The sequence below is a fragment of the Telopea speciosissima genome, chromosome 2, assembly GCF_018873765.1.
Source record: "Telopea speciosissima isolate NSW1024214 ecotype Mountain lineage chromosome 2, Tspe_v1, whole genome shotgun sequence".
NCBI classification, from domain to species: Eukaryota; Viridiplantae; Streptophyta; class Magnoliopsida; order Proteales; family Proteaceae; genus Telopea; species Telopea speciosissima.
Genome location: NC_057917.1, coordinates 19,572,285 through 19,709,496, shown reverse-complemented (window position 1 = coordinate 19,709,496; position 137,212 = coordinate 19,572,285). Strand labels below are relative to the sequence as shown.

General features: G+C 39.9%; 3 protein-coding genes across 5 annotated transcripts; 1 reads left to right on the top strand and 2 right to left on the bottom strand.

Annotated features, from left to right (window-relative positions):
- Window positions 1-33,714: 33,714 nt before the first annotated feature.
- On the bottom strand, window positions 33,715-52,827 carry LOC122653212 (putative serine/threonine-protein kinase). Of its 3 annotated transcripts, none has more exons than XM_043847162.1 (8): window positions 52,728-52,827; window positions 52,404-52,543; window positions 39,485-39,597; window positions 39,089-39,299; window positions 38,010-38,247; window positions 36,292-36,442; window positions 34,429-34,772; window positions 33,715-34,328 (listed from the first exon to the last, which is right to left on the bottom strand). In XM_043847162.1, the coding sequence occupies exons 2-8, from the start codon at window positions 52,483-52,485 to the stop codon at window positions 34,304-34,306; spliced, it is 1,164 nt and encodes a 387-aa protein (XP_043703097.1). In that variant the 5' UTR covers window positions 52,486-52,543; window positions 52,728-52,827; the 3' UTR covers window positions 33,715-34,303. The 3 variants fall into 3 exon arrangements, with proteins under 3 accessions (XP_043703097.1, XP_043703099.1, XP_043703098.1); XM_043847164.1 differs by lacking the exon at window positions 52,728-52,827 and adding an exon at window positions 40,703-40,772 and having other exon boundaries at window positions 52,404-52,533; XM_043847163.1 differs by lacking the exon at window positions 52,728-52,827 and adding an exon at window positions 40,703-40,778 and having other exon boundaries at window positions 52,404-52,526.
- A 15,724-nt stretch (window positions 52,828-68,551) lies between these two features.
- On the bottom strand, window positions 68,552-96,647 carry LOC122651746 (nucleobase-ascorbate transporter 12-like). The gene is made up of 10 exons (XM_043845267.1): window positions 95,881-96,647; window positions 95,669-95,766; window positions 95,401-95,571; window positions 93,955-94,055; window positions 92,926-93,061; window positions 92,665-92,715; window positions 92,262-92,549; window positions 81,451-81,685; window positions 69,722-70,008; window positions 68,552-69,286 (listed from the first exon to the last, which is right to left on the bottom strand). Exons 1-10 carry the CDS (start codon window positions 96,368-96,370, stop codon window positions 69,065-69,067), a joined length of 2,079 nt encoding a protein of 692 aa, XP_043701202.1. The 5' UTR covers window positions 96,371-96,647; the 3' UTR covers window positions 68,552-69,064.
- A 24,623-nt stretch (window positions 96,648-121,270) lies between these two features.
- Window positions 121,271-122,798, top strand: LOC122650530 (PAN domain-containing protein At5g03700-like). Its single transcript, XM_043843934.1, has one exon. It carries the CDS (start codon window positions 121,308-121,310, stop codon window positions 122,796-122,798), a length of 1,491 nt encoding a protein of 496 aa, XP_043699869.1. The 5' UTR covers window positions 121,271-121,307.
- The last annotated feature ends 14,414 nt before the right edge of the window (window positions 122,799-137,212 follow it).

Sequence of the window (137,212 nt, the reverse complement as noted above, 5' to 3'; positions counted from 1 at the left end):
TCCATCTCACTAGATTAAACCGGTCTTTCTACTATATGCTAGATTCTGAAAATTCTCCTTTAATAACATGTCTTATATCAATATGCAATGTTAGATTATGATGCATCAAAACACAAGAAATAAAAACATATAAAATTATTTATTATATGCACTAAAGTAAACTACTTTGATGGTCTACATTGTATCCAAAGTAAAGGGAAAAGTAAAGATATATACCTACGAATATAATCAATCAAAGTAAAGAAAATGCAAAAGATATTAAATATGAGGTGTCCACGACTTAGGTGGAGACGGATGATCGACTTGCCTCTCTCTTGTCGGACAGAGTAATGGCTATGTAAAAGGAATTTCGCTACTCAGGCTTCAAGCAGAGTAACGGCTAGAAATGAGGCTTTTGTCACTAAGACTTCGGGTAGAGTAACGGCTGAAAACAAGACTTTCGTTACTAAGACTTCAAGCAAAGTAATTAAGCAAATGGGGTTTCGCTACTTGTACTTGGACAGAGCAATGACTATGTATAAGTTAAACATGGGTCAAGGGTTGAGGGAAAAGAAGGCTTTGAATAAAGCAACCTTCAGACAGGGTAACCAAAGGATCTATCCATGGGAAAAGATTATCAAAGCTAGCAAAATGGGGCTTAAAAGGATATGGGAAGGCTCAAAAGGAGCAAAATGGGGGTGGAACTCGTCCTTGGAGCTTTCTAACTTGAAAAACGAGGGTGGGGCCGCGTATGCAACCGCTGCACTGCGATAAAAAATACCCGGCACCGCGATTACATCATGGTGATAACGCCCGCGCTGATTTTGTGGTGTGGTCACCCCTTTTGGCGATGTCGCTAATGCCCATCTCTCATTGGCTCAAATTTTTTGGTTTTTTCTCTCTTTTGACTCTTCATAATTTTTTTCCTGCCAGGGGGCTCCGCCCCTACAATCCCCACAGCCCGCTAACCGGCTAGCAGGACTATTGTGGTCAGGGAAGGTAAGCAGTACCTCCTTCAGCATTTGGTAAAAGGGTCTTTTGAATCATTTTTAAGGGATGTAAGTATGATATGATTTGGGTACAGGGGTAAGAATCCTTGTCAAGAGAGATGCCAATGTATGTCCGTGTCTTGTTGTCAGCATCGCCAAGGGGTGAAAAAATTCAGCGTCTATAGGCTGTAAAGCTCATCCAATGTTGTCAAATGTTTTTCTCAGATCAGGTCTCAAAAGATAAAGGCAAGGGGATCTTGATTGAGCAAGAGCGTACAGACTAAAGAGGATCTTATCTACCTTAGTGTGCATAAGGTCATTTTTTATGGATGATGTAAATAGATTGTTAATAAACAGTTTTAAGTTGGTAATAGTGTCACTATCCTATGGAAAGGTTGTACTTTGGAGTTTATGTTTATATGTTTTGACTGTTTAAAGTTTTGTTCTCCTTTAACCCGAAAGGCTTTCCGCTAATATAAATGAATGTTTTAAATTTCATGGTTATTTATATGGTTTTGAGCTATGAACTCCAATGTTAATCATGAAATCATTATGAATTATGGATGAGTGTTATGTTAAGTTCCCTATACGGACCCAATCAGATCTAGTGTCACGGGCCCCAATAGGTCTCGGAGTTACATCTTACATGGACTCTCCTACCAGCATCATAAGAAAATGGTATACATGATGTATGACCAGTCTATTGCAATTTTTATATCTTATATAAGATGTCGAGGCTTGCTCTTTATTTTGTGTTCTTCTCTTAGGGTAATTCATTTTAAATCTTACCTTTGACTTTGGATGCTGTATTACCATTATAGCCAAGTCCTTCCTTGTTTTGAGAGTTCTTGTGAGGAGTTTCCAACAAGGTGTCCAAAGTCTTTTAACCTTTGGTCAATGTGTATAAGGTAGAGGTGAGTCTTTCATTGTCTTTTTCTAATTTTTCTGTATGAGAAGACATATTCCTATATTAAGTAGAATTTTGAATTCTTTTTCGATGGCGTAGTCATCAACATCGTCAACGTCTATATCACTCAAGTTGTCAGTTTTGGAACTAGAACTATCATAAGTAGAGCTTACCTTAGAGTTTTCAATGGGTTAAGGCACTAAGGCGACATTGGTTTTCTCTTCATCTTCTGAGTCATCCTCATCCTTTTCATCATCGTTTGAATCTCAGGTTATCTGTGCTTTGTATGTCTTTTTCTTTCCTTAAAGTGTCTTGGCTCTCTGCATTCATAGTACAGAACAACCTTTTTATTAGTAGAAGAATCTTTTTCTTTCAAAAAATTATTACCTTTGGATTCTTTGAGTTGCTAACTTCTGTAAGGCTTTCTTCCTCCTATTTTCTCAAATATTTTTGGAATCTTTTCGTGATGAGAGACATTTCTTTTGCAAGATCAAATTCGTTGTTGCTCTCTTCATCAGCTTCATCCGAAACTTTGAGAGATTTGGATTTCTTCTTTGATTCCATGATCTCAATGATTTTGTCATCTTCATTGAGTTCCACTTCATGTGTAAGGAGTGATCCCGTCAGTTCTTCCATGCTTACATCTTCCAAGTTCTTGGCCTCCTTGATGGCTGTTACCTTTAGTCTCTACTTGGGTGAAAATGATCTGAGGATTTTTCTCACATTCTCCGAATTTGAGTAGGCTTTGCCTAGTCCCTTCATCTTGTTAATGATGATAGTAAATCTAGTAAATATATCTGAAATAGTTTCATTATCTAACATCTTAAACAATTCATATTCATACACAAGCTTATCTATCTTAGAATCCTTTAAATGAGAAGTCCCTTCATAGGTCACTACTAGAGTGTCACATATTTCTTTAGCGGTCTCACACATGACCATCTTATTAAATTCATTTTTACTCAATGCCTATTGCAAGAAGATGATTGACTTGAAGTTGTGTTGGACTTTTTCTCTTTTAGATGCTGTTAATTCCTCTGAGTCCTTGAGTTTGTGTTTACCCTCAACTTTTTTGGTGTAGACCTAAGGTCTTTTAATAATTATATTCCATAAATTAATATTGTGTGCATATGCGAAATTTTTAAATCTTGTTTTCTCATACGAAAAATTATCACTATTGAATAATGGTGGTCTAGAGACATTAAGTCTTTCTAAATCATTTCTATTAGAAGAAGATACCATGGATTTTTAACTCTTTTATGAAAATAAAAGTCTTTAAAAGTTGAGCTTCCGCTCTGATGCCAATTGTGAAACCACCTAGCACGGGTGAATAAATTGTATCTAGTGGATTGTGTCTTTCCCCAAAATTAATTGCACAATTAAAAATAAAGCAATATATAACTCACAAGAGACACAATATTTATAGTGGTTTCACTCTAAGAATCTACATCCACTCCTCCCAGCACTTGAGAGAATTCTATTAAATGTTTTCTTCCAATACAGTAGGTGAAAAACAACACATTTACACAATCTTGTTACAGGATAAAATAATCCTTTACACTCTTTTAAGGATAAAAGATACCGTAATCTTTTAAGGATAAGGGGATCCATGCAACTCTTTTAAGGATAAGAGGATCCATGCAACTCTTTTAAGGATAAGAGGATCCGTGCAACCACCTAAGTACAGTCTAGGATGATGCACCCTTAGTTTGATCAAGAGTTCACCCAACTCTTAGATCAACACTAAGAACCAAATTCAGATCAATAAAGAAATGGTTAAGGAACAATCATACCTATATGAAGAAAAACTTCCTTTGCAAAATATTTCCTCAAAGGGATTTCTTCAAAGGCTTCTTTTATAAAGGATCAATCGCTTCAATGCAAGCCTTCAATGGATTGAGTTGAATCCAATCAAGATGTTATAATAAAGGTTCTCAACTCAATATGAATAGAAAAATGATCAAAGGGCTATTTCAAAGTTTCTCCCAACAGTAGTATTCAATGCCTTGAATAGTATGCAGATTGGATTTTAATGGCCTATTTATAGCCAAAAGTGGTAAGAGATTTGAATCTCTAACGATCACTTTTTAGCTGTATCGGTTGACCTGTTTATGAACCAATTGGACCGATTGAGCTAGCCATTGGGGATCCAGCTGGACAAACCGGCTTCATACCAGCTGGACATTCTCCAGCCTGTTCCTAACCTTTGTCAACCCAGTAGGAAACAATGCATTCTGCCACTAATCGGTCAAACCAATTTTTGTACTAGTCAGACCGGTTGGTGCTCTTTCAACCCAACTTTATCTTTTTGGCTTTGGGTCTTTTGGGGCTTTTGCACTAGTGGTCTTTTGATCTAATTTTGGTCTTTTCATGGGTCCTTGGGCTATGTCTAGACAATGCTTAAATGAATATGCAACATGTAATGCAAGTGTGTACAAGTGCTTCAATAGTACACACGAGCATGTCTTGAATCATTGTCTTCAATCTTTGAACATGCCTTTCTTTGAGATTTGCCTTGTATTTGAGACTTTGTCTTGTCATTGTCTTTGTCTTGACTTATTTTTGAAACCTTGTCTTGAAACTTTATCTTATTTTTTAATTGACTTTATTTGAGAAACTTGTCTCGTCTTGAGAGGCTTGACTTGTCCTGTCTTCAGAGTCTTGGTTTTTCTTCAAGTCTTATTGCTCTCAATGATATAGTATAAATGACTACAAAGCTTCACATAAATCTTAAATACATTCAAGTATTTGTTATCATCAAAACTAAATTGTTAACAACTTGGGAATGTGAGATTTATGATTGGACAATTCCCCAACAGGTTCCGCAAGCTGAGGGGAGAGTATTGTCCTGCAGTGCTTGGTCCAATGCCCAAGCTGGTGACATCTAAGGCACTCCTTTGACTGCCTACCCAGTTGTACTGTCAGAATCCTCCCTCCATAGCTGTTAGAACCCACTGTAGAAGTGCACTCTGCACTCCTATGTCCATACCTACTACACCTATGGCAATACCTGTGGAAATGTGACTCCCACTGGGGGCTATGTGCGCCAGCTGGGTGGTAATGTGTGCCATCTTGTAGGAACCATCTGCCTAGGCTTCTGGTGAGTGAACATGCCCTGCTCATCTGGCCTCTACTGGTAAACTCTGTCAAGTCTGCCATAACCACCAACTCTGCTACTTTGCACTATGCTCTCTGTGTAAACAGTCTGTTGACCTCTACCACTAATGTATGTACCTCTGCTTTGTCTCTGTTGAGGGGTACCTCAAATCTCTATCGCTCTACTTTGTCCATGTTGGAGACTACCTCCACATTGTGCCTGGTGTGCTGGAAGTCTCATCTCTGTACTATGCCTCTGCTCTCTCCTCCTTTGTCTCCTCTATGCTCTCTATTGTATCTTCCTCTAAGTTGTGTATGTGCTCTATTTCTGTGGTTTACTCACATCTATCTCTACAATCCTCTTAGGACTCACCCTGCTCTGCAGTATAATCAAAGCTGATAGATTGCCTCTGACAACCTACAGATTGAGCTAAGATGTCTGTCAATCTCCCCAACCATAGGTGGGATGGATGTTTGACTGATCTGGAGCTCCTGCAACTATGCTTGCAATATTATGACTTCTGCCTCAAGTCCTCTACATCTCTCCTCAAACAGACTGTCGCACAATTCCTGTAATGATGTCCTCAACTGTGATCTCATGACTATGTTGATAGCCTCTGGCTGCTTGGAGTATGCACATCTACTACTCTCAAGCTCTATCCACTGTGATCTCAGAGCAGTAGTCTCCTAAAATATGTTGCATATGTCATCCTTCCTGTGAAGATTTAAACAAAGTAGAAGAGTTCTACATAGTTACTGACTCTTCTGATTTGGATCCCAACACATACAAAGAGGCTATATATGATGTAGATGCTGATAGATGGCATGGTGCTATGAAAGCTGGATGATTTCCATGTATACCAATGAAGTCTAGACTATAGTAGATCCACCAAAGGTTGTTAAGCCCATTGGTTGCAAATGGATTTATAAGAGAAAGATAGGTGCAAATAGAAATAGGGGGTGTTAAGCCCATTGTTGCAAAGGGCTACACCCAACATGAGGATGTTGAATATGATGAGACCTTTTTACTAGTGGTTATGTTGAAATCCATTCGGACTTTATTGTCCATAACGACACACTATGATTATGAAATCTGGCAGATGGATGTGTAGACAATGTTTCTAAATGGATATCTGGATGGGACATGTAGAGGGGTTCACTTTTCTGGGAGGATAGAACAAAGTGTGCAACTTGTTAAAGTCCATTTATGGATTAAAACAAGCATCTAGAAGCTGGAACATCAAGTTTGATCAGGCAATAAAGAGTTTTGGTTTTAAGCAGAACCTTAATGAACCTTGTATTTACAAGAAGTTTAGTGGGAGGTCAGTCTGTTTCTTTGTCTTATATATGGATGATATACTACTCATCAAGAATGATGCAGGATTGCTAACTTCTGTAGAAAAGTGACTTTCTACAAACTTTTCAATGAAGGACTTAGGAAATGTCAGTTATATATTGAGGATTAAGGTTATGAGGGATCAGAAGCATAGAATGTTAGGGTTGTCTCAAGAAAACTACATTGATAAAGTGTTGGAAAGATTTAGAATGAAAGATTCTAAGAAAGGAAATGTTTCTTTTAGGCATGGCATTACACTTTCTACGTCTCAATGTCCACAGACGCCTGGGGATATTAAAACTATGAAATGATTCCCTATGGGGATTCCACGACTGAGGCTGAGTACTTGTCAGCATGTTAGATAGCCATGGATGGGGTGTGGTTGGAAAAGTTCTTGACTGACCCAGAGGTTGTACTTGACCTCAATATACACTCCATACCTATTACGAGATAACAAAGGAGGTGCAACTCAAACCAGAGAACTAAGAGCTACTCAACGGAACAAGCATGTGAAGCGCAAAGTTAGAGGATATTTGTATGGTGATATTATTATTGTCAAAGTTTTGACTTTACAAATATTTTATCTAACCTTATAAGTAAACGACTCACACCTATAGTTTTCAGTAGATATGTTGAGAACATTGGTGTGAGGATTGTTGGACATTTGCTTTGATATACAAGTGAGAGATTATTAGATTAATTGCATTTAATGTATATGTCCATCAAACCCAATTTAATATGATTAAATTAATTAATAAATTGTTAAATTCATGTGCTTGTGATTATTTTAATAATGTGCAGTTGCCCACTTTTACCGTTATTAGTTCACAACAATGGTCAGACTTGGGCACTATATTTTAGGGTTGCTACATTGTATATTTCCCTATGGAGATTAATATAAAAGTATAAATATGGGCATTTGATTATGTTGAACATAAATCCATTTGAAAATCCTGATTTGGTTTACCATTATTATATTCGCAAGGGGAATTTCTGGTAGTTATCTTTTTCCATACCTAAGAGGCACTTACTGTTGCGTTTATATTTCATGCAATCATGTTGATCTAATGGTCGATGTCTACCGACATGGATGACTACACCAGACACTCATTCTATGGTCTATATATATGAATGAGGGTGTTCTTCAATAAGATTTCACACCCCAATAGGGTGAACATCCAAGTATGTGAGTAATTGGAAAATGATCGATCGAAATCCGGGGCCTCGGTAATATTAGTTGAATATTACTATTTGAAAGAAGTTTCAAATAATTTTGGTTGATCATTGGACATAATACTCACGGTTAATTATGCAATGGAATTGCAATTTTGGCAGGATATTTGTTTCTATACTTGTTAGGGTGCATTGTAGATATTGGTAGTGTAGGGAGAAAGTGTAATGAAAGCTTCAACCATAGGGGGTTTTTAGGTTACGTCTTTTATAAAGATGTCCTTTTATGTAATTAAAGAAAACTTAAAGTGTAGAGATTTCCTTTTGTGCAAATATGGATAACTTAAAGGATTGTCCTTTAGGACCACACCACTTGATATGATCTTGACCATTGATAACTTAAAGGACTGCTCTTATTTCTATTACTGTCATGGTCTTTTCGGATCCATGTAGCCGACCCCATTTAGTTGGGATAAGGTTATGGTTGTTGTTGATTAAGGTTTTTCTATATAAAGGGAGGCTTGGTTCAAACCCTAGTTGGTTGACAATACTTATTCTCAATTGTTGAGAGAGAATTCTCGAAAGAGAAAAAGAATCTTCTTTTTTCTCAAGCTAGAGTTTCTACCATTGCAGTTGGAGCAAAGCTTTGTTGATCATAATCTTGTGATGCATTCCTCTGGAAGAACATGACATTAGTGCGTTCTAGGTAACATACTTATCCCAGTGATTGATTCGTTATCACATGTGTTCATTGAGATCATGTCTTTATAATTTTTGTTATGTATTTGGTATCGTACCGCTTTCGTTGCCGCCAACAGTGGACTTCCTTGCAAGTCCGTTGTACTTTGCAACTGTAGAAGACAATTGTCTCTCAAGGTCAACTGCTACCTCTTTAGCCTAATCAATTTGCTTTTTGTACTTCAACACAAGATTTTATCCTATCTTGATGTACTTGGAGAGCTCTTTGTTATTTTTCCTCTCATCTTTAAGGTCACTTAAAACAAAAGTTATTTATCCTTCAAGTCAATCTGTACAAATTAAGTAAAGGGGTGTATCCAGTGTCACAAGGCTCCCGCATTTCGCAGGGCCTGAGAGAGGTAGATGGTAGGCAACCTTACCCTTCATGGAGAGGTTGATTCCCAAGACTTGAACCCGCACCACTGCACTGGCAGTAACGAGACCTTGCCATAGCACTAAGCAATGACCCTCTTCAAATTATTCTGTACAAATTAAGTCTTCATCATAATTAGACTTTACTAAACCCGTTATCTGCTACCATTTTCAACTTTTTACCAAATTGATCAACCTCTTAGTCCAAACCCAAAGTTGCTAAGCTTTCTTCCGAGGGTATCAGAGCTCTGATACGAATTGTTCTGTACAAATTATTCTATATAAATTAAGTCTTCATCATAATTAGACTTTACTAAACCCGTTATCTGCTACCATTTTCAACTTTTTACCAAATTGATCAACCTCTCAGTCCAAACCCAAAGTTGTTAAGCTTTCTTCCTAGGGTATCAGAGCTCTGATATGAATTGTTGTTCCTAAGTTGACACTGAGGGGGGGCTGAATGAGGGTCACACAATTTCTCCAAAATTTTGGTCCCACTCTTGTTTCCTAACTTCCACTGAGGATCCCCAATACGATGACACTCACTAAACAAATTGACACTCATCCAAATTGCTCCTTCAAGAGTTACATTACTCAACCTCACACTTCTATGAACTAAGTTGCCAAGAGCTGATGTAACTACACTGTCTACTACAATCACTCATAAACTGGCATTGCCATTTACACACAATCGTGTGAGATAACTTTGTTCTCAACCACATATAAGTTTACAATTCTTGTAGCAAACTTTAACCTGTGTGCACACCCATCCTGCAGACAAACACTCTAATACACATGCACATGCTACATCCACAATACAAAGATATACGTGTTTCCACAAGTTTCCTATGTGCATGGAGTAATGGTCACACTGACCTCAGTATACACACAATATTGGTCTTCAACTGCAATCAACAATCCAGGTCCTACATCTGCTTCAACCCTTGATAATCAAAGGCAAGGGCAAACTACCCCAATGGTGTTTCTATCAATGCAATGACGCATGACACCTTGCTTGCTCAAACTCCTGATGAACATAGGAACAAGGGTGTTACCCCCACTGTATCCAGATGCAATAGACAACTCAATGATAGTCAAACTAGGATATAATTGTCGTACAGTGAAAGCACATCTAGCCTATGTCTTTGGCAGTAATACAATCTAGCTTGCATATATAGTGGATACAAAAAGTAGTAAATGAAATAAGACTGAAGAATAGAATGCTCACAACAATGTTTATCTTTGTTTCTGGTATCCGGAGAGCCTCTTGAATGGCTGTGGAGCTTCATAGGAGATGTTTTGGCAGTGGGGATCTCTTCTTCTTTAACAATGGTACACACACATGCATTTTCCCTTATTCTCTATTCCTTCTTTCCTTTTTTTTTTTTTTTTTCTTTTTCCTTTCTTCTATGCTACCACCCACATTGAATTAGCAATGACTACTTTCTCACTGATTTAGTAGCTTTAATGAAGCTCTAAGAATATAAGAATATGCATGAGGATAAGTTCAATGCTCACACTAAAGGAGGGAAAGGGTTTTTGCGATTTCCATATAGGTGAAGGCTAATACCTCTCTACTTTTTCTTCCCCAATGTGTAGTACTCTTTCTCACAAGCACACTACAACTTGGATGGGTTAAATCGAAGTTAGGATGAGGGAGTTATGTCCTTTACAAGTTCAGCCAACTAGGGAGCTAGATTTGGAATCTTCTGGGGGTGTACATGTGTACGCGCAATATCAGAGTGGCTCCTGATCCCGTGTAATGCATGTGTACGGGTGTACATAACAGAGGCATTTGGATGGGTATCAAGGCCTATAGCACAATAATGGAGAGTCAGATGGGCTTTTAACTCATCAGGCGCGTCGGCGAAATTTCCCAATTTAGTGTTGAATCGAGATCGACGGATGAGCATCGCCATGACTTGACGAAATGTCACCTAAAAAAGCAACTGCCAACGTTTTGGCCTTTCATTGACTGGGGCGGAATCAATGCGAGGTGTATTATACACGAAAATGTATATGCATTTAATACAATGGACATGTTCTGGTATAACGTCATATACATGTCTCTCTTTGCATGACCACTCTTAACTCAAGCGATGGAATCTTAGACAATCGAACTTCTTAGTGTTACGCACCCATGTGTCACTTCATACATCCAACTAATAGATAATGGTGCACAAGAATTTGACGTAACCATATTTTTACCCAAAAAAAAAATCTTCGCTATTTGATACCATACTTAGGTAGACCTGACCTGAACCCGACAGATTGTGACCGGTTCGACCGATTATTAAACATGTCATACACAAGTACCGATCAATAACTCGTTTAAGCCCATATGGGATCGACCAAATAAAAACATATTCATGCCTTGGCCTACTCGGCTTGATTACCTAAATGGGAAGCCGTCAAAGCTTAAATTGATAGAGAACAATTAGGCCCAACCTGTTAACACCCCTATCAATACCTACACGGTTGACCATATCGGTGGTTACGATGATCTGATACAACCAATACGTTTCAATATGGGTAGAGAGAGAAGTTTATAAACGTGAGATAAACGTAATCTCCGAAAGTATAAAGGACATCTAAAAAAGACATGTAGCTAACATTAACATCTGGCAAGAGGATTTGTGACGTAGAAGTCAGACAGTGGCACAATCTGGGCCGTTGATCCTAAGCCACCTAGAACTTTGCTTAATTCTAGTGGGCCCCCCGTGCTAATTGCAAATTTACTTTTGAACCTTGTCAGTTTTCAGAATTTATAAAATAAACCCCCCTGATGGCCATATTACTCATAGAGAATGAATTTTTCAAGTCTCGAATTTTGTCAAAGTATGGGGAGCCACACCAGTTGTTCGATGAAAGTCCCATACAACCATGTTGTGGTTTGTGGGCCATGGCCTCCTTGCATACAAGCGACATGCGAAGTGGCCCCATGGTTGGCACATGCTATTGCTGTGGCCACTAATATTGGCTGCCCCTTGTGTGCTACATAGCCGCAATTGTTGGCTGTGTTGATGCATTGCCCCTGTCGACTGGCTACTTAGTCCTATGATGGTTGGCCACATGGTCTTGCCATCTCAACATTCCAATGCCACATGGCTTGTGGGGGGGGGGGGGCACTGCCCTGTGGAGTTTACCACTGGTATGGGTCCCCCTACTTTCTCTCTCCTTAAAGAGGCTTCATATATGATCCACTTGTACATAGCCACCTGGTTGCGAGATCAATGCCATTTTACTACCTCAAGTGCCTAGTCATGCTTCCTCAAATCCCAACAAAGTGGGTCTTGACTTGATGCTTGCATGGCCATATGCATGTGCCGTGCTACATGCAAACTACTTAGATTTGCACATTTTTAGCACGATCATTCTAGAATCACTGTATCTCCTTCATTCGGTGTCAAAACAACACAAACTAAAACACTAACTCGAAGAACTACGCTTTTTCAGTTTTCACCTCCTTTTAAAAATACTATTTGGCTTTCTGAAAATTCCTTCAAACACGCTGCTATTGTGTGAAATTATGAAATCAAAATTCTGAAAACATCTACCCTTCACTTGAAGCTATTAAAGATGGAAAAGCACTGAATAACCATGCAATAAAGTCCCCTATGCTACCACATAGGCCTGGACACTTTTGTATTCTTGCCAACTTACCACATCATTACCAAATCACTGCTTAACCATTTTGGCTCCTCCAACATGCAGTCTGACCATACTAGTTACTATCTGACATATGAAAACTCTGCAACTTGACTTCCTAACACGTTTGACACTGTCACATCACTCATTAACAATGTGCTACCTCACCATTACACTCCTAGCGCTGCCACATAGCTTGTGAACATTGTGTTATATATACATAAGTCAAATCATGATCCTAGTACTGTATGAGACATCTATCATACCAGGCTGCTAAGGATGCTACTATATAACTGCCAACTCACCAATGTCCACTGCCACATCACTTGTTCCACATCTGTATTGTCCAACTCATATTATGAACACTATCATGTCATATTGCCCACTGTACATACACTATTTGAACACTGATCATTGTAACTGCCTTGGACTGCCACATTGTACACTGTTGTATATGCTTATACTCCTATATGCCATTTGTACTGCTACTCTACTGATTGTACTGTGCCAAGAAGTATTATGTTGAGAACAATCAATACACATATACTGTGTTAACAACAATGAGTACCAACACATAGATACAACCATCTACACAATGTATTCAACAATGGTATCAGAGTCATGGGGAAGTATGAAAGGAAAATGTAACGTCGCTCCACACATTATTTTTCACCTAGTATCATGTTCACACAATTCTAAAGCAATGACTCATTCTCACACTCCTTGACAAATACATAGTCACTCAACAGCTCTCCCCCCACCCCCGAAAACACCCTATACAAAAAAAGGTGCTTTTGTAAGGTAATTTCTCTAAGCTGTCATTTGTCATTGATCGGGAAAGGCATAGCGGAATGATGAGTTTTCTCTTTTCTAAGGTTACTTTCCACTACTACAAAGCCCTGTTCTGAGGAGCTTTCGACAGAATCTAGGTTCCCTATAGTTCTTTAAGGAGCTTCCATCCGAATCCAGTTTCCTAAAGAGGATAGGTCCATCTTGCCTTGTAAATTTGTTTTCACAATATCTCTGAAACTACATAGTGCAAGCAAACAGTTAGGTGTCACCTGTAATGGTAGAAACTAAGCAACACTGAAGGGAAAATAAGAAGAATCTTTTGTGAAGCCTACCATTCTGGATTTTCCAGAATTTCCAGATTCCTAGTCTCTCTAGAAATCTTATACCTAATCTGTCATGGATTTCAGCTTTGGGTTTTATTTTCCTACTTTGATTTCTATTAGTTACTTTAATTCGGGCTAGATTATGTATTTATAAGTTCAATGTTATTTTAGTATGGTTTTCTTCTTATTATATAATAGTCCTAATGATTTAGGACCATCAAACATCTAATCGATTGGAGGGCGAGAGTTTGACTTATTTTTTGTTCCTTTTCCTGCCTAGGATTTTAGTCTTTCCTGTGTTGAGTTTGATTGGGTAATACAAAATTCTATAAATATATTAAGGCCTACACCCCCTAAATTAATTATAGTAATTAACAAAGTTCTAGTTTTATACACAGATACACAGGAGGCTTCAAGGAGAAGGCTGGAGAGAGGAGAGAGGGAGACCCCAAGAGACAATAATATGCCTGTTCCTTGGGGAATCAATACAAGAACTAGAGACAGCAGAGAGCTTTGCTTTGATATTGAAGGAAATGGAGTTCCAATTCTGGCGAAGAGACCTGAGTTGGAGGTCCATTTCTTGATGTTTTGCTCCATTCAAGTTTAGTTAATGGTAGCACAAAAAGCTAACTTTTCCATAGAGTCGCAAAGAGAAGTTCCCGCAAAAGACATGTCCACCCAAATCCATTCTCTACGCCAATGTAAAATTTTGCGGCTTCTGGGCCAACATTTAGCAAGCACTCCTGTCCAAATAAAGGATGAGAAGGGGGACTCAAAAAATAGATGATTAACATCTTCAATCGCTTTCTAGCAAAGGTAGTAAGAGGAGGAAACTGCCATATGCCAGTGAAGCAAGAAGGATTGCGTTGGAAGTCAATTTGTGAAGACCCGCCAAGCCGTGAAGCAGTGCTTAGGGATGTGAAGCTAAAACCAAAAAAGCTTCCGCCATAGAGCTAAGGAGCCTCTAGAGCGATAAAGATCCCCAGCTGCCTTAGAACTGAAGGAACCGGACGAGGAAGGGGACCAGATAGCTTGATCACCCCTCCCAAGGGGTTTTCTATGAATAGAGGGTAATGCAATTCACATATCATTTAGGACCGAGAGGTCTAAAGTTGGGGCAGCCCAATCATCAAATTGAATAATATCAGCAACCAAGGCTTGTTTGGGAAGACCCGAGTTGTATATGGCTCTTAGGGTAATAAGATGGAGGAGAATTCCCATGGGGTGCCAGTGGTCCAGCAAAAACTTGGTGGAGGTCCCATCGTCAATATGAGTCTAAATGGCTCCGATGACAAAGGGGGAAAGAGACAAGATCTTGCACCAAACCCAAGAAGCATCAACTGATAGAGAGCTGTCTAGATGGAGTCAGACCGCAGTAGCCCCGAATAGACCCAATCCACCCAGATACTCTTCTCCTTATTAACAAGCTTCCAAATCAGTTTAGTGATCCCAACTAAGTTGACATCTTTGATTCTTCTTAAGCCAAGGCCTCCCTCCTCCTTAGGGAGACAAACAAAAGCCCATTTGAGGGAGTGGAGAAATCTTAAGGAGTCATTTCTTTTCCAAAGAAAGGCAGCCATAAGAGTTTCAAGAGACTTGATGGTTGCATGAGGAAGATCAAAGATGCCAGACCAATAAATAAAGGACGATTGTATGACTGACTTAATGAGGACCAGCCGACCTGCATAAGATAAGAGCTTACCTTTCTAGAGTTGAAGCCTCTTGCGGATAGCATCGAGCATAGGGGAGCATGATGAGCGGAGAGCCTTGCTGGAATTAATGGAGGACCCAAATATTTGACTGGGAGATGACCAATAGAGAATACTGTCTTCTCTTTCAAGGCAGATTTTTCAGACTCAGAGATACCAGCTAGGAACAAAAGAGATTTCCTAATGTTGATGCGAAGACCCGAAAGAGAAGCGAACTAATGAAGGCAACCCATAATAGTCTCGATAGAAGACAAGGAAGCCTTGGAGAAAATCATGAGATCATCTGCAAACACTAAGTGGGAGAGCTTGATGGCCTTACATTTGGGAATGGGTTGGATGAGTTGCTGATTTATGCAACATTGGAGGCTTCTGGAAAGAACTTCAAGGGCCAAAGTGAAGATGTAGGGGGATAGCGGACACCCTTGACAAATAGCTGTCTTGGAGGAGAAGTTGTTGGGGAATTTTACCCTTCCGCCCTAAGTGTTTTGATGATAACAAACATAGTGGTTAAGGTCTCGTATGTGTCTATATGTCAACAGGGAAAATAAGTCAAAGCAGTAGAAGACACATAGTACGAAGCAAGGACGTTCAAAATAAAGCCTTGAAGATCAAGATCTTGAAGATCAAGATCTTGAAGATCAAGATCTTGAAGATCAAGATCTCGAAGGCGTACGAAGCTTGTCAAGTAAAGAAGATCTTAAAAGATCTTTTAAAGATTGAGGAACGTTGCTTGAAGAAAGAAAATCAAGACGCTCGTGTGCACATACTTAAACACACACACTGCATACTTATAATTGCATTTGCATGAAATAAATGAAAAAATATATGCATCATTTAGAGACCTTAGGAGGTTGAAATTGAACCCCCTTTGACCTTAAAATATGTTGAAATTAGTTGAAGAAAATCCTGGACCAATCATCGCAGTCAAACTATCTGAATCAAGCCAAGACAAGGATCCTCACAGTGTATGCATCGATCGGGTGAAGCAGTGGCTTCACTGGTACGTTCCAAAAAATGATCTGATCGATCGGATCAAGTGGGACGATGATCCAATTGACCGGATGCCAATATTACTCTCCAACGGTTATGATCCGATTGATCGGATCAATCTTCAGGTCGATCGGATCAATCTTCAGGTTGACCGGATGGGTTAAAAATAGATCTGTTAGAACACATTTTGCACATGCTCTAAAGGCCATTAATGTGCCTATAAATAGAGAACATGTCAGACCTTTTCACCAATCCACTACAGTCCAAAATACAACTTTTGTGAAAGGTAAAAAGTAAATTAAAGCTTTCAATCATTGAAGTCTTCTTGTCGACATCAAGATCATTCTAAGGTTGACTTCAAAGCTCTATAACCTTCACTTGCTTACACTCTAAGGAAAAGTCTTAAAGAAGGTCATCATTACAAGCATTCATTTTGCATCATTTGACATTTGCAAGGAGTACACATCACACTCCTTGCCTAAGTAATCCTTATCTTTATTCTCTTGTATTTGTTTATGCTTTTGAGTTTACAAAGCATTGTTGCATTAGCCTATACTGTACTTAGGTATTGCAAGGATCCTCTTATCCTTAAAAGATTTGGATTCTCTTATCCTCAAAAGATTGGGATCCTCTTATCCCGTGGAAAAAGATTGTAAATGTGTTCTTCCCACCTACTGTACTGAAAGGAAGTAATTAGTGAAATTTTTTCAAGGCTGAGAGGAGTGGACGTAGGCTAAGTTTAGTCGACCACTATAAATTTTGTGTGTCCTCCATTTGTGCAATTTATCTCTCTCTATCTTGTTTAATTAAAGAAAAATTTTAAAAAGTACATTATTTCACTAGTGATAACCTATTCACCCCCCCTCTAGGTTATCCCACATTTGGTATCAGAGCGGGAGCTCATTTTATTTGAGACTTAAAGATCTATGGGATCACATTACACCAATCCTCTTAAGTAACTAAATGTCTCTAGACTGCCTCTGTTCAATGGAGATAATTTTTCATATTGGAATATTAGATTCAGGAACTTTACATATGCTCATAATCTTGAAGTTTGGCATGTAATTAAATATGGACCATATTCCTTCACTAAAGTTGTAGAATGTGATATTGTCCCAAAGGAAACCTCTAAATTAATTTCTGCTGAAAAAAAAATATTCAATATAATTTCAAGGCTATCACCTTTCTACAATATGCCTTAACTGATTTCGAATTCAACAAAATAGCCATGTGTGAAACGACTAAAGAAATTTGGGATACACTTATGATTTTATATGAAGGAACCTCACAAGTGAAGGAATCCAAAATTGATAAACTTGTGCATGAATATGAATTATTTAAGATGTTAGAAAATGAGAATATTTTCAATATGTTTTTACGATTTATTAACATCACCAACAAGTTGAAGAGCTTAGGTAAAACATATACCAAATCCGAAAATGCAAGAAAAATTCTCAGGTCACTTCCCCCCAAGTGGAGACCGAAAGTAATAACCATAAAGGAAGCAAAGGATCTCGACAAAGTGAATCTGGACGAATTGCTTGGATCTCTTCTTACTCACGAAATCGAATTGAATGAAGATGAAAGATGGTCGAAAATAAAAGAACCAAAGAAGAAGACCATTGCCCTCAAGACTAGTAATCCATCTGATGAAGAGAGCAATGCAGAAGAAGACATCAGTCTCTCAGAAAAAGAAATGTATCTTATTACCAAGAAATTTCAGAAATTCCTCAAAAAAAAAGGAGAAAAATATTTCAACAAGGGACAAGCAAGCAAAGGTAAGAATTTATCCAAAGACAAAACTCTTCCTTCTAAGAAGGATATTGTTTGCTATGCGTGTAGAAAGTCTGGTCATTTCAGAACTGAGTGCCCAAAAGGACAAGATAAGAAGAAAACGTATGCCGCTGAAATTTCATGGAACTCAAGTGAAGAAGAAGTAGTGGGAGATTCTGATGAAGAAGTCACAAATCTAGCTCTTATGGCAACAGAAGATGACATAGAGGTAAGTTCAGCCTATCTCACTTCTAATTCTAAATATAGTGATTCTATTAAAGAAATAGATACAGATGACATAGATGAAAACGATATTGAAAAGGGAATTGAAGCTCTCTATGAAGCATACCGCAAACTTGAAGCTTCAAACTCTTTTTTAGAAAAGGAAGTAATAAAATTGCATAATAAAATAAATGATCTACGTATCTACATTACTCAACTTGAAAGAGAAAAGGAGGAATTGACGTCGGCCTTGCTTACCTTCACCAAGGGATAAAAATCACTAGATACTCTTCTTGGTACACCTCAAAAACCACCACAAGACAAGGAAGGAGTAGGCTATAATGAGAGAATCCCATATCATGCCAAAGGTAAAGAGAAAATGGTGTACATAGAAGAGGGAAGAACACATAAAGGTCAAACATCAATTTCTCATGCTCCCTTTTCAAGAAATCAAAGGTATAGAAATCAAGAGTATAGAAATCAAAGGTATAGAAATCAACGTCATCATGCATTTCAATATATTTTTCAAAGAAGGAATAGACCTCAAAGGGAATATATTCCTCAAAGACAATTCCATAGACCACAGTTTCCATACACAATGGAAAGAAGCTATAGACCTCAACCAAATCATAGGCCATATATGAAGTATAACTCATATAGACCTTATGATCATAAAAAATTCCAAAGAGGTAGAAGGACTCAAAATTCCTTTAATTAACGAAGATCTCAAAGACAGAAAAGGGCACCATCTCCATTTGATATTTGTGACCTTAGGTACCAATGACCCAAGAACTATGTTCCGGACACAAACTATGGTTCAAACAAGGACCATAAATATAAGAAAGTTTGGGTACCTAAGGAATCTCTCAACTCTAACAACGATGGACCCATAAGATTATGGGAACCAATGCATGTGTAACTTTTTTTTGTAGGTATGCTTGAAGAGCAAATACCAAGTAGAATAGTATATCGACAGTGGATGCTCCAAGCATATGATGGCAAATACGAAACTATTTACAAAGTTGAGAAAATATGATGGAGGATAGGTGATAATGGAAAAGGAAAAATAATTGGCACTGAAAACATCAATATAGGAGGTACTACCATCTCAAATATCTATCTGTTAAATAAACTTGCCTACAACCTACCAAGTGTAAGTCAACTATGTAGTGTTGGATATAAAGTTAGTTTTGGTGTTTCACATTGCTTGGTTATAGATGCTAATAATAAAGTAGTATTGAAAGGAACTAGGAATAACAACATATATACTTGCATTATTGTTGAAGCTTCCTCTAGTAATACTTACTTAGTTTTCTATGAAGATTCAAGTGTTTGGCATAGAAAACTTGGTCATATAAATATCAAGTTGATTCAGTCAATAGCCTCCAAAGAACTTGTCCGAAACTTATCTAAACTAAAGTTTGACAAGAATCATTTTTGTGATGCATGCCAAAAGGGTAAACAAGTTAAAGTTTCTCACAAATCTAAGAACACTGTTTTAACTACTAGACCACTTGAACTTCTCCATTTGGATCTCTTTGGTCCTATCCCTACTCCAAGCTTAAGTGAAAAAGTCTACACTTTTGTCATTGTTGATGATTACTCTAGATGCACCTGGACATCTTTTCTTAGACATAAAAATGAGGCTTTTAATGAATTTTCAAAACTTTGTAAAAAAATCCAAAACCAAAAGGGTTATTTGGTCACTACGATAAGAAGTGATCATGGTGGTAAGTTTGATAACTCAAACCAATTTGAAAAATATTGTGATGATGAAGGCATCACTCACAATTTTTCTGCTCCTAGAACTCCTCCATCTAATGGGGTTGTTGAAAGGAAGAATAGATCTCTTCAAGAGACTGCCCGGACTATGCTTGATGAATATTCTCTACCTAAATATTTTTGGGCTGAAGCTGTAAATACTGCATGCTATGTGTTAAATCGTGTTTTGATTCAAAAAATCTTATCTAAAACACCTTATGAGTTATATTTTGAAAAGAAACCCAAAGTTGACTACTTCCAAATTTTTGGATGTAAATGCTTAATTTTGAACACTAAAGATTCCAAAGAAAAATTTGATGAAAAATCAGATGAAGGTATTTTTCTTGGGTACTCTAGTAATAGCCGTGCTTATAGAGTATTCAACAAAAACACCTTAGTGGTAGAGGAATCTATGAACATTAGATTTGATATTTCTCCTCCAAAAGAAAAATGCAAACCTCTAGTTGATGAGGATGAGGATGTCATATCTGAAATCTCAAAAAGAGTTGAGACCTCTTCATTAAATGAAGATAATTCCCCTCTAGAAACATCTAAAGAAAACTCATTGGAACTCCCTATAGAAGTTAGACCAGTGAGAAATCATCCTCTAGAACAAGTTATTGGTGACTTAGAATCAGGTATTCAAACTAGGTCTAAACTTCAAAACACTTGTAATTTTGTGGCATTTTTATCCATGATAGAACCTAAAAACATAAAAGAAGCTCTATTGGATAATGATTGGATTTTGGCCATGTAAGAAGAACTCCATCAATTTGAAAGAAATGATACATGGGAGCTTGTGCCAAAACCCAAGAATAAATCCATAATCGGAACAAAATGGGTGTTTAGAAATAAATTAGATGAAAATGGTATTATAGTCAGAAATAAGGCTAGACTAGTGGCTCAAAGATATAATCAGCAAGAGAAAATCGATTTTGATGAATCATATGCTCCTATTGCTAGATTAGAAGCCATTAGAATGCTCCTAGCATTTATTTGTTATAAAAATTTCAAACTTTTTCAAATGGATGTGAAAAATGCTTTTTTGAATGGTTTCATTGAAGAAGAAGTATATATATGTATCTCAACCTCCAAGTTTTGAAAACTCTTCTCACCCTGATCATGTCTTTAGATTAAAGAAAGCATTGTATGGACTTAAACAGGCACTAAGAGCGTGGTATGACAGGTTAAAGACATTTTTTTTTTATTGAAAATGCATATATCATTAGTAAAATAAACATTACATTGTTTATTAAACGTAAGGGCTCTAAATTAATCATAGTACAAATATATGTAGATGATATTATATTTGGTGCTACTGATGAATCCTTATGCATTGAATTTAGTAAGTGCATGAAAAATGAGTTTGAAATAAGTTTAATGGGTGAACTTAACTTCTTTTTAGGCCTTCAAATCAAATAAACTGAAAATGAGAATTTTATCAATCAATCAAAATATATTAAAGAATTGTTAAAGAAGTTTGATATTAATTCCCAAAAGGCCTCTAACACTCCCATGAGTACCTCAATAAGCCTCTCAAAAGATGAGAATGGAACTTCTGTTGATCCTACTCATTATCGAGGTATGATTGGAAGTTTGTTATACTTAACTGCTAGCAGACCTGACATCATGTTTAGTGTTTGTGCATGTGCTAGATTTCAAGCTAGTCCTATGCAATCACACTTAAGTGCAGTCAAAAGAATTTTTAAATATTTAAAAGGAACTATAAATATAGGATTGTGGTACCTAATGCATAATGATTTTGAATTACTTCGCTTTTCTGACGCTGATTTTGCTGGTTGTCATATTGCTCGCAAGAGCACAAGTGGTACTTGCCACTTTCTTGGATCATGTCTTGTTTCTTGGTTCAGCAAGAAGCAAAACTGTGTGGCACTCTCAACTACCGAAGCTGAATATATTGCAGCTGGCAGGTGTTGTGCCCAAATCCTTTGGATGCATCAAACTCTTCAAGATTATGGACTCCAATTCAATCCTTCCAAAATTCTTTTTGACAGCACTAGCGCCATCAATTTGAGCAAAAACCATATTCTTCACTTAAGAGTAAAGCATATAGATATCCGCCATCATTTTCTTCGAGACACTGTCCAGAAGGGTGAAGTAGTTCTCGAACACATTGAGATCGAAAAGCAAGTCGCTGACATCTCCACCAAACCCTTATCCGAAGAATGATTTTGCACTCCTTGACGAGAATTAGGTATGTGTAATCCTTTTGGTTGAGTCAAAATCCTTGAACTTTGCCCAAATAGGTCTTACGATCAATCTCTAGGCCGGTCTAGGTTAAAATTCAGGTTTTAGGTCATCCGATCGACCGGATCGCGGACAGAATGGTTTTTAAACAATTCTGTGGGTTATTTGGCTCATTTCCTTTTATCCAAAACTCTTCTCTCTTCTCTCCAAAAATCCTCTCTTAAGTTTCTAGGGCAAAATCCTCCAAAACCCTTGAAGTTTATTGCTCTATTTGTGATCAAATTTCTTTTTTACCATCAAATCTTTAAGCTTTTCTCTTTTACCCCAAAAACCCTTTCCAAAATCCTCATTCTTCAAAACCCTTGTTCTCTATGGCTTCTAAAGGAGAATCTTCGAAGAAGAGAAAGACCGTTGCCTCAAAAAAGGATGCCTATGATGGAACTTTGTTCATCTCTAAGGAGGCTTTGATTTGGTGGAAGCAATTTCAACTCAATAAACTCATTAGGGAAAGGCTAGTTAGTGTCATTGAACTCAATAATATTCTCCCTTGTGAATCAACACTTTCTTTGAGATGTTGGGTTGGGACTCTATCCTTTATCCCCAAGAGAAAGCCTACCCTAGACTTGTGCAACTTTTCTATTGCAATCTCCAAGTGGTTGGTGTTGAAGGTGACTACACCATCACCTCTCTTGTTAAGGGAAAATACATCACCTTTGATACGATGGAACTAGCCCAAATGATTGGAGTTGATGACTCTGGAGACCGCAAGTATCTCCGTACCAAAACCTCTCTAGAAGGGTTTATGAATGTTGATGAAGTTTATGGATCAATTTTCAAGAATTATTTGGATGAACCAAAGGGTCTTACTGCTATTCATCTTGGAGATATTCCTAGAGTGGTAAATCTGATTTTTACTTACAATATACTTCCTCTTAGTGGGCATAGAGATGCAGTTACCTGTTTCTAAGCTATCTCATTTGGTGCATAGCCAATACCCATCAAATCTGCCTTCCCTATGTAATTATGAAAACCATAGAATTGGCTGCTGAAAGAGACTCCAAGGCTAGCCTCCCCTATAGTCGTCTCCTGACAATCATTTTCAAGCATTTTGAGGTTAACCTTTTTGATGAAGTTCCCACCACAAATCGTTCTGCCATTGATACTTCTACCTTGAAAAAAATGGCCATTCCTACTAATGCCTCTGATGCTCCTCCTCCTCCTCCTGCCCGTCAAGCTAGGCGCAAGCAAGCATCTTCATCCATTGTTGACAGTGATGTTTCTGATGATAAAGATAGTGAAGATGAAGAATATGTGACAAAGGTTGAATTTACTGCCTATCAAGAGAAGCTCGACTCTCATTAATGTAGCCTAGGTAGGACAAAGCCCACTAGGAACCAGGGGAAACCGGGTTATGTAATAGGGCTGGCCGAATGGATAGATTTAGGTAATTAGGCCAAAAACTAGGGTTAGGGTTAGGGTTTCAAACTAGGGTTTATTTGGTATTGAAGTGTAGGTTTCTAGAAGTCTAATGGTATAAGTTGGATCAAATTTGGATGAACTTGGAAATCTAGGGTTTCGGGTAGGATGCCTTATGAAAATGGACTGTTTGTGAGATCTAGGGTTTAGGGGCAGATTTTAGGAAAGGGGCTTATAGGGTTTTAATATGTATGTTTAGGGGATCCTAATGATGTAAAGAGGTTAGGGTTTGGATAAGTTTTTAAATTCTGCTGTAGGGGGCAGAATTAAGTTACAGGTTTAATGGAGGTCGAATGTTGATGGGAGAAAGGGTATAGATCAGGTTTATATAGGAGAAAACAAAGTGCAGCAGGTTAACTTACTGTAATGCAGAGATAAGGCAGCAGCTTGAAGATTGATAGAGCCTCCTGACCTTCATAGTGCAAGGAGTCACAGGAGTCCACCCACCCTTCACCACCTTGAGTCCACAATGATGCAAGCTCACAGAGGAGCAGAGGCAGCAGCACGCAGGTAGCAATCTCAGATTGAAAACAAGGATTTTTTATGCAGAAAAGTAGTGGGGGAGCCTGCCCACGATAGGTGTATTTATAATAAAAAGAGGGGGCCAAAGGGCCTTACAAATAGTCAGATTTGAACTAGGAATCCCAGTTCTAAATCCTAGTCAGATTAGGACTAGTGATGCCTTATCTGATTCCTAATTACAATCAGCATACTTGTACTCTAAATAGAAGTGCAAGTTTAAATAAACAAAACAAACAAATAAAACAACCTATCCCTCTAAAATCGTGGAGGGAATAACTAAGCAACACTCAAGTAAATAAAAAGACTGTTTTACCCCTAAAACACTAAAAAAAACTAAGTATGGAAAAATAAGGCTCCAACGAAATAAAGAACAGCCAAGTCATGGCTTCGGCTTCTTCTTCCTAGTGCTTGGATCTGCATCACTCGTCTCTAGGGCTTTGATGATCAGTTCATTGTACTTCGTGGAGACAACAAGGAGATCATGGCTCAGCTTAGGATGATCACTCAACATTTTCACATTTCTCCTCCTCCCACAGATGATTAGTTTGCTCTATTTATGCTCTTTTTAAAGATAATTTGGGTTGTAGTATTTAAAACTTCTGCTTTACTTTTAATTTGACTTTTTAAGTACTGCACATCTCTAGGGGGAGAGTGCTTGTGACTGTTTGCTTTTAAACTTTTTTATCTATGTGGTTGACTTTTTATATAGTACGATACTTTCTCTATTATATATATTTTCTGCATATGGTTCTATATTGCAGGGGGAGACTTCTCTACTCCTTTTTGTTGTTGACAAAGGGGGAGAAGATATTCAAATGATTTGGATCATGATTGACTTGTGACTTGTGAATATTATTGTGAATTTCTTATGACTGAATGCACTTGATTGCTTTAATTAACATACATTGATATACATTGTATTATATTTTGTTGCTATATATTACTACCAAATCATGTGTTTGTCATCATCAAAAAGGGAGAAATTATTGGGGAATTCTACCCTTCCTCCCTAAGTGTTTTGATGATAACAAACATAGTGGTCAAGGTCTTGTATGTGTCTATATGTCAACAGGGCAAATAAGTCAAAGCAGTAGAAGACACATAGTACGAAGTCAAGACAAAGCCTTGAAGATCAAGATCTCGAAGGCATACGAAGCTTGTCAAGTAAAGAAGATCTTAAAAGATGTTTTGAAGATTGAAGAACGTCACTTGAAGAAAGAAAGTCAAGATGCTCGTGTGCACATACTTAGACACATACACTGCATACTTGTAATTGCATTTGCATGAAATAAATAAAAAAATATATGCATCATTTAGAGACCTTAGGAGGTTGAAATTGAACCCTCTTTAACCTTAAAATATGTTAGAATTAGTTGGAGAAAATCCCAGACCAATCCCCGCAATCAAACTGTCTGAATCAAGCCAAGATAGGGATCCAGTTTGTGATCCGATCGACCGGATCACAGTGTATGCATCGATCGGGTGAAGCAGTGGCTTCATTGGTACGTTCTAAAAAATGATCTGATCGACCGGATCAAGTGGGGCGATGATCTGGTCAATCAGACATCGATCGGATGCCAATATTGCCCTCCAATGGCTAGTTTTTAACGACTAGTTTCTCCAACGGCTATGATCCGATTGATCGGATCAATCTTCAGGTCGATCGGATCAATCTTCAGGTTGACCGGATGGGTTAAAAATAGATCTGTTAGAGCACATTTTGCACATGCTCTAAAGGCCATTAATGTGCCTATAAATAGAGAACATGTCAGACCTTTTCACCAATCCACTACAGTCCAAAATACAACTTTTGTGAAAGGTAAAAAGTAAATTAAAGCTTTCAATCATTGAAGTCTTCTTGTCGACATCAAGATCATTCTAAGGTTGACTTCAAAGCTCTATAACCTTCACTTGCTTACACTCTAAGGAAAAGTCTTAAAGAAGGTCATCATTACAAGCATTCATTTTGCATCATTTGACATTTGCAAGGAGTACACATCACACTCCTTGCCTAAGTAATCCTTATCTTTATTCTCTTGTATTTGTTTATGCTTTTGAGTTTACAAAGCATTGTTGCATTAGCCTATACTGTACTTAGGTATTGCAAGGATCCTCTTATCCTTAAAAGATTTGGATTCTCTTATCCTCAAAAGATTGGGATCCTCTTATCCCGTGGAAAAAGATTGTAAATGTGTTCTTCCCACCTACTGTACTGAAAGGAAGTAATTAGTGAAATTTTTTCAAGGTTGAGAGGAGTGGACGTAGGCTAAGTTTAGCCGACCACTATAAATTTTGTGTGTCCTCCATTTGTGCAATTTATCTCTCTCTATCTTGTTTAATTAAATAAATTTTAAAAAGTACATTATTTCACTAGTGATAACCTATTCACCCCCCTCTAGGTTATCCCACAGAAGTAACCAGCTAGGCTGCCTTTACCCCAAATCGAGAAGCAAGGGGTAACAATACATTGGTAGATCCAATGGACAAAAGGAGCAGGGAACCCCATCTTGTTCATCACCTTCATAATGAAATCCCATTTCAAAGAGTCAAAAGCCTTGTAAATATCAATTTTCATGAGAGCTGTAGGAGGGTGGGATTTTCTTTTAAAACTTCTGATGATTTCATTGCACAGGATAATATTGTCTGAAATGCTCCTCCCAAAGATAAAAGCTGACTGATTAATACTGACTAGCGAATCCACCACCTTTTTTAGTCTAATTGCTAGGATTTTAGCAATGAATTTATATAAGAGATTGCACAGCGAGATCGGCCTGAAGTCTGACATGGTAGAGGCACCCTCCCTTTTGGGAATGAGGCAAAGGAAAGTATGGTTGACACCCATGATTTGACCAAGATTGAAGAAAAAATTCCCGATGGCTTTGATGAGATCCTCTTTGATAATATCCCAAGAAGCAGTGAAAAAGCCAAAGCTGAAGCCATCTGGACTAGGGGCTTTGTTAGCCTTGAGGGAATAAATGTTAGCCACAATTTCCTCCTCGAAAAGAATGGCCTGAAGACCGCTAAGGAGCTCCAGGGAATGAATTTGCTGAGCAAATTATCCAGGATTTGATCCAAGGAAGCAACACTAGAGCTATTAAAGATGTACTTGAAGTAGCTAACCGCAAGATCTTTAATGTCTTTTACTTGGCGAACAATAGTGCCATCAGGAGCCACAAGCTGAAGAATAAAATTGTGGTTTTTTCTAGCGTTCAAAGATCGATGGAAGTAGGCAGAATTTGAGTCCCCTAGATCCAACCATTTAAGTCTAGACTTTTGTCTTAAGAAGCTTTCCTCTGGAGCTAAGAGAGAGGAGGACTCTAAGGAGGCAACCTTTTCTTCTTCCATAAGCAGCCCATTATGCAAATCAGATTGAAGCCTCAACTAGATGCTAGATAATCTATCCTTGCATTCTAAGATTTGAGAGCTGATGTCTCCAAAGATATCTTTATTCCAAGCTTTGAGGGTATATTTAACATTCTTCAATTTCCTGGCAAAGGAGATGAGAGGGGAAGCAAAGGCTTGAATTGGTTTGTCCCAGGCATCCTTGATAGTGGCAAGAAATGAGGGATGGGAGGACCACATGTCAAACTATTTGAATGGTTTTGGGCCAAATGAAATGTAAACTTGGATAAACAAAGAGATGGGGCTATGATCTGAGATACCTGGTAAGTCAAAAATGGCATGGGAAGAAGGGAAAGATGACATCTAGGCCTCGCTCATCATCACTTTGTACAGCTTGTAGACAATGTGAGAATCTCCAGCTCTTTTATTTTTCCAAGTGAAGGTAGGACCCGTCCACCTGAGGTCATTTACTCCAATATCCCCAATACCAACATTAAAGGCATCCACTAAATCCGTATCCAACTGGTCACCTCCAAGTTTCTCATGACCATTACGGACCACATGGAAATCATCCCCAAGGCCCCAAGGGGAAGCTCCAACCTGACTAGAGAAGAGCCGAAGCTCGTCCCAAAGAGAAGCTCGCACAGTAGGACAGTTTAAGGCATAAATAGCAAAGAAAAGGAAGTTGCAATTTTCGAGAGGGTCAGAGATTTTTAAATGGATCCTAGGAGGAGGAGGAAAGGAGGGAGATGCTGAGTTTGGACGAATCCAAATACGCCCATTTGAATGATGGGAATAGTTGGCAAGAAGGGACCAACCAGGGGCAATGGAGGTAGAAACACGGACATCATTGGATTCATTTATATGTGTCTCAATGAGGCAATAGCATCTAGGGCGAATAAGCTTAATTCGAGAGCGAACAACAGCTTGTTTAGCGGGGGAGTTCAACCCTTGAGTATTCCAAAGAACTCCTTGATTCATTTAAAAGGGTGGGGAAGGTGCAACACAGCTCGTTGGGAGGAGGAGCCTCGGTGAATATACCTCGATTTGGACGAGCTACGATGACGCTATATGTAAGAGCGCAAATGATAATGGTTCGAAGGAGCCATGGGAGAAACCGTAACAGTGGCAAAATCAAGGGAGTTCTTGGAAGGGGTAGCAAGACTGGCAGTAGAGGGGAGGGAGAGGCAATTGGGTTATAAGAAGAAACCCGATCCGAAGTGGATGGCCCATTTGAGGGGGATGGGCCAGACCCGAGGTGGGGAGGGATAGAGGAAGAAGGGGCTAAGTGGTTTAGAAGGGTTGGGTCAACAGTAGTTGAGCTAGCCAAAGGAGGTGAGTGGTTAGAGGAGGGGTCTACAAGAGGAGTGGGGGCCATAAGGGTAGAGGGGTTTTAAATAGGAAAGGACAAAAAGGGGCAAGAAGGATTATTTGAGAGATCAAGAAAATATGGAAAGGAGACAAAGGGGAGTTAGGCAAAAGGGTGGTGCACAGAGGCAAGTTCGATAGCAGAGCTGAAGGGAAACGAGGATTAGAACTGTTGTAGACGGTGGCCAAAGGAACTTTTGGGGGACAGCAGGTCCAAACATCAGCAGTTGGGCAAGTTTCGATAGCAGTGCTAGGATCTACAGAGTCATCAAAATCTAGGGCTGCAAAATTGATTGTGACCAACAGTCGCAACAGGGTGTTGGACCATCGGCAGCTCATGACGACTATCATACGGACTTCTGGGTTGGGGTTTCTTTCGGAGGTGATTTCTTTGTCTTGCTCTTCCTCTCCTAGCAGATGGAGTGCAATGGGGCTGGATGCTCTGGCGGTGGTTGCTTGATAGAGGATGCTGAGTGTCCACAGTTTCAACATTAGGAACTAGAAGTTTTGTCGGGGCTACAGAGGAATACTTTGGAGAGCAGAGATGAGAGTAGTGCCCAAAGTTTTCATAAACCAAGCAGTGAGGTGGAAGCCAATCATAGTGGATTTCTTGGTCGAAAGAGAAGCCACCTTCGTTAACCTTGATGAACTTAGGCAGAGGATCATTTGCTGAGATGTCAACACAAATCCTGGCATAAGCAAGATGATCTTTACGCATGGTTATGGCATCAGAGAAGAGAGGAGTATCCTCCACAGATCCTACAATGCTGATGTGAAACCCGGTCAAATTTTTGAATAAATTTGAACTTTTGGAATCTGTGTGATTTCAAGTTCTGGTTCAACTTTGCCCATACTAGCCTCTAAGTTGTGGGCCGTCTTGATTAAGAAATTCAGACCTATCTCATGACTCGTCTGTAAAGGCATGACCAAAAGACGATTCTACCCCTTAGTGGTTAAGTATCCTATATATATAACTTCTCTTATACTATTTACAAATCACTTTACAAAGTTAGAGAAAACTGAAAATTCGTTCCAGCTTAGGAGAAAAAGAAAGAAAGAGGAAAAGAGAAGAGAAGAGGAGAAAAATTGGGGCTGCTCTTGAAAGCTTAGCTCCCTCATCCGATTTTGGACTTGAAACCTCCATTGCAAGGCTGCCATCGTCCCTTCTTGCTGCTGATTTCAGGTAAGCTCTGAGAATCCCTGTTGTTTCCATCTCCTCCTCCTCTAAATTTGATCTAATTTCAGCCTAGACTATACCTAAATAGATTTCTACCATTAAAGCTTTTAACCCAAGCTTAAACAGTGGAAGTTCCACCTAATTTCTTACTGTTTAGGTTCAGCTATGCCTGAAGCTTCATGGTTGTACCTCTAATCAGCCCAATTGCTATTTCTAATGGCAAACCATAAACCCTAAGTCAACTAATTTAGGTTTAAATTATGAAATCCCTAAATTAGGAAGCCAAATATGAAATTGGAGCCCCAAATAGACTGACCCACCTTGAATTGGTGCTAAATCATCAAATTAGGGCCTTGTATGCAAGGATCCATGCAATTGGAGCAAAACCCCCAAATTCGGGCACTGACCCGGATGCTGTTGCAGGCCTAAGGGCGGTTGACCGGCTCCCTGGAAGTCTGCATCCGACTCCCCCATTTTTGTGCCCTTATGACCTAGACCCCTTGGGACTTGACCTTGGACCATCCCAGAACCTATTGCATAGTATTTTGTATGTTGTTTAGGGTTGTTTCTACTATTTTCTAGTCGATTTGTTGGATTGTTGGTGGGTAACTGACCTAGAATTTCTTCTATAACTAATCTATAATATTCTTGTCTTATATTTAGGACTGTCTTGGTCTGTTCTTGCCTGCCTATTGGAGTTTATTCACCTAGGCTAGCTACAACTACAGGTAAAGGGATTTGACCTTAATTTCCTGCGTGTTTATCACATTAATTTCAACTTTATGCTGAATGCCATGCTCATGCATCATTACCTCTATACCTTGAGCATGTAGTTTTCTAGCTTTTATTTAATGCATTAGACTGCATGTAAAATAGGTTGCACAAAGACATACTGCATTGCATTTGCATTGATTATTTATATGATGTGAATTTATGATGATGGAATTCGGTAATTTATAACTCAGATCATGCTTGCCTCATCATGTTTAGACTGCACTGGGCTAGGTTGATATTCATTACCCAGTACTGCGCCCCTTACCAACAGGGAGAAAGGTGTTGGACAACCCGTGGCAGAGACAGATGTGTTAGTTTCGGGATGCCATCTTCTGTCCCATGTTAGCGGGTCCCTAATTCCGCTATGGGAATAAATAGGCAGGGTCGGTCATTTGGGGGTCTGTCGGGGTCCGATGTGTTAGTTCCGGAACTGGCGGGTCCTCACCGTGGTAGAATGGTTTCGCTCGGGTGACCGAAGGGTTAGTTCCGGGACCGAGGTTAACATCTACCACTAATAGTAATACTTATACCCCATGAGACTTAGTATCTGTGCTAGGAACATGTTAGTTTAGCACATTCATCATAGATTTATTGTGTTTGTATGCTTGTACCCCCTTACTGGGCTCAGTTGAGAGCTCACCCCTGTGGATATCCTTATTTTTCAAGTGATTTAGTTACTTCTAATGTTGGATTTGCGACGCTGGAGTTTGAAGTGCACGATACTTCGTGCGCACGTGATGATTGGGCAACCTCCTAATCTTGGCTTCATAGTCCAGGCTACCTCCCCACTCTTTTATGCTTTATAAATGTTTTACATAGTTATAGAATAGTTTCTTGTATACTTTTACTCTGTGCTACCTTTGAGAACTGTATAATTGTATCACAAGCCTTTTCATTTATATAAATGAAATATCATTTAGACTTCTCTTACTAATGATGTTATCTCTGTTAATTAAATTGTTTCCGCTGCCTCTGATTACTGTATCTGTGAGCAATAATTGTGAATAGGGTACTGCACTTGTGATCTTTGGGGATTGGTTGGATGTCAGAGACATCCCGCCACACTTGGCCCTTAATAACCGGGATGGGGTGTGACAGTTGAGGTCATCTGTGCACTAGAAATGGAGAGGAAGCCCAAGGAGAGAGATCCATATAGAGATGGAGAACAAGTCACGTAGCTAAAGTTGACGGTGCCACTGTCGAAGGAAGATAAGCTTCTTCTCTACCTGCCAGGGACCACCTTCGAGGGTTCGACTCTTATCAAGTTCATCCGAGAATTTGAAGATGAAAAATCCATTATCAAGGAGGAAAATCTCAAGGTTGCCTTGGACTCTCCGTTTTTGAGAGGGAGAGTTTGACAAATGTAGAAGTGAGGTTTGGGGCCCAGGAAGTGGACCACTAGGCAGTTGCCCCAAAGCTTTACTTCATCATCAAGAAGCCCTGAAGGGCATAGAACAAACTTGGAGGAGCCATCTACAGACGGGGGAATGAATTGTAGAGAAAGACCTTTGCGGGAAGGTTCAGGGGCAGGGCCAAACAGGGAGTTCCACGGAGGGGTTGGGGAAGGGGGAGGAGAAGATGGAATAGGGACAGGGGAGGGTGAAACTGTAGGAGAGGGCAGCATTCCACCCGGAACAGGTTTGAAAGAAGAGAGGGGTGGGGGGGAGGGGACAGGGAGGTTGGATCTCTTAGACCAACCAGAAGGGCCAGCAAGAGAGGAGAAGGCGAGAAAGGAGTGCCATCAGTACTTCGATTTTTTTTCCCTCTTTTCCCTAATGGAGCTGTTATTCTGTAGTAAACTTGGTGGATTCTGGGTCTGAGCTTGTGGTGCATTCCAAGCTTGAGATTAGATGGATTCCTAGTCTAGTATCTTCTAGCCTTCTATTCTATCTCTTCTTTAAAAGTTCATACTAGAATTCCTAGGTCTTTTCCTGCGGGTTTATGGTTATTATAATTTTCATTCTTAGTTAAAATCATGGTTGTTAAATTGAATACTGGTTATAAATCCAAAACTTTATTTATGTATCTAAATCCAAAACTTTATTTATGTATCTTCTATCCTTTTATTCTATTCTATCTCTTCTTATTTCTCAGATTTCAGTTTATGTATCTAAATCCAAAACTTTCCATCGATTCTGGTTTTCCTAGTTGGATTCAAATTCTGTTTATTTCAATTCTGAGTTATTTGATTGAGTCTGATCTCAATATAGTGCTGAATCCTCTGATTAAATACTCAGTCTAATTCTGTTTTGAAATCCCTAAGGCTCGGTTTGGTTGCAAGGGGAATTAAAGGGAAGAGAAGGGAATTTTTCATACCTAAAAAAGAAACTTTTGTACTCATTACCCCATGTGATTGTATAAACTACTTAAATTTCTTGCCATATTTAGTAATTATACATTTTACATGTAATTTTTATTTTACATTTTAAATAAAAGGGAATTGGATGCAAAGTAAAGTGGAATTTAATAACTAAATATGCAATGATTTGGAGTTAATGATATTATCACATGGAATAATGATTACAAAATTTTCTTTTTTAAATATGAAAATTTCACTTCCCTTCCCTTTAATTCTTCTAGCAAGCAAACGGAGCCTAAAGTATTACCATCTATTCTGCAGTGTTTGAGCTTTCCTAATAACAATAGAATTGGTCCATAACTATAGATCCAACTGTCATGATTGGATTAAACTTTGCAGACCTTCTCTACCTATTGAACTGATCCTTGTAATTTTGGACCCCATCAAATTTGTTTTGGTCGAATTATTCAAGTTACTGTAATTCGGGTTTTTAGTTCCTTTTTCATTTGATCCCAAATTTCTGGTTTTCTAATAATCCTAAGTTAGGAGGCTATAAACACCATTAATCTGCAATCTATGACCCCCCCCCCCCCCCACAAACAAATTAAGTTCAAGTTCCAAGCTGGTCTAAGGGTTAAACCTTCAAAAGGCTGGCGAAGGCATCAAAATCATTAAAGCAAATCAATGGTCACTTCTTGTTGCAGCAGAGGGAGACGATAATGTTTCCTTGATAATTTGGTTTCATTTTGTTTTCCCTCACTAAAAGTAATCGATGAATAGATTAAAAGAACCAAATAAGGTACAAGATTAGACATCAAGTCATTCATCGAACGTCCAGTATAGAAAGAAAAAAAATGAAAACAAAAACCATCTGCATCACCATCCGCAGTTAATCTTTGTACAAACAAGAAAATCTATATCTAGGTCTTGACATGGCATTCCATTCTAAATCAGCTATAATGAGGGAGAAGAAGCCCAATAAAAATCAGCTCCCGGGTTTGAACCCATACTTGCAAGACTCAATGACTTGGTTTCAATAATGGTTAAGGGAAGTGATTTATGTCTAGGAAAGTGAAAGGGCTTTTTACCTCAATTTCAAATTACTTAATTACCTGATAATACATATGTGAAAAAGTACACATTTAAACCCTATTAGAGGGTGGTTCCATACCGGTACTTGCATGTCGATCTCAAAGTTCGCACAAAAATACACATTTTATTCCTCTTAACAGATCTTACATGCCCTATGACTGCCGATCTGAAGAGAAAAAATGTATGCGGATTTGAAATCAACTCACTAACAGTCATGCCACCCTGGATAACATCAATTATTTACAACTCCTCTTCCTCTCCCTTCCTGCATTGTACCATCAAAATCTAATACAATCCAAAAGCTCGGTCGTGGAAAACCAAACAAGAAAAAAAAAATGAAAAGCTACCAAAAACTAACCTCTCACCTTGGTTGCATCGTTGAAATGGAAAGAGAGTTGCCCAAATAGGTGAAAGGATTTATTGACTGTTTACCCTTCTGTGCCTGAGAAGCCTCCTGCGAACTACTACCGCCTGAGGATTGAGAATTATGGTCCTTATATACCCCTGGCTGAATCAATGAGTTAACGTCGAGATTCATCTCTTTGGAGAGCATCTCCACCACCTGTGTCATGGAGGGCCTCTGGGAAGATGCAGCTTGTGTACAAAACAGTGCTACCTTGATAAAGCGGATCACCTCTTCCTCTGGGAACTCAGTCAGTTCTGGATCAACTACTTCCAATAGCCTATCTTCCTCTTTCAGTTTCCATGTCTGTAACATCATCCATAAATTTAGTCAGCATAAACAAGTTCAATCTCTCTCTTACATAGAGGGGGACAATTCAGTATTCAGATTTTAACTGCTCAGAATAACTCATTAAGCAGAATATAAATGCTGCCAACAAAATGGCATGAATGTACAACTGGAGCATGCACAAAAACATGGACACATGCATTTGGTCTTTAAACATGTATATAAAAATCCAGGCACTGACCACAACAACCCCAATATGCAACAATACATGTCATACAGTTTGTTTCATGCTTTTATGACGAATTTTTTGTCAAATTGAATTCACAAACTCTGCCAAATAACTACATAAATTGTTCATGCAGATTACCAATATAGAAAGTATAAACTTAAAAAACAAAAAAGCAGGGCACATGCTAGGTTTATATGGTTAGGGTACATAATAGAGTGACAACAAATTTATCCAAGTTGAAGCATCTACAAAAATCTGATAGACGAAAATCATAAAGTGATATAAAAAAATTCAACTGGAACACAAAATGTGAAGCTCAAAACCCTAAGATCTCCTTCATAAGCTGAGCCTTGTTCCAACTAATAGAGTCAGCTAAATGGATCTTGCTTCACTGTTCAGCTTTGTCTAAATCCATGTTTGCTTCCAACTCAAAGCCATTCTTATCTTTTCTCACCCATTCTTCCCAATTAATTTTTGGTCTACCCTTGGTGTTTTAACCCCTGTAGTTTGCATCATACTGCTCTTCCTTTGAAGTGCATTCAATGGCCTCGTCCATACCACATCAAACATCTCTCCTTCAACTAACCTACTATCAAAGCCACTCCTAAATCAACTTGAATTATTTTCATTCTTATTTTAATTTTGGGAAAGAGAATCCCGGTCGCGCAGCACACACCACCCCTGCGCTCTGACACAGGGGCACACAAAATGACCGCCACACACCCCTGGAACCCCGGAAATGATCAGGGGTGTGGCGGTCATTTTGCACACCCCTGTGTCGGGGTGCAGGGGTGGTGTCTGGCGCGACCGGGTGGCATTCTTTCTCCCTTTAATGTTTAGTTTTACTCATCCGCTAAACTTTCCCATTTCAGATAAACCAAAGTGTTATTTTCTTCTGTTGCCTAACATTCAACTCCATACAATATTGCCTGTCTTATAACTATCCTACAGAAAATTTCTTTTAGTGGGATGCATCCATTAAATAACACACTTGAAGCAGCTCAACTCTCCACTTCACGTACTCAGTTATAATTTTATGTGGGCTCTCTTTTTAAATTATTTCAATGTCCAACTAATTTGCCTACTTATTTTCACTGAACAGTCAGCCAGGTCACTCGAGGCTGCTGTTGGCTTGTTTGTTGCAACAGTTGTATTCAAGATACCAAATCCTGTAATAGTTTGGTAATTTCCTAGGAAGACGAGCAGAAATAGGAAAATAGTTTCCTTTTTCCTTTTGGAAGGTAAAGAAAACTGAAGCCTTAGTCCATCAAATGACTGCACTATTATACTGAGATGTAGAAGAGCTACCCATTCCACAAGAAGCATCAGATCCTCTCCAAATGCTGCCTTTGTATTACTTCTGCCACTGATTATTTCAAGTATAAGCACTCCAAAACTGTAGATGTCAGCCTTTTTCGTCAACTGTCCCAACAAAGCATACTCTGGAGCCAAGTAACCCCTGTAAACACAAACCAGAAATCTGTCAAAGCTCAATGCAGGATGCTGCAAAGCAAATCCTCTACTACTGGGGTGCAACTATTACCAATTGATTTTAATTAAATTACAAGACTAGAGCACATTTTACATGCAAGAAAATCAAATTTGAGAAAGCAACGGCTGCTCTGCGGATGCAAGTAGGCAGACTAATTTTTCTTCATACAGTAGAACCTAAACTAGTCAATGGCTTGGGGAATTTCTAATATTCAACTTCTAGGATAATCGGTGACAATTTTATGGTTGACCCAGACATTTCATGCATGTCTATTAACAAATAATTATCATGACTTTCATAAAATAAAAAATAATAATTATCATGACATCTGTGCATTCTGCTAAAGTAGAGAGTCATGCAAATGAGATTTGGAATACCATCAAACGTATAAAAAACTTGGGCCGAATTCAGCTGCCACCAGTGAAATGCTTTCATTTTGGTTTATCTTCAGAATTTAGTGCACATCTTCCACAAAAAATGGACACATTTTCATCAACACCAATATATCAATATCTAACTGTCTTGGATGAGCAACTCAGTGACTCCTTTAAATCCACTTGCTAAATTCTATTCAGACAATGAAATGGTGAAACCATTCTGACTCAAGATCCCAATGGCCACAAATATGGACCAGACCTTTAGCTTAAGGAAAAAAGGCTTTACGGCAGCTCATCAAGGAAGCTTCTCTTTTGTTCCATGTGAATGGATGATTTGGAAATTCCAACAGTTGGCAGTTGGATAGGGAGTTATCTAGTTGGTCATGTATCAAATTTCATATCCACTTTCTCGCCATGTATTATCATCCCCCCCCCCTGGGGCATTCACCCATCTGCCTGCCTCCAAGCATTTTTCGAAAAACAAGATTTCCTAGACAGGCCGACCAGGAAACCATTACCTTAGTTCATTCATATACCCCACATGCACAGACCCTGAAAAACCCCAGGACCAAGGTCTGGGTCCAGATCTGGTTACAACTATAACTACTTAACCCATATCTGATCTGGATTAGAAAAAAAATGGATCTAGCTTAAGATCCAAATCTAGATAAATTGGCATGACTTAGAGCAGATCACAGATCCAGTCACTCCATCTTATGCCCTCTTTTACAAACTTTAAACGGGTATGATGATTGAAATCATATGTTCAATCTTCTTTATGGGATCACATCTGACTTTTGCTTACACCACATAAGAATGTAATAGATTGCATGGTTGAGAATGTGAATGTGATTGAATTTTCTTGGTGTAGATGGTCTAGCAGAATAGCATCAATCAAATCATGATTTCTTCATCCCTTGCATGTCAAAGTACTCCCTGTTAAACTGCCCAGACTACCAGATGATCATCTAGATCAGCCCATGGCTTATAAATGAATGACTAGTAGTCAGTTTAGCAAAATCATACAATGGAGAGTGAACAGGGCCTGAATCCACGGGAACCCTACTTAAACCAGATCCTAATACAAATTACTGGTAAATAGCTCAGATAGGCCATCAAAGAAAAAAAGCAATACGGTTTAAACAAAGGATGCTTACATTGTTCCAGCAACTTGTGTACTAAGATGAGTGACACTGTCTGGGAAAAGTTTAGCCAACCCAAAGTCTGCAATTTTAGGATGCAAGTCTCCGTCAAGAAGTATATTACTCGCCTTGATATCTCGGTGAACAATATGTGGTTTAGCTTCTTCGTGAAGAAATGCAAGACCATGAGCTGTACCCATGCATATGACTGCTCTTTTAGGCCAGTCTAGAATACTCCTTTTATTATTTGGACCTGAAATGGAAAATGCCAAATAGAAGTTAATCTGGATATTCAATTTGATAGATATAGAAACATGTTTTGGATGAGTCAACTCAGGGTCTGCATGGCAACGTTCAAAAAAACTGTTTCTGGTGTTTTTGTACGTTTTTTGGAACAAAACTTGTATGTGTCGTAAAAAAAACGCATTTGGAACAGTTTTGAGAAACAACTAAAAGAAGTCCCCGCCCCCCAACACAAAAAAAAAAAGTTGAGACAAAAACATGCATGAAACCACCACCTCCACTCTCGACTCTCAACTACTACCACCATCACCGCCACTGCCGCCACCACCACCATCACTTCCACCAGAAGATATACTTCTGTTAAGATGCATTCCATACATGTTTCTGTTTTTTTTTGTAGAGACAGAAATACTTTTTTCCCTAGTTTTATCATACTGCATTTGATGGTACAGAAGCACTCCGAAATATGAGAAACACACAAAAAAAACACCAAATTTCTGAGTAATTTGGAACAGAAACGTTGCTATACACACCCTCAGTGACTGAGCAGCTTGAACATTATTTCAGTTCTATTGATAGGACAGGAACATTATTTTGTAGGATGTTGCATTCTTCTTGGCTACTGCCACATGCCTGAGTCACTTTAGGAAAGGCCATAGTTGTCATGCAAGTTGGGATGGCAGGATTATAGGCCTAACATATCATCCTAAATTGTTTCTTGCTAAATTAGAAAATGACAAGAATTACGTCACTGTTCCAGAACAAGACAAGTTACTTCTTGAAAGAGGTATTATAGTAGCTTCCAACAGTCAGCATCATTTTTAGATGAAATGCCTGTATCTGCTAATTACCGAGTAAAACACTTGCAAGGCTGTTGTTCTCCAAATACTCGTAGACCAGAATACGTTTTCTGCCCTCAAAACAACACCCAATGAGTTGAACAAGGTTCGGATGTCTGACATTTGATATCATGTCAATCTCAGTCAAGAACTCGCGAGTTCCTTGGTTAGATTCTGCTGACAGAGACTTAACTGCAACCTGAGTACCATTCCCTAAAACACCCTGCAATCAATGCACAAAATTGGGTAACTTCAGAAACAGATGCCTTGAGGAGCATGAACAGTTTGATGTCCCTGAGCCCACACCCACAAACACCTGCCCTCTTGAGAGGCCAAACATCCATGAATTTAGTACAGATGATTATGTAATAAGGAAATTATGGAAAAAGAAAAGTAAGAAAATCTCACCCTATAGACAACACCAAAACCGCCTGCACCAACTCGATTTGATTGATGGAAGTTTCCTGTTGCAGATCTCAATGTAGGATAGGAGAACAACCGTACATTGTTGGTAAAAATCTCTACATATGCAGAAAAACATAAAACATCGAAATATGTCAGAAGCTAAACTGACTTATGTATTTATTATTATAATGCATGAAGTACACTCAAAATTCTTGCAATATATTTTTTATGAAAACACCCCTTTTCAATTCAGATTTTTAATTTTTGTCCTTTATGTCTTCGGTTTAATTTAGAAATTGTTCAATTTGGATTTATGCCATAGTTGTCAAGGCGCTAGGCGATCCGAGGCGTTTGAGGTCCTCCCTAAGCGGTGCCTAGGCGTTGTATGGTCATGTTCAACGGATGTCAAGGGACGCCCCAGTAAGGAGGAGTGATATGATCCTGACTGAAGGAGCTAAAAGGGCAAGGGACAGGCCTAAAATGACCATAGGAGAAGTTGTGAGGAAGGACCTACATGGTCTAGGTCTTGTACCAAGTATGACCTCGGACCTTGGATCCCATGTAGCTGAGTTTCTCCTGACTTGCTAGGCTGTGCGTCTTTCTCTTACTTTCAACTTTCAGCTTTCTTTCTTTTTTCTCTTTCGTTTCCATCTTTCTTTTGTCATTTTCCTTTTTTTTCATTTCTTATCTCATTTCCCATTCCTCTTTCCCCCATCTATTATTTACCCTTTTTAGTCCTACTTTGTTTTGTTTGGATCCATGTAACCGACCCCATTAAGTTGGGATAAGGTTGAGTTTGTTGTTTGTTTTGGTCCACCAATTTTTTAAGAACATAACCTCTGAAATAAAGAAGAAAAAATCCACTAAAATATGGATAACTAACACATGGGTAACGCTATAAACCTGAAATTCTTCAATTCCTGCTCTAAATACAACAAAAATGAAAGAAGCTAATTGGGATTTGAGAAATCTCTTGACAACATATTGAAAAACCCTATAATAACTAGGGAATGCTTTTGAAACAAAAGCAAAAGATGAATCTAATCTTCAGAAGTGGCAGGATGCATAGTTAGACTTGGAGTTGCTATAAGATAGTCAATCTGGGCTTCTATACTTTGAAGCTCATCTGGAATGGGAGAGCAGACAAACAACACCAACTGTGCTCATAGAGGACAGAAAGAACCAATTTTGATGAGGATCTAAGTTCTGGACTTCAATTACCCTGTTCTGCCTGTCCACAACTAACAGCTCTTCCTGAAACCTTGAGTTCAATACCTTCTTTCCACATACTCTAAAGCTAAGGATGCTACATCAGTTTAAAACTAAGATTATATAAATTAACATTAGGAAAATAAAAAGCTTAACAACCTATACTTTTACTCATTGGTAAGGAAATATAATTGCAGAAAATTTTCTAGATGCTTGTAAAATAAATGAAGAAATCTATAGGAAGTATGTTCCCGGCACCAACAGTTTTTTTCTGTTTCTGGAACCACCAGTTACTTCTTCCATGTGGAAGTGCCTGTTGGTCATTCCAACTATCATATAGATGTGTAATTCCCTGCATATTCCACATGTCGAATTAAATGACCCAAATGAATTGTATGACATGTAATGTATGAGACTTGTCACCTTGTTTTTTTCTATGGTCAATTTTTCTTCAAACAGAATTGACTTATACCAAACAATTTCGAAAGCATTATTTTGACATGTGGCAATGTTGGCTAGGATAGAAAACCAACCCATGATTAGACAATGGCATGCACATCATGTCACAAAATTTAAGCACAAAAAGCACAGGCATGTGACAGCCTTTAGTGCCAGAACTGAAAAACACCCCCTATCTATAACAAAACTTTATCTTAGAAAGTATTTCTGCTAAATTTGAAATATACAATATAAATTGAAATTCCAAGGACACTTAGAGGGGGGGGGGGGGGTTGAATCAGTGTACTAAAAATTTCTCCCACAGGCTGCAATCTCAAATCCACTGCACACACTGAACTGTCACTATAATAACTGTAACACTAACACCTGCATACACCACCAGCTGCTTATCGGCTAGAGTTCGCATGCATCCTTGCATTCAACCAAGAGAGTTCAGTCCTACCAAGGGTTGCATGCCTATCCTGCAAAACAGAATTCACTCCTATGTACACACAAGCAATCACAACTCACAATATTACGTGGTTCGGCAGTTTGCCTACATCCACGGGGTAATGCCCAACCCTGGGCTTTGTATTTTACCCAATACTCAACACTTAATACAATTTGACTGCTCCTACAGTCCAGGAGCCCCTTAGTGTAGAAGGGGTTCAAGTAAGAACCACTCTACAATAGGATCGATGATAGTTTGCAGCAGAACATCAAAATAGCACCAATCAGAATTAGAAACTGGACAGAATCTCGATATTCAGTCAAGTGATGGAGGTGAAATTCAGGTCGAGTGTAGGCCTTGGTAGGATGGATTAAGCCTCCAAGTTGGTGCTGATTCGAATGGCCAGATACAGAGATAGAGACTGGTTCCCAAATTAGAAGGTAAACTTCAAAATTAGAAGGTCAGTACTACAGACCAAACCAACCAGCAGCAGGTGCTCAAACTGGTATTGAGTGAAGGCCTAGGCAGCAGTAGAAACCATCCAAATCTCAGTCAATTCTGACCCAGGGTTGCTGAGATATAGGACACATTCAAAAATAGAAAGTCTGTGGAGATCTTGCAAACCAGGGGGGGTTTGGGACTCCAAGTCAGGATTGAGTGTAGCCCTGGGTTATGAGATTCAGTCCTCCCCACTGCTGAAACAGTGCACAGGTTGCAGAGAAATCAAGGCTCGAAGTTTGCACGAGAAACTAGGCTGAAACTGCAGATCCACAGGTGTGTTAGAGTTTATATGTTGTAAGGGTATTTTAGGGACTAGTTAGTTTACTAGTTGCCTTATGTTGTAATTCTCTTTTTTCCCTTTTACCTCCCTAGGGAGGAGTATGTAATTTGTTCTATTCTCATTAGTGAAGTAATATAGGTGTGTGAGAGACATTCTCTCTAACACAACTTTTCCACCGAATTTTCTTCCTCTCCATTTCTTCATCTTCTTCTATCTTCTTCTTCTTTCTTACCTTACATCCATTACCTAAATCTCAACTTGGTATCAAAGCAACCTTCGTTTCTGGTTTGAGAGTCGTCCTACAAGCTCTCTTCCTCCTTTCCCTCTCTTTGGAACCCTAGGTTACAAAGGGGTTCCAAGGAAGAGGCTGATATGTGAAAACTTTGAAGAAATCATGCCATATCTCTTGATGAAGCTTATGGAAGCACTAAGATAGGTCTTCATGTAAAGACTTGGCTGTTTGAAGCCCAAATCAATGAAAGACAACCCAGAATACTGTTCTGTGAATAGTAACCCGAGAAATTACTGTTCCTTTTTCTGAAACAGCTCTTGTTCTCCCTCATCTTGGCTTTGTTGAAGCTTGGACCTGGCCCATTGGAGTCGCCCTAGGGTCCCCTTTCAAGCCCCCAAAACATTGGTTGCAAAGGAGGAAAGCCCAAGGTCTGCAACTCACTTTTTATGCTGCTGCTACAGTAACTCCGCCTGTTCTGGGAAGTTTTTCTTGTTTCTCCTTCATCCAAGGTCAGTTGGAGATGAAATCAGGTCCTGTGGAGTCGCCGTGGAGTCTACTTTCAAGCCTATATAGGCTCAACTGGTGATATCTAGTCCTCTTTTTCTGCTACTCGAAACTGTGATGCTCTATAATGCTGCCAGTTGTTGAAATAATGACTGTTTTGTGATATACTACTGTATTGAACCTATTTGATGGGTTTTATTTGCTGAGTTATATTGTTTCAAGATTATGGGTTGTTTTATAATGGATAGAAGGTGCTATTGGTGAAGAAGGGGGCTACCAACCTAGATGGTATGTGATACTTTCAGCTGCTTGGTGTTGGTGAGGTGTGTTGTTTGAGTCTCCCGTGTTGTTGTATGATGCCATTACACTTTGAAGCATATGGTGGAATTGGATATTGTTGAAGTATTAGCTTGGTTTGCTACCTGGACTGCAATTACTAGTGTTTGAAATTTTTTTTTTTGGGTTGAGAATATACTCCCCATTGGATTTGAGTATCATTTCCTTTTCTTTGTTCATTCCTACATTATGTCAGCTCTTGGTGGAAGAGGCCAGGGTCCAACCCAAGAAAATGATAGAGATAGGTTCCGTTGTGACCACTGTGGGAAGTTTGGACATACGCGAGAGAGATGTTGGACACTTCATAGTTATCTCCCTGGTATACCAGGCAGCAGAAGAGGGGGAGCCAGAGCATACACCTTGTTGACTGAGGATACACCTATGCGACCTCCATATGGACTACAGACAGACACTGGTGTACTGCCAGCTTCCACTTTACAGGCCTCTACATTTGGCTCTTCTACTACCTCTATGTGGGTCATTGACTCTGGAGCCACTGACCATATGACCGGCATATCTCAGTGTTATGACTCTTACTCTACCTATTATGGTCAAGAAAAGGTTAGAGTTGCTGATGGTTCCTATTCTTCCATTTCTGGTAAAGGTAGTGTCCGTGTTGCTTCATCTCTCTCTCTTGACTCTGTTCTACATGTTCCTCAATTTCATACTAATCTCCTATCTTCTCCTATCTGTGAGCCATCTAACCAAATCCTTGAATTGCTCAGTTACTTTCTTTCCATCTCATTGTGTTTTTCAGGATATGGTGACAAAGAGGGTAATTGGCAGAGGCCGTGAGGAAAAGGGGCTCTACCTTCTTGATACAGTCCATCATGTCTTACGATTTGCTCGTCATATGTATGTGGGCGTAATGACAATAGTAATGTTGACTCTGTTATGTTGTGGCATCAGCGTTTGGGTCACCCTTCTTTTGGTATTATGAGGGAAAAATTACCCCACCTATTTTCTTCCATTCCTTCTTCCCATGTGTTTAAGTGTGAACCCTGTTTATTTGCCAAACATTGTCGTTCTCCTTATCCTTATCATGGTCATAGATCTGATGTTCCTTTCCATATTGTGCACTCTGATGTTTGGGGACCATCTCCCACTACTTCTCTGTCTGGCTATCGTTATTTTGTTTCCTTTGTTGACGATTATTCCAGATCCACTTGGACCTACTTGATCAAACAAAAAAGTGATGTTTATGATGCTTTTAAAAAATTTTATCAGCTCATTTGTACCCAGTTTCATGCTCGCATTCAAATTGTTCGTTCTGATAAAGGGGGGGAGTATATGTATGGGGGGCTTCAACAGTTTTTTACTGATCATGGCATTATCCATCAAGTTGCTTGTGTTGACACCCCTCAACAGAATGGGGTGGCAGAAAGGAAAAATCGCCATCTGTTGGAAATCACTAGGAGTCTCCTGTTTGGCATGCATGTTCCTAAGACTTTTTGGTCTGCAGCCCTTCTTACTGCTGCCTTTTTAATCAATCGCATGCCCTCTAAACTTCTTGGCTCCAAATCCCCTATAGATTTGTTGTCTCCTCAGACTTCTGCTTTCTCTCTTCCTCCTAAGGGGTTTGGGTGTGTCTGCTATGTCCATGTCAATAAATGTGCTCGGACCAAGCTTGACCCCAAAGCACTCAAATGTATTTTTCTTGGATACTCCTCCTTTACCAAGGGGTATAAGTGCTACCATCCTTCTTCCAGAAGGACATTTCTCTCCAAAGATGTTACCTTCTTTGAATCTATTCCTTTCTTTACTTCTTCTCATCATCCTCTTCAGGGGGAGAATAGTGGAAATGAAGAGGCTGCTTCTATCCCTTTCTATCCACCTTTGCCTACTTCTCCGTTTCTGTTTGATATTGGGAAACACAAAGAAGGGGCTGTTGTTGATACTGATACTCATTCAGGTAATGATGCTAGCATGAAAGAGAAGGGGCTGTTGTTGTTGAAAATGGTTTTGGTAATCAGAAAGATTACCACATTACATACAAAAGAGGTGAAGGCTTGCATAATACTGGACAGAAGACCTGCCAAGAGCCCTCTTTGGATCCTCATCCTGAGCTCCACCGACCTCATTCAGGTGATATCCCTCCTCCTCCCTCTGATTTAGACCTTCCGATTGCTGTTAGAAAAGGAAAGAGAGCTTGTACTAACCCTATTTCCCAGTTTGTTTCCTATGATGCTCTCTCTCCCACAAGTCTTGCTTTCACTGTTGCTCTTTCTTCTGATTCCATTCCCAGGAATCTCACTGAAGCTATGTCTGACCCAAGGGGAAGCAAGCCATGTCTGAGGAAATGATGGCTCTTGAGAAGAATGGTACTTAGAAATTAGTAGATCTTCCCAGGGGAAGAGTCCCAGTCGGATGTAGGTGGGTTTATACAATCAAGTATAGGTCTGATGGTGCAGTTGAGAGGTACAAAGCAAGATTGGTAGCCAAAGGTTATAGTCAAGTGTATGGGATTGATTATCAGGAGACATTTGCTCCTGTAGCTAAACACATTTCTATTCGGGTTGTCTTATCATTGGCAGCCAATAGGGATTGGCCCCTATTCCAGTTGGATGTGAAGAATGCGTTCCTCCATGGTGACTTAGAGGAGGAAGTATACATGCAGCCTCCTCCTGGCTTCAAGTTCTCTTCAGCTGAAGGCAAGGTGTGTCTCCTCAAAAAGGCTTTATATGGTCTCAAACAATCTCCAAAAGCATGGTTTGAGAGGTTCAGGCAGGCTATTCTGAAGAATGGATACTCTCAAAGTCAAGCTGACCATACCTTATTTACTCGGCGTGGTAATGGTACCATTACAGCCCTTATAGTCTATGTTGATGACATTATTGTGACTGGTAATGACAGTGTTGAGTTAGCTAGATTGAAGTCCTACATGGCTCAACAGTTTGAGATTAAAGATTTGGGTCCCTTGAGGTATTTTTTGGGGAATTGAAGTGTCACGGTCCAAGAAAGGCATCAACATATGTCAAAGGAAGTTTGTTCTTGACTTGTTAAAAGAGACAAGGATGTTGGGCTGCAAACCAGCGAGCTCTCCTATTGAACAAAATCACAAACTAGGAGAAGATTGTGGTCCCCCTCTTGTTGATGCAGGGAAGTACTAGAGATTAGTGGGGAAACTCATCTACCTGTCTATGACTCACCCAGATATATCTTATGCAGTGGGAGTTGTGAGTCAGTTTATGCATGCCCCCAAGAGTGGGCACTTGGATGCTGTATACCGTATACTTAGATACTTGAAGTCCTCCCCAGGGAATGGACTATTGTATGCCAGGCATGATCACCTGAGGATAGAGGGCTTTACAGATGCTTGATTGGGCTGGATCCATCTCAGACAGAAGATCTACTTCGGTTATTGCACATTTGTTGGTGGTAATTTGGTTACATGGAGAAGCGAGAAACAACCTGTTGTAGCTAGATCCAGTGCAGAGGCAGAATTTAGGGCAATGACACATGGAGTTTGTGAACTTATATGGCTGAAGCGATTAGTTCAAGAGTTAGGGTTTCTTGCAAATGATCCTATGCGGCTCTATTGTGACAACAAGGCAGCTATAAGCATTGCTCACAATCCGGTACAACACGATAGAACTAAGCACATCGAAGTGGACCGGCATTTCATCAAGGAGAAAATAGACTCCGGCTGTATTTGCACTCCTTTTGTGAAGACAGGTGATCAATTGGCGGACATCTTTATCAAGGGGCTTTCTTCTCTCCAGTTTGGTACCTATTATGCAAGTGGGAATGCATGATATTTATTCTCCAGCTTGAGGGGGAGTGTTAGAGTTTATATGTTGTAAGGGTATTTTAGGGACTAGTTAGTTTACTAGTTGCCTTATGTTGTAATTCTCTTTTTTCCCTTTTACCTCCCTAGGGAGGAGTATGTAATTTGTTCTATTCTCATTAGTGAAGTAATATAGGTGTGTGAGAGACATTCTCTCTAACACAACTTTTCCACCGAATTCTCTTCCTCTCCATTTCTTCATCTTCTTCTATCTTCTTCTTCTTTCTTACCTTACATCCATTACCTAAATCTCAACTGTTCTAGGGCCTCCTCAGGTTGTCTAACAGCAGCAACTAATAAGAACTTGACAGAGGCTTGATTCAGGTCTTCGAAGTATACTCTCATAGTGGTTTATTGCAATCACAGAAGCAGCACAGCAATGTTGATCGAGTAGGGAGGGAAGAAGAGAAGAGGGGATAAGGAGATTCGACTCTCTCAGCCCTAGGGGTTTGGTTCTCACCAGCCAAGCCTCTTAGCCCTTCATCCACACAATAAGACAATAAACTTTGCACAAAAGGCATATTCTCATTCATTATAATCGTTGGAGGGGGGGCCTCTAAGGGCATTACATATTTATGGGCAGCTATGCTTGCCTTACAAGTAAGAGAAAATTAGAAACTTGCAAGAAAAGGAAACAAACTAAAAATAGAAACTTCTAAATAAAAGCTAAGCCGACTTTCTAAATATGGAATTAGAAACTAAAGAGCTAAGGCTGCTTAATATCTAAGAGAATAATTCTAAAAATAGAAACTAAACTAAACTCTTAATTCCACCACACAGACAAAATTGAATCTTCTAATAAAGTCTTCACATAATCTGGTCTTGGGCCCCACAAGATCTTCTAGTAGCATTCACACCAAGGCAATAAGGAGCTGCGACACTGTTCACGTGGATAGTATTTTGGCCTCTTTTTCTTCATGTTTTGTCCTACATCACCCCTACTCTTGCTTCTGACAGTTCTCAACACTGCCTACGGCTACAAACCCAACACAATAGCACCTACTATGCAACCTAGGTTATACTAGGCAATTTATCAAACACTTGTTGAGCACCCACTTAGCAGCTCATACAATTGACAATATCAATGCAAAATTGCAAATCCCAACCCAAACTATAGGTAACTAGTACATTTCATCAACTATCAACCTATACTTGTTACAAATTAAAGGGAGTTGGTTTAGAAATCATCAATATGGTCTAGCCGCTTGTAGAACTCCACCAACGCAGCACAAGCACCGCCACTACCTTCACACAGCTTCAATGCACACACTTCAATCACTTAAATCAATCCCGAAGTCCTAAATTTGTATAAACATCTTCTCCTTCAAATTCTGGAACTCTAGGTTGTATTAGGTCACAGTAGCAGTCTTACAATGTTCTCCATATTTTCCTTGAAAAACTGTAAGTTGAATCACCTATTCACCCAACTTGGACATAAAATGAGCAAGTTATGCTCATTTGAAATTCCAGGGGCAGATCTGTCAATTTACAGCATTTTTTGTGACAAGTGAAATATCACAAAGGGCAGCGTGAGTCAGCTCAACTTTGTGCCGTTGGATAAAGAAAGATTATGGTGCTTAAAATTGTGTCAGATCTGATGCATTCCGTCAGAAAAAGAATGACGCGCCTGGATCAATGGATTGGAATCCAAGGCCATCGCACGATGCCCCCACACAACTCTAAATCATGGTGAATCGTGGCCTACTAGATTTGAATGACGTTGCGTATGACAGGATATCTACGCGACCAGCCAATGTTCATGTGCTGGAATCTTGCGAACTTTTTACTAATGTTGAAGCGCCGCATATGTAAAAACTTTGTTCTTCACCAATAAGAACACTCGTGCCCGCACCATTACTGTTCGACCCTGTCCGCTCTTCTGGATTGAAATTTGCTCATGTGGATTCCAAATAGATTGCCCTAAGGCCTCTAGAACCGCACTCTTAAAAAAAATGGTCTCAGAAAGAAACTTCCCGAGAGCATCCATTTAGGCTCTAAATGCCTCTTCTCTCAAGAATAATGGTGAACACTTGGCAGGGGCTTAATGTCTTAGCCAAAATTTTGCAACCAAATACCTTGTCTCAAGGCATGCTGGCCCGGCAGGCACACCCACGCATGGGGGCCTCTGCGGGTATGCCGCGTAGCGCGTTGCCTATGCATGCTCAAACCATGGGCTGGTGGCCCCTTGCCATGTTGCTTGGCTGCTTGACCTTGGCCATGTGTGGCCTAGTGGCATGACATGGTGTCCCTGCTGAGAGACTGTGGCCATTTAGCCCCATGCTGCCTGGGCCTAGGCCATTTGCAGACGTTGCTGGCTGTGACCATTTGATCCACCTGGGCAGCCTGTGTGCCTACATGCTTGCAGTGCTGGCCTGCCACTTGTTTGGCCATGTGGCCTATGTGGCCCTATGCCACATTAACATCCCATATGTCTTGTCGACTCATGTGATGCCAAGTTAATGTAGTCCTAGATAGGTAGGAGACCTACTAGGAGCCAAACAACAGAATCAATGGCAAAAGGGGTTGCTGGTTCGAATGGATAACACTAGGATTTAGGTTAATTCTAGGGTTTAGGATGGGAATTTGGGAATGGGTCTTATATGGCTTTAATATGCAGGTCTAGGGGGTTATTATGGGATAAAAATAATTGGATTTGGTTAAGTTTGAAAAATCTGCAGAATTAGGGTTAGGGTTTCGGGTTTTAAGAATTAGGAAATAGGCTGAATTTGGGGTTTCTAATGGGAATTTAGGACAGGGTTTTGGATCGAGTATAGGTAGGGCAGTGAGGGTACTGTGGTTGAAATTTGATGATAAACTAATGGGGAAATTGATCTGAATTGGGAAATTAGGGTTTAATGGAGGTCGATTGGAGAATGATTAGGGTAGGCTGTAAGGAATTAGGAGAAGAAGATAGTTGCAGAAAATTAAATAACTCACTGGTTTTGCAGATCAACAGCAGTAGGAACTTGAGAATTGATTGAAGAGGACCTCCCGATTATAAGCAAATGCAAGGAGTCGTAGGAGTCCACCCACCCTTTCCACCTTGATAAACCCACAAGGATGCAACACTCTCAAGGAGCAACAACAGCAATAAAGGCAGCAAGCATAAAGCTGAGTTTTTATTAATCAAAATTCGTATTCAATGCTGGCCTCCCTTACAAACTTATATAGAAGACTCAAAAATAGACTTAGCTACTAAAAAGGAAAGGCCTAACCCTATCCCTAACCTATTAGGTAACTTAAACTGACTAGCAAACTAGAATACTAAAGGAAATAGACTCAAAACATGGCTGGACTTATAGAGTCCTAATCCAGCCCAACTTACATCACATGTCCACTTAAGTTGTCACATGACCACTTAACCAAGTCACATGATCATTTTAATTGAACCAATTGGATGCAATCAATTTGAACCGGTTTAATTAAAAAACAAAAAAATAAACTAAGTATTGGGCTAATCCCGTATGCAACCTATATACCCCTAGTTTAGGCTAATTAAAATGGCCTAATACATAGAAAACCCTTGTAAACAAAGGCCCAACATGTATATAACCCAACCCTAGGCTTATTTCTAAAGAAATAAGCCAATTTCTATGATGAACCTGCATCAACTCTCCCCAACTTTAAAAAATTCGTCCTCGAATTTTGCAATGATTGGGGGGGGGGGGAATCAACATGTGATCAGCAGCTTTGACCATCCCCAAACAAAATTCTGATGAGGCAGAAACATTGGGGATAAAGTCTTCAATGCGTGGAGCTTGCTCTTTGAAGAACCATGGTGGCATAACAAACTCTATGTGTTCTTTCTTTGAATCAGTAGCAACTGTCAATGTCTGGTCCATAGAGCCTTCAGTGTTAGCAACCTTCTCATCTAATGCATGAGACACAAGCTCCACCTCTTCAAGAACAGCATCTTGAAGGTCATTGTTTTCCTTTGGAATGCTCTCAATAAACTTTTCATCTTCTACTGTTTCAGCTTTGTCTACTTTGTTCTCTTCAATGTATACCTCTTCAACGGGTATGCCGCCTAGCGCGCATGGGGGGCCTACCCCTTGCCTATGCATGCTCAAACCATGGGCTGGTGGCCCCTTGCCATGTTGCTTGGCCGCTTGGCCTTGGCCATGTGTGGCCTAGTGGCATGACATGGTGTCCCTGCTGAGAGACTTGTGGCCATTTAGCCCCATGCTGCCTGGGCCTAGGCCATTTGCAGACGTTGCTGGCTGTGACCATTTGATCCACCTAGGCAGCCTGTGTGCCTACATGCTTGTAGTGCTGGCCTGCCACTTGCTTGGCCATGTGGCCTATGTTGCCCTATGCCACATTAACTTCCCATATGTCCTGTCGATTCATGTGATGCCAAGTGGACATGCAAAATCACTATGGCCATCTTAGACATCATTATTATGACTCACCATGACCACAACCATACTCACATATAACAACACCATACATATGCATCACCATGCACGTTATACATCCCATGCACATGCAAACACATACTATACACATCCCAGGCATGTCAAATACATCCAAAACACATCACACACATCCTGGAACATACCAACACCTCAAACACTGCACGATTGCCAACAATGACAACCCAAAACTGGCCCAATTGCCCAACATAAATATATAATTTAATAATTTTTTCATATAATTTAACAGTTGATAAATCCAAGTCTTATCACACACACACTCAAACCCCTCCCCCTTCCCCTAGAGAGAGAGAGAGAGAGAGTGGAACACAAGTAGGGGATTAGAGGAACCAAGAAAAAGGCACCATCCGGAATAGGTAAAGAAGAAACTGATTGAAAAGATAAGGAACCTTTTTGGAATTATCAGTGCTCTGCTCCAAACGAACACTTGCTATGCTAGTTACCGTTGAAACCTATTGCAAAAACTACTACATAGAAAGGTGATAACTAAATCTCCAGTATGACCCAAATGATTGAGTGGAAGGTTGTTCTGGAACACATTGAAGTTCAATATGATCACACAAGTGTAATCTTTATTGAAAAAACTCTTATGTATGAATTAGATAAGAGTGAATGGGAATTGTCTAATACATCCACCAGTCCAGGGAGTTTTCTAGGAATACGTTACAGAGCACCGTGCAGATAGCTCGACCCAAACATTCCCTAACACAATGCAGTTAAACAACACAAAGCTAATTCAGTTTCTTACCTTCTGTCTCTGAAGAGTTCACATCCTTCTCTTTACGAGATATCAATTTGAATTTCGATGCACCGAAGCAGCACAGGTTCATCGCAATCTAATTAGGGCTTTGAAAACCCCAATAATAACTATCTTCTTTGACGCCAGACCTATCAAATTACAAATACTAACTCATCTTAGTACCTTAAAAATTAAGAACAAAACCAAACAATCCGAGCAGAGACGATAAAAAGGCAGAACTAAAAACAAATGTGGACACACACACACATACACACACACACACAAAGACATGAAAATTAATGAAGAATCATCGAAATTAGAAGGAACAGTTACCATAGTAGCAATTAGATCCAGAAGCGCAAATTGAAACACAAGAAATGGTGGAAAGAAGGATTCAATGTCACAGAGAGAAGACAATTAGGATAGAGAAAAGGAATGACAGTGGAAAGACCAAATCTAAGAAGAAGAGGAACCTTAGCTTCGTACTTCTTATGGCAAAGTCGTCGTCTATCCGTTTCTTCCATCTGTGAATATAAACTTGAAGCATTCTTCGCTTCGACTTTCCTTTTCTTTGGTGTGGTGTTCGTGTGGGCTTTGACCATATTAATGATTTCAGCTGAATTGAAAGCTGGTGCCTGGTGGGTGGAGAGTAGGTCAAGCCGGCATGAGACTCTCTATAGTTTAGACTCGATAGTTTAGTTAGAGAGAGAGACAGAGATCAACCCCCTTTTTTGTTTTGGGAAAATTGCCTAGATCTATTAAATATAAAAAAGATTTACAAAAGGGTAGATGTTAATTATGTTTTACAATCATAAGATGTAATGTTGAAAAGATTTTCCAAATCACCATATGAGTAAAAGATGCTTGAAGAATAACCTAAAATACCCTTAGCATGTTTTTTTTTTCTGTGTATTTTCATTTGATTTTTCTATTTTTTGTTTTTTATATTTTATTTCTTCTTCTCCTTCTTTCTCCTCCGCCTCCGATGGAAGAACACCTCCGCCACTAGTCCCATCCCCCCCTTCTCCCTCCGCCGTCCCCTGCAACCCCCACCCCACCCTCTTCCGTACAAATCGGTCCGCAGTACCTCTACCACCGCCACGGCCACTTCCATCCACCCCTTCATCCTTCTCTCGCACTCAAAACCGTAATGTTCTTATGTTCTGCCTCGCCTGAGTGAACCCTTCGCCATCATCCATCAACGCATGCTTAAATTCATTGAAATTATTCTTCTAATTTAGACGTTTCCTGTCAATTTCGCATCTAATCCCCAATTCATTCTGAATTTTTCCAATTTGCTTGGAAGTATCCAAAACCTCTCTTTATGAGCTTTTGAGAAGGACTTTATTACTTCTTTTTCCATAGGGCATTGTGAGAGGCACATGTCAGGAAGAACTAAAGAAGGTTAAAAATGTAGTTTTTTTCCCCAAAAAAGCATGTAGTTCAATATGCAGTATTTGCAGCCTATCATCTTAGACAGACTTGCACCCTCAACAGCAAGGAAGGAGAAACATCTCCACAGACAGCAAGAAATGGTTTCATAGGGCTGGGCGGGGATGGGGTTGCAGGGAAGAGAAGGGTCAAGAACGGGAGGGAGGGAGGAGGTGAATGGCAATGGTGGTATGGAGTTGTAGCAGAGGAAAGAGGGAGTGGTTACAAAAATGGTCACCGGAGGAAGGAGAAAAAGAACGAAGGGTAGGATCAATAAAAAACTAAAAAATTAAAAGGTTAAATAAAGAAAAAAATTAAAAAAGAAGGATGTTAGGGGCAATTTAGGATATTCATTTAGTTTTTTTTCTTATATGAGAATTTGGTAATTCTTTTCAACATTGTAACTTGTAAGGGTAAAACGTAGTTTACATCTATCAATTTTATAAAATTTTCTATTATCTAGTAGATCTAGGCAATTTTCCCTTTTTGTAACATATATTGATTAGACAGTGGTGGCCTTCGAAAATGGGATACACTGGTAGATTGCCACGTCAAAGTGCACGTTTCACACTGTTTTGGTCTTTCAACTTTGGAGTAGGTGAGTGGGTCTTAACTTTTAAAGAGTCAGATCCCAGATCAACGTTCAGTATTGTCAGCGTGATAAAGGACAATATCATATCTGATGCAGAGTAGCAAACCCTATCAATTAGGATTTTGACTAATTAAATTCTATTCCCAGACTGAACAGAGAAACGTCGTCACCCAAATTTGAACTTTTCCCTTCATTAACGTCCCCCCTGGTTTTCAAACAGAACTCAGATTGTCCCTGATTTTTTTTAAAATTCAAATCACTCTCTCTACAGTAATGATGTTAGTCTACTATTAGTTATTGTTGTGTTAGTTTGCTGTTAGTTATTGGTAGGGGTGTAAATGTATAGTCGAAATTCGTGTTCGTATCTGTTTAGCACTATCTGAATCCATTCAAAAGCTAAACGAATACGGATACGAATAGGCTATAGCTATCCGTAAAGTTATATTTACATGTAAACGGATAAAATATCTGATCCGTATCCTTGTACTTATCTGTTTAGCACTATCCGAATCCGTCCGATAGCTAATCAGATGCGGATGCGGATATAGCACTATCCGAGTCGAATCCGATCCGTTTATAGCCCTAGTTATTGGTGTGAAAGAATTATTTTACCCTTACACTAAAACATTAAAATTAAATTTATAATACTACCTTTCCTTCATCTTCAACATTGGTCAAAGGTAGTTTAAGGATTTAAATTTATTTAATTGACTGACATCATCACTTAACAGCATAAAATTAACGATAAGGACTAATTTGTCATATTGGGGTCTAAATCAAGGGATGATTTGAGTTTTTTCAAAAATCAAGGGGTGATCTGAATTTCATTTGAAAACCTCCCAAAAAAATTCTCTATGAAAGAATGTATCGTCCAAGAAAAACCAAAATCACGTAATATACCAACACATATGCTTTCATTGGCTCTGCACGCGCATTTTGCAGAGGCGACAATCGCCCCACAGAGAATTCCAATCATAATAATGATAAGAGCAAGGCATAGATTTTGAAGATTTTTTTATTCAATGGGCGTGTATGGTCTTTAGCAAAGTTGATATAGACCTCCACTGTTTCAAGAATTGAAATTGGTTCACGCAAATTCTAATTAGAGTCCAGTCAATTTTGGTTGATTTTGATTGATTTAGATCCAATTTGATAATGACAGATACGAGCCCAGTTCCAATTTTCATAACCTGGTGCATAATAAGATTTTGATTTAAAGTTTCACTTGCCAATGGCGGCGTAATATATAATGAATATGGGAAAAAAACCGCTAGTTGATGCTCGTGTGGTTCCTATGTCAAGATGGATTATAATCCTCTCTTCAATTCCTATAGTTCGATAGTGCGGTAATGTAAGGTGGAGATGTTGACACGTGACAGTTTGGACATCTAACGGTATGAGCTCAACATAGCATGGTTCGTGATTTCGGTATCGACTAGATCAGATCGGATTGGATTGAGATTAGATCGATCGATACGGATCGGGATCGTCCAAACTCGGCAAATATAACACTTTTGTCATTGTTTTCTTATAAATAAAACTATTTTTTTATATTTTTACCCCTGTTCGTATAACTGAATCGAATCGATATCGGGATTGATCTCGATCAATACCTATCCGATCGATCCAATTTGATACCTCAAACCATGCAACATAGTCAATGAGCTCAGACTTTTAGATGTCCAAATAATCACGTATCTCTCTACCTAGCACTACCTGGCGAGCTTTAGGGAATTGAAGATTATTTTCCTTGTCGACGATGTGTGTGTGAGAAGACCGTTCAATCCCAGTGAAATAAAATACCTTATTCAAACCAATCCACTTGTGAAAAGGAGAGAGATAGGGCAAATCAGGGGCGGTGTTATCAAGGAAGCGAGGACCTAGCACTTTCAAGGAGAATTCCTGTTTTAGTGGAGTCAAAGATTTGTTAACTTTCTTTCTGAAGACTCACCAACTAAATAACTGGAAAGTGGAAAAATGGCCTTTTGTACTTCCAAGTTATCGCATAGGCATCGAGTACTAGCCTGCTGTTAATCTTGAAAGGGAAAAAAAACATATCTCCATCTGAGTTCATGATTTTTCTCATTGTTTGTTGGGAAAAGATTCTATGACCCATTTTACATTCTCATTTTTTTATTGAATAAATAAATAAAGGAGGGTTCTCTCCGGTGGAGTGCAGGGCCACATGCATGCGACAACTAATGAGAGTGCACTAACATCTCAAGGGATGGGATTTCATCTTTTATGGGGTGAAATGGTCATTCTGCCTCCCATTGCGTTTGGACATAGCCTTTATTCCCTTATACAAAACATTTTCCCTATAAATGAATAAATAATGTTTTATGGGTGTAGAAGTGGAAAACAACTTATTAGGCTCAAAGAACTCTTTCCTTTGTTATTATATTCGGGGGGGGGGGGGGACGAGGGAGGGGAGGGATAGGTATGCTATCAATGCTGCGGGGGGGGGGGGGAGGGATAGGTATGCTATCAATGCTAGCACCTGATCTCTCTCTTTCTCTCTCTCTTCCACCCTTTGAAATAACTCACTTATCCTTCAAAGGGAGGAAGAGAGAGATAGACATATAGGGTACTAGCATACCCAGTCTTTTCCCTATTTTTATTTTGGGACACTGTTCTCTATGCCACAGCGCAGGCTGCACCTAGGCACATGGGGGTGGGCGCAATGACCACCCTGTCCCCCTGAGTGGCAAGCCCATGTGCCTGAATGTAGCCTGCGCTGCGGGATAGAGAACATTCTCCCTTTTATTTTTTTAGGAAGTAGTTTTCTGTCTGGGAGTGTGGCCTACGCCAATATTCTCATGTGTCTATCTCTCTCCTCCTCAAAACAAGGGGGCAGAGGTATCTTTTCAAATGGGGAGGACAGAGATAGACTCATGGGAGTGTTGGCATAGGCCACACTCCCAGACAGAGAACTTTCTCCTTTATTTTTATAATTTTTCTTTTGTTTTTTTTTGTTTTTCTTCAAAATAATGGTTATTCTAGGAACCAAGCTTGGTTATAAAAGAGTTTTAATCACCCTTTTTATACCCTCGTGTGCTAGTATGAATCATATAAAACAAAGGTCATATACGTCATTTTTATTTATACTTAAAAGTAAAAGTAGAATGTGTTTTATTTGGAAACTCTGAGGTTATGAGTAGGAGTATATGTTAGAAGTTCATAGAACTTTTATGATTACCCCAAAAAAAGTTCTAAAATTCATAGAACTTTTTTATTTTTCTACCCAAAAAAATGTGATTAGCATTTCTTACTTTATCACTCACGGGGATCCATATAGATAAAACTATTATCTCCGATCAAGGGTTTGATCATATCCTTAAGATAAAATCAATTATTTATTTCTCCACTTTTGAGAAAGAAATCATTTATTAAAAGTCAGGATCATGATTCTTCATCAAAGATTCTTTCTCAAGGGTCTAGATCATGTTCGTTCAATTAAGAATCATAGTCCATGTCCAATATCACATTTGATGATTATAGATCATTGATCTAAGGCTTGAATCATTATCCATCATAAAAAAAAGAGAGCATAATCTATGATAAGAGATCTAGATCATGTTCCTTTAGGAAAGATCCATTTATGCATGTCTCATATCATGTTTGATGAAGATAATTCGTTGATCAAAGGCTTGGGACATGATCCATCATAGAAAATCATTGATCACAAATCTAGATCGTGATGCTTCATTTTAGATCTATGATTAATGTCAGATATTATTTTATTTTTTGTGAATAAGTTACATATCATGTTTGTTGAAGACCACCTCACTTTGAGAGAAAGGGAATAAGGAGTTGCCACCTAGAATAGGGTATAGGACTCACAGAAAATAAATTTACTCCATAATGGTTCCAATGGAGACCACCAATCAAACAAAAGTTAGTGTACAAGTAAATGTGATCTGAGGAAGGTGTTAGACACCCCTGCCCACTTGGTTAAACCGGTCTTCGTATTGCTTGATCAAAATAAAATAAATAAAATACAAGAAAATATCATAAAATATAAAAACAAAAATAAACTACGTGATAAAAAAAAAAATTTTAATGTAAGACTAGGGTTATGGCACAAACGCGATGTGACAGACTACAAAATAACGGATAATATACTGAAAAATAAAACAAACATATATACAACCTATTTACCAAATATGTCATTACAATATAAAACTTATACTAACGCATGAATGTATAAAAACATCAAAATAAACCCTAAAAGCATTAGAGAAAATTAAATGAGACAAAAAAAATAATTCTCAGGCTTGATCAAGTAGTCTCTGCCACTGAGACCCTCGAAGTTGTGGCTTATAAATAGGAAGATGAGGAGACCATGAGAGAATATCACAACTATGATCCATGTTAAAACAACAAAAAAAAAAATTATAAAGAGATAAGAAAACCCTATTCTAACGGTAAATCCAATAAAAGAAATCATGAAATAAAATAAGTGATAACCAGACTATAACTAGAACACCATCATGATTCTAAAACAAAGAATACACAATGCCAACACAACCATGAATGAAAATAAAAGCCTAGCCTATAAGCATCCGTACAATTATACAGAACATGTAAGGGCTATGAAATAAACAACATATAAAAAGTGTTGGTCAGAGGATCCATGCCTCGATGTTTTGGTGATGAAACAACTTAGATGATGATGTTGAGATTACTAACATTGTGTGTTATTATGAAAGACTAATACGATCCCACAGTACTATGAAGACATCAAACAATAGGGAAAGGGATAGGCACACCGCCAGTGTATAGTAAGCTAGTGGACGACACCAATGGGGGCACAAGATGGGGTATCATACAGGAGGAGTAGAGGGTCATTTCAAAGGGGAAGATAGAGATAAACATAATGGGCACTAGCTTATGGTACACCTATGAGCACATCTCTAAAACTTTTTAAGGACGAGGATGTAGTCCCTATGGATCCTACCCGTAATCGTGGCATGATTGGTAGTCTTCTCTATCGAATCTCTATGTCACTAATTTAATGCTTGTATGGGAAATGAATTTGAAATGAGTTTGATGGATGGATTAAACGGTTATGGTATCCTATGAACCAAGATTTCAATCTAATTAGCTTATCCGACGTCAAATTTATCGGATGTCATATTGATCTCAAGAGTATAAGTGGAACTTGTCATTTTCTTGGATCATGTCTTGTTTCTTGGTTTAGTAAGAAACAAAATTCTATTGCATTATCTACTACTAAAGCTGAATACATAGTTGTCCATAAGTGTTGTGCCCAAGTCCTTCGGATAAGACAAACACTCATGGACTATGGGATAAAATTTGATTATTTTCACCAATTTCTTTTGACAACACTAGTGCAATTAATCTAAGCAAAAATCTCATTCTACACTCTAGTGCAAAGTACATTGACATTAGGCATCACTTTCTTAGAGATACCACTTAAAGAGGTGAAATTGTCATTGACTGTATTGAAACATATAAACAATTGGTGGACATATTCACAAAGTCATTGAGTGAGGAAAGGTTTTCACCTTAATAATAGAGTTAGGCATTTGCAATCCATTTGAGTAGCATTTAGAGTTTACAAAACATCTCAAACATAAGCACAAATTGCCCAAATCATGCCCAGACTCAAAAATAGCAATTTTTAGTCTGATGGTCAATCAGAAGAGTTGTGTTGGTTAATCGACATGTAAAAATATGTCCTTATAGGTGAGCAAAGAGTCAATTTGCTTTTACCCTAATCTTTTATCTCCAAATAGTGTCTGTCAAAAACTTACAACTTTCACCTTCATTTGATAAATTGGTTGAATCTTACTCAAGCTTGTACCTTTTATGGCTTACAAACGTAACAAGGTTGCACATGATGAATCATCTCACTCCAACAAAGGAAACAATCACTCCTCACCTCATCAAACACCTCTATTTGATATTAAAAACGGTAAGTACAGTTGGTACCTCTTTGATTTACGAAATATTGAGCAAGGAAGGGAAGTTATTAATTGAGATGTTGCTCATCCTTAAACTTTCTTGACTTATTTGAAGGAAAAGAAAACTTACTTTACCCTTCAAGCATTTGTTATCATAGACTTGTTAGGCTTTTTTACTGCAATATGCGAATTAACCGCATCGAGTCTGATCAAAGGATCACTTCCTTTGTCAAAGGAGTTCGATTTGAATTTTGTTAAAAAGAACTACAAAATATTCTTGTCATTGATGAAAGTGACTACTTCAATTTCTTTAATCCATCTATTTCACTCTTTGAAGTAAAAGATCATACTGTTGTGCTTAGCGCGATTCTTGCCAAATCTTCATCATCAAGCAAAATCAATTCCTCCCATTTAACCTCTGTAGAAAAAATTTTGCATTTAGTTATTCAATCTAACATCCTACCTTGAAGAGGTCGACGTAACTATTTCAGCTCTTATGAAGTTTATCTCAACTTCTGTTTAATGAGTGGACAGAAAATTAGTCTTTCTTAAGTTATCTTGAACTACATGGAACAATTTGGCATCCATAGTAACACAGAAAATCTTCCATATGGACGTCTCATCACAACCATTCTAGAACACTTCCAAGTTGATTTAATTGATGAAGAAACTCTTCGGATACCTTGCCGACATTGATTGTAATAGTCTTAAGATGTTGAAAATCTAACATACAAGAGATTTCTATGATAGTGATGATGACTACGACAATGCTGGTCTTGAACTTTCCATCTCTACTTCATCTCCAGTTGTGATAATCTTCGATAGTGATTAGTCGCAAGTCCAATATGATTTTTAAAAGTTAGTAATATTTACATGAATTTATTTTAAATATTACTTGATCTGAGATTCTCTTTATGCCCTAATACTTTTAACTTTCATTTTAGCATAATCAATATGTTTATCATTTTGATTCAATGAAAGTCGGTTAAGATTTTCATGCTTATATCATTAATTATCTTTGATACATGATATGACTCATGAAGCACAATTCATTATACTTATGTCATATTCATGAACATATGAAGCATATTCTCAAGGGAAATCCTCTTTACTTTTGTCTCCATTTCTGTTGATTACAAGGGGGGGAAATATAATAGTTCTACGATGGAAATATGATGATTCTCAATGTCTATTGGTCATTATGAGAATAAATATATGATTCAAAGTAAAAATATTATTATGATATGCCTATGAATCTAACATAATGATGTGGATGATATCATGAGAATGATACATATATGGATAATATTTTTGATGAGTTGATATGTAGTCAATGCATATTGATCATTATGATTCTAAATAAAAATATTATTATGATGTGCCTATGAATATGACATAATGATGTAGATGATATCATGAGAATGATACATGTATGGATAATATTTTGATGAATTGATATGTGGTCAAGTGAGTATTATTTCTTTTTCATCTTCATTTAATTTCTTGATATGAATTCTCAAGTCATTAGCTTCAATTATTTTTATGAGAATCATATGTTTGTCATCATCAAAAGGGGGAGATTGTTAAGAAATGCCATTCTCCATGAATTGGTTTTGATGATAACAAACACATGAAAAGTATTGATTATATGTTTCAAGTGAATAATTATTGAACTAGTCAAATCCAAGCTATGAAAACTATTGAAGATAAAAAAAGATCTAAAGAATCATGATTATTAAAGCATATATGAAGATTGAAGATTGAAGGACATTACTTAAAGAACACTTGATCAAGTAAAGAAGATGAAGACCCTAAATGCTCATATGATGTACAAGAATGTGAAGAAGATTGAAGATCTCAAGGACTAATTCAAGTGAAAAAGAGCAAGGCACTTAGTTCTAGGATAGTACACACTATACATAATGTAATCATTGCATCTCATTCATATGCATACCATTGACCTAGATTGACCCTAAGTGGTGTCAAATATCCCACAAATATACCCCAAGATAATAGGCATGGGCTAAGTGAACAAATGTTCAAAGTGAGTCAAAAGAAAACAAAGCAAATGACCTGACGGTTGTTCTTTTCGATCAATCAAAAAACAAATAATATGTTACCGGTAATAACAGAAGCTCTGACAGTTGATACCGATAAAATATCAATCGACCAACAATCCATTGGTCACAGTTTCGAACGACCGATGAGCAACCAACAAATCTCAACGGCTTTTTTTATCTCCAAGGTCATATTAACTAGTCGACCGAAAAATAGAAAAATATAGCCGTTAGACTATTCATTTCACTTATTTTTTGGGCTATTTGGTGATGTTATAAAAGCAAACTCTCCACACAATAACTCAAACCAACTACCATCCAAAGTAGAGTTTTATTGTGAAGAATAAAATCATCAAAAGTGAAGTTTTGAAGCAAAGAGAATATTACTTTTGTCATTTTCAACAATGACTAAGGTGTTCAAGTCTCCTCTCATCAAAAGCATTACATCAAGAGAGCATTAATGAGCTACTTCAAAGTACATTCATTGCCATTTATATCATTGAGCACTCACATAAGAAATAAGGTGACAATTCTTGTTAGATAATAATTTTTTTATTCAAGTTATAAATTGTTTATGCTATTGAGTTGATAAGAACTCTAGATTGAGCATTGTTATATTGTCATAGTCTAGACAATACTTAAAGTATTGCAAGGATCCTCTCATCCTTGAAATAGATTAAATGTCTCTCTCATCCTCTAAAAAGATTATAGGACCCTCTCATCCTTGAAAGAAATTAAATGACTTTCTCATCCTCTAAAAAGATTATAGGACCCTCTCATCCTTGAAAGAAATTAAATGACTTTCTCATCCTCTAAAAAGATTATAGGACCCTCTCATCCTTTAAAGAGATTATAGGATTCTCTTATCATTGAAGAATATTTGTAAATGATAATCTTATCATTGAAAAAGAGTTGTAAATGTGACATTTCTCCACCTATTGTAATTTTTTTTTCAAATAAATACTTTAAAAATTATTGTTGAAACATAATAGTCAACATTTGACAACTACTTTAAGTTAAAACATAAATAGTGGTAGAGTCAGCCATCAATGCTTGTAGGATCGTCAAGGCAACTTCTTAGGAAAACATCATCTACGCGTTATTATGAATATAGACATCTAGCATCCCGACATATCGGTAAAGTGATTGAAGAAGCAACGACATTCCTTTCATAAGAACCAGCTCATACTGCTGAAAATTTTTTAATTTATAGGCAATAAGGTTCTAAAAACTCTTACTACCCCTTCTTGGTCCACGTAGTCTACCCTATCTCAATTAACCATACAAGATTTGTACGGTTCAATCTTTGGAATAAATATCTTCCACGTAACTGTTGTTAAATTTTGAACATATTAAAAAGCTTTATCTATACCAGTACGAGCACATGCTCTCAAAGCAAGAGCAGGAGTAAGAGTAGGAGTAGGATTAGTAGACTTAAGAGGATTACATTGCTCCATTTTTTCAACACATTTTGATAAAAAAAAACAACCCTCATTTCAAAATTCCAAACCACAAGGTGTTTTTTAGAGTTATATATTCAAAAATTAGTGAATGACAACTGTCTATATTGAAAATGAACGAACAAAGGACATTGCGCCAACCCAAGGATCATGACTGCAAATCAAGAAAGATGGTCGCAGATATTACGTTTGTCATGGAGCTCCGTTGATCTTTGTTCAGCTTCGGTCAGCTTTGTGATCTTGATGAATATGCATGCTGGATATGTTCTTCTTGCGGTTCTTGTTGTGACAATAACAATACACAGATCAATACTATCTATTAATATTTTCTGCCGTGGCAACGTAGATCTCCAACAAGTTCCTTTATCATTCTATGCAGAAGTTTAGTACCATACATAGCTTGTGCAGTATTAAGAGGTGTAACCAAGAATTTACCAGTATTATTATTAATAAACGTTTGTAGATTAAATACATCAGGAAAAGAAATTATATGTAAGCTACTTGAAACTCGAGTTGGAGAGAACGTCCCAATGGGTTTCAATATATATTTTTCATCCAACTCATTAAGTTATTCAATATACTTATGGGAGGTATACTAGGTATTACCATGCGTATGGTAGTTACAGTCCCTAATAAAGTGATGATCCTATTGGTCCTATACTGAAAATGGTAGCCATTACCAAAAAAAAAAAAAAAATTTGGTAGCCGCATAACCCTACAAATTTGTCATTTGAAACTTTTCCATGAAAATTTCCTGAAGAGGCGAGAGAGGAAGAAGCTGGTGTACAAGGGGTCTTTCTCTAAGAAAGAGAGGTTGTCCTTAGCTTGGCCCAAGAGAGAGATTAGGGTTTAAAGACAGGGAAGCTCTACATCAATTGTATTGAAAAGAAAATACTAGTAGAATTCTCTCAAGCTTTGAGAGGAGTGGATGTAGGCTTGATTAGCCGAACCACTATAAGTCTTGGTGTTTCTTTTAATTGTGCAATTATTTACTTATCTATTGTGAATTGTTTTAATATAATTCTGCATCATACACTGTAATTCACAAGTATCAATTAAAGAATCAAAATCCTCTAGTTATAACTTAGTCACCCCCTCTCTAGATTATTTCACAAAGGTGTGTCCGGAGTGCTGTGTGACAATATATTCTTTTAAAGCTTAAAAAAAAATTCTATAGGATTGTTATACAACCAGCCATAATGTATGGGACAGAATCTTGGGCAATTAAGAAGTGTCATATTAAGATGCTATGTGTAGCAGAGATGAGAATGTTAAGATTGATGTGTAGAAAAGCTAGGAAGGATAAAGTAAGAAATAATCGTATTAGAGCCGACTTGGGAGTTGCCCCGATCAATGACAAGCTCCGAGAGAGTTGTTTGAGGTGGTATGGGAATGTTCAACGGAGGCCTTGGTATATCCCAGTAAGGAGAAGTGATACGATTCCGATTGAAGGAGCTAAAAAAACTAAGGGCAAGCCTAAAATGATCATAGGAGAAGTTGTGAGGAAGGACATACATAGTCTAGGTCTTGTACTAAGTATGACCTCAAATAGAGCCTATTGGTGGGCAAGGATCAATGTAGCAGATCCCATTTAGCTGAGATTCTCCTGACTTGATGGGTTGTGCCTCTTTCCTCTTACTTTCATCTTTCATCTCTCTTTTTCTTTTTCTTTCTTTTTTTTTCTTTCATCTTTTTATTTTTCATTTTCCAATTTTCATTTTTCATCTCATTCTGTATCCCTCTTTCCCCATTTCTTCATTCCCCCTTTTTTGCTTTGACCTCAATTTCCCCAACTTTGGTTTTGTTGGATCCATGTAGGCGACCTCCTTAAGTTGGAATCAGGCTGAGTTTGTTGTTGTTGTTGTTGTTGTTGTCAAGATGAGTTTCATGGGGGCCCAGGAATCAGGTAGTCTTCTAATAAAGATTTAAACCTGCTACTCATCAGAAAGGACACTCCTAACATCCTTCAGTTTTCTAATCATATCTTTCACCACCCTAAGGTATTCAGACATGGTATGCTTGGAAACCTTCTTATATATCTCAAACTTCAAGATCATGCCCTTTAACCTCGTAGTTGACGTACCCCTATAGCTACCTTCAGCTCGTCCCATATGGAATTGACTGTAGGGCAATTCTCATATGCCCCAATGAGGTCATCGTGCATGTTGCTCAACATAATGTAGTGCATGCAACGATCCTTCTTAACTCACGTGTTATAGGCATTTATATCTCTACGGTGTTAAGCGGTATTACCATCCTCGGGTTTTTTCATTTTGTTAGTTACGTACTCTAGGTAGTCTTGCTCATTGAGCAAGTATTGTATCTTATGATGCCAAATGTTATAGTTGGATCCATCCAACTTGTCATCCTTTATGAGATCGACAGTGGTAATCTTGGTGGCCATATCACTACATTCAACAATGCGCGAGGTTAAAATTTTAGGACAGATGAATCATTTGTTTCAAGAAATCCAATTAAAATTAATGGTTCCATACTCTATTCGGTGAGACCAAAAATTTTGCTAAGCTCATAATCAAATCTCACATGTGTATGGATTAAGAACTTGTGATTTTAATTGATTTTGACGATTAGGCATCTCTAATATGTGATCCATAAAATTGCACCACGCAATGAGTGTGCATGGATCCCACAACGAAACCCGATAAGTATTTAGAGTGGCATGTCAAGATAGTATAAGTGTATGATATATAGTGCGAGGTACTTTTCCTTTACAATGCTTCCAAAAACAACATACATACAAGCAATATTATTACAAACTTGAAGAACAATACTGCATCAATCTAATGAATAGGGAGCACTACACTTTACATCATACACGAAGACTACCTCTTGTGCACATGCATAGAAACATGCCCACTATCATGAATACCAATCATGATCCTTATTCCAACAAAAAAATGTAATTCATATAAAAGAATAACCTTAGGCCAATGGGTGGAGATCAACATCGCTTCCCAACTACTGGAGCGACTCAAGAGCCAATAATAGCCCTATGGAGGGTAAATTGCCAATATACGCATATATTAAACAATTAATTTACCTCGGGGCAAAAATTATCTTTTTCACAAAAAATGGCGACTCCCACATGTCAGGGTGCCCTAACGAGACTCACACGTGTCACACAGATTATGTGGGTAAAAATTAGAAACATTACATAAAAGGACATATTGTTCCCAAAAACGTTGCAGGGCCATTATTGGAAAAAATGGACACCCCGTCCCCTCTTTATTATTAGTGTGTTGGTTGCATGCTGCATGCCACAAGCTAGCACAACACATCCCCCTTCTGCTGTGGCCTTCTACATGTACGCGTGCTACTGTGCACATGGCCTACACACATGCATGCTACCATGTGTAGGATTTGCCCGCAGGGTCTACGCCCACAAATTGCCTGGCCTAGGCGTCTCTTGTACTTTGTTGCCGACGACAGTCGGGTTTAGATGCTTGGCCGATGACGGTTCCACCTAGTGATTCAGCCCCATGGTCTCATGTCATCCTCATGCACAAAACCAACGTATTATGCACAAACTACATATGCACACATGCACGCAATGTGTATGACGAAATCTCAAAAGATATTTGGGCAAAAATCAAGACGAAAAAGGCTCTAATACCAATATCAAATCAAAATAAAGTTAGGATTTTACCTAGACCCCGTTTGTTTAGGGGGCTTTATGGGGTGGAAGAGTTGTGGGATAACTGACAGGTGGATCCCATGTGTTTGGAAAAGTACAGAGTTGATGGATTACTGTAACATTCCATGAAAAGTTGCAAAATCTCACGTATTTCGTGGGACTTTTTAAAGCCAAGGGATGGGAAATAATGGGATTTGTAATTCCATGTCAACAGACAATGGTAATGATTATGTTTTCTCTATTATCCCAACATTCCTACCCCATTGCAAACAAACAGCCTAGGGTGGGATTGTACAAGCCTAGGGTAGAATTATTGCAATGTCATATCAGCATTTTACCACAACTTTCCCACCCCTTGCAAACTATTCCGCTAAACAAACGGAGCCCTATTGGATGAGAAAGGCAGCTTAAAAATACCGATTGCTTGAGATTACTAACCCAACATGTTGCTTTTCGGTTACAGCTCCTTCTCCAATGACACATCGTAGGAATCTTGTCAGGTTTCTTCGACGGAAGTTCCACATTCCGAATCCAAGTATAACGATGAACGTCCTTGGAGATGCAAGCACACCAAAGAGGGAGAGAGAAGACCGAGAGAGAAAGAGAGCCGCACACCCCCTCCGGGAGGTGGCTGCTCCAATAAATAGTGGGACCGCCTAGGGTTCCCAATCCTAATGGATTGGCCCCACAGCTGCCCTTGTTTGGGCGCTCATATTGGGACGAACCTAATATTGTAACAATATTTTGCACAAGGTTAAGGCATGAGAACTCCATCTTACCCAACAAGAAGCTGCAAAAGTGGTGTTTGCTCTGTACCATCCTGCAGACTTCACCCTTGTAGCCACTGGCACGATAGTCATGGTGATTTTCGGCATTGGAGATGCACTTCAGACTCTTCAAAGGGAGCACTGCTAAAGAACAGGTGCTGCACAAAAGTATTAGGAATGAGGATATGGAAATTCAACAAATATTTATGAAAGCACCAGCAATCTCGAGCACCAAACCTATGGGCACCCAAAAAATTTCATCATCTATGAAATCTGTACTAATTAAAATCAACTTGTCCAAGAGCGATAACTATAAATTTCTCAATGTATTATTACATGAACATCATTAAAGACAACTCTTGAGAAAGAACATAGCCTCCATTGCTGTACAAAAAATTTCTCAATTCCACTATTATTCCAGGTATCAGCTTCCCAGAAGCTGGAAACCCCAACAATTAACTCACAAAAAGAAAAAAATAATCCATCTCAAGTTGCAATTCCCGGCGACTCAGGACTACATATGTAGTATATAATTGGTTACAACAATGACAGATTTTACCAACTTGCTATTGTACAGAAGATCACTTGTAACATGATCTTATAAATGTTCCCCGATGGAATACCCAGTCTGCCCATTTTGCTACAGTTAATTCAAGAGCAACTGACATCTTCCCATTAATCTTTTTGTATTACAGTGTGTGGTGATTTCTCAGGGAGTAGCTGCAGATGAACACAAGAGAGCAACGATAAATGAGACACGTAATTAAAACCTCATCTCTCAAAGCCCCACCCATTTGACCCATCTGAAGACTCGTCCAACTCTGAAAGGCAAACCATAATCTTTGGCAACAGCAGGTTCTCTCCTTGCATTCTCTGGTTCAGACCAAACATACACCCCACGTTCTTGCCGACTTCCAGGTACAGTATTGTCCAAGATTATAGCAATGAGGAATGCAATGACCATGTGAAATGACAGTAAGGTGTTCAAAACATAGTTCAACTGCCAAAAAAAAAACCAAACTTATTAATCTAATCACAGAACTCATTACTTTGAGGTTACCCATATAGAAACTTATCCAGGAGTTAAATCTAGAAATTTGAGTTTTACCCCCATCTGTTTATACAATTTTTTCACCTGATACTTATAACTTCCATGACAGCTCCAAAGAGTAACAGATAAACTACAACTAGACATCATTTCAACTATTGGCATTAAATCTTTTATATTCTCTTGCTTTTTCTGACATGTAGAAAAGTCCCATAGTAGATAACCAAAAAAATTTAGAAGATCCCAGATAATCAAGCCTTTCCAAGGAATTTAAAAAAAAAAAAAATCCACATGTTCTTTTTTGAAGTAGATGAATTCACATGGCTAAGACTTGAGCAGTATCACAGTTTAATCCTCAACTATTTAAAGTCAAGAAGAGAAGCATACCCCGCCATATTTACTGTGAATAGGTCCATGAGATGCCACAATGTATGGCTGAAAATAGCTTGGGACTGACGAGTTGGCGTTAGGAACAACACCATATTGCTGGAAGTAGGCAGGTATTGACAAGGAGAAAAACAGAGAGAGCCCAACTATGATAATATTTCTGGAGCTTCCTGCTTCACTGTAACGTAAATTTGACAGGCCTAATGCTGCAAGCATTGCCCACATGAAGCACAACAGTGCAGCAACTATAACATCAGGAATAGAAGCAATAAAGCCACCAACTTTTCCTACAAAAGCATGACATGGACGTGAGTAGTGTTGTACAAAGAGAACAAAACCTACTGAGTAGAGTTATGAGTAAAAAAATAAGCAATTGAGAAAATCTGGAAAATTTTTCCAGACCTTAGTTGTGCAAGTTTAGCTCTTAAAAGAAGCTATGCAAATTTGATAAATACTCTCTTTGGTAAATGGGTTTGTTAAATGCTTAAATAATCAAATAATCTGGGAGGTCTAGCCAATTATTATAACCAATTTGACTAGTTTGATAACCACTTAAATAGTCAAATCAGATGTATTTACAGTTTACACGTTGCAGATGCTATCAGTTTTGTTAACCATCAATTACGAGATGAACAAGGGGAAGTTTTGGACAGCTAAAGAGTGTTCATGCTGTAAAGGTAAACCAGTTATGCTGGAAAATCAGGCCTCGAGTCATTAAAGATTCACAGCGTCCCATGCAGGCATGTAAATAATACTCATGTATAACTGCAAACTTGTTCCATCAAATACATAAGCAGATCAACCAACACATGATTTCTTGTTTCTATTTTCCTTTCTATCTTCTCCTCTTGTTTTTTTTGGCTGGGGGAAGGGGGCAGGGGAAAAAATTTTATTGATAGACCAAGTGAAGGAGGGAAATGATCAGCCAAAAACAGAACCATACTTATAAAGCATCAACATCACTAATAAACTCTAATTAATTCTCAACTAGATTTGAGAAGTTAGAATACTCCAAATTGAGAAGGATTTTGGTCCAAAAAAAATGGTTAGTTACACTTCAATATCTGCACTGCTTTCCTTTTTCATCAATGACTGCCATCTCACACCTTCCACAGAATCCAGCAATCAGTAAAAGGAAAAGTTTCACAAGATACTCCATAATATGTTGACCAAGAATAAACAACTGCCAGCAAAGTAGGAGGAGATGCCGAATGCATCTAAACCTTCCAAAAAAAATGGAACAAAATTCCGTACGGAATTGGCAGTCAAATAGAAGATAACAGACAAGAAGAGTGAAAACAAAAGTGTTAGAAGAGAGGAGAAAATACGAAATGGCTTGAGTGAATCAATCTTCACACTCAGCCCCTTCATTTATAACATTCACTTATAAGGCAGAATTACAATATTGTCCCCATATAGCCAGCCGACTATGCTTATAACAGGGAATAAACAAAGAAAAAAACCAAAATACCCTTATCGGGTTACATAACTCAACACTCCCCCTCAAGTTGGTGCATAGATATCACGCATACCCAACTTGATTAGACTAGGATGAAATAATTTTCCACTTGACCCTTTAGTGAATAAATCTGCAAGTTGATCATCAGATTTCACAAAAGGTATACAAATCTGCCCACTTTCTAACTTCTCCTTGATGAAGTGTCTGTCGATCTCCACATGCTTGGTACGATCATGTTGCACTGAATTGTGAGCAATGTTGATCGCTGCTTTGTTGTCACAGTACAACATCATTGGCCGATGAACGGAACCACCAATATCCTGGAGTAAGCTCTGAAGCCACAATAGCTCACATATACCCTGGGCCATGGCACGGAATTTTGCTTCAGCGCAGAACCTAGCCACCCCATTTTGCTTTTTACTTCGCCATGTGACAAGATTACCTCATGCAAAAGTACAATAGCCTGAAGTGGATTTTCTGTCAGGGTTACCACCCCAGTCAGCATCTGTGTAAGCCTCAATGTAAAGATGATCATGTGGAGATAGGAGAATCCCTTTCCCTGGAGCTGACTTCAAGTAGTGGAGAATACGAAGAACAACATCCATATATGGGTTGAGTAGGGATCCTGCATTAACTGATTGACCAAGCTAACTGCAAATGCAATGTCTAGTCTAGTGTGGGAAAGATAGATTAGTTTTTCCACCAACCGTTGATAGCCCCTTATCAACAGGATCACCATCCTTCTCTTGTAGACGAGTAGTAGCCTCCAAAGGGGTGACACATGGGTGACATCCTAACAACCCAGTCTCTAAGAGTAAGTCCAAAATATATTTCCTTTGGGAAAGAATGATGCCTTTGGGAGAAGGGCAACTTCAATCCCAAGGAAGTACTTGAGCTGTTCTACATCTTTCATTTCAAATTCTCGTCCCAAGAAAGTCTTCAGGTGAGAAACTTCATCTGCATCATTACCAGTCACCACTATGTCATCGACATAGACTATGAGAAGAGTGACCTTATCTCCATTTCGCTTGATGAACAAGGTGTGATCAGCATTGCTCTATTTGTATCCTACAGAGATCATTGCTTTATGGAACCTGCCAAACTAAGCCCGAGGAGATTGTTTTAGCCCATATAATGCCCTCTTCAGTCAGCAAACCTTCTCAAGAGTCTTGTCACAAGAAAAACCTGGAGGAACCTCCATATAAACATCCTCCTCCAGCTCTCCATGAAGGAATGCATTTTTCACATCCAATTGTTGCAAATCCCAGCCAAGATTGACAACATATGACAGCAAAACCTGAACAGTGTTCAATTTGCCACTGGGGCAAATGTGTCCTAATAATCAATCTCATAGGTCTGAGCAAAGCCCTTGGCCACCAGCCTGGCCTTATATCTGTCCACTATTCCATCAGGCTTCTGTTTGACAACAAACACCCATTTGCAACCCATTGTTTTCTTGCCCGAAGGAAGAATCACCAGCTCCCACGTCTTATTTTTGGATAAGGCTGTCATTTCTTCTAACATGACAGCTTTCCACTTTGGACCTGCCATTGCATCCTGCCATTTTTTAGGAATAAAAACAGAGGAAAGAGATGACACAAATGCACGATAGGAAGGAGACAAAGCATCATAGGAAACAAAATTGGTGATGGGATGTTGGGTACAAGATCTAATGCCTTTACAGGCAGCAATAGGTAAATCAAGAGAGGAATCCTTACCAGGTAATGCAGCGAAATCTGGATTTGGATCAAGTTCTGATGGTTGGAGTGGTACAGTAGTGGTAGTCTCAACTTGCTCTTTGTGCTTCCGGGTGTAGACTTGATCAACAGGAATTTGACTCACAGGTCTACGCTTCCCTTGAATAGGAAGCAAACTAGAGATTGAAGTTGGAGGCTCTAGAGAAGAAAGCTCCCCCTGAATAGGAGCCGGAAGGATAGAAGCAGACTCCCCCTGAATAGGAGCCGGAAGGATAGAAGTAGACTCCCCCTGAATAGGAGCCAGTAAATGAGCAGGCACATCTTCAAATACTGGATCATGAAACCCTTGAAGAGGAGGCTGAGAATAATATGCCAGGGATTTCATGGACAACAATGTCCATGGTAACAAATGTACGCTGAGAACGTGGATGATAACATTTGTATCCTTGCTGGGTGGCAGAGTAGCCCAAAAAGATACACTGAATGCTCCGAGGATCAAGCTTACCATGAAGATGATGGTTGCGAATAGGGCTGTAAACGGCTCGGATTCACTACTATCCGAATCCGAATCCGTTTAACAAATGCAATATCCGAATTCGATCCGATATCCGACGAAAATTTAAAAGGTATTACCATATCCGAATCCAAGAGTTTATCGGATATCCGGATATTATCCGATCCGATAAACTCTCCGATTTGTGAACATTACACTTCTGGATTTTCGACTCCAATTACCAATTTCCGACTCCGATTACTGATTTCCAACTCCGATTACCAATTTCCGACTCCGGTTTCTTACGCCTGTAATTTTTACTATGTCAAAGTTGATCAGATTGTAAGTTTCTAGGATTGTCAGCATTGTGATTGCCATATTCAGCCTCTTGCAAGTAATTTAACTGAATTTGAAGCAGTAAAAATGGACAGCTTATATACAGTACACTCAATGAATCTCGTTAGCTTGAGATCTGAAATTTCTCCCCATTCTGCTCTCCTTTCTAAGCTTAATTAGGTATGAATAGCAATAGGGAAAGAAAAAACTTGAAAGTCAAAAGATAGAAGATAGATTGCAAGAAGAAAAATAACTGCAGTACTACAAGTCCTCAGTAATGAAATCAAACATGTATTTTTTACCCAAAAAAAGAGAAATCAAACATGTACATACCATCACATTAACCCGAAGGCTGGGTTACTAAAAGCCACAAAAAAAAATATTCAAAAATCCAAGATAAATTTAAGAAAAAAGAATTATCTAAGAAAGACATGAAACCAGAGAGGTAGACAGGAATGGAGAGGACTATGGCAATAGTGGAGACGCCAAAACCCCATACCCAGCCTTTGTTGTCTTCAATCCAAACGACGAAAGTGACAGCAATGAGAGTGCCACAGGAGAGGCAGAAGACGAAGTAGTTGAAGAATGTGGATCTCTGGTTCCGTCCCTGCGGGGTTGCCCCATCAAATAAAAAATTCAAGAGAGCTCTGTTTTACATTCTACACCTAGTTTTGTTGTCCATGCCTATGCCCTCTGCCACCGAGAGCTGTAAAGAGCTGTAAAAGAAATCATCTACAGCAGCCCCATCTCCCCAACCCCCCCCTCTCGACTCCAACAGTAACAACCTAGCTATTCTCCTTTCATTACCCCCTGCTGTAAGCCTGTAACAGCGAACAAACAAACAAACAAACAAAAACCCTAGACGTTCACAGTAAAACACTCCTCCCTTCGACTCTCATTCCCACCCAATTCCTTGACCCCAAACTAGATAACTTCTTCTATTTTCACTGAAAATCACCCCACCCATTTGGCTTAAAAAAAACCCACTGTGGATTCCCAGCGAAAACGCCCATCACCCCCTTTTTTTCCCTCTGAAACTTCGATCAACCCCTTCTAGAGTTCGACCCAGTGAAAAGAAAAGAGAGGAAAAAGAGCAAAGAGAAGAGAGCGAGAGACAGAACCAAGAGAGAGATATGGAAGAAGAAGAACAATCAGAAGACAGAACTTGCCACTGCCGGTTGTGCGTGTGTCGCTGCCAGTGAGAGTCGAGAGTCGAGAGTCAAGAGGGTTGTGCATGTGCCGTTGCCGGTGCCGCTAAGAGTCAAGAATCGAGATTGAGTGACCTTGAGGCTTAACTGCTTGAGGCTTGAATGCAGAGTGCCGGCGCCGCTGAGGGCTTGAAATGTTGAGAGTTGAGACTGGAGAATCGAGAGTGAAAGAGGGAAGAAGAGAATAGGGATTCCTCGATTAGGGTTACAGCCCTAGTTTTAGGTTAAGAGTTAGGATCATATTACAAAAATGACCTTATAAAAATACTAATAATAAGGGTAATATAGTAAAATTCATATATTTTTATAAAAACATTAAATAATCATAATTTACAATCGGATAAAAAATTATCCGATTACTATCCGACTCTGAATCCGATTAGCTTCCGGACGGATTCGGATATTTGTCGAAAACCAAAAATCCGGATTCAGAACCTCCTAAACGGATTCGAATTCGGATTTTCGGCTATCCATTTACAGCCCTATTTGCGAACATAGCAAACACAACCAAAAATTTTGGGGGGGACCACAAAAGAGGAAGAGCCTTGAAGGAGGTCAACAGGAGTAGCCCATCAAGTACAGGGGTAGGCATATGGTTAATGAGGTAGGCAGCGGTGAGGATAGCATCCCTCCAATATTGAGGAGGAACCTGCCGCGCAAACATAATCCCGAGCCACTTCTAAAAGGTGCTGATTTTTCCTTTCGGAAACTCCATTCTGGGCAAGGGTGTCTACACAATTGGTCTGATGGAGGATGCCATTCTCAGCCAAATAGGTTTGGAACTGACCTTCCATGTATTCTCTGCCATTATCAACTGCAGAATTTTTAATGTGGCACTGAATTGGGTCTGAATCATATGATGGAATAGCTAGAAACATCAAAAAACCTCACTCTTGTGTTGCATTATATACACCCAAGTGGTCCTAGTAAAGCAATCAATTAAGGAAACAAACCATCTATGGCCAGAAATAGAAACACAACGGGCAGTGCCCAACACATTAATATGAAATAAAGCAAATTGAGAAGTACTTTTATTTATTAGAGAATAAGTAGAATGAGTCTACTTAGCCAAAATACAGGTTTCACATAAAAACTCATCCTTGTTACAACCTTTAACTAACTGAGGAAACAAAAAAGCTAAAGTTCGAAAAGGAAAGTGACCAAGCCGACAATACCATAGATGGAGATCCGAAGAAGTTGCGGAATGTAACTAATGAGCCAAGGATGAAACTGATGGTGGACAAGTCTGACCCGTGTCGAGTATGTAGAGACCACCATATACCTTACCAACCCCAATCATGTGTCCTTTCACCAGATCTTGTATGACACAATGAGAGGGAAAGAAAGTTATTTTGCAGTTCAAATCTCTGGTTAGACTACTAATGGAAAGGAGATTAGTAGGAAATGAAAAAACATGCAAAACATAACTTAGTGTGATGGTAAGGGAGCAGTGAAAGGAACCCTTTCCATGAATGGGAGAAAGGGAATCATTAGCCGCTTGAACAGTATCTTTTCCAAAACAAGGAGATTAACAATGAAATACATGGAAGGAACAAGTCATGTGGTCAATGGCACCGGAATCTACTATCCAAGGACTGGAGACAGCCGATGCACAATAACTACCAATCGGAATACCTGAGGCAAAGTAAGAACCAGATGAGGCAGCAGTTGCAGATGCCGTAGAAGGTGCAGCGGAAGGTGTCTGGAGCATGCGGGAGGGCTAGTAGCTCATCCGGAATAAAACCAGTGTCAATAGAGGGGACTGTAGCAGTAGGACCAGCAGCTTCAGTCAGATTTGCCTTCGGTTTGAGCTTTCCCCGGCCTCATTTCGCCTCAAAATCAGCAGGCTTCCCATGTAACTTCCAACACTGAGCCTTGGTGTGATAAGGTTTGTTGCAATGTTCACACTTGACAGGCTCCTTGGAGGCAGCATTACCACAATCAGTAATGATAATGGGAGTGGGGCAGGAAGTAGTCTGTAGGGCAGACCTAGCAACAGTAGGAACACGTAACATCGCAGACACACGAGTCTCCTCCGTATGAACCATGGAAAAGGACTGCTCTAGTGTAGGAAAGGGAGACTGGTTCAGCACTTGCATTCTAATAGGGTCATACTCCACATTTAGACCTGCCAAGAAGTCGTACACACGGATACTGTCGACGTGTTTACGGTAGGCAACAATATCAATAGGTGTAGAGGGCTGATAGTCGAAGTAATGATCCAATTGTTGCCACAAGCTTTTGAGGGAAGCATAGTATGCAGAGATAGACAACTCCTTCTGAGTGAGGTCATGGGCCTTCTTGCGAATCTCATACACCTGAGCAACATTCCCAACACGTCCATAAGTCTCCTTGGCGGCACTCCAGATCTGATGGGCTGTCTCCAGAAGCAAGAAATTGTCGAACAGATCTGGTTGCATAGATTGGAGCAACTAAGACATCACCATAGCATCATGTGACATCCACTTCTCTTGTGGAGAACCTTTTTCAGCCGGCATGGCCCCAAGGATATGGCCAGTAAGGCCACGACCAGCAATGGTCAAGTAGTCTGAGACCACTTTGAGGTAATTTGTCCCATCGAGCTTGATAGGAGCATCAAGGGGAAGAAACTCTGACCGGGACTGTCCATCAAGCCCAGAAGTTGCAGAAGAAGAGTCTGAATTTATCATGATGATTCAAGGAAATGCTCCAACAAAAGGCAGCAACACAAGAAATTAATAGCTGAAAATGGCAACAGCAATATCACCATAAAATCTTCAATGAATTAGGCTGAAAACTTGATCGAGTACTCTTCAATGATGATGGAAGAAGTCCTCAAAATTTCACACCAATCTGAGAAGGAGAACTATAAGAGGCAATTCATCAAACACCCATTGAGCATCCTTGTATGCTGAAATCGATTCAGAGAAAGGGAAATCTGAAGAAACTCAAACAAGTGGTTGGAAAGGATGGGGAGTGATTCTCTAAGGTGAAATACACGCCTCCAAAAAGAACCAGCAGCAGCTGAAAGGAAGAAAAAAAACCGCCAAACCCAAAAAATCGATGAGTTGAGGGTTTTGAAAAAAACTGAAAGTGAAGATCGATTAGGAGAAAAAAGGCTTTCCAGAGAAGGATAAGGCTTTTGGATGGATGCATAGATGCTGCAGAAGGATGCAGATGAGGGTCCAAAAAGGGGGAAGAACAATCTATAAAGAATAGAGGCTTTGTTCTTCAAGAATCTTGGAAAAGCTTCAATACCGCAGGGAAGAAGGCAGCATCTATCGGGTAGAACAAGGTTTAAATCATGAAAAAAGGAAGGAGGTAGGTTTGAGGGCAGCAATTAGATCGTAAGATCACCTCAATAGTGCTGCCCTAAGGTGAAGGAGAAGAACCAAGAGAAAGAGGAGAGAAGAGATCGAAGGAACAAGGAAGGGGAGGAAAAAGAAGAGATGATAGGAGGCTGGGGTTTGAAAACTTGGATCAGAATAGGGTTAGATCCGATACCATGTTAGAAGAGAGGTGACAAAATGAAATGGCTTGAGTGAATGAATCTTCACGCTCAGCACCTTCATTTATAACATTCACTTATAAGACAGAATTACAATATTGTCCCTGTATAGCCGACTATGCTTATAACAGGGAATAAACAAAGAAAAAACCCAAAATACCCTTATCGGGTTACATAACTCAACCAAAAACAATTTATTTATGATTCTAATGGAAGTATAAAGAAAATGATAAATATCTTCACATGGCCATTTTGGATCTAGCAAAAGTATTGATTGGGTATCAAGAGAAATCTTGTGGTGTATTTTGGAAAAGTAAAATTGTTTCAACTTGATATATTGACATACCTAAGGATCTGTGATAGAGATGTGACCACTTTTAGAACTCAGAACCAGTAGGGGATAGACAAGCTGGTGGGGGCAGGTAGGATGAATCCTAGGTTCAGGCTAAACACCTCCCTTACAAGATCCCAAGTAAACCCAAGTCAAAAGTCAACCTTCTCAGATGAAGGTCAAACTCTACCAATCACAATTAAATAGAATAGGTGATCTTCAAAAGATAGCAGTGATCTAATAGTCAGATTAAAACTAATTTTAAGAACAGTGAAATCTGAAATACAAATTCAGAAAAGAGGGGAATTTCAATTTCTCAAAATCCAAGATTCAGATTAGTCTAAAATTAAGATCAAATTCCCTACTTGGCTGGTTAATGCAATCTCAAAAACCAGATTCCAATCTAAGGGCTAGATTGAAAGTAATTAAGAATCCTCAGGTCTGAATTGAAAACAAGACAGATTTGAGAGAAAGTTAATAACAGCAGATCAGAAGGTCTGATCTTCAGTAAACTATGTGGTCTAAGGTCCCTTAAGGGCAGTACTTGAATGCCCCAAAAGATCTCCCTGATCTGATGGGTAGATTCCCCATAATTGCGAATCATGTTTTTGCTGAAAAGGAGTCAAAATCAGGGAGATTTTAGGGCAGTACTTGAATGCCTTAAAAGATCTCTCTGATCTGATGGGTAGATTCCCCATAATTGTGAATCTCGTTTTTGCTGAAAAGGAGTCAAAAACAGGGTATCCACCATCCCAAATTGAGATGCTTCTTGTTGTGATTTGGTTCTCAACAAGAACAGTATGCATTCAGCAATAAAAAATGATGATAAACCTGCCCAAACTATGATTAAACAGTAAACAACAAAGCTTAAATAAAACAAATGCAACACACTTACTTGAACGAGAGAAAAACAGAGTAAAGAAGAAGGGGATAGATAAGTATAGCTTCCCACCAAGAACAAGGAACAGAATCTCACTGCCCTCAAAAGATTTCCCATCCTCTCCGGAATCGCACAGCACTCCATTGAAGCAAAAGCTCAGCTCTATTATTCATCAAATCGTGCGTGAGCCAATGGCTCTTACAAGCTATTTATAAAAAACTAAAGCATAATCCTAATCTGAACAAGAAAATAAAATCATATTGCTAAGCAACATAAATAAGAAGCATAATAATTAAAAGGAAACCTTCTCACGCAATGTGAGGGAATTCAAAGCCTACCAAACAACTTAAAATTAAAAAAAACTACCTAACTAAGCCTAATTTCATATGCCTACCTCCGACCCATATTTTAGGCCCATTACAATGAAATCACATGGGATCAAAGGCCCAATGCATACATAACCCAAAGCTTATTTCCAATAAAATAAGCCCTTTAGGTGACTCATCTGCATCACAAGTTAGTCACCAATTATAGTGGGTCTACACCAAGGCATAGTTTTCACGGCGTCTAGGCGACCTAAGGCGCTGGAGAGGGTCCAAAAACGTGGTGACACCAACAAGGCGGCCAAGGCATCCAGGGCATCTGCCTAGGCGACCTAGGCGCCCAAGTCGGCCAAGGCACCTGGACGCCTAGGCGCCTTGACAACTATGCACCAAGGGTTAGCATTGAATATTTATCTCTTTACGTCTGTGATGGATGAGACTACTAGACTGTAGACATAAACAGGATGACATAAGACAGTGTATTGTGTTTGTTATTGATATAGTTTTGGTTAACAAGATTAAATGCTAAGTCAGAATTACAAAGGATGCTTTAGAATTAAAAGTTTTTAAGATCAATTGGATTAAAACAGAACATATGGCTTCCAATTATAAATAGGAGTGGATGTAGTGTTTAAAATTGTTGATCCACGGACCATTCCGTGGAGGGAGGATCAATGGTCAATAGTGGGGCAGAGTTTGAAAAGGATGTCACAAACTATAAGTCCTCAAATGAATTGGAGTTTTTTTTTTCCCCTCCCTTATTTTTTTTTTAATGAAAGAACAATTTATTGGAAAGATGAGTTTGAAAGGATGTCACAAACTATAAGTCCTCAAATGAAGTGGAGTTTTTTTTTTCCCCTCCCTTATTTTTTTTTATTTTTTATTTTTATGAAAGAACAATTTATTGGAAAGATGAAGAGAGGATTTTCTAGCGTATTCTGCCATCAACACATTCCACAAAAGCAGAAGAGTAGTCTTTACAAGAAAAATTGTAACACCAACAATGTTTTACGGAACTAGATGTTAGAAAACAGAGAAATAACATGTAGATTAAATAAGTATATCAAAGAACAGAAAGCTAGGCAAGACTATCAATGAATGCATTCAAAGAAACTTAAAAGAAGCACCAATTGGTGAAAATATGAGAGAAAGTCAATTGAGAAGGCCCAATCATATCAGTCAGAAACCATTTAATGCACCAGAGGAAAAATAGGGAAAAATGTCCTGGGTTGAATCAGTGACTGCCTGTTTTTGAGTTGACAGCAGATGTTGTCTTAAATAGAGAAGAATCAAAAAACGTGATTCATGTAGATTAAATTAAATAGATATGAATGACAAAACAAGATTAACATAGATGAGTGACATAGGCTTGGTGAGTTGACTATTTACTTGACATATGTATAGTATGTGTGTGTGTGTGCTCGCACACGTGTGTAAAAATGAGACAAGTTTCCACATAGATATTGTCTAGTCAGCAATTCAATATCATAAAACAGATATATGAAACACACTTACCCACAAGAGACAAGAGTATCAAAATGCAAGCACCTAACTCAACTGATCTTCGGCTACCCATTTTGGTCACAGCAATGGTGTGCACATTTTCAGTAAGAGTTGTAGAACCGGTCCCTGTACCCCAGAGACCTGCCAAGACACTTGAAAGGCCTTCAAGTCCAATACCACGGCTGAGAACACCTGGTGTTGGAGGTCTGGATGCAACCAATAACGAAGATGCATGGTATGAGCCAACCTAAGAATAACCATGCAGAAATATCAGGGGCTAGCTATGAAATAATCTTTAACATTGTTAAATAACTCAAACAGAAAATTACATACAGTGGAATACAGAAAATTACAATTAGGCTTCAGCTTACTACAAACTTTCCTCAATATGTTTGTTGTGAAATCTGGAGAAGTAAATGAAAGCTTTTACGTTAGATGATGAGGGAGGTTCCCCTCACATTTGCCAAAGGAAAAGAGTTCTAAATCATCATGCATTCCCCATGATCAAACATAATCATATGTCTAATCCTGCATGTGCACAATGTTAGCACTGCTATAGTTTGCCACGATAAGGGGAGTGTCCCTATCGTAGCTTGATGGTTTTAGTTTGTGTTTGTCCTAGTTAGATTAGGACTTCTCTTATTACTTTGCTAAGTAATGAGTTGTGCTAAGTAATGAGTTGTTTTGTCTTTGGGATCCCTACTTGTTCTCTAAGTTTGGATTCCTAGTTGTCCTCTACTTTATAATTATTTTTTTGGAAATTATCGGCACCACCCCGTGAGCTATCCCGTTATTTAATGCAACGCCACTAAGTACCAAAATAACAATTCTGGCCCAAAAACTAACAGGGTTAGCCTTTTAACTGTTAATTAGTGATGTCAGCAGGTTAGATTTTTTAAAAGACAATGCTGCCCTTGTTATGACATGAAGTGTGGATGTTTTTGTAATTTCACCTCCCTCCCCCTCTCACTCTCCCTCCCTCTTTCTTCTCCGTCTCAGGATACCATGGATCCCTCTCCCCTCCAGCACTCCTCTCTCTCCCGCCTCCACCCCTGCGAGGCCCCGCCCCTGTCCCCGGGCTCCCCTGGCCCCTGCTGCCATTTGTGCCTAGCGCATCCAACACTCACTCCCTGGCCACATCTCACACCCAACAGATGGCCACCGCTGCTGCAATCCCTTACCCGCTTATGCTTTTTAACATTTTTATCCCCAAACTTCACTTCACCTTCCCTCTCCAATCACCAACTCCACCTGTAATTTTGGCCACCACCAATGAGGGAGGGAGATTCCGCATGACAGTGGAATGAGATCCAACTCCATCAATAGTGATTCAAGTATGACAGCCTCTTCACAAGCTGCAAGGATCCTAGTAAACAAAACCCAGAAAACACCAGAAGGAAAGTGCAGAAACAGAAAAAACCCAGCCAAAAAATTTCACGTTTCATGCCCTCCATTTCAACTCTGCAAATTTTCATCGGAACTCTCTCGAATTCTTTTCCAAATTTCAAAGATGACAAAGCCAAAATCGTTGGATTCAACAAGGTTCAATTTTTTTCCTTTCTTTTCAAATAGCACACCAATTTTTATTTTTTGTTTCATTTTTCTCTGATTCATGGTCAGCTTCTAACGATCTTCGCAGCTATGACGACGGTCGACGGGATTCCCGTGCGCTGGCTCACGGCCGGCAGCCTTGCAATTGTAACTATACACATGGCGGTCAGAGTACCTATGCTCCGAACAGAACAAATCTCCGCCTACACTGCAGTCCCCTTCTCTGTTATTTTACTCCTTTCAAAGCTGAAAATAACCGGTTGCAAAGTGCAACATAAACAACAGTCCGACGCCCGGAAGCGGAGGGAGAATGGATCATCTGCATGTAAACTCATCGGTTGTGGCATCCTTAACTTATTTGCTCCAACTACCCTGTTACAGCCCGCATGGATTCCAGCGTTCATCAATATCTCTTTCACTATCACGCGGAGACCGGCTTCGGACAGTGGTGGCGGTCAATTACAGGTGCAGGTTGTTATTGGAGAGGGAAGGTAAAGTGAAGTTGAGGATAAAAATGTCAAACAACATTTTCTTCTTCTCTTGGTCCAGATGTAGATCTTCAGACGATCCATTTGTTGCTGCAATGGACGACGCCATGGCTGCAGCGGTGAGTTTCAATGGAAGAAGAGGGATGCGACGGTGGTGCTCAATCGATTCTGGATCTATCTCACACATTGCAAAATTACCTTATTAGCCTTTCAAAGTTGAAGTCCAACAGTAAGAAAGTGATTGTGGGCTGGGTATTTTTTTTGTTTTAGTGTGGAGGGTAATTTAGTAAATTGCATTTCATAGTGTTAACCCCATTAGTTTTTGGGCCAGAATTTACATTTTGATATTTATAGCTTGGCCTAAGCTTCACAAAATAGAAAGTTCAAAATTAGAAAGTCACGAAAAAGGAAACTACTATAAGCCTCTTACAAGAGTATACTGAGGCTTGTACACCCAGTAATCTAAGACTTGACTACGTACACTAAAATAAAATTAGAAAGTAAACAAAAATAGAAACTTAAGTGAATAGTAACTAACTAAATCAGCAATAAAATCTGCCTTGTCTTGCTATCTTCAGTGGGGCCCACAGACAAGTATTTGCTTGGATTTCCTTCTCCATACAAGGCTTATGAACCCATAACACTGTTCACGTGAACAGTAGCTCAGGTACTGTTCATGTGAATAGTAACCTTTTTTTTTGTGAAGTAGTTCGGGCTGCCTTAGGTGATGCTCCATCGAACCAACAAAAACTTGCCACATAATCAAACCAGGCTGCCTCTCACAGCAGTCGAATCCACAGCCTTGCTGGGCTGGTTTTGGAGCTTGTTCCTGCAGGTACATATGGACTTGTGATCTACATCAGAGAGAAACACTTCAAAACCATAGTTGATAAGGCATCGCCAGGCGCCTTCAGGATGTTGAGGCGATGGCTCGCCTTACTGGATGTAGGTAAGGTGACCGCCTTGATCTGCCTAGGTGGCTGGGCAGGCGCCTTGTGCTGTTGTATCTTTTTTTTTTATATTTTGTTATCTAAATATAGGTTGGTGCAACGGTAAAGGTTGCTCCATTGTGACCAAGTGGTCACGGGTTCAAGTCTGGAAACAGCCTCTCTGCGAAAGCAGGAGCAAGGCTGCATACATTATGACCCTCCCCAAACCCCGCATTGGTGGAGCTTTGTGCACTAGGTACGCCCTTTTTGTTATCTAAATATAGACTCTTTCCTTAACTTTTTTTATTTGGCAGTGTACAGGATTATAATGCTTGTGATACATGGAATCATTGAATCTTAAACCTTGCTATACTGTTGTCTCTGGTTGTACCATTTTAGTCTATTGCTAATTTACCACTGCAATTAATTTTGTTCCTATGTGACACATCAAATATCATTGAACTGAATTACTGAAATATCTTCTTTGTTCAATTTATATTTAACTGCTGGTTTTCACTACTAGTTTGTTGTGAACAATCAGTCAGTCTTACAGAACTAAAAAGAGCTACCCAGTGCACGAGGCTCCCACTACTGCAGGGTCTGGGAGGGGCAAATGTACACAGTCTTAACCCCCTGCTTTGCAGGAGAGGCTGTTTCCAAGTTTTGAACCTGCAACCAACAGGTTGCAATAGCAACTTAACCGTTGTGCCAAGGCTCACCCACTGGTGGTTTCTAATTGGTCAGTCTTACAATGGATGTTAATTTATATGCAACTGTTGATTTTTACTGCTGGTTTCTTTAATTAGCTGTTAATTTACTTATGATGTTTATTATGTGTCTACTAGATATATGGGATAGAAGGGAAAAAGTCCTAGGGTGCCTTGTCGCCTAGACGCCTCCTCCACCAACTTGGGTCAACTTGGTGCCTAGGCAACTATGTTCAAAACCCATTCAAAAATTGAATAAATAAGTTCAGAGTCTCAGATCAAGACACCTGGACTTCAGATGCACTACACAAGCATCAAGCCACTTCTTGGATAGTACACAGCTCCATGTTTACCTCTCCTGATACAAATTATACATTTATTACTCTATGTGGATCTTACAAATATTTCATCTTTTTTCACTTCCGAGACCCAATACTTCAAAGGGAGCCTAATATATCAGAAAATATTAACCTTAATTTGCCAAGGTTCAAATTTTAATGAGACAGGACAGATAAAGCAGTCATGAAGGAAGGTGTTTAGGAAACTAATACACTTAGGGGAATGGAAGTTACAGTTTCCAGTTAAACACAGATTAGGGTAAGATACATAGAATTAGGACCTTATAGGATTACGGTAAAAGGGTAATGAAATAATCCAACACAATATACTAAAATCTCAATAAAGGACGTAGAAGTTACCTTTGGTAAGTGAAAAATCAAACAATAAATCCAAATAAAGGGAAAAGATAAACACAAAAAAAGAGTAACAGGAGTAACATCTGATCAATGACTCGTTCTGTAAATATCTGATTGATAACAATCGAAGAACTGATTTTTTCGAATCAGGAAATAAATCAAGAAAGAAGATCTAAAATAAAGGAGACTATATCATCTCAAGATTTCAGAGAAGGAAACAAAGAATTAAATTTTTTTATACATTGAAAAAAAAAACACCTGAAACACATCCAAAGTAGTCATCTGCTACAAGGTTCAGGTCTAACTGCTAAAATCCAGATTCTTTTCAGAAAATTCAGCAAGTTGTAATAGTGGGGACTTTGATCAGGGGGCTGTATGATCAGTCCATGTGATGCAGATAAATCATATAAATGGGTTTATTTTGGTGGAAAAGTCTTGGATTGGGTTCATACCTGCTGGGCCTTTGGTCGAATGGGTTTTCATTGTATTGGGCCACTTTAATGGGCCTAAAATATGGGTAGGAGATAGGAATACGGGATTCACTTTATAATTTAGTTTGAGTGTTTTACTTTATAAGCTATATTGTTATTTCCTTGTTTGGAAACAGCCTCTCCATAACAAATGGGGGTAGGGCTGTGTACATATGCATACCCCTCCCCAGACCCTACAGTAGCGGGAGCATCGTGCACTGGGTACACCCTTTATTGTTATTTCCTTGTTTGTTAAGGATGGATAGTCTTATATGAATAGAACTCATATTCCTACATTGGGTAGAGTTTTAATCATGTGGAACACTTATCCTATCTAGTTAGTTAAGATAGAGTGCTTCTTATTTCAAGTACACTTTCCTTTCCTATTTCAAGTATACTTTAATTTCCATTTAAAGGATGTAAAGCCATTGAATGCCCATGATTTTTATTATGAATGAAAGCATTGCTTCCTAAAGTTCTACAGTGATTCAGGCTTCAGTTGGGTGATTCAACAAGCCCTATAGTGGTGATTCAGTAGGTTGGTTGGTGATGATTCCCAGGTCATATCCTTCTACTTACTCTTCCATTCTTCATCTTAACCACTGTCAAATCAGGCTTCTAGAAACCCATCAATTGGGATCAGAACTATGGTCAACAGTAATTCAAGGAACTTTGATATGGCCAGCCTTCAAGCTTCTACCAATCAATTAGTTGAAAGGGTCAGACCACTATCTGATAATATGGCTTGACTGACGCAGTAAAGAGGAAGTACATATGAAAACAATATTTACTATAGGACTGATAATACTACAACCAAGGTGAAGCCAGAAGTTTCTTACTTTAATGGACTGATGAACCCATGGCTATTCCTTGATCGATTAATTTCTCCAGAGAAATATTTTGACTGCTACAACTAGACAGAGGAGAGGAAGCTTAGATTTTTTCATTTGCGATTGATTGGTCGTACTAAACAATGGTGGGGAATACACAAAACGAGGCATAGAGTTAGAAGACATGAGCCTAGATTTGGGAAGAGATGAAGCACGAGTTAAGGAACAAATCCCCACCGGAAAATATTCAAAAGAAGCTCTCTTTGACAAGATTACCACCAAAAGGCCTTCAAAGCTAAAGAGAACTTGAAGCAGTTGTTTGCAAGTTAGAGAGTGTCGGAAGCCTGACACCAATAATATTAAAGCACATGTTGTGTTCAACTTTGCATCATCAAAGGAAGAAACGAAGGAAGCAATTAAAGAGGAGGAACCTATCACTTTGATGAGTCAGCAAAGGAGAATCCAATTTTCCTACACAAGTTTGATTTCGATTGTGAACATGAAGAGGAGATAACAATCGTAGAAGAGTAAATGATTCAAGGTGAAAATCATGTCCTTTGCACGGTAGAGGATTTTCCTTCACTTCAAGAATTAGAGCCTACATTTGAAGATAAAGATGAAGAAATCAAAGAAACCTGCGACAACAAAAACTGAGACCATGCTTGAAGGTTATAAGGAAGAGATTCAACACGATAAAAATCTGCTGCAAAAGATAATGTTGCAAAACTCAAAGAACATAGCAAAGACAAGGTTGCAGCAGCTATACTAGATGTGTTCATGGTGAAGGAAGACTTCGATAATACTCCACATGAAGCCGTGAATATTCAAGATATTCTTGTTGAGGATTCCATAGAGTTAATGATTTCACCTCACTACTTCGAAGAAAAAACTCCTATGGTTTGCAGACTCCACTCCAAACGTCTATGCACAACCCAAATTTTGTGAGAGACTCGTCAAGGTTGCGACTCGCATGCTATTACTCCCTCTTCAATACAAAACTTGTGGTCGAGTTTTTTTTTTTTTTTTTCAATCTGAGGAGAATTGATGCAGATAAATCACATATGGATTTACTTTGGTGGAAAAAAGGTCTTAGTGGTGTAGGCCAAGTTCTCGATTGGGGCTCCAAATCTGGTTCACAGCTGGCCCATAATTTGGGGCTATTGATCCAGCCTATTTTGTCCTATTCTATCCATATCGAGCAACCTATTATGAGGATATCGACCAGCAGCACATTTAGGAGATATTTTCCAGATTTGCGTGTGGGTCCAATGCCAGCTGCGCAAGGGACTTTTGGGTGTAGGTGACTTGCGGATGTGAACTTCTAGAAGATCCCTCGGACAGCTTGCATGGGAGAAGAACTTGACAGCATATTTCTCAGATTTTCTAGATCTGGTGGGGCCCATACTGACCATTACTTGGGAAACCAAGTCACAGCCAGTTGTTGCCTTACGTGGGATATTATTAGGAGATCTTTGGTTACTAATTTCTATTTTTAGAGGATCCACTACATGTGTAGACCTTTTATTTAGAAGTTTCTATTTTCTTTCTTTCCTTTTTAGAAGTAGGGTGCTGCCCTATATATTTGTAAGAGCCTTAGTGCTCAAACACGATTAGATGAATGAATGAAAAGCTTGGTTGTTTAGCCATTGTTGCTGTGAGATACAGTGAGGTGTGAGACCTCCCTCCAGCCGATCTCCTTTGTTTCCATTTTAGTGCCCTGTTATTAAGCCATTATCTGACAGTGATTCGAGACCCTGTTGGTGCTGTAAAAGCTACTGTCAGGATGCTTGAAGGATCACCCATCGAGTTCCTGAGGAGATCAAGTTTTCTTCCCTGCGGCTCACTGTTCTGGGAGGGTTCTGCAGAAACTACAAGGGCCTACAACTTCAAATCAGGCCATCCACTTCTGCCCATATTTTGACAGTCAAGTGTACCCTGTATAATCTTCCTTCAATGATTATTTGAGGCCAATCCTATGGCTAGAACCAAGAGTTGAAGCCCATTGTTTTGACTGGAGCCTACCAACTGACACCACATGTGATTTTACTGTAGGATAGGTTTTTCTAGTGAACCTAGCCTACATTACTTAGGTTTAGTTCTATACATGTTGGGCCTTTATTCCACTGAGTTCTCATTGTAATAGGCCACTTTTATGGCCTAAAATATGGGTAGGAAATAGGAATACAGGATTAACTTTATTAGTTTAGTTTGAGTGTTTTATTTGATTAAGTTAATCACTTATTCTAATTTCCTTGTTTGTTAAGGATGGTTAGAGTCTAGTATTAGGTAACATGTGACACTTATCCTATCTAATTTCGTTAAGATAGAGTGTTTCTTATTTCAAGTACACTTTCCTTTCTTATGCTACGTACAGTTTCCTTTCCTATTACAATTACAAATTTAGTTCCTATTTAAAGAATGTCAGGCCATAGACCCCACCCCCATGATTTTTACTGTGAAAGAAAGCTTTGCTTCCTCAAGTTCTATAGTGATTCAGACTTCTGTTGTGGCGACTCAACAGGCCCTACTCTGATGATTCAGTAGGATGGTTGGTGGTGATTCCCAGGTCATATCCCTCTACTTTCTCTTCCATTCTTCTTCATCTTATCCACCATCAAATCAGGCTTCTAGAAACCTACCACCAGGAAAGAAGACACATATAGAAGTACAAGACCAGACATTTCTAGCCACATCTATATTTATTGAATTTTCAGATTCTTAACTAAAAACAAAGGATGGCATTCATATTTTATGTATTAGTATGTGAAAAGTCCAACTTTTATCCTACTTTTAATAGAACGCAAAACTATTCTATGTAAAACTAAAGAACATAAAGTATTAGACTTGGAACCAACCACCATGTTATGAGGCCACGAGGCAGATATTGACTTCTACAACTATTCTCCCTATACTAGCTGCCAAGGGACTGAGATTGCCTCTTTGGTGGAGATGACCAGGAGATTGCATGCGTTGAGATCTCAGCCTACAAACATGGGCCCACTGGCTGCGCTTCTCACGTTCAAAAGTAAAGACCTAGAGAAATTCTGTTTAGATGAATTACCTCCTGCATCTTTTAGTCTTGGTCTAAATCAAAATTAGTTCATGATAGTCCAATTTTCATCACCATAAGGAACTTTTGTTCACTGTATAGTAGAAACTTGACATATTTCAGAACGCGATCTCAATTATTTTCCTATGAAAAACTTCTGTTATATATCAGTACTAGCCTAACTTTAAGTTCTCATGCTTATCCTACTCAATGGGAATAGAAAGTTGACCATTACCTCAGGCTAAATTCAAAGACACTCAGACCCATGCCTGCACCCTAGTCTCTAGCTAGTTGCATGACAGAATGCACAAAGGATGCAGTTGGCACATGAAACGATGAACCATCAACAGCCCCCATTTTAATGGCAAAACCATTATAAGAATCAGTTCAGGAAAAAAACATCAATTTTTTAAGGCAAAGTAATACCCAAATGTCCTGTATGCCCTAAAGTCTACGCTTGAAAACTTTAAGATTGATGTGAAGGCATCTTGCAATTAATCTATATGAAATTAAGATTACAAGAATCACTTCAGATTGAAGATACAAACCTCCCTATAACTGTAAAACATCTAGGGAGCCTTACGTAATGGCATGGCTTGTAGCATAGACAGTTGGGAAATGAAACAAGTATAGCAAACTAATACTCAGAAGTCCCATATACCTTAATGTTCGTAACATGTTTGATAGGAGACAAAGGGTCTAACAAAACAACAAACTCAGCCTTATCCCAACTTAATGGAGTTGGCTACATAATCCAATCAAACAAAGTAGGTAAAAACTGAGAAGTGACAAAGAAAAATGGGAAATAAGATGAGAAGTGAAAAACAAAAAATGGCAAATGAACAACAGGAAAATAAATGAAAAGTGAAAGAGGAAAGAGGTACAGCCCAGCAAGTCAAGAGAATCTCAGCTAAATAGGGTCCGCTACATAGATCCTTGCCCTCCAATAGGATCTATCCGAGGTCATACATGGCACGAGACCTAGACTATGTATATCCTTTCTCACAACTTCTCCTATGGTCATTTTAGGCCTGCCCCTCACTCTTTTAGCTCCTGCAATCGGAATCATATCACTCCTCCTTACTGGGGCATCCCTCGGCCTCCGTTGAACATGACCAAACCAGCTCAGACAACTCTTTCGGAGCTTGTCATTGATCGGAGCAACTCCCAAGTCAGCTCTGATACGATCATTTCTTACTTTATCCTCCATTGTTTTTCCATACATCCATCTTAACATCCTCATCTCTGCCACATAGAGCTTCTCAATATGACACTTCTTAACTGCCTAACATTCTGCCCCATACATCATAGGCGGTCAAACAACCGTCCTATAGAACTTTCCTTTAAGCTTTAAGGGAATACGTCTATCACACAGCACTCCAGACCCACCTCTCAACTTCAACCACCCCACTTTAATTCTCTTTGAGACATCATTTTCTATGTCGCCTTCTTTATTTGTGATTGACCCCAAATATCTAAAATAGTCACTTTGCGGTATCTCTCTTTCCTCAATTCGCACTTTGTTAGTATCCATCAAAGGGTCTCTAGGCTAAAAATCTCGAAGATTGAACTCCAGGCATCTTGAAACTGATCTTGATGATTTCATCTCAGATTGGTATTTGCCTTACAAGAGAAATAGAAGGGCATGCACAAAAAGGAAAACTAAAGCAACAAAGAAAATGGAAACCCTTTTCTCAACCAAGAAGAATAATTTCTTTGTATTCCATATTTGCTTTCTATATAAACATGACTAAACATTTAAGGGTGTAATACATTATATTACATCTACAACACTCTTATGATCAAAATCCATTTTCAAGACAACTAAACATGATAAATAAAAGCAAAAGGAATGTAATCCTATGTATCATTACCAAAATTCAAAGGCAGTATAACTGAATAGGCAGGGGCGTGTGCCTAAATTATATGCCACGACTGTCTCTTAGTGGCCTAGGCATAATACATCTAGAATCCTAGGCAACCAAACAGTTATGTTATGCCTAGGCTGGTGCAAAACCTAGAACATGCCTTGACACACTGCAAAATACAACAATAATGTCCGAAAAAAATTTTAAGACATGCTAAGAAGAGGCAGGAAACTCACTGAATCAACTGATGCAATTATGGATACCACACACATTACAAAAGCCATTTTCCAGTCAAAGACAGGTGTACCCCATTGTAATGGATATGGAAATCTAAACCACGGGGAGGATTTCAATGCATTGGAAGTATATACTCGACAATGCTTCATCCTCAAAACATGTTTTCTGCAGTCTTCAGATATAATATTTGAGGAAGGAACATTTATGTCACAACCCTTGTAATTATATGCACCTGCTTCAGAAAGAAGGAAAGCTGCAGCCCATGTGATTGCAAGACCCAAGGGAACCTGCAGGATATATCAGAAAAATGTGAATCACATTCATGGGACATATTCTCTATAACATAATTAAAATGTGCTGAAAAATAAAATAATCACTAAAAATAAAGAATTATAGACTTACTGCATAAATTAGAAATATACGATGACCCAGGACAGATATTTTACGAAGATACTGCAGCAAAATTGCAGGGAAACATACATCAGACATTTGAGGGTCATATAGCACAATCATAAAAGAAAAGTTAGCAAATAGCAAATCATGAAACCAGAGTTGGCCACGATTATCAACTTATCATGCTAACATGATCATGTAATAACATGCGAGTAACTCCCAAAATTTAATTTATGCACAACTAAAATCTGGAGGCTATTATCTGCTTACAAGCGAAAAAATGATGACTAGCAGTATCTGCACTGCACCAATCTCAATGCAGGTACCCAATTGAGGGAAACCATAACTATAGAAGGACAGTCCAACAGCAGCAATTGTAGGGGCTACAACCACTGGATTGATCAGCCTGATAAGAAAAGGAATTGCATAAAGATGAGTAATTGGAAATGCTAACAACAGTATCAAAAATTCAGCAAGTCAAAGTAGAAGAAATACAGGTTTTAAAGGACAAAAACTGTGATTTGGAAAGATAAGCTAAAGTGATTTCATATTGATATATCACACCTACTGCCTTGTCCTACAAAGTCCTCTCATAAACTCTTACCACAATAAGCAGTAAGGTTTATGATACGTATATAGTAAGTTTATTATTTCAGGTTTATAATACTTATAAAGTAACTCAATCACGTTCTGTTTCTCTAATTTCTTCATCAATCTTAACATTGTGAAAGACTCAAAGAAACAAAATAGCTGAAAGGACAAAGGAATGAATATATAACCCAAAAGTCCAAAGGAAGCTTGAAGGCACAATTCATAAGGCTTAAACTCACACTTTGAGACTCAACTCCGTGTCCAATTAAACAGGAAGACCTAACAACATCTTTTCCTTTTTTTTTTTTGGGGAGGGGGGGTGCTAATATACACATCCATTGTGATCTTTGCTGGATTCCCTCCCTTCCACCCCCCTTGTTTTGCAAAATATAGCTAAAGAAACTTCATAAACAATAAAACATCCATTCCTTTAATACTGTCAACATCTACTCTGTCCACAGTAGCAAAATGAAATATCTAGCAGATGATGAAAAGACCCAATATTATCCTTATGAATAAATTGATTACATTTAATAACTGCAAACACTTTTATTATGTTTCTCACGAAAAAAAGATTCCAGTGAGAGATGCAAAGTATACTTCTTACAAACTGATTAATAACTTTTGTTGACTTTGACAACCCACATACATACACAAACAAACCAATAAACATAAAATATAGACAACCAAAAAGATTTCGAGGCAAACCTCATAAAGAGTGACATGAGTCCACTATACCCCAATACTGCTTGAAATGCAGAAGATATGATAATAGCACCCTGCAACTCCTTCATGATATGCCTAAAATTCTGCAACAGTAAATTATTTATGATGAGGCTTAATTGAAGTCACCATTAATAAATCCCGTACGCCATCTGTAATGATGACGCACACTGCTTCAAATACAAAGCAGTGCATAATGGTCCGGACATGTTAACTAACCGCATGACAAGCTATTAATGAAAGAGGACAAATAAATACACTTCACAAGCTCTCAGTGGTCAACCTATTTCTGCATGGTGACAGAATCATCAGCAAGATGGCATTCATTGCTTTATATTTTCACAATAACAACAACTCAGCCTTATCCCAACTAAATGGGGTCGGCTACATGGATCCTTGCAAAGACAAAACAAATAAACATACTAGTAAAAAGAAAAGAGCACAACAACATCGACAAAAGCTCAGGAATATCCCACCTAAATGGGATTGACTACATGAATCGTTGCCCTCCAATCAGCTCCATCCGAGGCCATACTTGAGACAAGGCCCAAACTATACATGTCTTTCCTCACTACTTATTGTCAAAATCAGAGAAATTAGCCAAATTTTGCCGAGATTTCAGCGAGGTTTAGAACTATGATATAAACTATTGAAAACTTTTTGGAGATCCTCACGGGGACATGAGGAAATAGCACCTTCAGGATCCCTCCACAAAACTATGGGCAAACTCTGATGGAAGTGCTTGATCAGACCTCCACTTTTTGGAAGACACATGTCAATTCATATTCCATGAACATTACCAATAAGGAAAACCTCAACATCCAGTCTGGACATTAAACTGGAAAAAAATATAATGCATTTTTTCTCCCTTACAATTAATACATTGTGTCAAGTTTTTACTTTTAAACTAAGGGAGAGGATTCTCTGAGCAAGCAGTATAGGAAGCACACCAATGAGGAGCGATGAAACGGTTTCATACAATAGGGAGCAGAGGTCATTTCATGCGAGGAGGAGAGAGATAGATAGAAAGAGAGGGTGCAAGTGTACCCTCCGCAGTTGGCTCACAGAACCTCTTCCCTTAAAATAATCTGATTGAGTTATTTCTCAACTATATAAAGTGACTTCCATGACAGAGTGTGGAATGGATTGTTTCAAAGGATGGGCTTGAAGGTCATTTGTAGGATACACATTTCATCTCCTCAATCACACGTATATCTTAAACAGTATAGAGAACCAGTGTACTTATTCACTGTACCAAATAACTTCATTAGATTATTTAGACATAAGACAAAAAGCATTGGAGTGAAAAAAAAAAAAAAGTTACAAGAACTGAGCAAATGAGCATGGTTTCCCAAAATCTTGACATCAATACTTGAAAAATCAGTATATTACTACATAAATAGAAAGATGATACTGGGAGAAGAAACCTACATTGCCATTCAATCCTTGGAACTGAGGTGAGTTAATTATTGCCAGCGCTGGAGCCAGATAAACAAAAGATGGACCCTGTATCAATGGCAATCTTGACCCAAAGAACGTATGCAACAGTGTCGTCATCCCTGAAACGAAGAGTACAGTGGATACCACAATAGAAGTATCCTCCTGACACTCACTAACTTTCATTAGACCAGGTGACCTACAATTTAGCTTGCACAAACAAAAGAGATCTTTGAAAAATAATGGCAGAATAGAAACTCACATGACTGCCGCCCATTGCTGGAACTATGACCAGTGGAATGAGAATCAAGGAACCCAACATGGAAATATATTGCTGAAGTCCATACAAACCAATAGGAACTGAAGCATTTACAGGAAAATCCGTCACAGATTGAAAACCATAAGAAAAATTGAAAAGGCACATTTTTTTTCCCTTTTTTTGTGAAAGAAAATAAAATATTTAATAAAGCTCACCGAGGCCAGGGGTGTTTCTAAGCTCGTACTTCATATGAGAGTGGCGAGCCACAAACCCTACATCGTCGACGGACTGAGGCAAAACATCCACTTCCTCAGTTCGTCTCGGTTTTGGAAGCTGTGGGGGAGGGTCAGACCGAGCCTGGCCGTTGGTACCAGTTGCTGCTGCACTCCTCGCAGTCCCCTCCGTCTCTCTCCTCTTCTTAACCGTTTGATCTCTATCAGTCGATACTGGCATTTTCTCATTCTCAAGTTCACCATTCGCAGCTGGAGTTTGCCGAGCTCGTCCGGATTCGAGATCCACTCGTTGCTCTTCCTCTTTAGGTTTGGGAACTGCAACAATCTGACCAGAATCACTCGCATTTGTCTCACCAGAAAGCCTCGCTCTGAATCCAGTCCTCCTGGCCCACGATGCCGGCATTGCAGTGGGCTCTGCTGCCGGTGGCCATGGTCCCGGCTTTGGGCGTCTTGTTGAGTCGGTGCTTGCCATTTTCTCCGACTAGCTAAAGCTGCATCACTGGATAACAAATACAGAAAATGTCTGTAGATCTGATCTCTATTTGGTAGTTTCTAGGGTTCTGATGAAGCTCCCGGAGTAGTTTACTTAGTTTACTGGCTTAGGGTTTCGGGAGAAGGACGGTAGTGGTTTTCTGTGCAAGCTTCGAGCTTTCAGTAATCAGACATTGAGAGAGAGCGAGAGACGTGTGCGCATTGATACTACTGGGAACGGAGAAACGCCAAAAAGGGATACAACTAAGACGATGGTGTAGAGAAGAGCTGAGAGGTAGAGTGTGTGGAGAAAGACACAGAGAGGGAGAGAGAGAGAGAGAGAGTGTGTTACTTCTTCTCTACTCGCCCGAATTATTCGGGCGATGTAATGGAATTTAGGAATGGGGGAATATTTGCTTTGATTTGCTTTGCATTGCTCAGCTCTGCTTTGCTGAACTAACATCCGTGATTCGCTGTGCCTAAGCGTAATAGCAACTTATGATTCCGAGAATGAAAAGTGGCTAAACCATCCAATATGCACGTGCTGCATTTACTTCAATAGAAACCCTCAGATTTCTTGTAAGGTAGATGGATGTTATGTATATTCCAATCCAAGGGTTTAACCATTCAGTTTATACCCACACGTACACTACACTGCTCTCAAGTCTCAACACTCACTTCCCTGTCATTTGTAAATCCAACTCTCTTTGTTTAATATAATAGATTGCCCAGCTCAACCCAGGATCTTTATTCCCTGTAATTCCCTAACAAGGGGTGTAATGACCATTCCACCCTTGACCAAACACTCTGTTCGGATGGGGTCCACCCCTCTCTTATTAGAGGAACTAGGGAAATTGTACCGATTAGAGAATCGCAGGAGATATTTTTCCAGAATTGTTATCCTCTCACGTATCTGCACGATGTAGTACTACATCATGCAACGCAGTAGAGGCCATGTGGTACAGTGAGCTCCACATGGTGCACATGGCCTCTGCAGTCGTCACACGATGCAGAACAGCACCGTGCAGTTACTGCATATGATAAAAATTCATTTTTCCGCTCAACTACCATCCATAATCCATTGTGCCTAAGCGTAATCATGGTTTTAGGGAAAATTATCTGCTCCATTTCCCCAAGTGCCTCAAATAGGGGGGAGGGGTGGATCCACCTGGGCAGTGTGCTCGGGCAAGGGTAGGATGGTCATTTTCACCTCTTATTTGAGGAACTTGGGAAAATAGACTTGTCTGAGAAATAGAACAGATAATGATCCTTTAGTGGGATTGTTCACTGTCAAAATCGTTACATATCACCCGATACGAGTGATACAATGCCGAACCACAAACTATGAGCGTAACAGGAACTTATAATTCCGAGAAATGAAAAGTGGCTAAACCATCAAACATGCACGTGCAGCATTTACTTCAATTAGAAACCCTCAGATTTCTTATAAAGTAGATGGGTGTTATGTATATTCCAATCCAAGGGGTTAACCATTCATTCATTGGAATGATGAAGTTCACATACAAAATTGGACCCAGTCATAGTTTTGGAACCGGACTTGTCTGACCTGGTCAAATCAGGTTTTCCTGAACGGCTGAACCTACCCTCTTTTTCAGCTCTGGATTTTGTTTTTCTTTTATACAAAAAGGGAAAAGTTTTCATATACCGCTATGTAAGCCATGTATGTGAGAGGGTCTCTCACAAAGAGTTGGAAAAGTCATAAATCTTTGCCTATTAATTAATGCCTTGAAACTCCCACCCTCTCACATACATGGTTTACACAATCGTGTATGAACACTTTCCCCATAGAAAAATAAAGATATGGGAAAAAGATCTTTGTCCGGGAGTATGGCCTACATCAACACTCCCATGAGTCTATCTCTCTTCTCCCTCATATGAAAAGACACATTTGCCCCCTTGTTTTAAGGAGGAAAGAGATAGACACATGAGAGTGCTGGCATAGGCCACACTCCCGTACAGAAAACTGCTTCCCTAAAGACATATGTTAAACTAAAGATAGAAGAGTTTGTACAATATTGTCTTTAACAAAAAGATGAGTCTCCCCGGTAGATACATATTGAGTTAAAAAGGTAAAGGGAAATTTACGCATACCCCCCTGAGGTTTGACGAAAGGATATTTTCACCCCCCAGGTTTGGAAAATTCTACGTACCCCCTTGAGGTTTGCAAACGGTAACAAATAAGCCCATTCCGTCAGTTCATGACTAACACTGTTAAAAATTAGACTTGAACTGACGGAATTGCCCTTCTAAGAAGAACCCAAAAAAAAATAAGAGGTGAATGGATAAAATTACCCTTACAAAGGAAAAAAAAACCTGCAACTCATCTTCCCCAATCGAATTGGGGAAGATGAGTTGCAGGTTTCAAAACCATAAGGATTTTTCTTTTGTTTCTGTAATTATGATTAAAAGAAATAAAAGGAGTGGGTTTTAAACTGGAAAACCCTAGGCAATTGGGTTTCAAAACATTTTTCAACCGTTTAGAAATTTAGGGTTTGAAATTGGAGAAAAATCCAAATCAAAATTTCCAGCCATCTCCATCATTGGATGTTCATGTTCATCGCCAGTAGTACTCCACATTCTGAGATTATGTCGCTTTCCAACACCGAGCCACATTCCGTAATCTGGCCATGGATCCGAAGAAAAAGAAGCAGATCGAGGATGATGAGTTCTTGTAGGTTTTGATGGTAGGGAAAGAACATAGGAACAGGGATTCTCGGTCAGGGTTTTAGAAGGAAATAAAGGGAAGAAGAAAAAAATGGGACAGTGGGGATGGAAATGGAAAATTAAGAGAACTTCATTCAGTGGATTTAGAAAGTGGGAAGAAGAAACGGTGTAATGGTTTTGGGATTATGGATTTCGGTGGCTAAGAGATGGATTTGGGATTAAGAATTGGCTGTGATTAATGGCTGGTGATGATGGGTTTAGGTGAACCCGATCATGGTTCGAAGATTGAAGATGAAGCAAAGAAAATTGATTTCCCCTTACTTAGCGGAGATCCGCTACCCACACTTCGGTGCCTTTTTCTTGCTTTTGAAAAATTTGAATTTTTTGAGAGAGACAGAGAGCTAATTATGGGTGTCAGTCACAAGCCCGCACCGGTAGAACTGGCCGGTACTAACCGATCAAAAATCGTGACCGACACGACCGATTTATAGACAGGTCGGGCTTATGGACCAACCGATTCATAATCAGTCGTTCCTAGTGCATGGTTGGAGACCGACCGACTAACCGGATATGATTTTTATTAACAAAAATAGTAGAATGGATTATGCATTTTCTGTGAATTAAGCATTCAACGTCCTGCCACATCACCCCATTCTACTTTGTTTTGTAAAATCACTCACTCACCTCACGTCACCACTAAGAGTACAACTGTACTCAAATATTGAAATTCATCTCTTTGTTTCTTCGCTCTCTCTCTCTCTGTCTCCCTCCCATTTCCAATTTCACAGACGTAAAACCAAAAACCGAAAACAAAATCAATTGCAGCAGCAAGGCAGCGCCATATGCAAAGTACCGAAATCTCCAACAGGGTCTCGTGTAGGCACGTTCATTGTATAGCAAGAGGGCAAACTAGATCACATCGTCAAGAATGTCTACTCCGGATTGGTGATGGACCAAGAGATTGCCCAAGTTGGCATCTGAGACCTCTCTCTCTCTCTCTTTATTTCCTCTGTTGGATCTTAATCTGAGAAGGTTTTGACATGAGCGACCTAGAACAGATTGAGAAGATAAGATGTCTTATTTTTTCACTCAATCACTCGATTGTCCCTAGAAATAGCGTTTCCTGGGTATGATTGCATCATCTTTGAATGGGTTTTTTGTTATAAATAAATTAATTTTGAGTTGAAGTTTGTCCAACTCTGTGTCAGTGACTAGCCCGATTGTAGCCCAAAACCCGACCTAGCCCAATCTAGCTCGAACAAACCCGGCCCGAAGACTTAAACGGGCGGTCACGGTGCAGGCTTTAAGCACCGTGAAACCCGACTAGACCCGACCGAACCCGACCAGTTGACACCCCTAGAGCTAATCCCTTCTGCTTCTTCTTCTTTATCTGAACAAATGTTTGGTTGCAAGACAATTCAGATGATGACAACTCCCCTCCTGCAGAGAAGGCAAGTGGATTGCAAGGAATCTCTTGGAAAGATTTCTCAAGAAGTGGTTTCAGTCTTGGGAAGAGGGAGGATTCTTCCAAAGGCAAAATTTCTGAAGACTCTGGGAAGCATACAGACAAATCTGAGCCGGACGTGTTTTGGATGATGTATTTGATGAGGACGTCGAAGATGAGGAGATCTGCTATCTAGAGCGACTCAAAATTTCCAAGTCTACAGCAGATTATGGTGTTGAATATGAAGATGATGAGAATGAAGGAAGCAAGAAACAGAAAAGAATTTTGAAAGTTTCAAATAGTAGGGCTTTTAATGGTGAATATGATGAGGATGTGGAAGAATATGGCTCATCAAGGTCAGGAAAAGATAGCAAGAAGAAGTCAAGATTGGATAGGGTATCTGAAGATACAGATTATGTTGAAGAAGATGAACCAACATCAGATGGTGAGCTTGAAAAGTGAAAGAAGCTGAGGAAAGAATCTGTTAACACATTGATGGAAAGCAAGAAAAAAATTTCTCTTACTCTCGCATCACTGTTTGTACAGCATTCTGCTATAAATTGCCTGTTAATGAATCAATGTGACCCTGGGATGGTTGCAACTCATCTTCCCCAATCGATTTCTGGGGAGATGAGTTGCAGGTTTTGGTTTTTTTTTTTTTTTTGGGTTTTTTTTAGAAAGGCAATTCCGTCAATTCAAGTCTAATTTTTAACAGTGTTAGTCATGAACTGACGGAATGGGCTTATTTGTTACCGTTTGCAAACCTCAGGGGGGTACGCAGAATTTTCCAAACCTGGGGGTGAAAATATCCTTTCATCAAACCTTAGGGGGGTATGCGTAAATTTCCCAAAAGATAAATAAGTGTCGAACATGACAATCCGTAAAGTACTTCACATTAAGATGCTCCAAATTTTTGTTGGTCTGAAGCAGCATAGTTAACAATGGCAAAGATCGCACAGCAACCATTGGATTCTTGACCATATCTAAATACAACTCCTTTAAGTTACACTAAATTTCCTTGATGTGGAATCCACTAACATGCTTTAATCCCTAAAGCATGTCAAAAAGTTTGGTCTCCAAAAATTATTAGTCCCCACAAAACCAGCAGCTATTAGTTTAAGCTCACCCTGAAGCAATATGGAAGATACCCATCCTGATATGTCTATATTGGATATTGTGGTTCCTGCGCACATGAGAATAGGATAATGATATATTGACATACTTTAAATGCAAGATAAAGAAGAGGAAACAATATTAGTCGTAAGGGAACCACCAGAAAATTCTGGGTTAGGGGAAATATTGAGATCGCATAACCATTTCCGGATATTGGATAAAACCCACATTGGATTAGGTTAAACCGCATTGTGTATGACCCTGTTCCTAAGCTGCCAAATGAAATAAGAAGTTATTATAAAAACAGACGAAAAAAAACATATAGAAGTAACTTTGTCACGAAAATTCCCATGTAAAAGGGAATTACATAGTTGAATCAAGGAAGAGTGGAGAGATATTCAGTTCTTAATCCCAATGGGTCTGCCGCCCAGATATGCTTAGTCCAGTCACATGAAATAAGAAGATGGCATATGGATTCACAATTAGATCCACAGATAACACAACGAGAATCGATCTAAGCCCATTTCGAGATGGTCGCTTTAACAAGAATCTCTGCATGTAAGACACGCCAAAAAAATAATTTAAGCTTGGGGTGTATAGGAAGTTTCTAAAGGAAACGCCTCCAAGAAGAGTGATTAGATTGCAATTTATGACTTAAAGAAGTTATAAAAAAAAAACTTGCAACAACTTTGATAGCAAAACCTACTTGATTTGGAAATTGAACATTTCTAAAGATCTTTCCTATTTGTTAGCATAATATTAGACACAGAAGCAGCATAGCATGTGGGAAGCACATTTAAAACATCTAGGGATGTTATCCCATGATGATCTATTAAATTATAGATCAAATCATCCTGGTAAGAATCCTGCCTAACTTGTGTAAGGCTAAAACCAGGAATGGACTTAACCCAAGGGTCATTCCAAAAGAAAGTAGAACACTCATTTCCCACCTGCCGAAAGACCATTCGTTTCAAGGTGGGGAGCATATAGGCTATGCTATTCCAAGACCAAGAGCCTTTTTTTCTCATAACTCTAGGATTGAAAATCGAAGACTTAGGAAAATATTTAGCCCTTAAAATCTTAGCCTAAAGGTCCTCAGATTGGTTCAAAAGTCTCCCATCCGAGCTTGGGAACTAAAGATTTATTATGAATTTCTGTTTTCCTGATTTCTAGGCCTCCTAAATGAGTAGGTGAACAAATCTTATCCCAGGATATCAGATGACCCTTTTTGCAACTCTCAGTACTACCATTCCAAAAATTAAGGCAAACCGAATCAATACCTTTGCAAATTTTAATAGAAAATTAAAAAGAATACATAGATCAGCAGGTATCGAACTTAAAACAGATTGAACAAGAATCTTACAACCTGCAAAAGAAAGGTGGTTAGCCTTCCAAATAGAGAGTTTGGATTTTAACCTGGTCACAATTCCTCCAAGTTCCTTTGCTTTGGAATGCATTGGCAAAAGATTGGTGCCCAAATAGGTCGCATTGGGTTGTTCATTAGAAATTCCAATAATAGAGCAAAGTCTGATTTTGTGAGAGTGAGAGACATTTTTACTAAAAAACATGCTACTCGTCCCAAAATTAATTTCCTGACCTGAAAGATCGGAAAACATATCCAGTACTGCCTTTATAGTCATGATATCATTTTTCAGTTGCTCTACAAAAGACAAAAGTATTATTAGCAAAAAGAAGATGTGATATCGTAATTCTGACCATTTTTATTACCTGAAACATCTCTAACTCCCTATAAGCAGTAAGCAATCTTAACCAAGACCTCCATAACCAGAAGAAAAAGGTAAGGACTTAGGGGACAACCTTGTCGAATACCACGAGATCCAGTAAAAAAACCAAAAGGACTTCCTTTCAATTTAATAGAAAAAGAACGGTTTAAAATAAGGTTGTGGTTAAGGTTGCCCCATTGATGTCCAAAACCTAGGAAATTAAATAAATTATTCATCAAGCCCCATTCCACCCTATCATAAGCTTTTGGCATGTCTAGTTTTATAGCCACACAACCAATCTTTTATTTCTTGTGAGATAGGAAGTGGAAAATTTCTTGAGCAATGATAATGTTGTCTGCAATTTGCCTTCCAGGGATGAAAGCAGCTTGGAAAGGTGATATGAAATAGGGTAGAAAGATCTTAAGCCTAAAAACCAGAAGTTTGGCAATAATTTTATAAGAGACATTGCAAAGGCTAATAGGCCTAAAATCCAAAACTCTAGATGCATCATCCTTTTTTTGGGATAAGAAAGAGTAATGTATGGTTTACTCCAAAAGGGAGGGTGTTCCCATTAATAAAATCTACAACAAAGTTGGACATATTAGGAGCAACTAAGTCCCAAAATTTTTGGAAGAAACAAGCTTGAAAACCATCAAAACTAGGAGCTTTAAGACATCCCAAAGAAAAAACTGCTTTTCTAATTTCATTGATGACAGGTTGACGACTTAGAAAATTCCAATCTTAATCAGATAACACAAGGTCAAATAAAGATTCTACAAAGGAGACAGCCAAAGGATTTGATAACAAGAAAATTCCTCGAAGATGGGAAACAAATTCCTGGGCTATATCAATAGGGTTATCCAACCGAATTCCATCATCATTAAAAATAAACTGGATACTCGTTTTTCTAATGTGGATCTTAGACACAGTGTGATAATATCTAGTGTTCTGGTCACCATCCCTAATATGCGAATGTCTAAACTTTTGTAACCAAAAAATTTCCTCAGCCTTTTGAAACCAATCAATCTGATTAGAAAGATTAACCAAATCATCAAAGGAAGGGGGAATGATGTCTTCCAGAGAAGAATAAAAGGACGGAAGTTCTTATTTGTAGTTGTCAATTCGACCAAAGGTATGCTGATTCCAGTGTTGAAAAAGCCTTACCATACATGCCAATTTAGAAGCAAGGGAATCACTACCAAGGTTGTTCCATGAGGAATAGCAGAAAGGTAAGTCTTCCGCATGAAAAGTCCATGCCTCTTGGAAATGGAAAAGTTTCTTAAAAGATGTAAAAGATGCAAAAGTGTTAACTAAAATAGGGTTATGATCCGAGCCTAGAACTGGAAGTTTTAGGATCCCAACAAAAGGAAAGGAAGAAAACCATTCAGGTGATGCAAATGCCCTATCAAGGCATTTTTTAACAAGTCCAGGTGGTCTTTGCTTATTGGACCAAGTAAATCTAGAGCCAGAAGGTTTGATCTCTTCCAAGGAAAGATAAGAAATAAGGTTGTTTAAGGAATGACTAGCCGGTGACAAATGAAAGGGATTTATCAGAAGGGGACAAGATCTCATTAAAATCTCCAGTGATAAGGAATTTATAACTGAGGGTAGAAAGGAAAGAGAATAACTCTTTCCAACAAGGAATCCTAAGCTGCTAATGGGGAGAGGCATAAAGACAAATAGTTACCCAAGTACCTTTCTGCACATCATTAATAGAGACTGCCAGAAAGTGATTGAAAAAAGACACACCAGAGATGTGCATAGACGAAGAAGCAAGGACCCATAGTCCTTCTTTTTTACCCTTAAGTCTATTACTGTTAAAGAAAGCAATAGAACTATAGCCAGATGTTAAACCAGAGATCGTGTGAGTGCTATGGTCCTTGCACTTAGTTTCACAAAGGAAAATTAAGTCTAGTAAGTGCTTTTTGGTGAAAGTTAAAAGGCATCTTTTAGTGAAAGAGCTGTGGATCCCTCTGACTTTCCTAGCCAAATTTTCATTATCAATATATAGGGGAGATGAGAAAAAGAAAATATCATGACAAAAATAACCCAACAAGAATAGCACAACAAATCAAAAGAAAGGTGGTGAAAGACATACACAGACAAAAGATAATAAAAAATTTCTGCGAGGGATAAAGGATCTACAACAAGCACGCTTGAGAATACATAGAGATAATGTAAAACAAAGAATGAGGATAAGGAAAATAGAAAAGTAATCAAACATCTTAGAGAATTCAAAGAGAGAATGTACCTGATTTGGTATTGGTGAACCCACTTCCTCCACAATGTAGGGTGCATTAGGTTGTTCAGAACAGTGGTATTCCTGAAAAAGAGAACCAGCATCACAAATAGATAGATCAGAGAACCAATCCAGCAGAAGGGAAAAAAGATTTTGTGGGTCAGATAATTGAGCAATTGATTGAGAGAGGTGATTGCGGATCAGATCAAACTCAGAAGACAGAGTTGGCGGGTTGGATGGAATCAATAACTTCCTCTTCTTAGCACAAGGAAATAGGCTCAGGTTACCCACAAAGTAATCCTTCCCAGTGACACACGGTGGAAGCACTACATCTGAAAAATCGGAGAAGGCAGATTCTGAACCACGTCTTGTTGATGAGACACCACTGAAGCAGAAGGATCAGGTAACACACACTATTTGACACCAAAGTAGATGTACCAAAACTATGTGAAACCAAATTCCAAGGTAGCAAAATGACCGCCAAAGATGAAAAAAGAGCAGGGGAGGGATCACAACCAACTACAACCGGAACTCTTGTCCCTTCAGATACTTCATTCAAATGCGAGTCATAAACACAGTTAGCAAAGAGAGATGAAATAAAAGTTTCTTCATCAATATCTTCCCCAATATTTGGTGGTAACGGTAAAGGATCCAACTCCTCACAATCCAAGTCACTTAGCAATTCATTTTCAAAATCAAACCTACCCTCAATGGCCATCTGAAAGTTGACTGGTGAAAGTGCTGGAAAGTTGTTATGATCATAGGTAGATGGGTTATTATGTTGGGTTAGTCTGTTAGGGGTAGATGAGTAATGTGTTGGGTTAGTCTATTAGGGGTAGATGGGTCAATATGCTAGATGGATAAGCAAGTTGGGGTAGATAGTTAAATAGGGGCGAGTACCCCATGTAAGAGAAAATGAATAGTTAATTCTCAATCTCCACTCAATTCTATCTCTTCTTCGTCTTCTTCTTCTATCTCTTCCCTTGTTCTCCCTCGTCCCCTTTCTCCTTCGTCTATTTTCTAATTCTATGTCACAGAGACGTAACATTGGTCCGACCTGCCGGATCATTTCCTCCCCAGATCTAGGTTCATAACATTGGTGCTTTCATTGAGAGAAATCGGCAACCAACCATGGCCGATGAACTCCGCCTCATCCCATCGTTCACCCTTGTTCAGGAATTGAAGGACATTCGTGCCTTGTTGCTTGATTGCAAGAGGAACTGCTTCAAAATGCAAAATCACATAGAAGATCTGCGGCTTAATTCTGCGGCGATCAATGAACAGTCAAAGGAACTTCAACGTCTGGTACGTGAATCAATCGAAGAAGAAAATTCCAGCACCATGGCAGATCCTGAATTTGTGGAACAAAAAGACGATTCCAGTGCTGCGAATCCAATTGCATTAGAGATCGTTGCTTCGGAGATTGTTGCATCAGCGCTCATTCCTGCCTTCGTCGATCAACATCCAATTGAACCAGAGGCCGTTGCTTTAGAGATTGTTGCATCGGCGATCGTTCCAATGGCATCGCGCTCTTTGCGGGATTCAAACTAAATGGATTGTTGTCGGTGTCGTTACGAATCGAGTTGCGGGCATCGTTGCGGCGAGAAGGTGGTTGGCTACGTCGTACTATGCTCTCTGTTCATTCCTTCCCCGCTTCTTGGAGCACCCTTGGATGCGAACGGTGCAGACTTCTTGGGTTTTCCGTTCACTCCACCATGGCCACCGCTGGCCGCTCTAGGAGTCTCTTGCAGTACCACACAACAGATCTTACGTTCATCCACCATTCCATGTCTTGCGATTCTTGGCGACTCGGGAAATTTTAGAATGGTTTATAGCAAATCGTTCGATGGGGTTGTGTATGTGTACATGAACGATGGTGATCATAGAGGATTAACAGGTGGGAATCGATCGTTCACCCAATCAAAATCATCTCTCCAGCTTTTGATCCCTGAGAAGAAGGGGAATTTGCGTTTGTATCGATGGTGTTTGATGGCATCACAATCCTTCAGGCTGCCCTTGGACTTCTCGGCAGATGTGGCAATTTGCACAATCTGTATCAAGCAAGCCCTTCGACCCTTTGATCCAGGCGGGTATTCCTACCCGTTTGTGCTTACCGACAGAGATCAAGGCGCGAAAGGGAGAGAAAAGATCTGGATCCCTAGGCCACCACCGGAACCGCCACCACCTCTGCGCATATACTTCCAGTTGCCAGAGGTGCTGCAAGCAGTTCCTCAAGTATCGGTCGACCACCGAGACATTTCAAAGGGAGATTCCTCTATCCTTGCCGATTTTTGTCACACTCTGGCCATGGCGATCGTAGTCAAGCAAGACCTACAACTATTCGATGATTTTTCTGAAGAAAAATGATGTCGAGTCTAGCTGCGTTACCGTTGGCCAGAGGCGTTGCGATGCTCTGTTATGAAGGTTTGGGTTTGATACAATCTCGGGAAAGAAAGTGGATACCCCACACTCTGGTCGAGTTCGAGGACTTGGGGACAGCTCACCCTCTACCATTAACTTCACATCCGTTACATATCATCCCACAACCCTCTTCCTTCCTCCGCCCATTATCTTCCACATTACACCTTCACTATATTCACCATTATTTCCCCCCACAATCTTCCCATGTGTTCCCCAATGTTTCAATTACAGCCAATCCCACCTTAACGGATAATAATACGCCCATTTATTATTAGCACTCAGCCCTTTTCCACCTTGAGATACACACACTCCAAGACACACCACCTGCTTGTGTCAAGGCCTATTCGAGCACACTTCTCAATTTTTATGCGAGCATGTTTGTCACCCCACATGGCTTACACCCGTCAGTTCTGTAGTAAGGTCATTTACCCTGGCTTAAAAGAAAACCCTCGCCACAAACTCTTGAAAACAATGGCAAACCAGGAATACAAGATTAGAGCTTGGGCTCTCTCAAGATGGTCACATTGGAGCTTTAAGTCCTCAAGCCTTGAATTAGTTTTATTAGCAAATGGCGTAGGGCTGAATTGGGTCTGGACCCATGCATGGCGTTTTTTTTTTTCATAGATTGGTTGAAGATGGCGCGACTTCTCGGTGTCGATCCGGCTTATTTTGGGTGGCTCTTCTCGTTTATGATTTGTTTGGTGTTCGGGAAGCATGTTGGTGGTGCGATGTATGCAGCTGAACCTTGAGGACAAGGTTCTCTGAAGGGGTTGGCAATGTTATGATCATAGGTAGATGGGTTATTATGTTGGGTTAGTCTGTTAGGGGTAGATGAGTAATGTGTTGGGTTAGTCTATTAGGGGTAGATGGGTCAATATGCTAGATGGATAAGCAAGTTGGGGTAGATGGTTAAATAGGGGCGAGTACCCCATGTAAGAGAAAATGAATAGTTAATTCTCAATCTCCACTCAATTCTATCTCTTCTTCGTCTTCTTCTTCTATCTCTTCCCTTGTTCTCCCTCGTCCCCTATTTAACCATCTACCCATGTAAGAGAAAATGAAAGTTCATCTCTTCAGTATCAGAATCCATAGCAGAAACAACATCCAGTAAGGGTTCAACAGAAGTTGGGAAATAACCCAAAGGAGAAAAGCCTAATATGGGGTCAATAAATGGCATCATCGACGAAACTCGGGGGTGGAAGGCAGGATGCAGAAGGGTCCTTAAGAAAAGGATACTGTGAAATATCATGAAAAATGCGACCACATTGCAAACAAAAAGATAAAAGTTCGAATTTAATCTTAATAGGAAAAGCAATACCTGAGGAGTTTCCGATTTTAGAAGAAATGCAAACAGGTCTTTTTTTCTTGAAAATAATTTTGACACGCTGTGTCCAGTGGAAGACCCAGGCGATCAGGATGGGGTGAATCTCAACCAATTTCCTCACACAAGAGACAACTTGTTTAAGCAGGTTCTCCTTGAAACAATCCAGAGGAACACCTTGAATTTGAACCCAAACGGGTAGAGCTTCTCTCTCGTAGGCAGACAAATCATTTTCTAAAGGATGCGCGCATGACCAAATGGAAGAGCCTCTTATCACACCACCACGGAGATAGAGAAAAAATATGATTGTGATTCTCCAGAGAGTCAAATTCCACATAGAAAGAAATATTATCATTGCAACAAATATAGGTTGCACCACACGATTCCCAGGAGTACTGTAAGAAAGCTACCAATGTATCCCTGTGTGGTCGTGGAAAGCCCACAATATAACCATAGAGGGCTTAGGCAGTAGCAACTGACGATCTCTGAAAACCAGAAATGGATCCCCTTGAAACATCATCAGAAGAGAAGGAAGTTCTGTTCGACTGAGGCCTCCAAATAGGAGGATGATAGCTCCTATTCACCAGCGAAGATCGATGATAACTGTCACCCATGAAGCACAAGTCATGGAACGAAGAACCGTGACCACCATGCTAGGAAGAATTACCTCTGGAATAAGCGTTACCAAGGCCAGACATGACTATAAACCTAGAGAACTGAAGGGAAAAATAACTGGAAAGGCGCAACAGAGGTGAGAAAGAGCACTAGACAAGCTCAATCACACCGATAAACGCCGAGAGAGATGGGCAACCCTAGTTCAAGCGCAAAGAAAGAAGGAAAAGAAACTTCGAAGCAAGTAATCTACATTTTGAAGTAGAGTACAAGCGCACAATAGAAAGCACATAAGAGAAGATGGAAAGAAGGAAAAAAGAAAGGATATCGAAGGGAAATGGAAGAGGGATAGCTTGGATGAAATACCCCTGTGATCACCCAGGGAGAACGTCGGTTCGCCCACCAAATCGAGAAATATAAAAAGAGTAAAGTTACTTAGGACAAGTGGAGGAAAGAGGTTGGGTGTAAAACATAGAAAATGAAAGTAAAATTAGGAAGAGAAGAGAGGGTATTGGAACATAGAAACGTTAGAGTACTCTCAAGCAGTTTTTGCTCAGCTCTGCTTTTTGTTTTCCAAATGGGTTACCCAGTATATCTAGATTCCATTTGTATGGCACACAGGTCACAGACAATGGGAGCCATAAGTGGGCCAACACGGTCCAAGGGCAAGCTCAGTGTCTTTCGCATATGGTTTTCTATTTCATTTGTTTTCAATCTTGCTCTTTATTGAGCATGTGGTTAGTTTGATGGGCAAAGTAGTAATTTCATGTTAAAAATAAAACCTCACCGTTCTTCTTCTCGTAATGGTCTCATCGCTACCCTGTCACCAGCGCCACCGCCACCACCGCCGTTGCCACCACCACCACCATCATTGCCGCCACCACCACTACCCCACCACCACCACCATCACCACCACTGCAATAGCCACTACCTCGCCGCCACCACCACCACCCTTCCCAAAGAAATATAGGGATTATATTCTCAGACATTGAACTACCAAATGGATTTTTTCATTCTTGAAATATTTCATATGGATACAATCAAAACAATTCAATTTTTTGACAAAAAATATATTTGTTGACTATTTCATAAAATCAATCTAAAATTGAAATGGCAATCATACCAAATCTTGCCTAAGTACACAGTATTGGCTCGGGGATCTGTCATCCTGGAAATCGATACGATACTGATATCGATCACCCCAGATCGGATGATTTGCCCCTAGTTTTGCTTAAAAACAGTTCTTATTAAGAGTTTTACCTTTGGTCCATACTATTCCATCGATACGGGATTGTCCAGGTATCAAGATCGGCCTATGTTGATATCGATTCGAGATCGATACCTCAAACCATGCTTTCCCATTGCCCTAAGATGACATATCGTCAACTTCGGACCTCAAGTCCTTGATCGACAAATCAACCATGATGGATTGAGGGTTGGCACCATGGTTCAAAATTATGGGACCCTGATTTAATTCTAATCCAGCGTAAATAGGTTTGAGGAACCACAAAAAGTACCCTGGATTGGTCGTCTTGATTTAATCCAATCCATCAGAATCTAGATTGGATTCGGCCTATTCTAATTCCAATTGACTAATTCGCTTCCGATTTCTTGAACCATGGACTTGACACATGGAAAATTGGTCGGGGGTATGTAATTGTAATGTGGCCTATTGCAGCTTAAATCTGCACTAACGTGACAACGTGGAGACATGTGCGCAATAGACCAGAAATATGAAAAGCAGACTCCATGGAGGACTCTCTGATGCTTAAGTCAGAACTCATAGCAACAATAATATATGCAGGGATGCTAAAGGAGCAATGGCTTGATAGAATTAATGCATGTAATTGAACGTATTGTACCTTGTGTAGTGCCCCCAAATTTGGGTTAAAGATATAGGTGTAGACCCTCACAGGCCATTGTTAAGTAATGACTAATCTTTCATTTCTGTTACTTTATATGTGTGGAAGCTATAATATCTATCAGATAATATCAGAGACATCAGAATATTGCAGTGTAATAACTGTAAATATTTCTATAAACATCTATAAATGTTGACATCAGCCATCTCATACTATACTCATGTATCATCTGTTACATCTCAGAAACTGTGTATGTGCACTTAAATCAAAATATTGTCATCTCTATTACATACAGATGTGTGTGTGTGTGTGTGTGTGTGTGTGTGTGTGTGTGAACTACTAGGAGGAGCCTACACCCTTCCCTCTGATCCTCCTAACACAATCGATGCACTACCACTCAACATGTGCATGCTTTGTAAAAACAATGATAACTATGGGATGAGCTAACTAGCTCATTGAGAAAAATGTAAGTCATATCATGCTCATGAATATAAAGCCATGCTATGTTGTGTAAATCTTTCTATGAACATGTTGTAACTATAATCTGTAATTTATCATAACTGATTATAAATTAACTAGCATGAATTATAATCTAAACAATGAAAACATCATTTATCTGTTATTCTCTTGCTATGACTTACTTTATCTGTTATTCGCTTTTTGTGTCTTGTTTTATCTGGTTATATGTTATTCTTTTATTGTGGCAATTACCAAAAAAAAAAAATTTCTTTTATTGTGTCTTACTTTATCTGGTCCTCCCTATGAACTACCACTGAGCTATGTAAAGGTGAGGATACAATACTCTTAACTATGTGGATAAGTGAGAATCCAACTATGTGTATATAAGAGTCAGTACTGCTCCTTATTCCAGGCATCGTAACCCTGGGAAGGGACCAATTTCAGAATATACTCCTATCTGTGGGGATCAGTGGGGATCCTACTCTACTTATATATAAGAGTCAATACTGCTACTTGATCTGGGCATCGTAACCCCAAGAAGGACCCATCTCAAAATATATACCTATCTCCAGCTATCAACGAGGATCCGACTCTGCATATATATTAGAGTCAGTACTACTCCTTGTTCTGGGCATCGTAACCCCAAGGAGGTTCAATTTCAGAGTATACACCTATATCTAGTGGTAAATGATTATGCTCCTGCTTTTGAACATCGTAACTCTGAGGAGGATCATGCCCTAATATCTGTGTACCTCATTCAATACCTATACCGCTATTGGATAGGGTTGGTAGTCACAAGTCTGTGCTATAATTTGCTATACATTACTTTTCTTTGCTATTCTCCACTTCCAGTCTACCACTGCCTAACTCAACTCTAGGATGAATTGGAATATTGATGGAATCTCTATTACCCGCTCCCAACTAGTGGAAGGGACACTGGGGGAACCCATTACCCCTCTCATTCCTATTGTTGAACTAAAAATTGATGAAACCTTCAGTTTCAGTTCTCTATTGTTCTTTATGGTGTTGTATTGTTCTTTACTGTTATGTACTGTTTTGTACTATTACTTAGCTTATCATTTCTCATCTTACTTTATAAAATCTATATAATAACATTTATTTTAGTAAAAACATACTATAATCTCAGAGGAATAATAAACATACTATTTTTGGGAAAACATGGAAAGATATGATATGATTCCCCTCAACTTTCTGTGTCTGTACTATACTATCTTTACTGTCCTCAAATAGTGATATCTGGTGCTCGTCTATCACTTTTGGATCAAATTGGATCCCTACACATCATTTCATTCACATTAGACTTCTCTTTTATACTCTTGGAATAGTGGGTATGGTCCCCCATCATCCATACTTAACTTGTCTCTATAGCCCTACTTGAGCCTCTAGGCACCACCGGTCAATCCCTAAGTCGAATCGGTAGACCAAAATGGGGAATCCTAAACCCTAAAATAGTGTTTTTACTACTTTTTCCCAACACTTTATGGGATTTCACCTTGTAGACGCTGTATTTTTGCCACACACACCCCCCGACGATGATGATAATAGGACAGATGATTGTCGACACCTCTCAAGAAACCTCTCAAGACTTGGCAAACCTTTTGAAAACCCAAAAATACCCTTAACCAGGGAGATTGAGTCTGCGGGACCGCGAGTCTCTATCCGTTGCAGGTGCGGTGGATAAGTAGTAACGATTTTTAATCCATGACGCCGTAGATCGCCCTAGGGTCCCTTCCCTCATTTGGACAACATATTTTCTCTGGAAGTATGCACCTAGAACCCTGTTTTGCCAATTTCAGTGTCTGGAGATTCGCTCATCTTGAGGTTTCCCAATCTCCAGTTTTACACTCCTATTACCCTGTTCATGGTCTAGATCCTCCAAATCTGCCTAACCGACCCATTCCTACAACCCTAAACCCATATTTTACTTTCATAAATCTCATGAGTCCCATGTGATGTCGTTATTCTGTTCGAAGATTGACCATTTGGTTTCTAGATCTCTCGTGACACTGTTAATCTATCCCGAGTCTGAGTAATAAAGGTTTCGTTTACAGTCGTTACTCTGCCCGAAGTTAGAATGATTTGAAGGTCATCTCAGCCATCCAATTAGTGGAAGGCAAGACAATCATCTATCTCCACCTACGTCGGGGAAACCATTCACATCTCATTTTTTAGCATTTCCATACAGGTATATATATACTCATTTTCCCATTTCTTCGAGTTACAATGTAGGCCTTTAGGGTAATTGTACTTTTTTATTTCTTCCTGTTGTAAATAGTGACTTTTATTTTAATATTCCATATGATTTCCTTTCATAGATTTGACGCATCATATAGCCTTACATGTTGATATAATACATATTATTGTGGGTGAATATTCAAAACTGAGCATTTAGTGGAAAGACCAGTATAACCGGGCGAGGTGGGATGCTAGTACCTTTTCATTCTTGTAACCTGATCGCTTACCTAGAATCTTTGACCAGAGCATATGGAATCATGTAGCCCTTTCTGATCCCGAGGAATTGGGCTATTACTTGTCGGGTCCTAGGCCCAAACACTAGGTGGCAACTACTATTTCTTTAATATATGTGAAGCATGACCTCACCCTCTTCACTTTCAATACTGGATTCAGAATAATGAACGTCTTAGAATAATTGACCTTCTCACAAGAACCCAAAAAGGGTCGCAAAAAGGAGCACCCCTCACGGGGACAGAGAGAGGAACCCCTTAAGTTCCATGTGTTCCCTCCAAAGATGGGGTCAGACCGGTGGCACCCACATCGCCCCTTTCAAAATGGATTACTTTAACTACTGAACAATGCTATTAGGGAGCTTTTTAATGGATTAAATCACAAGAATCACTCAAAGAATTGAAAAGGGTCTCAGGTTTACCTTTTGAAGCTTTAATACCCTATATGGAGAGCTTTTTTTTTTTTTTTTTTGGTTCTTGCTGATCTCCTCTTGATCTAAGAGCTTCTTCCACAATTTGATGGTTGAATCTTCAAAATCTTGAGCTTCAAACCCTCTCTTTCTCTCTTTATATTTCCTTTCCTCTCTCTCCCGCTCTCTCCCCAAATTCCAAGGGTTAGAACACTTTGAAATGAGCTGATTCAACTCAGTTATAAACTCTTCTACCACAACTGGTCGGCCGATTGAACAACCAACCTAAACACCATGCCAACCGGTCGATAACCTTGTACGTTACCTTCCTGTTATAGGATGGGCGGTGGAGAAGTTTGAAACATAGTAGGATATTCTGGAAAGGAAGGTGAATCATGGTAGGAGTCCTGAAAAGAAGCGGATATACACAGAGAGTCCCAATAGGAAGGTTTCCATATAAAAGGTTTCCTTGCCTTGTGGAGAGTCTAGTACCAATAGGTATGTTCCACTTATGGGGAGTTTGGATCTCAATGAATCACGGTGGCTTTGGCCTAGCCCTGGATCTGGTTTGATCTCCTTTGTCACTTGTCGCCTGCCTATTAGTGGGTGGATTTTATGCGTATTAGATGCCCCCTACTGTTTTGGGTCTAAATAGGGCAGAGGGAGTAAAGTGTTTTTTCTGGTTATGGAAGCTCGGTCACTGATTCCGTTACCTCAGCCGATGTTGCTCTGTCATAGGGCTCTTTCATCGATCTATACACCAAGGCTGTGACTTGAGGGTTGGGTGGCGACCCTAGTTCATTTAGTTCAGCATGAATGCTGATGTGCAAGCTAAAATTTAGACGTCACCTCAGTCAATCTAGCCCGGCTTGAGGGCTTTTGATGTACATCTTTGAGTCGAGTATCTGGGAAATCCGAGAGACGTCTCGGGAACCCGCAACTTCTAACACGACTTTTTGAAGTGACTTTTTAGTGGGTTTTCCAGGCTCTTTTTTCCTTTTTCTTCCGCACAAGTTTCCTCCGAAGCGATTCTATGGGCTGGTGACATGTTGCCTAACTGTCTCAGGGATTGGAAAGGTCACATTGGGAGTTTGAAAGGTCCCGAGATCCTAGACCATTCACTCTGAAGGATTTGAGCCGTTGACACTCTTACATAATCATAATCAAACCCTCAACTCTCTTTTCACTTTCGCAACTTTTGATTTCCGAAAGAGCTTTATCAAAAGAGGTCATCTCAAAGGCTTTCTTCCTTTGATTTCAACTTCTAGGGTTTCTTGACAGCAACTCAGAATCTTGACTATAAGTTTCTATTTTCTTCTTTTTCATGGTTTCTTCTAATCTTAACCGTGCCACTAGTGAGTCTCACTCATATATGAGTCGGGGTCATGCCCCAAGTAGGTGCAATGACCCTACTTATTCTTTAGATAGAGATCTGGTAGTTCTAGGGCCTCCAATAATTCAGAGGATTTTCTCTTCTCCATCAAAGCATGTTCTTATCTGTACATTGTCTCAGTCGAATCAATTGGACCATAAGAGATTTGATTGAACTCTCCAACAAGTAGTCCATTGAGGCTGACATTTGGAACGTAGGTGGCCCTTCCCTATGCGACCTAAGCCGCATGAGCCCTCCTCCTGAATCATCTTCTACAGTGCATATTTAATCCACCATCACATCCGGACCATTCTCCTACCTCTAGGCTCAGTTGCAGCAAGAAATATTGTTTTAATACCTGAGTTTTGGGTTTCTTAAAACCCTAGGAGCAATTTTACCCTCTTTTTTGGATGACTTTATGTTTTATTCGATTTTCAGTTTCAAACCCTAAACGATTTGGGGAAGATGAGGGCAAATTGGTCACTTTATTCTTTAATTTTTGTGGGTTTTTATCATAAGGGCATTTTGGTCATTAGATTCTCTGAAACTAACGTCTAACGTCCCAGACTAACGGACTAGACTAGAGTCTTACAAAGTTTGGAAAGTAGGGGTACATTTGGAAATAGTGAAATCAAGGGTGCATTTGTACGTATGGGCAATTTGAGGGGGGCATTTGGAAAAAAACCCATAAAAATATTTTATAAATGTTTATGTTCAATTAATGGTCAAGATTCTCTATATTGGCTGCTTCGACAGATTAGGATTTTTGACATTTGCATTTTCGATACCCGATAATTTGTTATGCGATGTTGCTAAAGTGAAATGTGATATTTTCTATCACTCAGGGATTTACATGTTATTTCTAGCTATTGCTGCACTTCTTTTTAATTAGTGTATTTATTGGTTACATAACCTCAGTAGGAACAACCTATAAAGTCACACAATTTGACTGACATACTAAGAATGATAGATTGCTAAATGACATTCTGTATATATGTAGCTAGGGAGGAGAGAGAGAGAGAGGACACTCCATTCTTAGCCTATGTTTTTAGGGCTTTCTAGAGTTCACGCAAATCATGGTGATTCTCTCTTTTTATATTTTGAGAGTTAAGGTATATAAAAGCTTAATTTGGGAAGAAATTCTTTGTTGTGTTAATATCTATTATATGTATAGAGTAACCAATTTAACTGCCACAATTCTTCAAAAAAAAACCTATACTTGTGGGTATTGAGGTAACCCTAAACCTCTCTTGTATATATTTGTTCAGACTGTCAATCCAGGGCTTGCCCTGGTGGTTCGCTACTCTTTTGGGAGAATTGCGTCAGGAGCTTGATCGGTGGTTCAAGTCTCCTTAGCGACATCTAGTCCACATTTATTTGCTTTCTAAGAATTGGAGCCTATGGGTATCATATTTGACCCCTTGTGGGTCCTCTCCTTGCCTCCTTGTGGGGCCCTGATGGAGTTGATGGTCGATCGACCCTTGAATTGCACTAATATATATATATATATATATATCTTTTTTGCTGGCGGTAAATACCCAACGAAAAATTTTATATCCCATACTGTGGATCATGCAATACAAGTTTGAAGGAGATAGAGGCTTAGACCTTCCATTGCTTCCAATAAGAAGTTGAAGACCTTACATTTCTTCCAACAATGACTGAAAATATTGGTTGCAGTTTTGAAACTTGGAAGTAATTCGTGTAAAAGTCAAGGGTAGACCAACGTCCCATTAATTACAAGAAAACTAGAGGTGGTTGGAGAATCCAAAATGTGACAAAAAAAAATGTGACAAAAAAGAAGTGAGAGAAAGGTAAGAAACTTTGACTACGCTTTGGTTTGACCTTTTGGGCAGTGCTTTATTGTCTCCTCAGCTGTCTCGAGTATCAACTCTCAACACCGACAACAACAACATTGGTGGAATTTGGTCAAAATTTCTTGATTTCTTCTAATGTGGGTGGGAGGGTGGGACTATATATTAACTGGTTATGACTTATGAATCAAGTGGATCCTATCCCCCATACCTCAGACCTTATTAGCTGGGCCGGAAGGCCGTGAGTCCGTGACCGGCTTTTGTCTGCTTCGTCGCTGAATTGGAAGTGATGGCCGGCAGCCCAACTTCCTTCACCCACTCATTCCATTAATTAAGTTTAGGTAATTTTCTCTCTCTCGATGGTGGCCATTAACATCAGAAAAGGAAAGTTACAAAAAATAAAATTTCAAATGAGAAGAAAAAAATTAACAAAATATTTTGAGCAAATTACATGCACCTCCCCTAAAGTTTGGTCCAATAACAAGCAACTATCCGTTATTTGATAGGTGTTAGTTTTGAAATATAAAAGACAATTTTGCCCCTTCTTTTTTGATTTTTCTTCTTTCTCCTCTTCTCACAACCCCTCCTACAACTCCGCCCCCACCCTGCTGTCGATCCCACCTCCCATCACTACCCCCACCCCTGTTGCCGGTTTCACCATTATCTCCTTTAGTTTTTAAGAACCTTAGATTCATTAATGCCACATATCTAAGATTATTTAGATGAGAATGCAGAAAATGCGCTCAATGAATCGTCGAACAAATTAGGGGTATACTTTGGGCTCTGTTTGGTTGTAAGGGGAATTAAAGAAAAGGAAAATGAAATTTTCATACTTGAAAATTTTTTTTTTGTAATCATTACCCCATGTGACAATATCACTAATTTCAAATTATTTCATATTTGGTTATTAAATTCCACTTTACTTTGTATCCATTTACCTTTGGTTTCAAATGTAAAATAAATATTACATGTAAAATATATCAATACTAAATATGGTAAAACATATAAATAGTTTATACAATCACATGGGTTAACGATTACAAAAATTTCTTTTTAAGGTTTGAAAATTTTTCCTTTCCTTCCCTTTCATTCCCCTTGATGTTTTCAAAAGCGACGTGAAACCTGAATCACTGTTTCTTCCTAAGAAAATAAACCTACCATTAACTTTTCCCATGAAGGCTTATTGGGTATTAAATCGGCTATAGTAGCAGCAACTGCAAGAAAATGCTCTCAAAATAAACCACCAATATTGGGTATTAAATCGACTACAGCAGCAGTTGCTGCCAGAAAATGTGCTCAAGAGAAACAAACCCTGGCCCCATGAAGGCATACTAGCTTGGATGTTTTCATTTTATTCATTTTCTACTGAAAGTTAATGGTAGGTATTCAGACAGATTCGGCCTTAAGGATTCTTTTTGGAGAATCATCGAACTAATCAGGGGTCTCGTCGGGACTTCTTCCCTAAGCTGACAGTAGCCCATTTTTCCGCCAATCATATAAGTTTTTGAAATCTAAAATCGGGTTAAATAGGAGTGTTTCCACTAATTTTTTCTCCAACAACAGTTGCCTGAATTTGAATCACCGGACAGAGTTCTTTGTTCACCGAAGTCGGAATGCCCAATGGCCACCTGGAGTGCGCGCCGATAATGCCTGAGAAAATGGACAGAAACCCTTAAGGGTTCTGTTTGTTCCACGCTAGAGCTTGAAGACGAAGACAATCCCGCCATTTGCCTAGTTTCTAAGGGTCTTATGGTCCTTTTGCATAGGTTATGTCATTTTTGGGTTTAGGTTTGGGATTTGTGATATAAGGATAAAAGGGTAACAGTACATTAATGAAGGGTAATATGTCCATTTATGAATGTTTTATTTCAACTCACAGTTTCAACTTAATAGACTGGGTTTACTTGTAAATCCCAATTTGGATCCTCTACTGTTGAGCTGCTCGGCAGGACTGTGCTGTCAAGACACAGCAATGTGAGAAATGACAGCCTTAACCCCATTCGGGCAAGGCGCTTGGGCAGAGGTAAGGCGGTCATTCCCCGCCTTACTGTGTCTCGGCAGCACGATCCTGTCGGACAACTGGGCAGTAGAGGATCAGGATCTTGGAAATCACACAATAGTTCAAGGGAGGTCAATGTAATTGTTCAAACAACTGGGGGATTTCTTGTTATTGGACCAAACTATAGGAGAGATCATGTAATTTGCTCAAATATTTTTCAAGTCTGCAATCATGGTGATTCATTTTAAAAAGCACAACTTAAAGAAATAATTTATGGACCGAGCTCCTCTCCAGGGAGCCCAGCACGTCCAAGGGGCATCCAGTTGTTGGGTTGTGCTGCAAACATTCCTAGACATATATCAAGATGTGTGCAGTATAGCACAACCCTTGGATGCCCCCTGAGCGTGCCCTGAGCGCTGAGCTCGCTGGATAAGAGCCGGATCCATAATTTATACCATCTCAAAACTAAAACTATAAGCAACTTTCTGTGGTCAACTTTCAGTGTTATTTCTCTCGTAAACCAAATTGTTTACTTTCAAATTTCGAAATCTATATCTCCCATTTGCTATCTCCTATGAAATAGATAATTGATGACAAACAGTGTGTCCATTTTGGAATGGTGGAGTTTGGACCGCAACAATGTTCTATTAACATTTTTTGAAACCCTAACTACATTAAACCTACTTCAAAGCATTTTTAATGGCTAATCAATTGTTTTTATAATGAAGCTTCTTCCACGGCTGCCCAAAATTATCAATCGGGAGCAGGAGAGATGCATAGAAAGGTCAACATCTTCTGATCTCTTATGCATCTACAGCTCTTCATCTTATTCTTCTGCTAATCTCCATTTGGCAAATGGGAAACACAAAAAAAACAATATTTTTTGTTCCACTCTATCTGTCTCTCTCTCTCATACGTCGTCTGAGTTCCCTCTGATATAAAAATCTTTCTTTGCAGTCCTCTCCCTTCAGTCCACTATGGAGAGATTCACAGGGCAAACTGTTCTATCACTTGGGTTTCTTCTTCAGCTTATTGCTTTTCTCCTCTTTCTCAACCAGACATGTCTTTCAGTGGTAGCCGCTACCCCTGTACGGCTTATCAGAGGCTTCACGGCCACTCCATACCCATCTGTATCGTCTTTCCAACCTCTTCTCGACAACCCCAATGGAACTTTCTCTCTGGGGTTCCTTCGAAATGGAAGTTCCCAACTGGCTCTGGCTATTGTTCATGTCCCTTCTTCCGAACCCGTTTGGCTCGCGAATCCGAATCGGTCGGCGCTCTGGTCGAACCCCACTGAGCTCTCCTTCAATGGTAGTCTCGTCTTGTACGATCGGCACTCTGGGGTACTCTGGTCAACTGAAACCATAGGTGATTTTATTATTCTCCTTGATAATGGAAATCTTCAAATACAGAAGTTCGATGGTTTACCCTCACTTCTCTGGCAGAGTTTCGATTTTCCTTCGGATACCCTTCTCGATAATCAAAATTTCACAGTCAATATGTCTCTGGTTTCATCAAATAGCCTCTATTCTATGAGAATGGGAGACAATTTTATGGGTTTGTATTCCAATTTCAAAGCAGGGTTGGAACAGATTTACTGGAAGCACAAGGCCATGGAAGCGAAAGCTAGTATCATTGTCGGCAATGGACCAATTTACGCTAGAATCAGCCCAGATGGGTTTCTGGGTATGTATCAGACAGAAGAAGCACCAGTCGATGTGCAAGCTTTCGACACCTTTCAAAATTCAATTTCAGGAATCCGACGACTCAAGCTGGAATCGGATGGGAACCTTAGGGATTATTTCTGGAACGGTTCGAATTGGGTTTCTGATTTCCAAGCGATCAAAGACGAGTGCGAGCTTCCAAATGCGTGCGGATCTTATGGTCTCTGTATTCCAGGAGGAGGTTGTTCGTGTTTGGATAACAGAACAGAGTATTCCTCCGGTGGATGTCTTCCACAGGAATCCGGCGATATCTGCGGTACGATTGACAAAGAGAAAGCGGATTCGTATTGGGTATTGACAAGAACCGGTGTTGAGTTGCCTTACAAGGAGTTAATGGAGTTTGAAAAGATGGGATCTTTGGAGGAATGCGAGAGTTCCTGCGAGAGAAATTGCAGCTGTTGGGGAATTGTTTATAATAACGCATCTGGGTTTTGCTATGCGGTTGATTATCCGATAAACACATTGGTGAGTGTCGGAGATGAAAGCAAGATTGGGTATTTCAAGGTGATAGGAATCGAAGAAGCAAGGAAGAGAGGTGAAGGAGTGGGCTTAGCAGTTGGTATAGCTCTGTTGATTGCTGCGGTTGTGATTTTGGTTGGGGTTGGTGGGTTTATGATATTTAAGATTTGGAGGAGTAAGGAGGAGGAAGGGCATGGGATATTCAAAAAGAAGGAACAGGGGCTTTCACACATGGATCTGCTGCGTTCCTCGAGCTCTGTATCAGTTGAGCTCTCCACCAGATGAAATTGATGATTTGGGTGTTAATGCCCTTTCTTTCTGGTTGGATCTCCCACTTCGTCAAGTGGACGGTGGTGATGCCATGCCCTGATGGGTCGGAGAAACAATGAGTCGTTTAGATTAGGATTTCACGACCATTACATGACATTGCAACTCAATCTTGAAGTTTCTGGTAGTTCTCCTGGGCCGATATATTGGAAGGAAGAGGAAGACAAAAAGCATTTTAATATAACTCTCTTTAATTATAGTTTTTTTTTTCTTCTTCTTGTAAGTTGCAATATGCTTCACGGCTAGTGCGTTTGTTTATTCGGTTTTTTTGTTGGGTGGTCTTTGCGGATTGCAGTATCGCAACAGCTAATTAATATAATTTCAAAGAACCCAATTGCAGGGTCTGTGGGTCCCACTCACTCCCTTCTGTCTCTTGGTTTTTTTCTTCTGACGTGGCTATGACTCTTTATTTTCGAAGCCAAATCCTCCTCGGGTGTCAATTCCAAGTCCGGCATGACAGAATCGACCGACCCGACTGGCTAAAGCCCGATCCGGCTCGACACGTTTAATAACTGGGCAGTTCCAGTGTGAGGTTATAGCCTGTCGGGCGCCCGACCAAACCGATCGAATGCTACCCTAACCTAGCCCGACCGAGCCTAGCACGACGTAACCCGACCTATTTACTGGTTTTGAAGCCTTGTGATTGGTTTTAACCCACTTACCTATGAAGGTTATGGCAGCAGATTGGGTGTTGAGAAGGCAGCCAATCTTGACTGGAGTGACTATTTCTTTCTTCAATACTTACCCAACTCTCTTAAGGACCATAACAAGTGGCTAGTTCTCCCAACTCCGCTCAGGTAAAAATTTTAATTTTAAAATTAAACCATTACTGTTGTGTTCCTTGTTGTTGTACCTACATGAGTTGGCCCAACTTTTTAACTTGACTTATCAGATACTTGGAACTAAATCCATATTATGTCTTTTCTTACTGACCTGGATTGATCCGAACATTTTAACAAACATCTATTAATTGTAATTTTTTTTAGTGTAGAGAGACAATCGAGGAGTATTGTGGACAATTGGTCCTCTGTGGCACTTTAATGAAACTCTTCTCCATTAACTTAGATTTGGGAGAAGATCATCTACAGAAGGCGTTCGAAGAGACGACATCAGTACGTGCAAGGGGGTCAGACCTCACACTTGGGCTCTCCTCCCAATCTGACCTTGGTGGAATGACCATTTCCCTCCTAGACGATTAAGTCTCAGTTTGAGTTAAACTTGTCCATAGCCCGGTTAAGGTCCGGTTAGAGCTAACCATGCTCACAGCCTGGTTAAAATTCGGTTAAAGCCCGATTACATTAGACCAATTATAGCCCGAAGACCAACTAGCCCAGCCCGGCCCAGCCCAAATACTTAAACTGGCGGTCACGGTGCAGGCTTTAGCACCGTGAGGCCCCGGCTAGGCCCGATCGAATGACATTTAACCAACGAGAGTCGAACTCCATGGGATGTGGTCCCACACCCCATGGTTGGTGGGATCCGGGCTCTTTAGGACTTATATTTATCTCTTTTATGTTTTAATCCTTTGTTTCCATTATTTCCATCTCATTTTCGTGATGATTTTGGTTTCATCACCGTTTTACTACCCAATTTGAACTGTCCATTTTTAGTATGTACAGGAACTACTAATGACATCTTGAAAGTAGGTTGGGCCGATAGTTATAGGTTTTGCTGTGACAGACCATGAAAATGAAGTAGAGGACCGTGGTCTTCTTCAGGATTCATAGAGGCAGCTAGGGGATGGCAGGTTGCTGAAATTTGGACTAACTATGATACCGGTGCCGGTATCGAAGCATAGTGTTTGGCCATGGGATTGGTTTTATGTTTTTTGGTAGATTTTTTGCTTGATTGGTGAATGGTGAGGGTGTCTTTTGTGTATATTCTGATCATGTTGTTGTTAAGTGGGTTAAAGGTAAGGGTGTCAAAATCAAACCAAAACTGAACTGAGCCATTTACATCCAAATCATGAAATTGTTTAATAAATGGTTCGGTTTTGGTTTTAAAATTGAGACCGTTTAGTTAAATAGTTTAAATTGAATCAAACCATTTAAACCGAAACAAATATTAGTACTATGTAAAGATAATAATTGTAACAATAAATAACTAATAAATATATAATGATACAAATACTCAATTATTTAAAAAAAAAAAACATATAAGAGTTCAATTCATACTTCCACTTAAATAAAAAAAAATAAAAGATATGTAATAGAAAGTAGTCATTTGAATAAAAAAAAATTTTAAAAACCTTAAAACTGTTTAAACTGAGACCGTTTACAAATAGTTTCGGTTTCAACATACGGTTCGATTTTTTTTTTTCCACCTAAAAAATTTGAATCGAACCTAACCATTTACATCGAAATCAAACCTTTTAACATCCTTAGTTAAGGGGTTGGCTATCAAGACTTTGCTGGAGGGGAATCTACTTCTTGTTTTGATAACTCTGTATATATTATAAGGGATGATGTTCTCTGTGGGAGAGTGGCCCCTACACCTGCATGGGTGCCAATGAGAGTACTACATTGGCATCATGGATGACGAGATTGTTGCCTTTCAGGGGGGACGGAACAGTCATTTTGCCCCCCATTGTGTCTAAACGTGTACACACTCCCCCACAAAGAACTTTTCTCCATACTATAATCTCATTTTTTTAATGAAAAACATAGTTAATTAATATAATCTCTTGTTAATGTTTTATTTCTTTTCTTTGTTTTAAAAAAAAATTACGGCCTTCTTTTTCCTTTGGAATTCTGGATGTTCCATTCCTGCAGGCCTTCACGCATGTAAGGATGTAAACAGATCGAATTCAGTCGGATAGTGACATTATCATATATTCGGACGGCAGTTAGTGATTTTTTGAATACTGATTCTCCTAAATGGGTATGAACGCGGATTGAATACGAAATTTTGACTATTCATTAACATCTTTACCGTTTTGTTGATGAGGTTTTGTGATTCCATGTATCAGAGTGCTTTTTTTGGGTAGCATGGAACCCCTAACTTGTCCGATTTTATGGTTCAGGCCAGGAGTAAACTCCGGTTACACAAACCCACCCCCCATAGACTCGTGTAATAGGAGGTCGAGGAGGCTCGATCTGGGGACCTCATGACATTGCAGTGCGTCCTTTTCCAGCTGAGCTAACCTCTAGGGGGTGACTTTTGGTTTTCTATAAATAAGAAGTAAGAACACTGCTTTTTGGGATGATCCTTGGATTCCATCCATTAAGGAATTCTCAATTCTTCATTCTCTCAATTTAAATCTACAACAAGATAAGGAATCCCGACTAGAGGAACTATTTCGAAATGGATTCCAGTCAACCTCGATTGCGTCATCTGTGGATCTTCTGTGGAATTTATCTGGCATATTTCACTCTCATGTACTTGGGCTAAACATATTTGGGTTGTCGGTCCTTTGGGCTTGAGAACTGAGCTTATCTCCTGTCCAACTCTGGATACTTTTTGCACAACCTTCCTAAGTCACAATACCCTTAACAAACAATCTCTAGTTTAGTTCTTCTTTGTGTTCATCATAACTTGTTATTTTATTTGGGATACAAGAGACAAGGTTTTATTTGGAAAAGCTAAGGTTGATCCTTTGAAGACTATGTTTTGAATTATTCGTTGGATTTCTGATCTTAAGATTTCACCAAACCTATCCATTCAAGATCCTAATCTTTGTTCTGGGCATATGTTTAGTCCTCAATTTGATGTTAACAATTTACCTCGCACTCACTTTCTTATATTATTATGTGCAAGAATCTTTGAACCAGGTGTAGACTTATTGGCCTGGGTTTTTTGCATCTTGATACAAGGACATGTCCTTTTGGTAGCTGCAAGATATATGTCAGCGCACCATGTTTTAGAGCCAGAGATGACAGCAATCATCAAAAGCATTGAGCAAGCAAACACAATGGATCTATATCTGAAGGAAATTTGGGTCTCAAACAAAGACTTGCTCGGTTTTATATCTCAACCTCTCAAGGATGCTTGGCCGTGGATCATTCTCCCCTTATGACTTGAGCTTAATAACCTTGTACAGGATGATACAGTTTTTTTGTTAAACAAGGACAATTCTGTATTTTTTTGGTTGACCAATATTGCCCATCAGGCAATTATAAGTCACAAGAATCTCCAGTACCCGAAGGATTGTATATATTCTTCTTCTCTTTAATATAATTTTTCTTTTCATCTAAAAAGAAAAAAAGATGGACTCACTACTTTTAAGCACTTCGTGGATTTTGACTTTGATCCACTAACATTCAATGCAGCGATTACCAAAAAACGAAAATAAGTGCAAGGATGAATTAGAAAAAAAAGGTTGTGCAATACTGCAATTTGGAACTAAGGGGGTGATGTTAGTACCGATTAAAATCCTCGGCAATTTGGGCATCTGGCGGTGCACTGTAGTGCGGCCCCGAGAACTCAACACTTGGAAGAAGCTTCATCCAACGGTGCGAGCTCGATGCAAGAGAGTTTTATTTTTCTTTTCTTTCTTCTTGAGTTCAACACTGTTGGATGTCGCATCTTCCACATGTCGAGCACTCAGGCCCGCACTACAGTGCACCACCAGATTAGGGCACTATAGAGGATTCTTTTCCATGTTGGTACTCCTCTCCAACCACTAGAGCATAGCGAAGAACGTTTCAAACTGGTCAAGTATTAAATTATGGACTTAAATTCAATCATGTATTGGAGTGCATTGTATTCTTAGTCTAAAATTTTCTTTGTCGCTTGGTTAAATTCAATTGGATTAAACTCGACATATGAGGAGGGAATTTGGGTCTATAAAATGTCAACCTTGTTTAACTTGTCATATGACAATAATACTTGGTAATACAAGTTTCCCTTCCCTCATTCATTCACCATGGTCATCAGTACCATATAGTGACACAAAACTCCAATCATAAGGTCACATCACCATAGTCTCATTCATTACAATTTCTGTAGTGAAGCTTATTTGATGGATAATAGACCCCCCACCTCCAACATGCAAATTCAAAGGTAAATAGTATCTATATAGAAGGCTATCTTGGTGCTATCATTCTATGTTGGATGGGTAGAGCATCTCATAAATATTCAATGGGAAAATGGATGTTGTCTGGTCGCGTGGTCCTTCAGCCTAGACACAGGAGTATATGAAATTATTGCACTATCCCTGTGAAATAAAAAATCCCATTCATGTTCATGGCTCTATGCACACTCTCATTAGGCCCCGTGCTGATGTAGGGGCCACGCAATCAGGGGTTGATCTCTTGCCCTTTCCTATATGTCAAATTTATGGTCAGTGTCAAACATATGACCACCACCTTATAGATTTTTTTCTCGTATTTTATTGTAGTCATTTAATTAATTGGGGCGAGCATGACTACGTGACAATTTTGATCATTGGATAGATAGAAGACCATATAATTAGTCATCTACTAAATTTTAGAGTCAAACTCTATCATACTAAATATTTTTCTTAATCTTTTAAACCTTAAGCAAAGTTGATCTATCAATTCTAACACCTGGTGTAATGCTATTGAGTTACACATTATCACATGAGTCTAGGATGTCAAGGACACCTAGTCCACAAAATTTTAGAACCAACTAACACAGCTACTAATACCAAACTAATGGGGTTGTCAACGGGTTTAACTATAGATCCTAAGAGATTTGGATTTGAATTCTCATCCAATTATTTTATCCAACAAATCTACATACTGTTGCAAGTTTGGATCTGACTAAATCGAATAATTGGATGTGGACCTTGACGATCTGATTATCTTAAGATATTTTCTATTCTTAAAAAAAAAAAAAAAAACATTTGGTAATTGTTAACTTGTTTTCATATTATATAATATTATCTTCACTTTAAAAAACAAAAACTTTTAAAAAATATGTAAAGCCTTTTTTTTTTTTTTTTTTGGTGATGGAAAAAATATATAAAGTCTAACTACTGAAGAGAACATTAACCATTAATATCTAATATTATGTATGTGCTATACATAATTTCATACATATTAGCCAAAGTTAATTAGACTCAAATATTAATAAGAGCATATCCACCCAGGGATTAATATAGTGCGGCAGTGCGGCAATGCTAGGTGGGGATGTCGACACATAGCAGCTCGGACATTCAATGGTCCAAGTTCAACATAGTCAATGAGCTCGGACCGTCGGATATCCGAGTTGCCACATGTCGGCATCTCTACCTAGCATTGCCGCACTGTTGAACTTTAAGGAATTGAAGAGAATAATATCCACATCCATCGGATTAATAATCAGATATTCTCAAATTGGGTCGGACTTGAATCGGATCTGGATCATGATTGGCCTACTGCCAAGGACCAACGCTTCTTTTTTGTGGTGGAGGCTTTTTTTTTAAAATTAATTAAGGGGTTGTTTGAGGGGTGGGTAGGTGCAAGAAAATAATTCAAATGGTAGGGGAACCATGCTGATGTGGCATAAAACACCCCACCAATCGGAAGCGGTCACATGGCCGAGCCGAGGTCATACCAATAACCGAATCGAGCTAAGCGGAAGACCAGGCTGATCCGATCTGGATAAACCCTACTGCTTGGCCGAGCTCGTCAGACACTTCCAAGTCAACCAGACGCTGAGCCGAACTTGTACGGGTCCGACAAGGCCGACCTAGTAGGCCGAGCTCTTCTGTCGATCTCTGCCCGCACGACACGGCAGATCAATACTCACCCAAAGATCCCCGTCCCGGCTGAGCTACACGCCCGTCGGTCTCATGGTCAGGGCCTACGCAGGTCAGCCTCGATTGGAGCACCACGGCGCGACAAAGCCCACACAACTAATGATGACCCTCAGGTCATACGGGCCGAGGCCGAGCTCTTAGGCCGACCTCTGAGGCCGAGCTCCTGCGCCGAGCTCTTCAAGAAGGCTACCATAGCGCCCCGTCGGAGATCACGACGCCACGTAAGCACCTCCCGAGAATCACGGGATAAGAATCGAGTCACGATCTCATCGCGATACAGAATCACACTCCCATTAGGACTCTTACCTTAACAAGAGTCCAACCCCGAAGGAAATTCTCCACTCCACTCCCCTTCGAGGGAAGAGCCTTACCAAACAAGGACTCTTACCGTACTAGGACTCATCCAACCGCCTCATCTCCCTCTATAAATACTAAGGTATGGAGCTCTATTGCTCATCTGGCTTTCACTAGCAGTTACGCTGTTGCACTGGTGATCTAACTTTAGCATCGGAGAGTCCTAGGCCGGAGCCACACCGGCTCATCACTTAGTCTTTGCAGGCTCATCCGTGGGCGAACCAAGCATTGGAGATTTCCACACGCAACAGATTTGGCACCGTCTGTGGGAACGACATCAGCAGGTCATCGTCATTTCTACCAACTTCAAGAGCAACAATAATGGTGCACACGAGATCAGGGCAGCATGGCTCGACTTCCCGTACGGTTGAGCTACAACCAATTGTGTAGGCGAGGCGTTCACCGCCCCCTGAAGCCTCGCGACAGGGTGTGACCGGAAGACCCCCTCGGGCAGGGGGTGCGCAGCCCATCACGGGCGCTGCGGTCAATTCCATTCCCCTACCAAAGGGTAGGAATGGAGGAAGTGTGCTAGACACAGCAGCGGCTGACCAGGTACAGGCCGAGCCAAACTTGAGTGGGCTGGGCCTACCAGCGCCGCCGCCCTTACCAGAGAATTTGGACCCCAAACCCCTGGCAAATAATCAGCAAGTTATGGACTTGTAGCTGCAGATGCTCCACACCAACGAGATGCTGCGTACCTTCATGAACCAGATGGTCCGGGGCGGGCTGATGGGCCAACCATTGGTCGCGCCCCCTCCAGCCTCGATCCGCACAGAGAGAAACTTGTAGTAGAATGGTGGCTGACATAAGGCCGAGCCTAGCCGAGCCGCGTCCTCACACCCGTCTCGTCAGAAGACTCCTCCGCGCCTTAGCAGAGGTGCTCGATGGGATGAACAAGAGCATCATCGAAGCCTGGGAACAGGGCAAGAAAATGAACCAGCAGGCTTGGTAGTGAGGAGGTCAGTATTTTTCGGACGGCTTGGGGAGGACGGGCAGCCGAGGGGAGCCCAAGAACAGGGGAATGAGCCAAATGGGAGACGCATTGTGAGACAAGAAGGATCTCATCGTAGCCCCCGGCGTCAAAGCCCGCCTCCCCGAGAAGAGCAGCAGAGGAGCCCCCGTGGGTCCAATTTCCAGGTGGAAAGAAGAATAAGGAGGGATGGTGCTGATCGGGCCGATCGCAACGACCGACCACAGCTAGACGACCAAGCATACCGACCTCGGGATGAAGAGCAAAATGGTCGACCTAGGCTGGATGAGCCGAACGACCGAGCACCTGAAATCGAGCTGGAAAGGCGGCTACGAGACTTAACTGAGCAAGTGGAGGGATTGAAAAAATAGGCAACCCCGGACGCCTATTCGCTAGTCGGGTGACACCCTTATCCTCCTGAGATCATGACCGCGCCACTGTCGACGAGGTTCAAACCTCCTCCCTTCGACCGATATGACGGGACGACTGACCCGAAGGATCTTATCAACTACTTTAATGCGATGATGACCATGTATGGGGGAACCGAGATTGTTTCTTGTCGGGCTTTCCCTGCATCCCTCAAGGGCGCGGCGACCTCATGGTTCTCCTGGTTGCTGCCGAACTCTATAACAAGCTTCGCTCAGCTCTATCGAGCCTTCGTCACGCGCTTCCAGAGTAGTATGAAACACAAGAAGACAACGGTCAACCTCCTCAGCTAAAGCAAAGGTCTAACGAGTTGATCTGAGCATTTGCCTCCCACTTCAACAAGGAATCCTTAGACATCAAGGATTTGGATGAGGCCACGGCCCATACTGCTATGAGCAACGGGCTCGTCGATATGGACCTCATCAAGGACTTGGCCCAAAAGTCGACTAGAAACCTGGACAAGCTCTTGGAGAGGTGTAATGAATTTGTAAATATGACCAAGTTTCTTCAGACCCGAAAGGGAAACGAAGGCCGAGCTGATAAGAAAAGGCCGACAATCGATGACCGTAAGGAAGATAAATGGTCCAAGATGGATCGCCGAGCTGAGAGATCGGATCAAGCTCGGAGCCCCGATTACACCCCACTGAATACCTCGTGCAAGGAGATTTTGATACAAATACAGGACGATAGGTACATCCGCCGGCCCCGATCGATGCAAGCGGGGTCATCTCAGAATCCCAACAAGTATTGTTAGTTCCACAAAAACACCGGTCATGACACCAAGGATTGTTATCAGCTGAAAGGAGAAATCGAAGAGTTGATAAAAGCGGGCCACTTGAAGCGATATGTCAAGGGAGGCCGTGAAGAGCGTGGGGGTTGGTGACCTGAAGATCGCGGTCAAAGAAGAGCCGAGCGGAGGTCCGAAAATAGGCGAATCGAGTGAGACGAAGATAAAGCCCGAGCTGAGAAGAAAGAGGACGGGTCCCAGCCGAGCAGTGATAAGGGAGCTCCCATATACACTATCCCCGGATAAGAGACTACTCGAAAGGCCAAGGTAAACGCACGGTTTGTTGGAGTCACCGAGATGCCCACCAAGAAGCTCAATCTAGCTGCGACGATCTCCTTCACCAAGGCCAACCTCGAAGGTATAAGTTTGCCTCATGACGATGCTTTAGTGGTGCAAGTCAAAATTACGAAGAGACCCATCCATCGAGTATTGGTCGATACCGGCGCATCCGTGGACCTTATGTCACTAAACGCGTACCGATAATTTTGCTTCGGCGATGAAGCGCTCAAGCCGGATGGCACCTCACTTCATGGGTTCTCGGGAGCTGCAGCGACCATCAAGGGCTCAATCGACCTGCTGGTCACGATCGGGCAAGCTCCATGCCAGGCGACAATCCAGGTTAAATTCATGGTATTGCGGTCGGTAGTGGCTTTTAATGCCATACTCGGCCGCCCATCATTGATCGCTCTCTAAGCCATCATCTTCCCAACGCACTTGAAGATGAAGTTCCCTACCGAGAACGGTATCGACGAAGTTTGAGGTGACCAGAAGAAGGCACAGGAGTGCTATGCTACTTTTGTCAAGCAAAACAAAGGCAATGTCCGAGGAATGGCAATGTACGTCGAGCACCTCCCCTAGGATCAGCGGGATGAGCTCATCGAAAGGAGAGGACGACCCGTAGAAGACCTGACCCCATTCCCCCTCAGCGAAGAGGACCCGGCAAAGGTGGTCTAGCTCAGATCATTACTGAATGAAGATCAAAGGAATCAGCTCTGAGCTTTCTTAAAGGTGAACACCGATGTGTTTGCCTGGTCGTCTGTCGACATGTTGGGCATACCAAGGCATATAGCTAAGCACCAACTCCACGTAGATCCAAGCCAAAAACCAATCCGGCAGAAGAGAAGGAACTACGCCCTTGATCGGCAAACCACGATCAAAGAAGAGGTGGAGAAGCTCCGTCGATCAGGGTTCATCCGAGAAGAAAAATTCTTGACCTGGTTGACTGACGTCGTCATGGTCCCCAAGCGGAATGGGAAGTGGAGAATGTGTGTCGACTACACCGACCTCAACAAGGCTTGTCCAAAGGATGAGTACCCGCTACCTCGGATTGACCTCTTGATCGACGCCACGGCAGGCCATGAGATGCTGAGCTTCATGGATGCATATTTCGGCTACAACCAAATCATGATGCATGAGGAGGATGAGCCATACACGGCATTTCGAACTGACCAAGAAAATTTTTGCTACAAGGTCATGCCGTTCGGATTGAAAAACGCCGGAGCGACATACCAGTGGCTCGTGAACTATATATTCCACGAGCAGATCGAAAGAAACATGGAAGTCTACATGGATGACATGTTAGTGAAGAGCGTGAAGGCCGAACACCACTTGGCCGACCTGGAAAAAGCCTTTGGCGTATTGAGGAAGAACCAAATGAAGCTGAACCCCGCTAAGTGTGCATTCGGCTTGACCTCGACAAAGTTCCTCAGCTTCATGGTCTCTATCAGAGGCATCGAAGCCAATCTGGCAAAAATTAGGGCCATCCAAGAGATGAGCCCTCCAAGGATGGTCTGAGAAGTACAAAGGCTATACGGGCGAGTGGCGGCGTTGGCACGATTCATGTCGAGGTCAGGCGACAAGTGTCTGCCATTCTTTAAGGCCCTCAAGAACATCCGGAACCCAAAGGACTTTGTCTGGTCGAACGAATGCCAGCAAGCTTTTGAAGAGCTGAAGAAATACTTGGAGAACCCGCCTCTTCTCAACTGACCCGAGCCAAAAGAGGAGCTTCAAGTTTACTTAGCCGCTACCCTAATAGCGGTCAGTGCGATGTTGGTTAGGGAAGAAAGCCAAACTAAAAACCCCATATACTACATCAGCCACGTTATTGTCGACGTCGAGACGAGATGCTCCGGGTTCAAGAAAGTAGCATTCGCTCTTGTCACGACCGCAAGAAAGCTAAGGCCATACTTCTAAGCTCATCCGATCGCGATAGTAACCCACCAGCCACTCAAGAAGATATTGCACAAACCCGACGTTTTGGGACGGCTGATCACCTGGGCGGTTGAGTTGAGTGAGTACGATATAAGCTATCATCCAAGGACGGTGATAAAAGGACAAGCTCTTGCCAACTTCATCGCCGAGTGCACAGGGCTCGACCTCGAAGTCGGGGAAGAAAAGATAGCAGAAGAGGCTGGGGCTACGACCGACCTGACCTGGACCATGAATGTCGACGGTTCGAGCAACTTCGGAGGAAGTGGAGCCGACCTGATCCTGGTGAGCCCCAAGGGGTTTCTGATTTAATATGCCCTAAGGTTCAAGTTCCCCGCCTCGAACAATGAGGCCGAGTATGAAGCCGTCCTAGCCGTACTCCGAGTCAGCAAGGCAATGGGCGTAAAGCGGTTGAAGGTGCGAGGAGACTCCCAACTCATGGTCAACCAGGTCAACGGAGACTATGAGGCGAAAGACAAAAGGATGATAGCTTACCTGAGCCAAGCACGAGATCTGATCTCTGAACTCGAGCACTTTGAGATGACCCGAATATCAAGAAAAGAGAATGCCGCGGCTGACTCCCTGTCAAAGTTGGCCGAGGCTGACCTCCAATATCTGAGCCGATCAGTGTACATAGAGATCTTGGAGAAGCCATCCTTACAAGAAGAAAGCATAAAGCACATTGAAGAGGATGAGCCTACCTGGTTGGACCCTATTGTCAACTACTTGGAGAATGACCTGCTCCCGGAGAACCGAGACGAAGCAAGAAAGGTCAAGATCTGAGCTGCCAAGTACACCATGATCAACGGAGTGCTCTACAAAAGAGCAATCTAGGCCCCTGTTCTCCAATGCCTTGGACCGAAGGGAGCCGAGTACGCCTTGGCCGAGGTACATGAGGGAATATGCGGGAGTCACATGGGTGGCCGAGCTCTTGCATACAAGATACTTCGGCAAGGATTCTATTGGCCAAGAATGTAAGAAGAGGCCATGAGGTATGTGAAGATGTGCGAGAAGGCCAGTTGTTTGCACCATTCCCGAGCCGACCAGTAACAAAGCTGACCTCAATGCTGAGCCCAATCCCTTTCGCTATGTGGGGAATGGATATTCTAAGATATTTCACCCCGACATCGGGAAACAGGAAGTAGATGGTAGTGGCGATCGATTACTTCACTAAGTGGGTCCAGGCCGAGCCCCTTGCAACCTTCACCGAGAAGAATATGGAGAAGTTCTTCCGAGATAAGGTCATCTACAGGTTCGGACTACCAAAAGTGCTCATCACTGATAATGGCACGCAATTTAATAACCCAGCCTTCCGAGGATTCTGTGAGGACTTCTACATTGACTTTCGACCCGTCTCAGTAGCTCATCCACAAGCAAATGGACAAGTAGAAGTGTCCAACCAAACATTACTCGTCGGCATTAAGAGAAGTTTAGATGAGGCCAAAGGAAGATGGGTGGAAGAGCTCCCAAGTGTCCTATGGGCATATAGGACGACGGTAAGAACACCAACCGGGGAGAGCCCTTTTCGCCTCGCTTATGGGACCGAAACCCTCACCCTGATTGAAATTATGGCATCGTCATACTAAGTGCTCAACTTCGATGAGAAGACCTATGAAGATGGGCTGAGAGCCAAACTTGACTTCCTCGACGAAGTTTGAGAAATGCCCTACTCTGGAACACGGCATACCAACAGAGGACGGCAAAGTACTATGACTCAAGAGTAAAACAGCGGCACTACCGTTAAGGGGACCTCGTCCTCAGAAAACTTAGCGCATTACAGCTAAGGCAGTAAGAAAAGTTAGCACCAAATTGGAAAGGCCCGGACATAGTCTCCAAGCAAATTCGCCCCAGGGACGTATTGCTTGCAGACTCCGGGGGGCAAGAAGGTACCGAGACCCTGGAACTCAGAAAATTTGAAGAAATTTTTTTAGTAACCTCCTTAAGTATCCTGCTCAGCAAGGTTTATGACGAGCATATTTGTATTCGGCTTCAACCCCAACGTTTGATTCAATAAAACAAAGTCTTTCTCCACCACTTAACGTATTTGCAAGCTCCTAAATCAAAATCATAAGGCTGGTCCTCATAGACCTGGCCGACCTCGAAGACCGACCCTCATAGGTCGGCAACCAAGTCGTAAGACCAGTCCTTATAGACCTGGCCGACCTCAACGACCGACCCTCATAGGTCGGCAACCAGGTCATAAGATCGGTCCTTATAGACCTGGCCAACCTCGAAGACCGACCCTCATAGGTCGGCAACCAAGTCGTAAGACCGGTCCTCATAGACTTCGCCAACCTCAAAGACTGACCCTCATAGGTCGGCAACCAGGTCATAAGACCAGTCCTCATAGACCTAGCCGACCTCAAAGACCGACCCTCATAGGTCGACAACCAAGTCATAAGACCGGTCTTCATAGACCGGGCTGACCTCAAAGACCGACCCTTATTGGTCGGCAATCAAGTCACAAGATCAGCCCATAAAGACTGGCCGATGTCTGAACCAACAAGAGAAAACTCTCCCCTTGGCCGAGCTTAACAAACTTTGAAACTAAGCTAAGGCATTATGCTCAGCCAGGGAGGCTGCTTGGCCATGCAGCCGCTTATGGGGTAGCTGGTTTGATCTGACCGCTGGGAACAATGAGTCGATTAACCAAGGCGAAAGTCATCCTGACCTCGGACAGGGCATGGCCGGACCGACGACCCAGTAAAGCATGGATAAAAAATAGCCAAGTCCTTAAGCTTGGCTAACGGAACGGGTCGTCAGCTCGGCCACAACATCAAATGGAACAACATACATAAATGAAAGAAGGCTAAGATTGCCGAGCTAAAACACTAGGACAAATTCTGAGAAAAAGAGATTTTCATTCAATATAAGCCGACTGCTCGGCATGGTTACAAGTGTCGGCCCAAAAAAAAAAAAAAAAA

Excerpts from the sequence above, each read along its gene's own strand:
- LOC122653212 (XM_043847162.1), bottom strand. The coding sequence starts at position 52,485 with ATGAACCTGTGCTGCTTCGGTGCATCGAAATTCAAATTGATATCTCGT. Across the intron at positions 39,598-52,403 it reads GAACTCTTCAGAGACAGAAG|AGATTTTTACCAACAATGTA; the intron begins GTAAGAAACTGA and ends CTGCATATGTAG. Across the intron at positions 38,248-39,088 it reads CCTTGCAAGTGTTTTACTCG|GTCCAAATAATAAAAGGAGT; the intron begins GTAATTAGCAGA and ends TTTCCATTTCAG.
- LOC122651746 (XM_043845267.1), bottom strand. The coding sequence starts at position 96,370 with ATGGCAAGCACCGACTCAACAAGACGCCCAAAGCCGGGACCATGGCCA. Across the intron at positions 93,062-93,954 it reads CTCATGTCACTCTTTATGAG|GCTGATCAATCCAGTGGTTG; the intron begins GTTTGCCTCGAA and ends TTTTCTTATCAG. Across the intron at positions 81,686-92,261 it reads TAATTGCATCAGTTGATTCA|GTTGGCTCATACCATGCATC; the intron begins GTGAGTTTCCTG and ends GGTTATTCTTAG.
- LOC122650530 (XM_043843934.1), top strand. The coding sequence starts at position 121,308 with ATGGAGAGATTCACAGGGCAAACTGTTCTATCACTTGGGTTTCTTCTT.